The 144,179-nt window shown below is 38.9% G+C and overlaps 7 protein-coding genes across 10 annotated transcripts; 4 read left to right on the top strand and 3 right to left on the bottom strand.

Moving 5' to 3' along the window:
* The first annotated feature begins 2,820 nt into the window (after positions 1-2,820).
* Positions 2,821-5,927, top strand: LOC137276863 (major facilitator superfamily domain-containing protein 3-like). 2 transcript variants are annotated; one of them, XM_067808510.1, is made up of 5 exons: positions 2,821-2,870; positions 3,383-4,223; positions 4,580-4,727; positions 5,052-5,176; positions 5,615-5,927. In XM_067808510.1, exons 2-5 carry the CDS (start codon positions 3,449-3,451, stop codon positions 5,917-5,919), a joined length of 1,353 nt encoding a protein of 450 aa, XP_067664611.1. In that variant the 5' UTR covers positions 2,821-2,870; positions 3,383-3,448; the 3' UTR covers positions 5,920-5,927. The 2 variants fall into 2 exon arrangements, with proteins under 2 accessions (XP_067664611.1, XP_067664610.1); XM_067808509.1 differs by lacking the exon at positions 2,821-2,870 and having other exon boundaries at positions 3,394-4,223; positions 4,580-4,721.
* Positions 5,928-11,393: 5,466 nt separating this feature from the next.
* Positions 11,394-38,872, bottom strand: LOC137278898 (protein ABHD8-like). Its single transcript, XM_067811397.1, has 12 exons — positions 38,718-38,872; positions 37,060-37,221; positions 36,186-36,266; positions 35,232-35,377; positions 34,852-34,960; positions 31,841-31,948; positions 29,655-29,795; positions 29,023-29,127; positions 16,168-17,006; positions 15,741-15,908; positions 12,365-12,572; positions 11,394-11,671 (listed from the first exon to the last, which is right to left on the bottom strand). Exons 1-12 carry the CDS (start codon positions 38,790-38,792, stop codon positions 11,441-11,443), a joined length of 2,373 nt encoding a protein of 790 aa, XP_067667498.1. The 5' UTR covers positions 38,793-38,872; the 3' UTR covers positions 11,394-11,440.
* A 3,138-nt stretch (positions 38,873-42,010) lies between these two features.
* LOC137278073 (ciliary microtubule associated protein 1A-like) lies at positions 42,011-45,243 on the top strand. The gene is made up of 4 exons (XM_067810158.1): positions 42,011-42,139; positions 42,516-42,626; positions 43,874-43,987; positions 44,157-45,243. Exons 1-4 carry the CDS (start codon positions 42,088-42,090, stop codon positions 44,636-44,638), a joined length of 759 nt encoding a protein of 252 aa, XP_067666259.1. The 5' UTR covers positions 42,011-42,087; the 3' UTR covers positions 44,639-45,243.
* An 11,729-nt stretch (positions 45,244-56,972) lies between these two features.
* Positions 56,973-60,719, bottom strand: LOC137276862 (cyclin-dependent kinases regulatory subunit). The gene is made up of 3 exons (XM_067808508.1): positions 60,542-60,719; positions 57,974-58,101; positions 56,973-57,499 (listed from the first exon to the last, which is right to left on the bottom strand). The coding sequence occupies exons 1-3, from the start codon at positions 60,598-60,600 to the stop codon at positions 57,456-57,458; spliced, it is 231 nt and encodes a 76-aa protein (XP_067664609.1). The 5' UTR covers positions 60,601-60,719; the 3' UTR covers positions 56,973-57,455.
* A 216-nt stretch (positions 60,720-60,935) lies between these two features.
* Positions 60,936-75,826, top strand: LOC137278070 (SHC-transforming protein 1-like). Its single transcript, XM_067810154.1, has 13 exons — positions 60,936-61,034; positions 67,716-67,875; positions 68,721-68,791; positions 69,395-69,455; positions 69,735-69,854; positions 70,275-70,328; positions 70,670-70,848; positions 71,067-71,208; positions 71,390-71,495; positions 72,385-72,522; positions 74,035-74,174; positions 74,941-75,072; positions 75,409-75,826. The coding sequence occupies exons 2-13, from the start codon at positions 67,717-67,719 to the stop codon at positions 75,544-75,546; spliced, it is 1,440 nt and encodes a 479-aa protein (XP_067666255.1). The 5' UTR covers positions 60,936-61,034; position 67,716; the 3' UTR covers positions 75,547-75,826.
* A 7,010-nt stretch (positions 75,827-82,836) lies between these two features.
* On the bottom strand, positions 82,837-90,016 carry LOC137278071 (zinc finger CCHC domain-containing protein 9-like). 3 transcript variants are annotated; one of them, XM_067810156.1, is made up of 7 exons: positions 89,935-90,010; positions 88,247-88,411; positions 87,250-87,654; positions 86,136-86,280; positions 83,936-84,028; positions 83,141-83,212; positions 82,837-82,988 (listed from the first exon to the last, which is right to left on the bottom strand). In XM_067810156.1, exons 3-7 carry the CDS (start codon positions 87,649-87,651, stop codon positions 82,861-82,863), a joined length of 840 nt encoding a protein of 279 aa, XP_067666257.1. In that variant the 5' UTR covers positions 87,652-87,654; positions 88,247-88,411; positions 89,935-90,010; the 3' UTR covers positions 82,837-82,860. The 3 variants fall into 3 exon arrangements, with proteins under 3 accessions (XP_067666257.1, XP_067666256.1, XP_067666258.1); XM_067810155.1 differs by lacking the exon at positions 88,247-88,411 and having other exon boundaries at positions 89,935-90,016; XM_067810157.1 differs by lacking the exons at positions 88,247-88,411; positions 89,935-90,010 and adding an exon at positions 88,767-88,788.
* A 16-nt stretch (positions 90,017-90,032) lies between these two features.
* On the top strand, positions 90,033-118,281 carry LOC137278069 (superkiller complex protein 3-like). The gene is made up of 44 exons (XM_067810153.1): positions 90,033-90,130; positions 90,849-90,997; positions 91,205-91,348; positions 91,703-91,794; positions 91,964-92,036; positions 92,610-92,735; positions 93,069-93,164; positions 93,679-93,793; positions 94,704-94,853; positions 95,254-95,355; positions 95,656-95,801; positions 96,151-96,228; positions 96,622-96,719; positions 96,942-97,074; positions 97,519-97,598; positions 97,742-97,841; positions 100,694-100,746; positions 101,277-101,384; positions 101,604-101,688; positions 102,539-102,570; positions 102,844-102,944; positions 103,106-103,208; positions 103,319-103,411; positions 103,837-103,923; positions 104,291-104,499; positions 104,720-104,769; positions 105,173-105,229; positions 105,344-105,412; positions 105,724-105,798; positions 107,953-108,094; positions 108,353-108,446; positions 108,784-108,864; positions 109,007-109,134; positions 110,724-110,847; positions 111,641-111,815; positions 112,333-112,506; positions 114,661-114,772; positions 114,906-115,129; positions 115,429-115,560; positions 115,987-116,075; positions 116,412-116,475; positions 116,873-117,000; positions 117,592-117,727; positions 118,082-118,281. The coding sequence occupies exons 2-44, from the start codon at positions 90,908-90,910 to the stop codon at positions 118,160-118,162; spliced, it is 4,629 nt and encodes a 1,542-aa protein (XP_067666254.1). The 5' UTR covers positions 90,033-90,130; positions 90,849-90,907; the 3' UTR covers positions 118,163-118,281.
* The last annotated feature ends 25,898 nt before the right edge of the window (positions 118,282-144,179 follow it).

Here is a 144,179-nt window from a genome sequence, read left to right as displayed (position 1 = left end):
TAGAGTGAGTGAGTGAATGATCGATCGATTGATCGATGTATTGATTGATTGATGTAACTTATATAGAAGTTACACCAACAATCCCAGACAATTTAAAAGTGCTTTGTTGTAACGCTCAATTACCTTTATTGTAGGTGTGTCCTGAAGTACCAACTGAATGACTATCAGTCTTGCATGTCTATCTCTCTTATTATGATCACCCATTATGAGCTGCACAGAGTTCAACTTTAAGACAACCGGTGAAAATGTAATCTTAATTATTTATGATTATGATGACTTTGCAAATTCATTTTCATTAGTTGATTTTCTAATTTATGATGGACAATGGCCAAATAAGTGTGCATTCTGTTGTCTTCAGTATATCATAACTATGATGCATATCATTTATATATGAATATCATGTTATTAGAAAATACTGATGTTGAGTGCTGGTATCTTGGACACCATTGTATCAAACTTGTTGAATGTACAGTTTGCTTCATGTTAATGTATGGAGGAGTTAGTTTGATATCTGAAATGATGATGTACATGAAGTATAAGGTATGGAAGGTAGAATGGTGTTGTGTATGGTTCATACTGAAATGTCTATTCCCACAGGGTACACAACATTACAAAATTATGCTTGTAGATTATGGGAATGGGGGGAAAGGAGCCATCAGTTTTGTACATGAGGGTTGGGGGGTTGGGAGTTTTGTGAACAGTCCCTTTTTTAACAATGTTGATTTTTGTTTATGTGGCTGAATAATTCTACTTTGCATTGGGATTTCAACCATTTTCGTAGTGTGTCCTATGTTATGTACATCCTTTGTGTTTTGAGAAATAAGTCAAGACGTTCACCATCATAGCTATGCTTACTCATCTTGGTTATCACAAACTTAACACAGAACTTCCCTCACTCATGCACTTGAAGTCGACCAGTCATTGACAATTCTGTAGAGATCCACTTTCAAACATGTGATTTGGTATGTTATATCTAACCAGAAAACCTTTTGTGAACTTTCACAAAGACAGGTGTTTTCTAGTGGAAGGCATTTTTAGTGTTGTTTTTGTTTATGTGACAGTTATTTTAGGTATTGTGTCATGTAAACCAAAGGACCTGTGAAAGTCTGGGGTAGAATAGGCCTTCAGCAACCCATGCTTGCCAGAAAAGGTGACTATGCTTGTCATAAGAGGTGACTAATTGGATCAGGTGGTCAGGCTCACTGACTTGGTTGACACATGTCATAGGTTCCCAATATCACTGGATTGTCGGGTCCAGGCTCAATTATTTACAGATTGCTGCCATATAGCTGGAATATTGCTGAGCACGGCGTAAAACTAAACACACTCACTGTAAACCAAAGTCAAAACAAAACCATGGTGGCCAATTGGTTTGTGGTATTTACGATAGCACATTCATCATTAATACGTAGTAAGTATTTGCTTTTTCTAATGGAAATCCAAGAAATTGTTTAAAGTAGACTAGACTCTATGAGTACTCTTGATCTGTTAGCATTACTTTTAAGAAATAAAGGTATGATTTAAAGCTGTATATTACTGTTTCAAGATAAGGAGGCAAGTCACATATTAACTTTTATGTTTCAGATTATTAATGTTTTCCATATAATCAGCATTTTGTTTTGTTTGTTTTGTTGTTGTTGATTTTGTTAATGCATTGTTTATAATGTTTGTTTAATGACATCTGTCACCACAGAAAGTACGTCCTCCAACTACTTAATAACATGTACACTCCATGTCACTAATTCGGCACTTATGTACTCACTGTTCAGCATGGATGATCTCACAGTATTGGTCAGAAGATGAGCTTTGATTTATTTGATTTCTCAGACTTTTACAAACACTCTTTGAGAACAGAGTGTACTCTGTTTCCCTTTCATGTCAAGGTAGTCATTATCAGGTAATAATCCTGCCACAGTGAATATCATGCCTGTCATATCTTTGTACTCAGGTCAAAGTTCAACCTTACATTCATCCAATCATACGCAGTAGTTCACCTGTGAAACGTTTACAACAAATTATGATAAAACAATTAACAAAAGAATATTATGGTTAGAATGACTCTGTGCTTTTATTGATAGATTCTTGAAATGCTCAAAACATGTTTTTAAAACGTGCTGACAAAATAATAACAACAGCACAGATAAGTTAGTCAGTAACAATATGATGCTGTAATGAATTTATCCTAAATATTTAAACAATCATGTCAGTCATCATCCACATCTATGTATTTTCTAACAAACCTATCTGTGGAAATATTTGCCCACATAATTTCATAATTAAATTTTATTTGGATTGATCCTCTATTGGTGTGTATCATATTTTGCTCAATGCCATATCTACTGGTATATTTTTGTAATAAATATTTTGAAAAATCAGTTGTTTTGTCATGTTTTGCATCAATACATGGACATTAAATTATTGCACACACAATTATTACTGGGTCATGCAGAGTTATGTTGAAACACATGGAAAATGCTGCTTGTAATTTGACAGATAATATTGATTATGAAATCGCCATCCTACAGAAAGCTTACTATTCACAAAACATGTTGAATCTCACAATCTTCATATTATTTTCTCCTACCAAAAAAACTGAACCATCAAAACTATATGCTTTACATATCTGAAGGAAAATTTGTGACTAAGTGAATCTATGGATACGATTAAATATTTATTCGTATATGAAATCAGATTCTCATACAAAACCAAATTACTATTTTCCCAAAATCCATTAAAAAGTTTTGTCGATTCAAGTAGCAAGTGGATGTCGCCCGCATTTAAACAAGCAATCGAAGGGAGGTAATCTAATTGGCCAATGATGAGTTGCCTCCCTTGAAAGATCAGTGATAGGTGTTGAAAACTTGATACAGGTGCTTTTTGTAACACAAACTGGCTGTGTAAAATTCGAGTGTATACACTCGAATTGCTGTCCGAGTCTGTTTGTCAGTCCAAGTGTCGGTCTGAGACACTGACACTGCCAAAGTATTTAATACATGTAACGGTACTGTGGAAGAAATAAATGCCTGACGCTAAACAGTATACAAAGATCGATCAACACTGCCAACAGTAAACAGGGACGATATGACAGGGATTCGGCGAACTCCTGGACACATTTGATTTGAAAACCGGGAAAGAATTCGGAGACACGTTGTTTTAGTTGAAATTGAATGAGAATGATTCAAAATAGTACAAATAAATATTATTGTTAATGGATATTGACTGTCTCAATATTACGACTTACAACTTATACATGGTTTTGAGATTACCTACTGCTGTATGTGATATGTTTTGTCTGTTTCACTTTTCCCATTTTTTAATATTTTAAAGTTCACATACATGTTGATTGTGCTGATATTCAAATTTCCAATGATCCATATTTCAGAGCAATGGACATCCTCAAGATGTGGTGAAAGAAAGAAGATACATTTAGGAAGACTCAGCGACAGAAATGATCTCACAGAATATCACCTTTTTGGCATTCCTGTACTTTGTCCAGGGACTTCCTTATGGATTACAGACGTGGTTCCTTCCAGTCTATTTCCGAAGCCGAGGAATGTCGCTATCAAATGTTGGATTCTTCAAACTTTTATTGACACCATGGATGTGCAAAGCTTTATGGGCACCGTTTGTTGATCGCTTTGCCACCAAGAAGTCTTGGCTAATCTGGAGCATGGTTGGACTGATATTAGCTTGTGTGAGTGGTTCCTTCTCAGGCCCAGACTTCCTGTCTCAGCTAGCAGCTATTTTGTTTTTATTCAATCTCCTCACTTCCACCCAGGATATTGCTGTTGATGGCCTTGCAATCCAGATCTTGTCTTCATCAGAGCTTGCCCATGGTAATATAGCCCAGGTAGTAGGTTATAAGATAGGTGCTGTAGTTGGAGGAGGCCTACTCACATGGTTGAGTGACTACTTGAACTGGATGATGCTATTCCAGTGTCTTGCTGCTGTTTATGTTTTTGCAGTGTTTGCAGCATGGAAGTTTATTCCATCAAATCCACATCATTCCCATGAAGTTAACCAAGTAATTGATAGTGAGATCTCTGGAGAAATGTCACATAAAACTAACACGTTTGATACTGATAATGAACATTCAGTACGACAAAGATCTGGAAATAGTGAAGGGAAAAGTGTGTTCTTATTGATTATCGACCATTTCAAACTTATGTTGATGCCAGAAGGAACAACATGGATAGCAGTTTATGTCCTCATGTACAAGTTGGGTAAGTGTATTTTTTGTTTGTGTCATAAATGGTGAACCACTTACCATCAGAACATGTGAATAATGCAAATCAGATCATGGGAAATAACATAATGCATCTTCACCACCATAATATCTATTACACAACTGTATCATTAAAAAAGTAATTTCCCCATTTTATCATGGGCAAACACACTATTTGCCTGCGCCAATTGACAAGATACATATTATCGATCACTGCCCATCTTTGCCTTATTTTCTTTTATAACACTGGTCAAGCTTCAATTATTGTTTAAAATTGAAGAATTGTCATCACATGTTATATAGACTATGCACTAGGATGCATGTTCCAATGACAAGTGAATGATGTAATTGCAGGTGAGAAGGGGTCACTAAGTATGATTCCCCTGTTCCTGCTGGACCAGGGCTTGCCACCGTCTATGGTGGGACTCTGGACGGGCATGATGGGACAGGTGATATCCATCTTTGGTTCAGTACTGGGTGGGGTCATCATGTCCAGGTGTGGGTAAGTAGATTTTATTTTTGCCCTTCGGCTCTCGTCCTTCATGTATAATTTTGTCTAGCTTGTCAGATGCAAACAAATATATAGGGAACAAATGTTTGTGACGATAGAAACCATTTCTTTTCTGTTTCCACATAATGAACACTCTAAATAACCCATACTTTTGATGTTCCCTTGATTAATATATAGTGCCTCATTCTCCTCTTTGAAACCATAGGTGTTTTTTCTGTATATGCCACAACCTGTGATTATGGTTCAAAGTCCATTTCGGTGACATGATTTAAAGAATGTGATGTTTCAACCAACTCTACTGTTCCTGGTTTCTAGCCAGTCTACCCTCGGCCTCCTGAAGACCCTGAGTATAATCCGGACCATCGTTCTTGTTGTCCTTTGTGTCCTCATCTCTATGTGGTCCTCAATATACCAGACTCCTTTTGCTGCTGCTGTCATAGGTGAGTAATTGGGATAAGACTTCTGAGATCAGGGGTTTCCTTGTGTTCTAAGTGGCACTGATCGTCTATGTTATGCAAAAGTCATTTCATTTCATATATATGTATGTTGAGTGGTATTGAGAGGGTCTGGTCTTATGCCGCTTTTTGCAAGATTTCCCCAATATCACAGCTGGGGACACAAGAAATGGGCCTCACGCATTGTACCCATGTGTGTAGTAGTACACATCCTCAGCATCATGAGTGAAATCTTTAATCACAAGCCTTGTTGTCAGATTACAAATTACAGTGTTGGATGGCCTATTAACACTACGATTATTGCCATCTAAGATGGGTTTCAAGTGGCCATCATTTCAGTTCACTATAGCTAGTGACTTGGGTTTCGGACACACAGTGGCCTTGTTTTACTCCATCACTAATACCCTATGCTTTCACTTTCAGCTCTGATGTTGATCATGCTTCTCATCAGTGGCTACATCACAACAGCAACCTTCACACTAATGATGGAGTGTTCCCAGAGGGCACCAGTATCTGTGCAGGCAAGCCACTACACCACCCTGGCAACCCTGGAGGTGCTGGGCAAACTGACTTTCTCCGTAGTCACAGGGTGGATCACTGATATGACCAGCTACTCAAGTGTATTCGTTCTGTTCACATGTCTCTCTGGTGCAATCATTCCTGTCTTCAGATATGCCCCCAGCATCCTTGTACAGAGCACTTCTCATAGGAGGAATAAAAGTCGATAATACTAAAAGTCTGGATGCCTTGTTTTGCCAATACATCAAACACATTGTTTACTTAAAGATGTATTAATTTACTGAACAGATTTAACAATTCATATCTTACTATTGTTATGACTCAGTCATTGTTATTACTAGCATTCTGTCAGATGTTTGTGATTTGTACATATACCCAGGGTCCATAACAAACTGTTATAGAATCATCTTCTAATTTGCAGACATGCAAACAGCTTTTGAAGCACAATTATGCTGACTATCATAATCATAGCATCATTTCACATTTCGCCAAGGTTTAATTTTGTCTACAGTAAATGACCAGTGACCTTTCTTAACTATCTCTTAAAATTGTTTGTGCAGAGTTGCACCCCCTTCCTTGCCACACAAACTTCTGTTGTGGGTCAACATAGTTACTTCCAAACACACTCATTCTCTGGGTATGATGAGAATCAACAAGTTAACAACCAGAGCTGAATTTCACAAAACGACATCAGCGCTTGCTTTTACATTAAGTTACAACAGTTATAATGGTTCTCATAATTAAACGTAGTTACGACAGTCATGCAATTTTGTTGCTTCTTACGACAAACAAGTGCTGAGCATCTGTTCCAACCCAGGTCACCAACCATGATTGTTGAAGCAATAGGACCCATCATGCATCAGCCCCAAGATGCCTCAGGACCTCAGTCACATCAGCAGGATCAATGAGTGTTTCGTAAAAAACTATTACCTTCAACATATGCTCATGGATATATTCAAACATTAATACTGCACAACAACAAACAACCATTTAGTTATGACAAAACAATACTTTAATCATTAGAACAATTAAATGATTTTATCACAGCCTGTTGCTAGAACTTGTATCACAGTGTAGAAAACGGCAGGATGAACCTGGCAACAACCAGGTTAACAGACAACATGGCAACAGGGGACTACTGTATTTACTTCCATCACAGTCTTGTCTAAATATAATATCGTGACATACCTGAAGGATTTCAGCACTGTGTATTCATGTTTATTCTTTATCAAACACTATTAAATCTTAAAATATTTCAAAAAAAAAAACTTCACTGGTCACATAACTGTGAAGTCACAGAACTAATGTAAGAAATCTGTTCTGTTTTTGGCATGTAACCAATGCAGTCCCTCTATGCTATCAGGAAACTGTATGATCTGCATATAAATACAGCAGTAGTACAAAAATGATAATAACACATCTAGTCATTGTAATGTGCCGGTGTAAAGTACTTTTACCATGTAAATGTTATAATAATTACGTAATTAATGATATAACATGACTTTCTTATCTTACAATATAAGTTTCTGTCCACCATATATATTGTCAACAAAATTTCCAATCTGAGCCATATAAACCCAAGTAGACCTAAGGTCTTCTTTTATTAGCTAACTATCAAATATTTGTCAAAAAACTGAGAGCAAATCAGGGAGAGAAAAAAAGGAAAATAAGTTTCAACATCCAGATTTGTTCAGCAAATATTGAATGAAAACCATTCACTGGTCACACTGTCAAGAAAGTACAACTGCCAAACGATACTTGTCAGCACAAGCATGTTAAATTTCGACTTCATTGCTTGTAGTTTAAGTGTGAGGATTTTAGAGAATTTTGGAGCACAGTGAAAAGGTGAAATAAAAGAGGAAAATCACACTATCCAGAAACACAAGCTGAACTCCACTTTTCACAACATATATACCCTATACCTCTCACACCATGTGAGCAAAAAACTGTAAGATACACCTCTATATTAAAAATACTGTCATGCAAATCTATGAAAAAAAGTGAAATCACAGAATCAATGAACACCATTTCATGCATTTGTCCTCGTAGACTTTTTCCATTGACATGACTCACCTTGGTGAAAATGCTTAGTCTGTTGGTGATGACAACATATCTTAGTACATATCTTAGTACATATCTAAGTGAAGCATTATCATTGTGCACATGCCTCAATAAACATGCTGATGTACACAAAGCAACAACAAAAGAAGCACAATTCCATGTAACATCACTGAGATTCATTTGCAGAGTGGATTGAACTCTTCAGCTTTGTGTCCTTGCCAAGAGACTCTCTACTCAAACAAAAAAGATATCACACAACAATTACTTTGATTTACTTTAAAAAAAATTGTACAGCTTGTTAGTTTTTAAGCACCACACTCGCACACAGTCTGTAACATGGTGATCAAAGTAGAGTTTGGTCCAGAGAATTCATATCTTGAACATCACAGGGAAAGAGTGACATGTGAACAATGAAGTCCCCATGTCTGGCCACCCATTTCATTTAGTTGCCCAGTGTAAACAATACACAGACAGCAGGACAGTGAAATAGTAGAAACACCATCAGTTAATATGGAGATTCCAATTTCAATGAATCTGTTGGAGTTTAATTTTTCAATTATACATGTAACAGTTCATTTGTCATATATCACATATTTTTAGGAAAAGGTGTGGATCTTGACAAGTTTTAAAAGCACTGTTTCTAGTTTTATTTCTTTCAACATTTGCCACCGGTTTCCATACCAGGAGTAACAGCACTTGTATAGCATCCATGCTACACAACAACAACCATGCACTTGTTTACATGTCTTTTTCTCAAACCGCACCAAAAAATGTTTTGTTCTCCACAATCCCCATCCTCCCCAAGCCATGGGGCCTTCAGAAAAACGTGCAATCTACAACTGTAAGTCGTCTCCATGGTGGAAACGTTACATATTTTTGTTTCCCTAAGTGCCCACTTCAGTTTGTCAGACTCAAATATACAGCAAGTGGTCTGGACCAGTTACACTCAGTTATACCTGCCAGTTAAGTATGAGCATGCGTGTTATAAACATTGCTTACAGTATACTCATCCATTCACAATTTGTATGCATACAGCATTGCAAAATTTTTCACCTTGAACCCTGTTGATTCCATAACAATCATGCACTTTATCTAACCTTGGGTTACATACCATTTGTTATCTGCATGGAATAAAAAGCACACTAAAATGAAAAATAGTTTCTAGTGTAGATTTTGTATTAGCATTTTGTCTATAAAAATAAGTCAATTTATTGTGGGTAATGAGGTAATGTATGATTTCTGCACATATTTGGCCATGTATTTAAACTCATACACCTTTGGTTTACTGACATACACCTGTAATAAAACAGTAACAAAGTGTCTTGAGGATTAGCGAACCTGTAGTAGACAAATTGAAAATTGTGAAAGTGGTGAAAGAGAAATGAAGGTATCAGCCCACATTATAGGAACACTGTAATAAATAATCCCTGGATGGTTACACAGAATGATAAATAAGTTACACTCACTCTTAGCTAAGATCCACATGGGAATGTGATTGCATGTTAAACACTCAATGACAAAATGTTGGACTACATGAGCCTCTAAATGGTTAACTTTACCATCACATAAATGTAGAATTAGACTGCCCAAAGAAATAAACAGAAAAATAATATTCAGAATATAATATATTTTATATTTTGTTCAGCAAAGATTTAATAAATAGTTGACAGTACCTTGGTATATATACATACAAAACGTATCAGCTTCAAAACATGAAATGAAACCATATAGCCTTCATAAAAATAGAAGGCTCCAACACTTTGAAAAAATGTGTTGAAATTCATAATAGTGAGACAATGATCCCAAACCACAGAAGTATAACTAACCTATTTACATTTTCTCTGGCAACAAAAACAGGTCACAAAGTCTTACAAATAGAACCAACAAGAATAAAGATCGTAAAAATGTCATAGCACTTTGTGTTAAAGGTGTTACAAAACAAAACAGTTACAGATGTGTAATGAAGAGTAGTGAGTGAGTGAGCAGTCTAAATAATTGAGTCTGGACCAGACAATCCAGTAATCAACACCATGAGCATCCATCTACACAAGAGCTAACCAATGACATGTGTCAACCATGTCAGCAAGCTTGATCACCCAATCCCGTTAGTCACCTCTTATGACAAGCATAGGATACTGAAGACCAACTCTAAACCGGATCTTTAAGCATAATAATGAAGTGTAATGACACCAGTTCTAAGTCTGATATTAGAGAAGACATGGTTGCCTTCTCGTAAACTGACTTGATGTATTGGAAGAATTAATTCAGTGAAACAATTTTTCCCTACTCTTTCCGTATGTTTGTGGCAATCATGAAACTTGTGCTTCAGTCTAGAGGAAATTTGCCATTATTGAAAAATAACTATTTTGTTTTTCTCTTCAGAACTGACTACCAGTCACATTCTTGCCTTCAGCAAGTCAGCTGTGGAAACACAATCTATCTATTATGTATCTACCAATCAGCAGCATTGTGAGATGAAGTAATGGTACTTCTTTGCTGCATTTAAAATGTCAAATCAGTTATAATAATAATGATAATAATAAATCTCACAAGAAAATCCTTGTTCAACATCAGCACAACTGACTTTGTAATATGACAGCGATATGTTTAGTCAATGATATATTTCAATCATATAAAAAATCACTACCTTCCAGGTAATTCCAAACATGAAAATCTTAGAAAATGTTCTTGACATTTAATTTTTTTTCTTATTTTAGTATGAACATATCAGCTGTTGTGTGGCAAAAGGTGCAACATTTGTGGTGCTTGAAGGATTGGTACAACATTTGCAAGGACTGTTGTGATGAGAGTGCCTGTCACTTTCTGACCCTGAACTGTGGGTACCTACAACAATTGCTGGTCTCACACTCAGTGTGCTGATGGCAAATATGTACAGGTAGTAACAGAACTGACCCACACAATAACACAAACTATATTTTCATCCCACAGAGCTTTGTATGACTCTTGTCAGTACCAGTATTTTCCCAGATGTCATCATTTGCTTCAATTGTTTCGTGAATGGGAAGAAATGACCAATTTACTCATCAATGTGCAAGAAACAATCTGCACATCTTCTTATTTCATTTTGTGTCAATTTCCTTTAAATCTGTATTTAATGTTACACACAGACAGTCATCCTTAGAGCACACTTGCAATCCCTGACATCAACATTTAATGTGTACACCCCAGGCTCCACACATTTCTTTCATTACTAAACTTGCAATGCATATACATCACACACTGCCATGGAGCCTTCCTTCACTGCTAGCTGTCTTCAGATGATTATGTTGATGATGTATAGTGATCCTTGTAGCAATCGTTTCTGATGATTCCAGAAAGTCCATCTTTTTTCCCCATTTTTTCAATGTACCCTCAGTTCATTTGCACTATTATAGGATGATAAATTTTGTAATTAAGTACATTTTTTCCAATAACAAACACAACAAAATTCATAATACATGGAAATCCTATCTTACAGAAATAACAGTCTATGAAGTCAGTAAACTAGGAATAAGAAGATCAGTCAGTGATTCTTGAGTTATCACCTTATGGAAACAAACCTAAACGAAACTTCAAATTTTAGAATAATATGTCCACAATGTACTGTCACAACACTAATTTGGCAACCTCTTGAATTTACTTGTCTCGTCACAGAGCAGCTGTGAAGCCTCATCTCATGACTTTGCTGTGTGGGCCGCCTCGAGCTGACTTTGCTGACTTGGCAGACCGCTGAGACATTCGACTCATGGCCTGCTGTTCCCGAGTTGGGCTGCCCTCTTCCACAAACTGGGATGACTGATGAAGGAATTCCTTAATGAACTGATTGACTTCTGATGGAGCCTCTATCATCACCATGTGGCTGGCGTCCTCGATGACCTCCAGTCTGGACTGGTAGATTGCCTGAAACATTCAGGAGTTGCTTAAAGCAGGTCCTTAGCTAACAAAGAAGCTGAGCTACACCCAGCTAGTGTAGTTTTACAGCACTTTAGCAATATTACAGTAACATCACATTACATGATATTGTCCATGAAAAAACGTGAACACTACATATCTCATCTAAGCAACTGCTAAACCATCAAATGCCTCTTGGTATTGTGTGTTTAAACACCACTTTTAAACTGCTGAAAAGTGCCATAACAGTGTACCTTGCCATGGTTTTGAAATCAATAGCCTAAAATGTCACAATGTGAAATAAGTTCAGTATTATAAGTCCTGCTTTTTGAGTCAGCACTGCTGTTCATAAAATTTGACCCTTGTTTAATTTCTAAAGAGAATATTTTTTCTAAAAACATACTAATGTTCCAAAAGGTTCACGAAATACACACTTAAAATGTTAATGATTTGAACAAAATCCTATACCAGTGTAAGGCTTTCCCTTCTTCATGTAACTTGCAAATGAAAACAATTTGACACAGCAGATGTTTCCCATAATTCAATTTCAAAATTTGGCAAGGTAAAGAATTCTGAGTTACACTGTATCCATGGAAATTGACCCAATTCTTCAGCTAAACAAGTAAACATTTTAACTCATTTAACCTAGTTAACATTTAGTCTACCAAACAGACCCTCATGATGGAATGTGAAATGACCCACCTCCTCCATGTCCTTCTCCTCCCTGAGTGACACCAGTTGGTCTTTAAGGCCATAGATGAGGAGTGTGGGACACATCAGCCAGTTGTGGAACAGTTCGTCTCCATCTGGCCAAATCTGGCCATTCATTGTGTGGCGTAAGACATATGTGGGGATTGCAAATGCTTCCTCTGGTGAAATGACTGGCCTCCTGGTTGATGCAAATGCACTCCTGAAATGAGCGTATTCAGAACATTTCAGGATAATGTTATTGAGAGGTACTGAATTACATACTATTTTGATGATGAGTGAGTTGGGTTTTATGCCGCTTTTATCAATACTCCAGCAATAACATCGGGGCTCCACATGGGCTCCACATATTGTGGCAAACCCAACCCTTGGTCTTCAGAAAAAAGATGAGTGACCACTATAACCACTACTGTGCCCCACCACTCTGTTGATGCTGAAACCAAAAGTCAAGTCACTCTTCTTGATAAGTTTGTTAAACTGCACTTACTGCCACTACCAGTCTTCCTAGATTATCTGACACTGACATATTCATAGCCATGTAACATGGTGTAAATGTAGGGATGTTTGTTTAGTTCTTGGTGTAAATGTAGGGATGTTTGTTTAGTTCTTTATAGAGCCTAAAATACCATGTCAGCAAATTACATAACAGAACTGACACAGCTCTGGGTGTTGACTAAACAGAGTTAACGTGAATACTATAAGCATGGTGAAATACAATGCTATTTTCTACTACCACAAAGATCAGCACCCAAGGCGGCGCCGTTCAGGCTCGCTGCCCAAGCTTCTGCGCTCACCTCGGCAACCCTCCTACTTATTGTGGTGTGACTCCCCCGAGGGGTTCTTTAGTGCCACAACGATCTTTAGTTTCAGTTGTATTGCCATGTCTAAGGAGAGTAACTCTACTGTAGTGGTGTTCATAAAAGTTCGCTTCAGTAGTCTGTACGTTTCACTATCCGAACGTTTTTGATGAAAAACACAAGTGTCCGGATTAACGCGGCCTGACTGTACACAGGAATATGTCTAAACCTGACCAGTTGTAGAGCTCGAATTTACTGCTTTAATCTATCACATACTAATTTCTGTTTAACCCAACATTCCTTCATTGTGAAATCCAGACATAAGTTTCTGTAACTGGTGTTCCCTGCTATCTCCTTCGCATCAAGTAGCTGTCTTGCTCATGACACTGATATGTGAAAAGAATGTGAGTTTGGGAATTACAAAGTAACTAGTCAATAATCATGATAATGGTATGTAATAAATGATTTGTTGCTAAGACATTTTGTTAAGTGACAGGACTGTGGAAACTAGATTTGAGTCTAAATTTGAAATAAAATAATCCTCCTGAAACTAGCTGTGTTACAATCTTTCACTATCAGTGCAGTGGATGAATGCTGCAGAAAAATGCAGTCAGTTATACTCACACTATCTCATCATGGCTTCCAGGTTAGTCTTGACCAGGCAGACCAGGGTAGTTGGCAACAATTGATAATTATCTAACTTTCTGAATAAAATTTCATTCTTATCCTGACTCATGCTTATTATGCTTATCTCTTCCCACTATGCGAAGATAGTGGAACACTTGAAATTCCCACTGACGCTGATGTACAATATACACTCACCCACCAGAAGCCTCCCTTTTCCACCAATACAGTCACATGACCAGCCATGCTTGCCACTCTCTCCGAATGTCATAAACCTGACAGGAGAATTACAGTGAATTCAGAGTGTCTGTGGGGGGCTTTCGCCATGAGTCAGGATAAGTACAAAATATAAAGTTAATTAAGAAAATTACATATTTTTCCTTATCCTGACTCATGCTTATTATCCTTACAGAATCTGACAGAAACAGTGGTGGGTCAAGCAATGCTGGATTCTGCTGACTACCTCGTTAGGATGAGAGAGCCACAATAAACTCGGTGCGCCTAGTGGCAGCAAGAGTTGTATACTCCCCAGGGAGTTGAGATTGAAATATGATGTGCTGTTGAGATTGACATCCGGTGATCGAGGGATAAATACTTTAGCGCCTAGAGAAATTGCCTTGCAGTTTGATTTGTGCGCTATACAAGAACACTTATAATAAAATAATAATAATATAAGTACATCCATACTGTACTTCCCCCCTTTCAGGAACTATAACAGAAATAGTTTGGTCCTGTTTGTCCAATATTCATCTGTATGATGGAGCTGATCACATCTAGTCAAACTTGACTTCTCTAGAAACATTTGTTGACTGGAATGAGATAACATTTACATCAGCTAGCATCCTGCTAGTGTCTGATGCAAGTGTATGCCCAGATTTCCAATCAAGACCAGTCGCGACCTTTCTTCATGTACAAGCATCTTCATTACAAGTACATGGTCATAATCCTTCCAGCTAGCCTGTTCTAGACATGTGCATGGAGTCTCAACCATTATACTCTGTAGACTGTCTTGGTCTCAACAAGTCATGTGATACATGGGTGAGTGAAACTCAGCGCCTTTCTGAAACCATTAGTTGTGCAACAAGTGGCCAAAACTGGTGAATGCCTACGACATCCTCCATAGTGATGTCTTGTAGGTAGTGATTGGCAAAAACTGTATTCGATTTCCAAAAGCAGCCCTCCACTATAGTGGATATCGAGAAGTTTCCGTGTAGAATGAGTGTCAACGCCAGTGCTCTTACTTCGTGTGGATTGGAGGGTCATGGAGGCTCGAGTCCTGCTGCTTTATAGGCCTTCAGTATAACAGCTCTCATTCATACAGAGATAGTGCTGCATTATGCTTCCATAGGTGTCTCAGTAGATCTTGGAATGATCAGGCGCTTGAAATGTTGTCTCTCTGTCTTAGTATGTTCGAGATATATTTTCATAGCTCTGACTTGTGGCAAATAGGTTTATTTGTGGGAGTCCGAATGTCTGACTGATGAGTCGAAACGCCTCTCAATGTAGCATGAGTCAGGATGAGGAAATATAGGATAATTAGGGCTAGCTGGGGTTTGGGGGAGAGGAGGAGGAGGATTTTAAGTGGGGTTCATGCATTTGTTGAGTTTGGGGGGGTCATCAGTTTTGCACACAATAGTTAGGGATGGGTTTGAGGCAGCACAATTTGCACATATTCATATTTAGAACTATGCATAAAAACTATAGCAACACAGGCTGCATGGGGGTGTCATTGATTATGTACATGAAATGCAGGGGGTGCTTGAGGTTTGATTTCACTATAACTGACCAATTTTCTCATTCTCTCACTCTTTAACAGCCATGGTAAACTAGCGGTTTAATCTGGCCATGAAGCGAGCTACATGGCCCAGACATTCTGCGTGAGTCATCAATGATGCTGGACATGTGAAGTTCCTAGAATGAAATTACTTTCAACCATGTAAGAAACTTACTTTTTAAAGGTACACTCTACACATGGTCTGACACAGCACAGCACACACACAGGGAGGGAGAAGATGCCAGGCTGGGGGTTGAGTGGGGTGGGGCCCCCTCCACTGATCATCACAAGTTTGGTCACACGTCGTGACCGTTTCCGACCAAGTACAGCAGCAAATGAACATCTGAAACCAATGTAAACAAAACCATACATCATAAACATATCGGAAACAAAGCATAAGCATCTTCACAAGCATAAATCTTAGAAACTTCGGTATTTGTTCATAGTTTCTCTACATCTGAATTATTTGCACTCTTTATAAAATTATGTCTGAAATACCAGTATGACTGAAAAAATTCAAAATCAATATTAACATACTGGTTATTCATTTGAATAAATATATACAAATTATTTTAAACAAAAAGCATACATATTTATCTCACCCGTATGAATGACCAATAACAATGTTCTTTCTCTTGCAGTATTTATCAAACATTTCTTCCATGTCAGCCATGATTTCATCAAAGTGATATGCCCTTGCATTGTTTGGAGTAGCACTAAACCCATGACCTATGAGGTCCGGGGCAATGATTTCATAGCCCTCGTTAGCAAAATACTCCAGCTGAGGCTTCCATATATCACTGGACCCCCCGACACCATGTATGAAGAACAGAACACAGTCAGTAGAGGTGGTTTTGTTCTGGACTTCTTTTGATTTGGGCTCATTATCTACAGCAGGTATCTCTAGAGCAACTGGCTTTGCCGTCTCCTCAGCCAATGGATGATGAATGTCTCCCTGATATGGTTGCTTCCTGTCAACAGTTACCATAACACTTGAAGCAGATCTCACTGCATTCTGATATAAAGGGGAACTGCAAGAGAAGGTTGACTCTTTGGATTGCATCCCTGAAATTCCATTTGGAATTGGTGACACAATACTGGCAGTGGTAGGTGTTTCAGATGTATTCATAGTATTAGGCAAAATGTCACTATGTGGTCCACCTGGCTTATTGGAGACAACTGTCCTCTTTGGTGCTGTCAGAGGACCACTGGTCACAAGACTGGATGGATAACCCTGACGTCGGTACATTAAATAGGTGTCCATCTCAGTTTGAAATTTTTCATCTCTGGGCACCTGGTTGATGTGCCGGATTCTTAAATGTCGTTTTGGTCTGATTTCCACTAGGTGGTATTCTGTTTCTGTTCCTGGGGCTGGTGAAATCTTGTTGGGCCGCCGGCAACAACAGCCTCCCCCTCCTGTCATGGTGATACAAAGGCGGGTCTCAGTGTGTCAGTCCAGTCTCCACCTGGTACATGTGACAGCCTGTGTGAGAACAAAAGTAATCCATTAGCACTCTCCAGGGTTTTAAGTAATAATGACACTAGTTGTGATTTTTGCAGTTTTTAGCCACACTCAGTAACCTTCCGGCTATAAGACAGCAGTCTGCTAATAATAAAGTCACAACCAGTAAATGGCATCATATGCACTGATCTAACCAATTGGGATCCAATGGCATGCATCAAACTACCTGTTAAAGCACATGATAAGTAATTAAGCAGGCATGGCTTATTCTGCCTACACTAACAATAGTGTATTGTTCATATATGTTGGAAATCCAGTTCCAGACACATGACATCAATATTGTACACATAGTCTATTGGCAGTGAGCCACTGAAGACAATATCATCATGTTAAATTATTAACAAAATCTCAAACAGTTCAATACCATAACGTACTAATCTTTGTTCCTGATTTCTGTGAAATTCAAGTCACCCCAATAAGGACATCACATAAGTATGAGCTGTCACAATATTTACTTTAAATAGGAACCTCGCGATTCCTATATTTTGTACTTCTGGGCAAGTCTAGAGAAATTCCTGCATAAGAAACCAGGGCAATCAGAAAATAGGTTTGACTAAGCTAAAGGATATAATTTTGCCTGCCTTCAATAACTATGACTGATTTTAATCACACTCTCTGGGGTTGCACTCGAAGGGGCTTGTAATGGTGATTGTAACCTTAGATATTACAAAGAATAGCTATTTTTGTGGTCATTAATTAAGAAATAAAAACAAAATAGAGATAGAAAACAGTGATACAGATTGAGTTAAATCAGAATGAATACAGGTTCCTCTAAACACATGGTGACACTAAGGTAACAGAATGGTCAATGTCTTATTAGTCATATCAAACTGGTATCAGGTACATGCAGCGACAGTTTATATTTTTGTGAAGATATATAAATATTGTAATGAATGCAATGTTTACAAGGCCATGTTGAAATACAGATCACTAGTTTGGCAAGATATCATAGTAAAGGCAACATATTTGAAAAGATGAAAACATAATCATTGTATTTCGGTATGGATTCGCCTACTATTCCTCTAACAAAGAGTGAAATAATAAAACACAGTAATGACTTACATACACTAAACAGGAAAGAAGAACATGAAGGCACACATGAAAGAGATAAACAACAACAACAGCAGCAAAACAGTTGGTAGGTAACAACAAAACGACGCCAACTGTATACAGATATATAGTGCTGACAAGATCAGATGGGAGAAGTGCTTTGTTTTCTCATTTCATGATACTGTGGAGATATCTCCATTGGTAAATAATCTATAAGGCAGTTTTGACTCAAGAGAGGGTTTTGGAGTGTTTTGACTCATCAAATTCAGTGAGGACCCCTCTATTTTACATCTATTTCACATTGGAGGGGGTCCAGAAATATCATTTTCATCAATTTGGACTCACTCAAAATTTCACCCAAATCTAACACTGATAAGGATAACAGAATATGAAGGTTTCATCCATAAAATATATCTTGCTCTTTCTGTTATGTACCAACTTCTAAGAAACCAATAAAAGAGGTCACAGGCTGCTACAAACAGCTTATTTTCAAAATGCTATATATTAAATGTAACTAAATACTAAATTTCTGTCCCTACCTCCGAACTTCTTATTTAGCATGTACACTTACAGCAAGCTTTTCAGAGTCAACAAGCAATAATCAGATTTTCTGCTACTAAGACTACTTTTGCACAGTCCTGCAGGTCAGATATCACACCTCATTTGTGTAAGCTGAGTGTCAGAAAACGGTCACACAAATCATGCAGACTCAGCTACCATAATGACCACATATTCACATCTATACTTGAGCCTATTTCTGGACAGAGGACTTTAATGACGGATAATAATATTAATAAGAATAAAGATGACAGCAAAAGAGTTCCTCTTCAAGATATGTATCATGATTATATCATAATTTGATCATTATCATATGAAACTCAAGTATTTTGCATTTTCTTAATTTAGCTATACCACTGGCTCCCACTAATTGACTGGATTTGGCTACTTACCCTGGAATAGTTTCTTTATTCGTATACTACAGAAAAACTATTGAATCTTTTTCAGTTATTTCTTCTGATATGTTTAGACAACATATTACAATGAATAATACCAAAAAATGGTGTCTGTTGTTTGTTTAGTTAATCTGCAACAGCGAGGTGAATGTCAGTTTGGGCAGTCTGTCAAAGGTCCCCTCCAGTGGACCGTTTGATGGCACTGCCCAGTTTCGTCGGGGTATTTTCAAAGCACCATGTTGCTGCCGTTCTGAGTTCAAATGTCATAAAAATTGATGTACCATAAGATCAGAAGATGGTCTTTCATGAGGTATATTTTATATATCTACGAATTAAGAGGAACTGTGTGGAATTGACATTTGAAAAACTCCCCCATTTTCAAGTGCTCGCCGTTTTCAAGGTAAGCTCGTTTTTAATCTGCATCATCGTGTTACATAAAGAGCAACATTTCCCCTTTAATTTGATGTATATATCAACAATATTAAAATTGGGTAACACGGCGTGAGATTGTGTTATATGAAACTAGTGCTGTTCCAAACGTGCCGTATTTTCACCCCTTGAGTATGACCCATGCGCTAACAGCAATAGAGCATAGAGTATAAGCCTCTGTCTACAAAACTTCACCCATTTTCAAAGAATGTAGGACAAATGATACATAGCACTGCAAAGTAAATGTCTTGTACAAATATGGCACTTTTGGGTCCATAACTTCAATCAGAGCTCCAGATAAGGTGCACATTTGTGTATTTTATGCAATAAAAATGACATTTGCTCACTTAATCACAAATCTGGGAGTACAAAAAATGCAAAAGAATCACTTAAAGGGGCACTAGTGCAGAGCAATTTCTGTGGACTGGTTACTCCTTTTATTATTGTTTTTCTCCTTTGAACAAAACACTGTTAGGACTGAAAAATAACAAAGTCAATGTACGTCTTTATATTTTGTCTTATAACCCAAATTAGTTCAAAAGTGTGCATGCGTGGGTGCACACCATATGAATGACCCCATTAACTTAAAGTACAAATTAAGTGAATCCCATACTTGTCGTACAAAATCAATGAAGGCCCTCCAGAAAATGTGTACAAAACTGATAGCCCCCTACCTCCCCAGAACAAAATGAGTAACAAGTCCCCACTCCTAAAATCATGACACACACCCACCCCACATACCCCTAGCCATAAATTATGGATGGTCCCTTATCATATTTGTTTGTATTTTGAAAGTTAACAAAAGGCAAATGGCCTGCTTTCACTTCACCCTCGATAAAAGTATAGTTTCCAATAAATCTTCACTATACCCTGGATGTACCTACGGTCCTGCCCAATGAATTTATTACCTCCCTTGGCTGAATCTTGTGACAGAACAGGACAGACATTTTATCCAAAAAATTCCCATGGATGGACACAGAGAACATATGACACACTGATACATATAAAAAATTTAACAAAGTTTAGTTTTGATATATTTGAGAGTTAAGTGATGAATAATCATGTGTCGTGTGTCTTCCAACTGTGGTTAACAATTAATAAATCAGTGTGTTTTCAGTTAATCCTTTGATTGATGTTTATTTTTGTAACTCAGCTGATAAACTCTCTTGCATTACTTACATGCACATATTCCATAACACGTAATGCATTTGCCACATCAGACCTCAATGTATAATGTAGACAGCAGGAATGGGAATTTGTGTGGTGTTACCACTAATTATACCTGTTATAAATCCATCAACTGATCATCAAGTGAATGATGACAAATAACATGTGAAGGTTTATACCACAAAACGTGGGTTACAGCAAGGGACAAGTAATGGCTGCATTCCATGCAGTCTGCAAACACCTATGGGCCTGAAAATGTTTTGAGGATACCAATGGAACTTTGTTGTTACATAAGAAATACATATACGAATTTGCTGTGTACATGGGTAAATAGGTATAATCGGTTTTTTACCTAAGAAAAGTTTCAGATTTTTCGTTGTCATTAGTTTACAATAGCAAATCAAATGTTTTTTTACTATTTTAGAAAATAGATCAGCAGCGTAGCTACCAAAAATTACACATGATTTTCGCAATGAAAGTTGAGCCAAACCTCAATACTATCTAAAGATAAAGGTTTGCAATCTATCAGGCTTATATGAAACTAATGGCTTGCTAGGAGCCTGTAGACATCATATCTTTACATGACATGGTTAAAACTTGAGGTAAAAACACACAAATAGGATCAAATTGGATCAGTCACTATACCATATGGGCATTAGAAAAAACCTATATTGCTGGGATACCTTATTACAATCAGACAAGGAATACCTAAGATATTTTCAAACAATGGCATGTGATGGGTATCCAACCGTCTCACTCTTGAAATTCTGCCGATGTGGACAGTAGCCCAGTCCCTGTGTCCGTCATGGTCAAGGGAGCCGGTGCTGACCAACTTGCAGCTTGGTTTCGTAATTAGACCATTGACCAGAAACATTAATCACTCTGCATCAGTGCCTCCTTAAACCCAAAAGGTCTCTAACACCTTGGGTACTTTACTCAACTAGTTAAATAGGCTTGTGATTAATAATTCGTTGTGGCGCCTGAACTCTACTACAGCATTAGCAAATGTAAAGCAGTGCCTATACATACACATAGTATTATAGCCATAGCCACTGTCCGGGTTTACTGTAGCAGTGACGTGGCTTCCGTGTTGAGTGTTTATAGATAGCTGCCAACTATTTGGCAATATAAGAATTACTAAAACCTTATGTCTGCTGAGAAGCATTTTTATTTATATGTCATCAGTGTCATCATCTAATTACCCAATAAGGATAAGAAACTAGGTAAAAATACTGAATTCTTAGATAATAAACCAGTGGGAGTACACAAAATGCTAGTTCCTCATCAAAACATGCAATTACTCATACACAAACAGGCATGGGAGTAAATTCCGAAATGCTTGAAAAATTATCTGGTGCTCTGATCAATACAGAAGTAAGTTCACTCATTCCATCTGTGACATAATTTCATACTTAATGAATATATTACTCTATCCAGCTTGTTATAATACACTTATAATACACTTATTAATCATATCATGCCGTAGTAGTGATATTCGTTGGAATTCAATGGATTTTGGAGATGTCAAACTCAATCATAAGTGAATTGTTGATTTTGCTAACCATGAGTGATAAAGGTATATTCATCTATTTCACAAAAAAGTATCATCATGTGTTTCCAACAAAAATAGAGTTTGTAACATCGTATCGGCGAAACTGCAGTCGCTTGTCACATCCAGGTATATTTGTATTTGTTCAGCCATACTTTTCCCTCCGCACTGCAAGAGAGAGTTTTGATCATGTGGCTTCCTGTTTCATACATAACCTGTCACTAGCAGACGACTGATCTTGTTGAATTTTGCTTGCTATTTTTTGTTATACAGGCAACTGATTTTGAATCTGAAGTGGTATTAACGATCAAGGGTAAATAACATTGTTGTTTATTTGCTCTTAACTTAATTTCTTGATTTCAATTGTCAATAAAACGTCTCACGACAGGAACTGGGCATCCGCCCTACCAATGAAACTGTTTCTGCACTCCGATCGTGCACATACTTCCTCGACATAGTGCTGGCAATGTAATCGTCGAAATCACCAGAACGTCGAATTCAGCTCGCTTTGGGATACATTACATGTATTTCATAAGTAATGTATCTTTGAAGAAGGGTATACAAAGCCATTTAGAAAGTGTTCAAATCCAACAGATAGTACACTTTCACGGTGAAGTACAGATTCTAGTACATTTCCGTTTGTGTCCAATCAAGGATTCAAATCTATACTCTCAGACTGAGGACCCTAATAGCCAACAGGTGTTTCAACTGTCAAAAATCAAGGACAGGCACTGTCTAAATACATGCCACATTAATCTCACATTGGGACTACTAGAGTGAAACTTGGTGCGATTATATCATACGTTTGCCACCTTATTTTGTGACTAGTTTTAGGGTTTTAGAGTTAGGGTAAGGTTAAGATTTGGGTTAGCCTTTCCTTCTTTATCTGCCTGGGTCACAGTGGGTGGCGAACATTTCCTATATCGTCTCCTGAATCTTTTCATTTTCCCACTCCATTTTATATCAGATGTTCATAAACATTCCATGGCATGATTTAGATCTGTTGTGGCAGGACTTGGTACTCAGTAGCCGAGAGTCGCGATGCGGTCCTATATACTCAAAACATGACCCATAAGACAGCATCGCGGCTCTTGGCTAGGTACCGATACTGGCGAGCAGACATCTCGTATCCTTGGTAAATATTTTCGGTCTAGAATGTCAAACATCGGAATCCTGTTTACCCAATGAAAGTAACTCTAGTATACCAACATCTGATTCAAATCATCTAAATATCCGAAATTCAATATAAATGAGGCATACTTACTCCGCTGTCAAAGTTGTTTACGGCATCTCCATGTTTATCCTTAGAACTACTTCCAAATGGTGACATTCCACTTCCTGCAAATAGTTCATTAACTAAAGCCCTGCTCTCTGAATATTTCGAAACTAGAATTGACATTGTTGTGCAGTACCATAATATTATTATTATCCCAGTTTAGTTTTAATCAGCAGCATTTGTCTTATGTCTCCCGTATTATGAACCGCTTCAGAAAAGTAGTACGCGCAATATAGTTTGCGCACCCTGGAAGTACCGAAGTGACTGGGAACGTGTGGTGTGGAAACATGTGGAGGTAATGACAATATGAAAATATTCCGTATAGTCTGCGATTTTGTCAGTATCTTGTGGCTCACATACAGTCGATTTGATGCCTAACGGTTTTAAGTTGGAGCATTATTTTTTACTGCCGTAAGTTAGTTGTTTTTGTTGGAGTTACCCCCTTCAACAGAAAGGTTATCGAAGGTATCTGAATTTTTAGCACAGAATGTTCACTGGCAAGATTACATAATCACTCAGTCTAAACTGTATTGGTATGCCAGTGTGAAGTTTAGAATAAGGACAGTTATGCTGTCAGAATACTTTTGGATTACCGACTTCCAAATAAGCAATAAAGGTCATGCAAATAATACCAGGCACGATGATACATTTCCTCTGCCTGGACGATTCATCGATCACCATTTCCAACCATAGGCAGGACTTCTGCCAGCCCTTTTCACTCGCAGTTTGTAACTTGTACCCACCCTTCCGTCATCGTGGTCATGCATCCCACTAATTTCATGGACGAAATTGCACCTGATCTTGATTACCACATTTTCCAAAGGAAACTTGTTAGTTGGGATGATGCTTTGCCCCACTTCAGTTTCATACAGTCTCTAGATTTCTGTTGTTTTTGTCTATTACTATTCAAATGGTATATGCGTGCAATAATATTGACACAAAGCAGTTCTTGGTAATAATGTGAGATTTTATGTTAGTGTAAATGTATTTGAAGAAAAAGTGAGAAATAAATGAGCGACCTTGCAATGTCTGGTCTGACTGGTTGTCAACAGGACTGGTTGTAGATTTTAGCCAGTCAGAAAAAAGTGTTGCTTATCATTGCATGGCAATGCAAGGGATTGCCACTGCCCCATTCCTTTGTGTGTCAAATTGCGTTTTGTGAAACAAACTCTTGACAACCAGCATTCACCCGAAATAGAATTCCATTTGCACAGTAAGCACGGAAATGAAATGTTAGACGTACAAATGTATTTGTGTACATGATAACCTTGAAATCTTATTTTCCCAATTTTCAGCCTAGTCATGTCACCAGAATTAAAACGAGGATGTGGTTCAAAGAATATGCTTGTTATGGGTTTTCAAACACTTTAAAACACCCATTGTTCTCTTGATTTATTGCATGATCCTATAATGGAATACAAGCCATCATTTAAGAGTTGCCAATGTCTATATGATACAACATCCCTCTTTACAGCCTGAGTGAGCACTGATGATCCAAAGTGTATGATGTGACAATGTATTTAAATGCTATTGAGATACGATATTTATCAGATTACTAAGGATTGCTGTTTGTTTCAGATTGTTATCCCGTGTGTCATCTGCAATTTTTTCCAAATCAACCACAAATTGCTCCTTACAGACGCAACAATTCTCGTCCCGGACACTCTTCAACTCTGGTGCATCAAGTCTGAACTATGAGTGTCCAGCCCCTGGACAGTGTCACTGGGCTGGTGTGTGTGTCCAGTCTGTGAGGGGGAAGAAGGTTAAGCCCCTCTATAACCCCAGTGCATGGAAGCGCATCAATAAACATGGCATCCACCAGAGACTGTATTCAGAGAATGGCATTCACATACTCTGGAGAAGATTCCTAAAAGGGAGGCACTCACTTGCGCCATATGAAAGACTCTTAAAGGGATCTGTTAAAGGCAGAATACTACCTAAAGCTGCTAAATGGGGTTAAAGGAATGTTTAGTCAGTAGAAAGCCAACATTAAAGAGTGACTTTGTGATAGGTATGTTGTATGACCTGAATGAAAGATATGGATGGACGTAATTAAAGTTATGTCATACATTGCTGCATTTGTTTGTTGAAAATCATTAAAATACAAGTATGTTGTGACTAAATTCTTCCAATGAATATTTTGTCTGTTCAGTTTCACACTAACAGCATTTTTATCATAGAGTATGCAATGTCTGAGAATTTATTGAGTGAGAGAGTTAAGTTTACACCACACTCTGCAATATTCCAGCTGCAGAGAGGCAGTTTGTAAATAGGGAATTATTTCAGAATTATGGAGGCCTTGAGACAGATTAGGACAGGGTAAATGAGCAAGTGGTTCTGGTAGCTCGGTCACATACTGGATTCTTGAAACTGGAAAAACCTTTAGGGAAAAGACATTGGTCATGATTTTGATTCTGTTCTGCAGTATCACATGAAATGTAATACCTGTGAACTAACATGCTAACAAAACACATGAACATTATTAGTAAATTTATTACACAAAGATTCATACAAGTCATGATTTGAAGTAAAAAATATTTGGGTATACTGGTAATATAACCTAGAATGTTATGTACAATTTCTAATTTGCGTTGTCATTCAGGAAACATTTTGCATATAATGCTTCAATCAAAAGAGAGTAAAGCTTGGTGTCATTGATAAACAAAGTTCAATATCTCCATACCATCACACAAAAGTACATGCTGAATAGCATGCTACTGCAGGCATCATGCCACTAGAGCACTTGTGACAGAGGCTGTAATCCACAACCACTCTCCGGAACAGGCCACTTCATGTCATGATTCATATACTGACTGAACTTGGGACTGTTACACATGTAACTGCTTAACAACTGACAAACAAACTGTACTTTATATCATGTATATTCACATTCATTCCACTGAAACAATAGATATCATATACTAGTTTATGGTTATACAATTTGTAAACCCTCATGATTATATATGTTCCATAATACAGAGATTTTGATAATTCAAACTCATTTTGATCACAAACATCTTGCACAGTTAAGTAACATATCGCAAAATTGGTTGTGAAGCAGGAAGCCATGGAAGTGCTAATAAAACTGCCTAGCTCCACAAAGCAATCCTCTTTTCATTACAAAGATAAGCAATAAAACACAGAACAGACTATCTAATTTTGGGACAGTAATGAAAAGATATTTTGTTTCAAGTCTTAAGGTCCTTTGTTTTTAAAATTATGGGCAAGAATCTGTTCAGTTACGGCCTCGCATTCTGACACACTGAAATCTGTATCATGGCGTTCTGTACTGGTGAACCAACAGTGTCTTTGTACAAGGTCTCAGAACCTACTATACACTTCTCATGATAGTCTTTACATCTGAATTGCTGTGAGGAGCAAGACTGTGGAGTCAACTGAAGTGAAATTAATTATGGCTTAGGAGAATAACTGCACAATTCACTCCTCCCAAATTGAGTCACAATTAAAGCAAATATTTTACAGTAATATGTTCCTTTTTCAAAATACACACAGTTCCTGGTCATGTCTAATTTTGTGGGTAACTGTTCTCTTGATCTCCCCATGAACATACACTCTTGGATTCAGTTCAGATAATGGATAATCACATTTTCAGTCTAATAACAACAAATGTAACAAAATCAGTACTTGGTGCAAGTCTAAATTATCAAATCATTCATCCATCAACTGTATGCTACATAGTTAAAAAATGTCTACCTTCATCTTTCTCCTGTATGTTCCCTGATTTCATTTTGTAAGTATATACGTATTTGGAAATTGAGATGAAATTAATACATGCTCCGCTTGTAACAGCGTGTCATGAAGAAATATATCTTTGTGATACATGTACATAGGGATTATACCGAAATGAAAAATACTGGAATTTATGCATCAAATGGTCGAGATGTCATACAAGCCTCTTTCACATGCAGCATTCACAATATCACAATTGCACTCTGCCCTTCTTGTAGAAAATGGGAGCCACATGGCACATTGTCATTTGACAAGAGAAAATGTTACATACTTGCAGTTTGCTTATATACATGGATACACTTTAGGCTCTGCTACACAAACAAATCTAGAAAGAATCACAAACTGATAGTTACTATCAGAAAGAATCACAAACTGATAGTTACTATCAGAAAGAATCACCAAGTAGTAGTCTCAAAAGATGATGCACATAAACCTTTTGGTTTGACTATGAAACAAGTAAACTCAATGCTGAAAAAAATGTTTACACCTGCACTCAGCTAAAATCAAGCCACATCTGTCTGCCATTTCAAAATCAAAATCAAAACTGTATACAGTAACTTCAATCATGTGTTAATGGACAAGGAAATAATTACATGTAGTCATCAACTTAATGCCACAGTGAACAACACAGGAATGTGTATCTTTGTCTTCTGAAGAAGCTCTATCTTCACGAACAATATGGTTCCTCTGTCAGGGAATAATGACAATTCAAACATGTATTGGAGTCTCATAACATGCATCAAAACCCTGGTTAGTTATGCCATGAGTGATTGAATTTGTTCAACAGCTTTAAAGTAATCTTCCACATACACCACTAAGCTAAACCAATGGGGATGGTGCTGAGGTCACCAGGCAGGTTGAGAAGTGGAATCATCCTCACTGAGCTGGCATGTCCAACGGACACAAATGTACACAGCATATTGAAGCATCCCTGATAACAGGGTCATTGATGACCAGATGTCCTGACACTGTTAACACTTTAAAAATACTGGAACAAAATGAAACACTAAAATTCTGCAGTAAACCTATTCTCAAACAAAGAGAAACTTAAGTCCCCATTAGCTGTCATTATGCACTACAAATTACACGGGACAAGACATCACATTATTGCTCGTTTCATTATTACAAACTTTGTTATTTACTTGCTGGATAGTCATAAATGATCATATATATTGTATGTCAAACTTGCAGCTTGATATTTATGCATTTATCACTTGCGTGTGATGACATCTTTAGATGCCTGTCATGAAGTATCTAGCTGCTTTCAATCACTCCTTAGGAGAGGTCCAGAATAAGAGCTAGGATTAAAATACTGAACAAGGTACTACTCACTGGAACAGCAACAAATCTTAAAACACCAACAAGAACAATAAAACAAGGACACAGAGCAGGACATAATGAGTTAAAGAAGCATCAATCAATGTTTATTTCTCACCTATGAGAATCAATGAGAAAATCATGTTAGAATACGTAAAACAACCTGACACATCCAAACCAAGTTTTCCAAAGCTGACTGCTGAAATACATAACAATGTCCTTGCTATCCTCCTCCATCCACCTTGTAGCCATTAGAGAAGATAAGAGTTGCACAACATTGCTATTGTCATTACATCAACCTCAAGCAGCCTTCGCCAATATTTGGGCTATCACAGCAGCTTGTTGTAGTTGATGCGTAGAAGATGCCAAGCTTTACTCTCCTGTTATGTGAAAGACATGATAGATTCTCAGTCTGCCTTGAGGGGTCATGGCGGGGCCTCAGGATTCGCTTATGTTGGCATTGGCATCACGCGAGTTATAATTCTCCTGCTCTTCTGCTGTGATTTCTTTGGCATGGTACTGGGTAGTGTCAAACTGCTTTAAGTGAATCTGTAACAGACAGATCACTTTGTTTACAGACTTTTAGTCATGAATTCAAAGCTCCTTCCCCAAATGAAATAATCCAAAGATGATGGCTAAAATCATGTCAAAATGGGGTCCAGAACCTTGTCAAATGGATATGAGAAAGAAGCATGTTTTGATCTATTTCACTGAATACATTACAGATTTGGTCAGATGATCAATTTAACTGGTAAAAACTGATAATATTGATATTGGTACAGATTTTCAAACCAGACCAAAACCAGCCTAAGAAATAACTTTGTAGTTGTGCCTTGTGATGTCTAGGTTATATCACTGAATACTAAATATGATACGAAAATATTTCAGAACTGAAGAAAGAAGTTCAACAAGTTTGCTTGCCAAAAGCTCTTAAATTGGAACTGTAGATAAATCCTTGTCCCAATCCTTAAGGTGTACGAGTATTTTGGTGCCCTAAAGTTTTAAGCTTGATCTTGGGTGATCACTCACTGATGCACATCATCCTATGAAGTAACACTGTAATCTATGTGCTGTACCTGTATGAAGACGTTGACTTCGGCACTGCGACTGAGGTAAGGGAAGTTGCCACCAGTCTTCAGGTGTGCTCGTTTAGCGTCAGGGTAACATTTGTACATCTCCTCCCTCACAGCATGAGATAAGGCACAGTCATCAAACACCTGCAACAGACAGTGGAGACCTTAACACACACTGATGCCCTACACATGCATTAGTACACTCAACAGAATATAGATCTCCCCCTACAAACTTTACTTACCACCCATTATGTAAACCTGAAGTGTGCTTCTATATTAGGCCATCTCTTGTTTTCCCAGAATAACCGCATTTGAGGTTTTTGTTTTGGAGGGACAGGTTTCACTTTTTGTTAGTAAGACTGCTTCCCAGGTTTAACTTTTCATTAGTAAGACCGCTTCCCGCTTACTTTTCCTAACTTTATATGAACGTCAACATTAAAAAAATCTCTTATCCGTAGGTAGGCGTACTACTGCACAAAGCCACTGGGCCGACAAAGGTGGAGGGGTTAAATTATCTATTTATAGTTACTTCCATTACTTGGATTTTACGTACACTTCAGTTATTGTTATGTAGCTTCATTAAATGATCATCTACATTGTAATTAGCCATCATTGATGGTACATACTGTAAAATCATTATTATTCGTGGGGGTTTAATTTTCGCGCTTTTCGCGCAAAAAAATTATCCGCGAAAATAAAACTTCCGCGAATAATTATGATAAATTGTGGAAATAAAAACAAAGAGCTTTGAGTTTTAGTTTTGTATTGCTAGTAATTTGACTACAAGTACACGTCATTCAACGTCAATAGTTCATTTTCAGTGTCTCAGATTGACACGATACACACGACTCTACTAAATTTAAAATGTCAGGTCACCTGCTACTAGTGAATTAGTCCGAAAGTCCAGCTTGGCGAAATCCGCTTTGGATTAAATCCTTCCTCTTGGATATGTTGTCGTAGGTCTGGATAATCCATTGCGCATGTAGTGGTTTGACAATACTGGTACACGTGCACAGAGCTTTCTGAGTAGCTGATTGGCCGAGCGTGTCACGGGTCGAGGTCACATAGGTCAATGATTTCTTACGCAAATCTCAACAAGGATTCTTCAGTGCTCCATTGCGTGTCTCAACGTAGCGGAAGGCCCATGGTTCCCCAGCTAATTAGGCAGGTGACAGGACGACAGCTAGGATCAGTGTTTTCTTTACAGTCTACAGTTGCCTGTGTTATTTCTGTACTTTGATGATGCGCAAAAATTAAACCGCGCGAATTAGTCAATTTTTCTGTTTCCGCGAAAATTAAGCCGCGCGAAAATAAATGATTTTACAGTATGTTATAGAAAACATGCCTCCTCAGCTTTGGTAGACAATGTAAACCGAAAGGGGAGGGAAATCCCGGAGGCGTATTTTCTCCTACACATCTACCACAGCACCCCAACATACAACTCCCTAACCAGACCACTATCCCCTCAACAGACTATAGCTCTCTGCCAACAAACTCTACATACCACCCATTACATTCCACAGCACCCCAACATACCACAAATCCCTGACCAGACCACTGTCCCCTCAACAGACCATAGCTCTCTCCCAACAATCTCTACATACCACCCTCCTGACTACTGCACCCAATACAAACCATAGCACCCTCAACAAACCATTGCACACCTTAGAATCCTCCACAGACTATTGTACCCAATACATACCACAGGACCCTCAACAAACCAGGCCCCGATTTCTCAAAACAGAGTTAAGTCTGAGTTTTGACTAAGTTAGAGTTTGTACTCAAATTTGAGAAATTATATTTTCCAGAATGTACTGAAATTGATATTAAATTCAAAAATAGAAGACAGTTTGCATTTTGTGAATATATTGCTTAAGCTGTTTGGTCTTTTTTATTTTCAAAATGCAGTTGAGTTAAAATTTCAGCTATTTCAAATTGTCAAACTCAGTTTGAAATTTTAGTAAAAACTTAAGTTTGTTTCAAGAAATCGGGGCCAGAACACCCATAACATACCATAGCATCCTCAACAGACCATAGCACCCATTACTGATGATAGCACCTTTAAGAGACTGGTGCATACTTAACAAACCACTGCACCCTAACAGATCTTTGCCCCCCCAATACACACCACAGCACCCTCAAGACACTATCGCACCCATTACATACCAAAGCACCCTCAACAGACTTACATCTATTATGGTGACCTCGACTCCTCGCAGTTTTTGTGGTTCAATGTAGCAGTTCATGCAGTTCAGCGTAAGTCTTGATGCCAACTCTGGCTGGCTAAGTTGGTCCAACTGTCAAGTTAAAGAGACAAGAAGAAACATAATCCTCGATTATCCATCTCATTAAATCTCTACATTAAATAACCTATATCTATTTGTCACAATAACTTGTGAGTGCCATTACTTTGTTCATCTACATCGAATGATGCTCATGATGTTGATCACTGGACTGACTGGTCCAGACTCGATTATCTTAGGAACATAGCTGAAATATTGCTGTGTGTGTATGGTGTAACACTCATTGTCCATCTGTTTTATAAGTTACTACATGCTCTGCCTCTTGACTCATGATAGATAACTGAACTAACATCTGTTAGCATCTGTTCATTCAGATCATGCCTAAGACAATGCTCTGGCAGCAAGTGGGTCCCACAAATGAATTGACATATGATAGACTGGATATTGTAGGATGCCGATTTGCTTTGAGATAATTTTGTTTTCAGGATGAAGCTGTGTTTAACTTATAAAGTTACGTTTGTGTGCATTAGGATTTAATGCCCGTTTACATCCCTTTCAGTTGTATCATGGAAAGGAAAAGGGAACAGGATTTATTACTTCCCTGAAGACACTGCAGTTGTATCTTTGGGTTTAACAACAGCATATCAGCAGTGTCTTTGAGTTTAACAACAGCATAACAGCTGTATCTTTGTCTTAAAGAACAGTACAATAGCTGTATCTTTGGGTTTAACAGTATAGTAGCTGTATTTTGGGGTTTAACAACAATATAATAGCTGTGTCTCTGGGTTTAACAACAGTATAATAGCTGTATCGTTGGGTTTAACAACAGTATAATAGCTGTATCTTTGGGTTTAACAACAGTATAATAACTGTATTTTTGGGTATAACTACAATATGATAGCTGTGTCTCTGGGTTTAACAACAGTATAATAGCTGTATCTTTGGGTTTAACAGTATAGTAGCTGTATATTTGGGTTTAACAACAGTATAATAGCTGTATCTTTGGGTTTAACAACAGTACACTAGCCGTATCTTTGGGTTTAACAACAGTATAATAGCTGTATTTTTGGGTTTAACTACAATATAATAGCTGTGTCTCTGGGTTTAACAACATTATAATAGCTGTATCTTTGGGTTTAACAGTATAGTAGCTGTATTTTTGGGTTTAACAACAGTATAATAGCTGTATCTTTGGGTTTAACAACAGTACACTAGCCGTATCTTTGGGTTTAACAACAGTATAATAGCTGTATTTTTGGGTTTAACTACAATATAATAGCTGTGTCTCTGGGTTTAACAACAGTATAATAGCTGTATCTTTGGGTTTAACAACAGTATAATAACTGTATTTTTGGGTATAACTACAATATGATAGCTGTGTCTCTGGGTTTAACAACAGTATAATAGCTGTATCTTTGGGTTTAACAGTATAGTAGCTGTATATTTGGGTTTAACAACAGTATAATAGCTGTATCTTTGGGTTTAACAACAGTACACTAGCCGTATCTTTGGGTTTAACAACAGTATAATAGCTGTATTTTTGGGTTTAACTACAATATAATAGCTGTGTCTCTGGGTTTAACAACATTATAATAGCTGTATCTTTGGGTTTAACAGTATAGTAGCTGTATTTTGGGGTTTAACAACAGTATAATAGCTGTATCTTTGGGTTTAACAACAGCATAATAACCGTATCTTTGTGTTTAACAACAGTATAATAGCTGTATTTTGGGGTTTAACAACAATATAATAGCTGTGTCTCTGGGTTTAACAACAGTATAATAGCTGTATCGTTGGGTTTAACAGTATAGTAGCTGTATTTTTGGGTTTAACAACAATATAAAAGCTGTGTCTCTGGGTTTAACAACAGCATAATAGCTGCATCTTTGGGTTTAACAAAAGTATAATAGCTGTATCTTTGGGTTTAACAGTATAGTAACTGTATTTTTGGGTTTAACAACAATATAATAGCTGTGTCTCTGGGTTTAACAACAGTATAATAGCTGTATCTTTAGGTTTAACAACAGTATAATAGTTGTATCTTTGGGTTTAACAACAGTATAATAGTTGTATTTTGTGGTTTAACAGTATAGTAGCTGTATTTTTGGGTTTAACAACAATATAATAGCTGTGTCTCTGGGTTTAACAACAGCATAACAGCTGTATCTTTGTCTTAAAGAACAGTATAATAGCTGTATCTTTGGGTTTAACAGTATAGTAGCTGTATTTTGGGGTTTAACAACAATATAATAGCTGTGTCTCTGGGTTTAACAACAGTATAATAGCTGTATCTTTGGGTTTAACAACAGTATAATAGCTGTATCTTTGGGTTTAACAACAGTATAATAGTTGTATTTTGGGGTTTAACAACAATATAATAGCTGTGTCTTTGGGTTTAACAACAGTATAATAGCTGTATCTTTGGGTTTAACAACAGTATAATAGTTGTATTTTTGGGTTTAACAACAGTATAATAGCTGTATCTTTGGGTTTAACAACAGTATAATAGATGTATTTTTGGGTTTAACAACAATAATAGAAGCTGTGTTTCTGGGTTTAACAACAGTATAATAGCTGTATCTTTGGGTTTAACAACAGTATAATAGCTGTATCTTTGGGTTTAACAACAATATAAAAGCTGTGTCTCTGGGTTTAACAACAGTATAACAGCTGTATCTTTGTCTTAAAGAACAGTATCATAGCTGTATCTGTGGGTTTAACAGCAGTATAATAGCTGTATCTCTGGATTTAACAACAGCTTAATAGCTGTATCTTTGGGTTTAACAACAATACAATAGCTGTGTCTCTGGGTTTAACAACAGTATAACAGTTTTGAGGTTTAAGAATAAACCTGAACAGTAATATATAGGTTATCAAGCGAGTGTGTTTTGGGATGATTAATATCCTGCATTAGGAACAAACATTGTATTTAGTGAGCCTTGGCATAACATTCATACCTTTTCAACAAGGAAATCAACAGAGTCTGCAATTTCAGCATCAACAACACCTTTTTCAAAGTTTCCCATCACCATCTTCTTCAGAAAGAGTGCTGGCATCATCCAGAATCTGAAAGCATGGATACATCTCTTAAGTAAATTGAGTAGTCAGCAAAAAATCTAACTTGACCTCCCGCATCTGATGAATAATTATGAAGAAGATGAAGATCTGTAACTGGTAATGAACTTAACATCTTTCGTGAAGTCACAATTTTAAGCCATAACCTGTGAATCCTAGTGTTGTTAAAGGAAGCATAAATCATTGCTTTTGTTTCCCCCTACACCCATGACAGTAAATGCTGTAGTCGTAAAATCAAACAGAAGTTGGCTGTAGTACATACGTAGCGGCAGAGTTTGTCTGCTGGAAGATGGATGTGTCATAAAAAGAGTTGCATAGAATGATGGACGCCACCCGTGGAGAGCGGTGAGTGAACTCCGCAAACTTCTGAGCCAAGAAGCCTCCCAGAGAAGCCCCAAATATATGAACCTGGGGTGAAAGATAAACAACATAACAACATACGGTTGTTAAATAATAAAAAATGGAAAGCTACAATGCTATGATAAAACTCTGTGTACAGATCCTCCAGGCTCTCATCAATGGCCTGAATAAACACAGCAAGGAATCGATTCAGTCTTTATCATCAAGCCAGATGGAATCGAAGGAACAGGTTTTAGGGGTCAGAGGCATAAAACAGTGAGTCCTGATATGCCAGTTGCAATCTATTTCTACAAAGTGGACTTGACCTCAATCCAAAATATCATGCCTGCTCTAAAGTTCAATGATTCAGTGAAGAAAACATAAATCAGCCTGGCTGGTTTGCTGTTTAAGGCCACACTCCACAATATTCAAACTGTATGGCGGTGGTCTGTAAATAATTGATTCTGGACCAGACAATCCACAACATGAGCATCCATCTATGCAACTGGGATACGATGACATCTGTCAACCAAGTGAGTGAGTCAGACCACCCGATTCCATTAGTCGCCTCTTATGACAAGCATGGGTCACTAAGAGTCAGACCAATTCTTACCTAGATCTTCACTGGTCATCTGTTAAACAAACTTATACAATGTTACCAGGACCACAATGACATTAGTTATAATGACTCAGGCAGACTTCTGTTACTGGTGTTGTGACCTGCAGTGCACATTATCTGCATCCATTCTCAATTACTGTTTGCACGCTGTTTCACACTGCAACCAGCAATATTCCAGCCACGCTGCCATGACAACCTGTAACAAAGTTCCTGCAAACTCATGTTCTGAAATTCTGGGGACAAAGAGAAATAACTTACTTTATTCAGTTGTAGATGATCACATAACTTTCTGAAGCCTTCACAGAGTTCCTTCATGGTCCAGTATACAGGGTATTCCACCTGAAACATAGTTATGCTGGAACATTGAACAAACAGTAGTTCAGTTCTATCATGGGAAGTTTGGATGTGGGTCTTTGATCATGTTCATGCTTACCACTCAGTGCACCCAGGAAGTATGGGTATAGGAACATCATGAATCTCAGATTTGAACCTATGAGCATATGGTTCTGGTATGTCTGCAGGAAAGTGAATTGTGCTGACTCAGATGACAAGGTCACCCCTCACGTAAAGGCTTCCATCCATGCTTAAAAAATTATGCATACATAATTTGGGACTTGATATTATTTTTGAAACAAATCTTGAATGGGCATAATGAAGATACATTACTCCATAAAAATTTATTTCCACAAGCATAATTCTAACTTTAACCACTTGGCTACCCCACCCCACTGGTGAGTGAGTGAGTTTAGTTTTATGCCATACTCAGCAATATTCCAGCTGTATGGCGGTGGTCTGTAAATAATCAAGTCTGGATCTGACAATCCAGTGAGTCGCCTTTTACAGCAAGCATGGGTTGCTGAAGACCTATTCTACCCCCGACCTTCACGGGTTAAGTTTTAAAGAAGGTTAGGTGAGTCATTATACACTTGGTAACCTCTTGATTTACTCTGTTGCAATATTCATCCCCAGGCTCTTTCACATAGTTGTTGTGTATTACACAACAATTGCTACAGAAAAGTCCTTTAAGATAATGTCGATAAAATTACATGCGAAAGTGTACAAATAATTTTCATCTGTTGTGTATCCTTGGTTGATGGTGACACTTAGAGTGTTTGCTACTGAGTCTTCTTACCCCAATCACTCGGAATCCTGCAGCAGACAGGCCAAGTATTTGTCGGAAGTAGACGTCTGCTCCACCACTGGCTGGTGGGAAACAAATGAGCGGACATTTGATGGTCTTTGGTCCTGCATCGTACAGTGTCCACTCTTTGCTGTTGTCATCGTCAACTACTATCTGAAATTGAAGTATATCAGATCATAACATGATTAGCAAGTGCATGTTCCTTTCCTTTTTTTTAAGTTTAGACAAATAGCGAGATAATATGTATATCTGGGTAAAATATGCACAAAAATTTCCAATTACACACTGAACAACTGTTGCGTACCACCTACCCATTTGAAATATTAGACAAGACTAAAACAAATGTATGCAGAATATATTCATAACAAGAAACAATTGTGTCTAGCGACACAGATGCCCCTGCTGCTGAAGAAAGAGTTCCCTACACTGAGTGTGATCTGGTGATCAGTTTCAACTAAACCCATTCAATAAACATCTATGCAACTATAAGATGCACGCCTGTCTAGTCCCAATGAAACACATGCATAAGCGTTATCAATTCTGTTAGACAGTGGAGAGGTGGATCCCCTATTTTGCTATCGTTAGAGAGAAGTTCGACAAAATTTAAGTTCAAATTGTCTCTAAACATACAAAAAACAATAAAATACAAAAACAAAATATGAGATGCACACCTTTAGAGTCTCTATAAAAGGTATATGTAAGCTAAATATGTTATGTGCTGTGGTTTTTGAGAAGTGGATAAAGTACACCCCTGTTGTATGGGACGAACACTATGAACAGATCCAAATTACGGGTTCAAACATCTGTAGAAGTGATAAAATTACGAAACTGGATGAACAAGGTATGAGATGCACACCTTTAGAGTCCCAATGAAACACATGTAGAAGCTCAATCAATCCTACTCAGCAGCTTTAGAGGAGAAGTGGATAGATTTCATCCCCTATAACACTATATTCATGTAGAAATTCAACAAAACTTATGCAAGTTCACATGGCATTAAAATTAGAGGAATATATAAAGTACAAAAACAAAATATGAGATGCACGCCTTTAAAATTCCTATAAAGCACATATGTAATTTACATGAATTCCATCAAGCAGTTTTTGAGGAGAAGTGGATAACATACAGCCCCCTCCTCCCACCCACCTGGTCCCCTCTTATACTATCATCATGGAGAAATTTGGCAAAATATACACAAGTTCAGATGTCTCTAAAACTTACAAAAAAAAATAAATTAATAAAAAAACCAAATATGACATTACACCATTACATGTATAAGTTTTGGAGGAGAAGTGGTTAAAGTACAGCCCTGTGTTCGTACGGAGGGATGGACACTGAGGGTAACCATATATACCCCGGCCATAAAAAACGCTTGCATAATGAAAAGAAAATCACTGATGACTATCAAGCTGTACTGCTAGTAAAGGACTAGTATTGTACTGTCAGAATAGGATGAGAGAATTTTTATGCAGTCATTTCCATTATATTCATTTTGATACGGTATGACATAAGGCAGTACATCCCAGCTTAGTAATACTTACCCAACGGCATATTCTTAAGTGAGTAAAAATCACTGAAATACCCACATATTTGAAAGCAGTAGGTAGCGGAAAATGAAATACAGACTTTCATAAACATGATACACATACCTTCTTCTGTGGAATGGTGCTCCTGAAACTCTGGTATTCCTGAGACTGAGATAATGATGATGTCATTGTGCTCATTTTGACGGTGTCGAAAGCCACAGAGCATTCAGTTACAGTAGAACTGAACAGTCTAAATCTCCCTCATTCTGACAGTGTTCACCTGCTAAACAGAAGGGTGGGTTTTACTCCACAGTCATTTTCAGGAAACCAGCATGATGAGCAACTACAGCAGTTTTCACGACCTACCAGACAGTTTATTACACCAGATTCTTAATCAAAGTCCTCAGACTGCATGAGAATGTGTGCACTACCTGGTCAATATGCCTTTGTCCTTCTTTCCCTAAACACAACAAAATACTAGTACACAATCATAACAAATCTGATACTGTACATGGCACTTGCTGAGTACAGCTGAGTTAAAACACAACAGAAAAGTCTAAATCTCCCTCATTCTGTCAGTGTTCTCATGCTAGACAGACTGCAGTTTTCATTCAACAGAACACATCAATAAAGATCTACTACTGTCACTAATTAAATACCTTTGGCAAGTAAGTTTGTTCAAGACTGCCCCTGTTCACCCAGCAGAAAATGGTTACTCAGTTGATAAAGGCATGTGAATATAACCTTCTAACAGGCAGCATGGGCGGATCAGTAATAATCAGTGTGTTAGTGCTTTGAGCATGCTTTGTTGTGTAAAGATTAGCACATTGAAAGATTTCTCATTATTACTATAAGTAATAACTATAGTGACTCTACTAGCACACAATTTTCTGCCATCCCCAATATAAAATCAGTTCTGGTTGTCAAGGTGATGTGAATTGACAGATTTTGCTTTGTTTCATTTTCAGATATAAATTCCAATTTCTGAATTCTTATTGCATTGACATCTTATGCAGTATTATGCAAATATGACAAAAGATCAGTCATTTTCATAAAATCAGCAAAACAAAGAAATACAACACATTTCCTCATCTACCAGACTGTTCATTCAATTCTAGAGACAACAGGAAAATGGCTGAGCTACTTCTCCAATATGTCTTTCCTTAAAGTAGCTAATTTACTTCTGTGTATATCTCATCAATGGAAAATCTTTGTCAAATGGGATTTCAGTAAGTACAACTGAATCAAAAGTGGAATCCTGCTTAACTGAACCATCCTACCAAGTAAGGTTGACAAAAAGTGATATTTATGTGAAACTTGAATTTCAAATATTCTTAATTATAATGTAGAGATAGCATCAAAATCAGGTAATATGATACACCCAGCCTTATCACCCATACTGCATATCTTGACCATGTTGAACACCAGTGCTTGTCACCACACATTAGACAATGTGATCAATTCTCAAGCAGTTTGTCTATGAACATGTGGACACTGTTTCAACAGTGGACTGAACCCAGTATGTTTTTAGTAACCTGATACCTTGTGTAGCTAGTTCCACATCAACAAGAATTTTCGGAGGGTGAGAGGTGTCATACTAATTACTGACTAACACGTTTACTGCTGCTGAGAGATCCTGAAACATAGGGACTTTTCTAGCATTTGGCCTAGGACTAATTACTAATAACTCGAACTTTGTCACAATGACCAATGTTGACGAATGATTTTGAGTGTCTGAAATAGCTTCGTGCTTGCTACCCTGCACCTGTAAAGTTAGGTAGGAAGAAAACATTATTTCAGACACTGTCAGTGACTCCATTTACAATTAAAGAGTCATATGTTCAGTGAGACAATGGAAAGGATAGGTCCACGTGATAACAATATCCTCATCCTCATTTATGTTTTTTCTGTCAACATGATGATGTTAATCTTGTGGAAGTCACAGAGGGTTAGGGGTGGAGGTGATTAAAAAAAGACATAAGAAAAGTACTGAGTTTCGATGAAACAGTTCCAACACAGCCTTTGAAAAACAGCTTAATCATCCTGTTTCATACATATTAGAGAAAGTGATCATGAGAACAAGAAACCGTCTAGGCCATCTAAAACAAAGCATGAGTACATTTCATTCCTATTCTAACTCCACAGAAAATATAGCATGTTCAACTGAGCAAGCAGATGCATATATGACCAAAACAACTTAAGTAGCAGTATGCAATGCTATATACCTACATTTTAGTAACAATTTTACATACTGACTCACTGAGTCAATATTATTAGCATTTTCATTACCTAAAATGTACCATATCAGAATGATTATTAGTGAAACATTACAAATATCTCAGTGTTATTTTCGACTCAGCCAACAGCAATGCTATTTTCTTCCCCGTTTAGAAACGTTTCTACTGACAAAACCATAATGACTGCTTCTTATGAAACCTTTATTCAAAGTGTGGTGATCTGTCTGCTTGCAACAGAAGCAAGTTTTTCAAAACTTAATACTTCTAGCAAAATTACTGGAGTGTCTTTCAAGTATGTTCCCTTTATCCCAAATTCTCAAAAAGGCAACTAACATTAGAATTGATAGTTCCCATATTTTATCCTACCATTTTGAACTAATTCCATCTGGACACTGCTTTCAATGGACTTCCCTTAAAACAAACAGTGATTGAGTTTAGTTTTACATCGCACTCAGCAATATTCCAGCTATATGGCGGTGGTCTGTAAATAATCAAGTCTGGACCAGACAATCCAGTGATCAACAGCATGAACACTGATCTTACCAACTGGGAACCAATGTTATGTATCAACCAAGTCAGCAAGCCTGACCACCTGATGTTGTCAGATCTTGACAGTCTTTCCTACCATCCAGTAATCATGTTATTTATGCAACTAATGTTTTTGAATAGTCATCATGCATGTGATAACTACTAATCTTATCTTATGTAATCTAGACTGCAAGAGAATATATTGGCATGAACACAAATATGGCAGACACTGATATTTCACTTAAACTGGAAAGTCACGGGTAAATTATTTACTGGGAGAATACTTTTCTTTGCTAGGACATACTCAAATGAAACTATTCTTGCCACTGCATAATGTCGTATCAACACACCGAGATATAAGTTCTGAACAGACGAATTCATTTCTCATGATGCAGAATCACTCAACCATTTCCACCCAAAACATCATCGACCGATGTCTGACAGAATGTGCAAAGTTCATAGAGGAACTTGATTACAACGTTTGATATAAAAACTATGCGTTGTTACCCCTTGCATCACAAATGTACACAATAAATAATAATTCAGAATATGTTTTAAAGTTTGTGTACCTCAAACAGCAGGAAGTCACTTGACCAAGACGCGTATTCACGTTCACCGCGCGAGATCAGGACGGGACGACAACCCGGAAGTGCTTTATAGCAACGCGTCATTGTTGTTAGGTCACGCCCCCACCAATGAGTCTTTCGTGGCGGGATATTTAATCAAACATGGAGTCGGTAAAGAGCAAGAAGAATATCCCTATTGCTGCTCGACAGAGGGGTGAGTGAAGATAACACTTGTTTTGTATACTTAGAACTTTAGCACTTTGTTTCATTGGCAAGTTTGCTGCTTGTCGAGGTTTCACTGGGCGCAGCTGTCCCCTAGTTTACTGCGGGAGCAAACCCCCTTCCCTCTCGGCATTCCACCCAGCTATCAACGCATAAATGTTTGCCTTTACATTAGTTTCCCTAGCAAGCAGTAGATGAAAAATGAATCCAGCTCAGGTTCTGAATGCTTCACAAGCCTAGCTGAAATTTAGCATCTTATGAAAATCATACATGGTCTCCATGTTAAACAATGTATTGTATGTTTTGTCGTTTCTTCCACTCTTAATTACAGTGTTAGTAACGTCATTTAATTTAATCATGCATTCCAGGTCCAGGCCCTGGGCGCTACGCCTTGCCTTCTACGTGTGGATACAATGGTCATGACTTCACAAAGTACACCAGGCCTGCATATTCGTTTGGACGCCGTCTCGGGGACTTCGGTCAGTTGGCATAGTCGGTTCTTTTCATCCGTTACAATACTAAGTTAATGTCACTCGAGCTGGATCAAACACTTCCACATTTTACACGTTGCTGGTCATATAGAAATAAGTGAACAACATCAAATAAGTTCGGTGTGATCCAGATGTGACTTGGGATCACTTGTACCAGAGAGAGTATCACTACTTGTATAATATTTGTACGATACAATGCACAAAACATGATAGTTGCTGAGATGAAGACAGTGTGTGCTTTTTGAAATAAGAGGTCTAAAGATTATTATTACTGAAGGATTAAAATATATAATTAGATTACTGTAGTGGTTTTGGGTGTTAAGTACTGATTAATTTGGCCGGTTTGGTTCCTTTAGCGGTGTCTTTATTAATGACCACCTACAATCATAGTATTGGAGAGTTATGGCCATCATATAGCTTTCACAGTGGAAGGATTTGCGGGGTGCGAGGGTCGAAACCTATCACACTGTACCAGAGTCTGTGATGGATAGATCATCCGTGTAGTAACTTAGATTGTTGCTCAGATACATATCCGTGCATTCACTTCTTCGTCTGTAACTGAGTGACTGATAACAAGACCATTAATGGACGCTGTGGGGAGTACAGTTGCACATTGAGTTAAATTACTCATATAAACACCCCATCCTTACTTCATTGAGGCCTTAGGACAATATAGATGAAGTGAAATGGGTTTTCTCGTTGAGTTCAAGTCTTATTCATCCGCACATCTGTGCACGCACAGACACGTTTTTTATGTATCGTTACTTGTACGTGTCCTTCTTTCAGTGTCACCCTGTCTCAAATCGACGACTCTTTGTTGTATCCTTTTAACAACACAGGGCAACAACAAATACCATGTATATTTACGTCTCTTTGTGATACTGTCCAAGTACTTTGGTGACGTATAATCTCAACATGTATCGAAGTAAAGCTTTAATTCATACTTTTCGTAAACACACAACTATTTAGCTGGATGCAAAGTTACCTCGTCCAAATTGCATTTTAAGTGATTTGTCAGTGGGTGAGTGTCCGCGTGCTCGACTGAGTGTATCTTCACCCTTTGAAGAAGCAGCGAATGAGGTTTGTGGTATACCTTGCATCCAGTGACGTTATTTCTATGCATGTAAAGGTGATTATTTCTTGTTCGTTTTATTAACTAAGCACACTTATGTTACACATCTGACTGATTTTATACCGCCCGTTTGTCACCAATACTGTACTTTGTGTTTGTACAGCAACAAAGAAAGAATGCAGTCCGGGTCCAGCGTATTTCATTGACCCAAGCATAACAAGGTCGGGTAGAGACGGCACCCCTGCCTACTCCCTACTTGCGAGACAGACAAATCTTGGTGAGCTTAACAACTACAATGATAATCATAGTCATACCAATAACAACGATGACCACTATCATCGCCATATTGTATTGGATTATATGTACCGACAGATATTGAATCAATAGCAAGAGAATAAAAATGCGTTCATACATTTCCTAAAAAGGTATCCCTTTCTCTCATCAAGGTACGTTCAAGACCCCATCACCTGGAGCTTACTCACCGGAACGTGTTCATCCGCAGGGGGAGAGAAATGCCCCTAGGCATTCTATTGGCTCCCGGACCCGTTATCGCAAACGTGATGGCAACCCATCCCCAAACAAATACACCCTGCCAAAGGTTCTGGGAGCCTTCCAACCGGACAAGCAGTCATCTCCCGCCTATTCCATGACGGCAAGGTCGATGATCGGCGGCTACGCAGAGGACATGGCCAAGGCCCCGGGGCCTGGCAACTACAACGCCGCCCTCCCTGACCTTTACAAAGAGAGGTCCCCGCTGTACTCCATGAGGAGACGCAGTTATATGCCGGGGGACAACACTATGAAGCCAGGACCTGGAGCTCATTGCCCAGAGAGAGTTGTCATCAACCGACCAAAGGCTGCTGTCCATTCACTTGGAATTCGACATTCCGAGTTCATCTGTCCTCTCATTGTTGATGTTTCAGACTAGGGGTCGCTTATCTTCTTTTACTTTAAGATATACTTAATATATATTTTATAAAATATTAATGTACTTTGATTCTTTTTTATTCTGTTTTAAATTTATAATATGTATACATTTTCGCATCAGTAGTTTTTGACTGTTGTAATGCTAATTTCTCTCGCACAGATATAATTTCTCTCTGACTATTGTAACCGAAATGCCTGCATATGGTATAATTTGTAAGGATGGGTGTGTATTGGTTGCTTATATTCAGTAAGACCTGTACGGGATTCGAAAAACAGATCTGTATATAATTGGAAAGATGTGGATAGATGGGTTTTTTAATGTTGTCTTGATGTGGATACTTCCTACAATAGTGTTGCCATTGTGCTTGTGTCTTTATCATACACTAAACGGCCAAAGGGACAGGCCCATATAGATATCCTGCATTCTTGAGGCTGTTTGTTGCAGATTACATACTGGGATAGTGAAGCTAATGTTGTCGCCACCAGGGTGATTGACAATGTTACCAAGGATAAAGAAATAAGTGATTTAATCCCTTAATCAAGGTGCATATTCGAACCATGGCAAGTCTTAGTAATGGCCACGAAATAAATGGATGAAACATGTAACGCTGTGCTTGTTTATATTTTAGCCAAAAATAGTTGTTGCGCTGTGTAGAGTTAAAAAGAAGCAGCCAAAATATTGCAAGCTTTATAACAAAGTCAACAAAGATGATTTATGAAAGCAGTTCCAAGCATAGAGATATGCTTTATCTTTATACACTACAAAGAACATTCCAATGAACTGCTGAAACACTCTCCTCCCTACTTCACCTATCAGGTTGGGATAATCTGGGCACTATATACTGTGTCTGAAAACACCCGCTTGGACACATCATTTTCTGTTTCACCTGCTGGGACATGTCATTTTCTGTTGCACCTGCTGGGACACTTTTTCTGCTGTAACCACTAGGACATATCAGTTTCTGTTGTAACCGCTGGGGATTATCATTTTCTGTTGTAACTGCTGGGACATACCAGATTCTGTTGTAACTACTGGGACATATCAGTATCAGTTGTAACCGCTGTGGATTATCAGTTTCTGTTGTAACCGTTGGGATTATCAGTTTCTGTTGTAATTGCTGGGACATTTCAGTTTCTGTTGTAACCGCTTGGGATTATCAGCTTATGTTTTAGCCGCTGGGACATATCAGTTTCTATTGTAATTGCTGGGACACATCAGTTTCTGCAGTAACCGCTGGGACATATCGATATCGGTTGTAACCGCTGGGACATATCCGTTTCTATTGTAATTGCTGGGACACATCAGTTTCTGCAGTATTCGCTGGGACATATCAATATCGGTTGTAACCGCTGGGACATATCAGTTTCTGCTGTAATTGCTGGGACATATCAGTATCGGTTGTAACCGCTGGGACATATCAGTTTCTGTTGTAATTGCTGGGACATATCAGTATCGGTTGCAACAACTGTGGGACAAATCAGATTCTGTTGTAATTACTGGGACATATAAGTTTCTGCAGTAACCGCTGGGACATGTCAGTATCGGTTGTAACCGCTAGGACATATGATCAAGAAAGGGAAAATACATGCGTGTCTTCCTGTTTGGCATGGATCCATCTTGGCATCGTTGAAGTCAATATATTTGCATGACAAGTCTGAGGTCTCACTAGACAGCTGTTTTCACGGACCTATCTCAGAGTACTAATCACAAACGAGGTTTCGCTACAGGCTTGGATGATATCAATAGTTGCAGGCTACAACAGGACTGACAGACTTCTGTTCTGGGTGATGTGGTGAGGAACAAAACAAACGATGACATCAAACCACTGAATGGAACCTATAGCTTTCGAGTCGCCATCCTGATCGTGTTCAAGGGCAATCAGACAGCACCATATGGTGCACTGAAAGCCGATGAGGAATTGGGCACGACTTTTCCACCATGTTTCATGGAGTCCAGTAATCGTCTGTCGATTAAGTCCCATTACCTCCAAGGTATATTCATTGGATTCCAGTTCTTAAGACAAAATGTCAGTTGATACTTTGCTGAAAAGGCAAAGGCTATATGTGTATTTTGAACAGCTGACGTGGTCATTCTGACTGACTAGATATAGATATGAACTAAGACAAAAGCAGTGAGACATACAATGAATATAGGAAGGTCATATTGTGCTTGGAACACCATTTAAGTGCCGATCCCTCATAGAGTCTTTGTTAATTCCATGTCTGTCCAATTCGAAAGAAACAGCTCTGATAGATTGGCTGCCTTTGTACTCGACTTCAGTGAGACCAAGTATAGATTCCATTTGTACCATTTTCCCTTGTTCAGTGTCTGTAATGTGTCACACAAAAAGGGAATTTTGCTGTTCAGTTGGGTCATTTCTACACCAAGGTGATGTGATTCAAGCTTGACATGTCTTTTGACCAATGTTCCAATATGTGTCCAGCTATGAACACAAGGTGAACCCTTCAGACTGTCATTTGCAAACAGCACATAGTAGTCATAGTAATCTCTAGGCTGAGACGACTATGCTTGTCGTAAGAGGCGACTAACGGGATCGGGTGGTCAGGCGCGCTGACTTGGTTGACACATGTCATCGGTTCCCAATTGCGCAGATCGATGCTCATGTTGTTGATCACTGGATTGTCTTGTCCAGACTCGATTATTTACAGACCGCCGCCATATAGCTGGAATATTGCTGAGTGCGGCGTCAAACTAAACTCACTCACTCACTCACTGACTAGGCGGAGAATATATAAGCAACTGATTCACATCTGAACATGTTGGATTCGTTACAAGGTTAACATTTTGTTTAAACATGTTAAAATAAATGTTCACCCTGTACGTGTTTTGTTTGAATAAGTATTCGAATTGTTTTGAAGTTTCTTATGAGATCTGTATATGACATATATAGTATATGTCACTGCATGTCAGAGAAATTAGTAGGGTGTGTGGGACGCGGTTGGTGTTTAGAACCACACGACAACGGAGTGTCCAGTTTATCCTCGTCTCCCTCGGGCAAAGCAGAAAAAATGGAAGAATCTGTGCTAGTATCACGGAGAAAGTATCTGATTTGGACTTTTTTTGGACTGTTGATTTTGATGGTCTTTATCATTATCAAACTTCTACGCAACTAGGCACTGTTGTAAGTGCTGTTTTGCAAATGAATTTAACCTAAATAATGTATTGTTTCTATTCTTATGGAATCAAGTTTGATACTTCATGATACAGCATGAACACCTGACTGTATCTGGACTGCACTAGTGTTTAGATAGAAATTAACTTAACAAAGTTTGAAATAACGTTTAACACACGGTGACTGGGCAACCTCATTATGAAGTTCTTTATTGTTTATTGGGTTCACTATTTTGAAATGTGTATGTTCACAATATTTTAAACAAGTAAATTATCACAAATGCTTATTATGATTTTGGATTATAAAGTGAAAGCAACTTTTATTTTCGCAATAACTACGCCATGCACTGCACGTAAACAAAACATCTTTCACATTTTCACCAAGTCATCTGAGTAACAATGGCCTATAATCTGCTTGCAGTATAAACGTCCCGATAAATTTAACTTTAAACAAAAAAGTAAATAAAGTGATATTAATCCTCGTAATTTTACCTTGCCAAATGAAAACTAAAATCTCAGAATTATATTCAACTTCGAATAAAAGTTGAACAAACGTTCCCATGCAGATTGATCACATGCACGTTTCGGTTTGTATTGTAAGGGAACAGTGATACAAATACACGTGCGGTACGTACTGAACATTAGCTTAGACCACCCCTGCTTGTGTTTCATTTAATGTGCATAATACCCCGTCGTGCCACATTTATATAACCACCCCCTTGCCAGTCATCGATGGATGGCAACAGTAGACCTCATGTGCGGTTCTCCAGTCGTCATTGCTCATTAGTGGAACAGCCCTTGTGAAACATTACCTTGACACACAAGAAAGCCTGATATGAACCTCATCGCACTTCTTTCGGACTATCTTGGATGCCATGTCTTTGATCATTTTATTCTAGTCATCCCAAATTGAATTCAAGAAAGGTGAGACTTTCGTTTTACTCCCCTTTTGGCATGGTGGATGACACAGAAATGGGCTTCAAAGATTGTTCTTACGGGGATTGAACCCGGGCCATCTGAGTAATGAGCGAATACTTTCAACACTAAGCTACCCCTCCACCCTCAGATTCAAGGACGTTGTCCAGTTCACAGAATATGCCAGTGAATCATGACAACTCTAGAAATGCAGTAAATGAATTCCACTCAATCAATGAAGGAGCATTAGAAATGATTTGTGCAGTGAGTTCAGTGATGACCCCTTCGAAAGGTCTTGCACTAGAATTATTGATCGCAAATTTGTACTTTTTCCTGTGATTGTTCACGTGATTTCATTACTAAACAGATGATATTTTGAAAGTTGTGGGAAAATGCCTTTAACACATGTCATCTCAATGCACATGAACCAGTTCTAACTTTCTCAGCTGCTTGCATCCTTTCAGCTTGACCCACAGCCTTTTCTTTAGTATAGCGCCCTTAATTCACAGAACAGGAACAGTCATCTTATACGCTATGTATATGAACCTTATACACCCAAAGGAACTGAAACAGTCTATATTTGTAAACTAAACATTACAAAGCAATGGCAGAGCAAAGAACTTTCACTTTGCATATCTAATTGGAACATGCCAGCATTAAAAGTTTGAGTGTTAGTCTGTCAGTGTAGTTAGACTCAGTATTATTTGTGCCACTGCTATACCGAGTCTAACAAACCCTAGAAGAAGGTTGTGTCAGCTAACCGTTTGATTTGACCAACTAGAATACATCTTACCAAATCACAGAACTTAACATTCATACATATCATCTGAAATTTCATCCCAAAGACTTTTGTACATAAAAGGCTCTGACTGCTAGTTTTCCAAATGAATTTTTCCAAGTACTACCACCCCTGAAGGTCCGGGTAGAATAGGCCTTCATCCCATGCTTGCTACAAAGGTGACTCTGCTTGTCTCTAAGAAGCGCCTAACGGGATCGGGTGGTCAGCGTCATCGGTTCCCAATTGTGCAGATCGATGCTCATGCTGTTGATCACTGAACTGTCTGGACCAGCCTTGATTATTTAAAGACCACTGTCGTATAGCTGGAGTATTGCCGTGTGCGGCATGAAACTAAACGCATTCACTCAGTGCAAGTAATACACATGGATGCCATTATTCACAATGACTAAAGACACTGAAAAATAGCATTTTTTCACAGAGCTGCCTACCCAACTTGCTTTCAAAGTATATTCATGGTGGCTAAAAATGTATTTTGATGTGTAAAAGTGTACTATCTGATAAGGAATATTACAGGTGGTCTCCCGAATGTGCAATATTAATGTCTGTACAGCAATATTTACAGTACACACTTGGCTCCTTTAGTTGACCTGCTTATTCAGGGGATGGAAGTGCATTTCTCAAACTTTTGATGGAGATTTTGTTTTAAATCCAGGGGTTCGTCAATGGCTTGGTCAGCCATGCCGTTGCCATTCGTTGAAAATATGGGAAGGACTCGGGTATGATGACATTGATAAACAATATTGGAGGAAAGGACGACGTTCTCGGTGATGGTTAATGTTTAAAGTTGAACTACTGTGTGAAATGAAACTATTTTAGACAAATATAACTTGATTGGGGTACAATCTGCTGGCTATGAGCAAAGACGTACATTCGAATATCGAATATTCGTAGAAGGAACGATTTTCAGTTAGTTGTGTAGAAAATGTGTAGGAAGCTCGTCATATTGCTGATTTCTCGACGTCACCAAAGATATGCCGAACTGTTGTGTTACCGTCAATTGCTCCTTGGGGTCGTGTGATGGTGTCACTGTGAACAGATTTCCACCGGACCCCGTAGTTTGTGCTAAAATTAGTTGTTTGTGTGTGCGAAGCGAGCGTTGTGGAAGCCTGTTGTATATACTAAATTGGATGGTTGGCTCCCAACCACGCTTCCAGGATAGAAAGTGGGCTTCAAGTTTCATCGAATTAATAAAATCAAGACTGCTTACTACACGTTGTTGACCAGAGATTTTGCATGAATATAACGCTTTCTTCCTCGGAAGCCAGGTTGTGGTCGAAGTGACGATGTTATCGTAAATAATATCATATTGACCCCCGCCTCGCTTCCATGAGTGAAATTGTTATGTTATAAGCAATGTCATGTAAAATCCTAATGTCCATCAATAAAATACACATTTTACTACCTGTGGAAAGTAATTTTGATTTTGTCAGTCGGTGAAAACAAACTTAAACAGCATTTATCCGGGAACAGGTCAAAATGGCCACACGACAAATTGGCCACAACCCCTAGTCAAAATGGCCACACTTAAAAGTAAAAATGGCCATACATTGTTTTATTAGTTTTTAATGCTCATGACATTTGTTTTATTTGATATCAAAGTGTAAAAATGACAAGAGAAGCTACATCACACAACAAAACTTTATTATTATTGAGGTACTTTCCGATTTGATACTTTGGGACTGAGGTGGATGAGAAGTTCACCCTTCTCGAGACTGGCTCACGGAAGGGGGAAACCCCTACCGATGGGAGTCTAGTGGATAAACCTATGTCCAAAAGGTACTCTAGCAATGTTTTCATATCTAACACTTGTTTAATTAAAGCATTGCTATGTTTTTTCTTTCTTGAAACTTGGAGATGTTTAATCAATCTCTCACTGTTTTCCTCCTTAATACTTAGATGTGTTATTTCAAGATCCTTTGATCATTTGGTAGTGTTATAACAACACAATAAGTAATTAACTTACTTACTTGACTCAGTTGACTCAACTCAGCATCATGATACGTTACTATATAATGCTGGACAGATATGAACATGATATCACTTACCTCTAACATGGCTGTAAAGTGTGTTGAGTGTACCAAGACTGTCAGGAAATACCAACATGCAAAGTCATGAAGGCACATGTACTAAAGGTCTCATGAATATGTAAAGTTAAACAGTAAAAAGGTGTTTGTCCTTGAAGAATATATATATATATATATTGAAAATGATTCAGTAATACATGTGTAATAAACATCAAGTTTTGCCTGATATAACTTCTTATGTCTTTTTTTACAAATAATGGGTGAGTGAGTGAGTGAGTTAATGTTTAACGTCACATCGGCAATATCTCAGCCATATCGTGACGCAAGCCGAAGTCATGTAAATCTCTTAAAATACCATATTTCCAGGTTGTGTCATATGCCTTCTCAAGATCAAAAAAGATAGACACAGCATGTTGATTATTAATCAGTGCATTTTTAACAAATGATTCCAGTCGCACTAAGTGATCGACAGTACTTCTGTTTTTACGGAAACCACACTGTATATCAGTTATAAGGTTATTTGTTTCCAAGTACCAAACAAGTCGATTATTTATCATGCGTTCCATGGTCTTGCAAACACAGCTAGTTAACGAAATCGGACGATAATTGGATGGATCGGTATGATCACGTCCAGGTTTAGGTATGGGTACTACTATGGCGTCACGCCATGATGAAGGAAAGTTACCCGATGTCCAAATATCATCAAAAATATTTAGGAGAGTTTCTAGGCAGGATTCTGGTAAGTGCTTCAGGAGTTGATAATGTATGTTATCAGCTCCTGTAGCAGTATCATGAGCTTGATCAAGAGCAGTATGGAGCTCATGAATAGAAAAAGTTTCATTATAATCTTCCCCATTATCTGAGTTGAAATTAATAGTTTTCTTTTCTTGTTGTTTTTGATACTGCTGGAATTTAGGTAAATAATTAGAAGAGGAAGAGTGTTTAGCAAGGGTTTCACCCAGTTTATTTGCGATATCTGATTTATCGGTAAGTACTTGATCTCCATGTTTAAGATGATTGACAGTAGATTTAGTACCTTTACCTTTAATTTTCTGGACCATATTCCATACCTTGGACATGGGTGTCCGAGAATTTATTTTAGATACATAATTTTGCCAAGATTGGCGTTTGTTCTGTTTAAAAGTACGCCGTGCTTTAGCATTTAAAATTTTAAATTTATTCAAATTATGCACCATAGGATGGCGACGGAAATAATGTTCTGCTTTTTTCCTTGCCTTCCTAGCTTGTTTGCATTCATCGTTGAACCATGGTTTTCTTATGTGTGGAACTGCAGAGGACTTTGGTATACACTCATCAGCTATGGAGTTCAATTCATCAGAAAAACATTTAATAGCATCAGGAACGTCAGTAAAACGTTCAGGTTTAAGCTTTTCAGCACACAGTGTTTCATATAAAGTCCAGTTAGCCTCTTTAAAATTCCGTCTTGATGATGGAGGAACATCGGATGGAGTTACAGCTTTTAAAATAGTAGGAAAATGGTCACTTCCACAGAGGTCATCATGGACTGACCATTCGAATTCATTAAGTAGTTCTGAATTTGTGAGTGACAGGTCAAGAGCAGAATAGGTCCCTGTCCCAGGGTGTAAATACGTATTGGAGCCATCATTATAAATACATAAATCGTTGTCAGAACAGAAGTCCTCCAACAACTTACCTTTAGCGTTTATATTTACACTACCCCAGAGAGGGTTGTGCCCATTTAAATCTCCCATTATAATGCAGGGCTTCGGGAGTTGGTCATAGAGAGCTTGCAGATCAGTTTTGGCAAACGTCGAAGACGGCGAAATATACAGCGAGCATAGCGTAAACGCTACATGTAAAGTAATTCTCACAGCAACAGCCTGCATATTAGTATTAAGTGATACAGGGCTTTGAATAACGTTTTGTCTGACTAGAACGGATGACCCGCCAGTGGCTCTATCACCCGGAGGTGAAAAAGAATGATATGCATTAAAATGGCGAAGGTCAAATGCATCTGTTTGTTTTAAATATGTCTCTTGGAGACATAACGCTGAAGGTGTGAAATCTTGGACTAATAGCTGTAATTCATGTAAATTAGTCCTCAAACCTCTGCAGTTCCATTGTACAATATTATTGGAATAAACTATCTTTTGGGGGGATTTTTGGGGGATCTACCCCGCACTCTTTTGGAGGGCGACAAGCTATGTGCCCTAGAATGTGCCCGGGGATGTTTTCAGAAACGTCCATATCTTCAAGAGACCCATATTTATTAAACAATTGAATTTTATTTTGTGACCCCTTAGCTCTGCCACTTTGTTGCTTTGAAGCATCAGACTTAGGTTTGGGTTTAGTTTTAACAATTTGTTGTCTATCAGCTGTTGAATGAGACTCAGAGCGTGACTGTGAAGATGACTTATGATCAGAGGACTTTGATGTAGTAGGAAGTGATTCCTCAGTCTGGGATGATATAGCAGGGTATAAAACCTGTGGGGAGTCAGAACTGACCCAAGTCAAGGTAGTTTGGCATCCTGTGGATGATTTTGTTATTTTAGAGTTGGATTCAGATGATGATTTTGCTACTGTAGCATAACTTTCTAGAAGGTCAGATCTCTTCACCAGTTTCTTTGCCTCAGAAAAAGAGATATTTTGGGTGAACTTTATTTTGTTAATCGCCATTTGCTCTTTCCATATTGGACACTGTTTTGACGAAGATGAATGGTCGCCAGAGCAGTTAGTGCAGTTTTTAAAGTCACTGTCACAATCTTCTGTTGTGTGTGTCTTCTCACCACAGTGAGCACACACAACAGACAATGTGCAGGTAGATACACCGTGTCCATATTTCTGACATTTAAAACACCTGAGCGGGTTGGGGATGTAGGTTTCAACTTGGATATTGCAGTAACCCGCCTTTACTGATTTGGGAGCATTTGGCAATGAAAAAGAAAACAGATAGGTATTTGTTTGGATTGTTTCATTGTTTTTTCGGGTGGAAAAGCGCTTCACATACAGCACACCTTGATCCTTCATTTCGCATGCTATATCAAGCTCGGACATGTCAGCAAACAACCGATCACGATCTCTCACGATACCTTTACTTGTGTTCAAGGTCTTGTGAGCAGAGACCGTGACCGGAATGCCCACAAAAGATTCAATGTTCATCAGATTGGTTGTCTGCTGTTTCTTGCCACACTCTATTAGTAATGCACCCGAACGCAAGCGTCTAATGTTCTTGACATCCCCAGCAATACCTTGAATGCCCTTAGATACTGCGAAAGGGTTCAACTTCAATGGTGTCTTGTCCGGAGTCTCAATAACGAGAAAACGTGGCCAATACTCAATCGATAGAGACGGTCTATGAGAAGTATCAACGGGATCAATTTCAAGTGGACGTTTGGTTTTTTTGGGGGGTATTTCATAAGCCATGATTGGTGTCATATGATTCATCATCCGAGCTCCCCACCCACCATGGAGTATCACAAGGACAATGCTAAAGCAAGCGGGCCTCCAGCTTGCAGCACCAAGGATACCCGGATGATATACTCCAGCAGAAGAATTAAGAGATTAATAATTCTACCAGATTGGCCCATGAGCCACCGCCTTCTGGCATAGGACTCTAGGCAAATTACAGAACAACATACTTCAAATTCAAAATGTTTTAGATTATATAGTCAAGTCCAAATTTACAACGATTCCAAATGATATATGTGCATTGATAAATATAATAATGCCCCATGCACAGGGCTTGGCATGACCAGCCGATTGGTCGAACCGGGCCTATTCGACCACCCGTCTAGGCGAAGTCAGGGCCGAAGTGGTGTATTGAGCAACAGGAACACGGTTGCAAGCTCCTATTGCTCTCAACCACCAGGAACACGGTTGCAAGCTCCTATTGCTCTCAACCACCAGGATCCCCTCCTCCGCCGACACAGGGCTGCAACCCACGGCAAACGGGTTGGTGGACCAAATATCCTCCCGGGTCCACTACGGGGATGTCGGCGAGCTCTTGGCGTTACCCAGCACCCACCACGAGGAGGTGGCTCGCCACGGGTGCCTTTTTACAAATAAAATTCCGTTAGAATAATTGAGATTATGGTTTGTTTTCACCAAGTTGGAAAATCAAAACTACTTTCTACTAGTAGTTAAGTATGTATTTGAATTATGATCGAAAGGAGTTTGCATGACACAACCTGTAACATAACATAAGCGAGGTTGGGGGTCAAAGTGAAAATACTGCGCTATAAATTTCTTCACTTGCTAAATTTACTTGGTTTGTAACATTCACTCAACAGTATGTGGACACTGGTCAATATACTTCTTTATGTTTGGTCTCATGACACAAGAAATGCCAAATGGGGACCTTTGTTGGGTAATCTAAGTGGCGTTCCCACTAATTATACCTGTTTTAAATTCATTAACTGAGCATCAAGTGAATGATGACAATTAACGTGTCCGTTTATACCACTTAACACGGATTACAACCAAACGACATCAAGTGATTTTGTCTATGAAAACAAGGGGTGTCTCTTGGAAACTAGGCAAAGCAGGAGACGAAACTAAATGATAGTAGATTGTGAGAACATATAGCTTTCAGTTTTCACAACAGCTGTCGCAATTTCAGGTTTGTACAAACCTGTAAACGAAATAGTTTACCCCTGATATGTAGAGTGAGTGAGTGAGTTTAGTTTTATGTCACACTTAGCAATATTCCAGCTATATGGCGACGGTCTGTAAATAATCGAGTCTGGACCAGACAATCCAGTGATCAACAACATGAGCATCAATCTGCGCAATTGGGAACCAATGACATGTGTCAACCAAGGCCTATTCTACCCCGGGACCTTCAGGGGTCCCTGAAATGTAGATGAATTCTGCATAGACCCTCATATTTATACATAGAGGATACTAAACGACCTTCCGTGTAATACCATTTTTATTAAACGAGTTAATGCAAATGGTATTTCATGGAAGCGAGTTTAGTATTCTGTTTATTACTCGCCAACATAAATTGACAAACTGCGTCGAAATTGCCTACAGTGTGAGGACTCGGCTTTCAAGTCAAGCAAGGTCTAGTAAAATTGCGACATCAACATTAGCATTGTGACGTCACAACATTGAACTATTTGACGTTATACGTCAAGCAGTATTACACTAGTGTAATATCGCAGGGAAAATATTACACTGCAGTATCTTCAACAGGCGAGTAATAACTACTATTATGTCACGGAGACACGCCGCTCTGATTGGTTGAAATTTCGTTTGCGGTTGAGAATTGTGCACTGTTGTCAAAAAAGTCAAATTAAGGTACTTAATGAGTAGTTTTAATGACGGGGTTTCATTTATAACAATGTCAATGAGTGACTTATGCACTTGCATCCCCTAGAGTATACATGATCTCTAAGTAAATAAATTATGTTAGGTCAATTTTAACAGCTCTTTCAGCTGACAAGCGTATTTGCATATAATATAGGACATGAAATCAAAGTCAAGACAAGTCATTTATTCTGAGTTCTCGAAGAAAATAGATTAAGTAAGAATGAGCATAGGAGTTAGGAAAAAGACATGAAAGATATCTACACAATAAACAAAGATCTCAGAAGGAATGACACATAATACACTCTAGTATGACTCTGAACACAATGTTCACTGCAACATGTATGCCATGAAAGACTGGAGAGACTGATACCTTGTAACCTGTCATAGTCCACACATTATAGAATATCACTTGGAACTGAACCGCATCTTAATGTCAATGCTCACTTCACAGTGGAGGTTGTATTATAACGTAATGTTCGGGACTTGGGATATAGCACTGCCCTGTTGCTGGAGCATATGCAACAATTCTGTCTGTGGCGGAAGATCCACAGATGCTGGATGTATGGGGACGGCATCTGATTGAAGGTAGATCGATCGCATGACGGTGAATTGAGTATGTACAAATGTAGGCGTTGAAAATGGCAATGTGTGATCATGCAGAGGTCAGTTTCCGGCGGAATAATAGTATGTGGGGCTCTGGAAGAAAAAGGATTTCTATGAGTGATTAAATAACATGAAGTTAAAAATCAGCTTACGGATCATGAACATTCTTCATCAATAAAATTAATAGAGACAATAATGGCTTCTTAGTATATTAGAGAATGTATGGATAGACCTATTCTATAAATTGTACGAGTATACTGAACAGCAAAAGAAATGCAACAGGTTTTTTGCCATTTTTTTAAAGCATAAGACATAAAAATGAACGCTTTTGAGATTTCATTTTGTTTCTTCTGCTGTTCTGTATAGTAAACTTTCTTGTCAACTATCAAATGCTTGTCTCCTAGTCCAGCTAAATTTTAAGCAGAACATAATTGTTTTCATTTCTGCAGCAGCAGTTTATAACAAACATTTATATTTCCAATATACAATTGATCTATTCCATGCTTATTTCCCCTTGGCTATTTCTTCAAATCCTTTGAGACGAGAAGATTTCTATTCACAGCTTACCAGGTTCATGCCTCATATAGTGTATCCAGCCATGGCTCTGCTGGACACCAATACTTCTCCACTCTGGTTCAGACATCAGGTGAGTCTTTGGCACAAGTTTGGCAATTTCCTTGGGAAGCATTACATGTCTGTAACAAAGTCATATCGCTGTTGATTATAGTGGAAACATCACACTTTGAAAATGACTTTTTTTCACTTTTTCATTCTATTATGACAGTGCCAGAGAGACTAAATAAAATGACAATCCCATAATTATGATTGATGCAGAAAAACACTGAAATTCTAAGCTGGGTAGGTTCCTTTTTGCTTTATGTAGGGTATCAATCCACCCTGACCAATAAATCCCAATAACCCATAGTGAATTTGCGAGGTTTGCAATACTATGAGAGGCTAAAGCAATCGGTGACAGCATTTCAGTTCTCAGTATATTGTGCTTTCATTTCAACTTAATTCATATAGAACGCACTACACTTGCGAACCAATTCCAGTGTATGAAATAAACCAGCCACCAGTGAGTGAATTTAGTTTTACGCCACACTCAGCAATGAGGTGGCAGCCTGTAAATAATAAAGTCTGGACCAGACAATCCTGTGATTATCAGCATGATCATCGATCTTCACAGCTGGGAAACGATGACATTCTATCCCATACCTTCACAGGTTGATCAGAGAGTGAGTGTTCAGTTTCATGCCCCACTTGGTAATATTTCAGCTACATGGCAACAGTCTATAAATAATCGAGTCTGAACCAGACAATCCAATGACCGACAGCATGAACATCTCCGCAACTGGGAACCGATGACATGTGACAACCAAGTCAGCAAACCTGACCACCAGATTCCGTTCATCATAAGGCAGGGAATCTAACTTCATAACAACATAAGGCAGCAACTGAAGCTATACACATTAAAAAGCTGCTGGTCCAAAAATACCAAGGTGGAACATCTTTCATATTTTTCAAATAGCTTTGGAGTGCTGAAGGGTGCAAATAACTTGGGTCCTTATTCTCAAAACATTTGTAACCCTTAACTTTGATCATAGCCAATGTCTTAAGAATGGACTTGAGAAGTTTGTTGAGAATATCTAGCTTGCATTTTATGGGCTAATTCAGGGTTTCAAAGCAACACTGAGGTAGCAAATTTGCTTTTCAAAATCTTATTTCGCTACCTGAAAAGACATGTAGCAGCAAACAACTTGCTACTTATTATTGTTTTGTGAATCTGCTCACCTTCATCGAGTCAACATTTCAAAGAGAAATTTGTCATTTCCTGCGTAAGGGCGATAAAAAAAATTGACTGCTAGTACGAGAGCTAATACAGATCATATGGCCAAAGACAAATGGGACTTGGGAGGAAATAACACTAACAGCAAAACAAAAGAATTTTCAGCCACATTTCATAATGGAAATGTGCAACATAGCAACTGACTAGAAAGACTAAATGTCCATAGACCAAGGCAGTGTGCAAATTTTCCCTGAAATGTCAGACCTATTCAACCATTTTAACTATGCATGAGACTAGAAGAGATTAATTTGCAGGGTTCAAAATTAAAGCTTTGAGGCTACAAATTTGCTATTCAAAATCCTATTTTGCTACCTGAAAAGTGATGTATTTTATGCAATAGGGAATAATAGGGTACAAGGTAAGGGACTTTACTACTTACTTTTTAAACCAGGTAGCAATACCTTGTAATTCATGACAAAGTTAATTTGGAATACTGATTTGCAAATTTGCAATGTGTGGACGCTGTAACACAGGGTGGAAGCACTGTCCACATGAAATGTGGAGTTGTCCTAAAGGCAACTCCCATTTACAAAATGTACAGCAAAAGGGCATGTGACACGAGACTAAAGAAAACTCTTTACTCTTACTCTCGTGTCACGTGTTCTTCGTTCACTGTTCATCAAGGAGATGGAGATGCTTTGGGGGCAACTCCAGATTTCGTGTGGACAGCGCTTCCATCCTGCGTGTAAGAAAGATGCCAAGTTCGTGTCAGATTTGAAAAAAAACTTGTTTGTCTGATGTTGCTGACTGCTGGGATCATAATTACAAGTTGAGATACTGGGTAAGAGTTCCGCCCGGACCTCAACTCTAATCAAATGACAAAATCACAAACTGACATGCATACTTCACCCTAAATATACACTTACTAACTAGAACAGGTACAAAAACAAAATCAACGAACGTATTGCAGTACTGGCATATTACACCGGGGAAGCTGGAAATTACTCATGTAAAGAGGGAGTTACGGGCGGAACTCCCCCAACATGTTTAAGAGGATGACGAAGTCACGTCATCCGATTTATGCAAAATTTCGCGCCGGCATGGGGCTACTTGGAACCAGGTTTCAACGTCTGCTAACGATTTACTTATAGTTGTAAAAATACAGATCATGACCAATAATACAAGTCTAGTATGAAGTAATCTGGTCGTATTGCTTTGATTATTCACAAGCGTTCATTGAAAATCCAGTATTTAAAAGCCCTCCCTCTTTTGAAACAAGTTGCAACAAGTGCTTGTTATGAGCGGTGTTTGTTCAATCAGGTTGATGTAAGTCATTACATGCTCACCTGTATTCGAAATCTTCATCCGTATATTTGTCGGAATAATATATCTGTTTGGCAGACATTATCGGTTTCGCTGTTATTTAAACCTTTCCAACTACCACTTCGCTGTGTTCTCTTAGCACGTATAATGACCGAATGAAGACATCTGACAGGTTTTCAAACACGGTCCCTACATTTGATTGGTCGGCAAGATCTAAACATTTGATCTCATTGGTCATTGGTATGTACGGAATATTTGACGAAGATTACCGAAGTTTGGGCTCACGATATTTTGTTCAGTATGACTTTTAAATGACAATAAACGGATCATATTTAAAAAGGCACATTATTTAACTACATCTCAATAACATTATTTGTAAACAGCTTACGAAATGCTACGCATGCGCACTGTCGTTCCGATGGATAACTTCCTGTTTATCTCGCCAATCCCACTTCCTAGTGTTGGTGGGATGAGTTAACGTACTGGGCCCTGTTTGCTTTATCGAAACACAATCAGGTAAGGTGATATGTTATACTCGCGACGATATGTTCGTTTATTTAGATAATGACATCGATTAGTGCCAGGGCAACTATTTCCTATTATGACATTGCTGAGAACTATCATTCACGTTATACTAAAAATAGATAGTTGCAAAATGTTCTATTTGTCACTTCAGTCAATGGTTTGATTGTAGACTGCACTCACGATCTCGACTATGATTCATTGAAGTCTGTCACGCTCGCCCATTTATTTATGTGATGCAAACAGTTTAAGTATAAGCAGTTGAGGTTGTGAATCTGAGACACAATTAAGAATGGGCTTTTCTAAACATTCCTGTAAACCAAGGTGAGTTTCATAAATTGTTGATGACATACGTATTAATTTGAAATTCCCCTGCCCTATCAATTTACCATTAAAGTCGACATGAATCTTATTTATCAAATTGTTATTTGCCTACTGATTTCAAGCTGAAACATTCTCTCATCAACCTCTCGGTCAAATGTTTTATTGCTAAACATTATATATATTTCCTCAAAACATCAGTCAGTACCAGCACTGCCAGCAGTGTGTAGATTAATCATTTCAGACAAGGGATCCTATAATCACCATCCTACACAAGAGAAGAAAATTTCAATGAACTATTCACTAGTCTAGTTAACATGTCTTGCACCTATCTCCTTAAACCTGCTTTTATGTCATTGGCCATTGTGGTCACAAGCTTGTTCAGGAAATGAAGTTATCTTACTCTGGATTGCCATCTTGATGAAGTAGTTGAGATAAAATAGAAGTTTGGATAGAGATTGCATTAGTTATATCCTGAACAGTATTTTATTGTTGCATGTTCTTCAGCAATTGAAAGCACAAATAGACAAGAGTAAAACAATTTGACATTTCTAGATGTTACTTTAGGGGCCTGTAGGCCTGAAAATGCTTTGCACAGATTGTAGCTTGTAGTATGTTTTCATGTTTGATGCAATTTCTGATCCATTTCAGTTGATTTTAATCATTGAACTTGAACTGAATCTGATGTGACATGATTGAAATGTTTCCTCAAAATCCAAAAACGTTCCCAGGGATTTTCAAATTTACTTTGGATTTGATGAGGAAATATTTTATTTTCTTTGTATCTTTTTTTTTTCATTAAAACTAAATATATTAATCATATAAGTGCCAGTTAGTGAAAAAAAAGTTTCAGATGTGTCACTAAATGGGAAATTATGGTGCATTTAGTTCTTGGATTAATCTGAATAATTATGATATTTATAACATATTTGGCAAACCACTTAGATGTCATATCAGATGCATAGTGTATACACACGCACACGTGTCAGTATCTTACTGATGATCTGCTCAGTCAAAGAAAATAATTGCAGTTTGTACTGATAAATTAATTACTAGGATTGAATCTTTTCAGTGGAATCCTTATAATGTTATTTCATTTGTAATGTTTAATATTTGAATGACTGAATACAACAATCACTTCAGTGCTGTATGGCCTGACCTTAGAAACCTGACCTACTGTGAGACTTCCATATGACTTTCCTTTTCGTGACATCACATGCAACTCCTGCCTTTCAAACCATGACACATAAAGGGTAAAATTTAGTAATCTCATTTTGTGGGTCAGTCAGGTCATGCAAGTTGTGATAATTCACCTTATCTGGGTCAAAGCATCCATTAATTTAGAGGTTCCCTGTTTCAAAAACCACTGATCCTTTATCAGATTACAACAGATAAGTAACCATCATGCATCAGTGGTTTTTAGTATTTGCTTGGAGTATTTGCTTGCTTTAGTAATTCCTTGGAGCAGTCTTCTGGGTAGATATTTATATTGTACAGTAGTTATTAGCACCCACAGGCAACACTCTGGCCAGCTGCAGACACTCCTGATATTTAGATATGCATCACTGCCCTCTGGATTAGGAGTTGATTGATTATGGAGTTCGGATTTATCTTGCATGCCATGTTATGTAATAGTTTTGAATGATGATAATGGTATTCACTATTAAGCTGTGCCTTCAAGGTATTTATTTGGTAAACCCACTCGTAGTAAATAGATTCCATTAATGCATTAGATCTCAAGCAATTGTTGGATATCAAGCTGAAAATATCAGGTATCAGGTGAGTGGCATTTTGTATGTATGGGGTTTTTAAAGTTAGTTCAATTTTCCTTCAGTACCCAGTGGAAAGGTTATAGCTGCAATCAACGATTTGTTTGTGGTGTTTTGTTTTTTCAAAAACTTTGATTAAAGACACATTGTTGCTATTTAAAAATCATGTTTATATTTTCAAATTGTCATTTAGTGAAACTTAAAGATCTTTGAATGTTTTGTAAAACTTGGCATAACTATATAGCAAATGTGTTATAAATATTTACACTGCAGTGAAATCATAAACAAATTAATTTCAATCAATTAATACATCATCATCATCATCATCAGTAAGTTTGTTCCTATACCATATTTTATGACATTGTGATTAGCTTGATTGTTTCTCAATATACTGATGGAGGTAATTGCAGAAAAAAAAACAAAGGTCACATTTCCAGTAGGTCCTATTAGTCAGCAGGAAATATCTGTACGTGATACCTGCAGTTTCAGCCTTGTTCAAGTTTAGGCTGGGACACTGTATGTGTGGTAATGTGACCAGATGTAACTTTAATACATTGCTGTCAGTGTTATGATGTAGTTTCAACTGTGTGGTTAGTGAAAGTAAATTGTGTTGGTAAGTGACAGGAACAACAATGTTGTACATTTTGTTTGCCTACCAATGTGTTTCTAATATTCATAATGCCTGTTTCACCCTGTTTGGTAGTCAGTTACTATACAACTGAGAACAAAGAATTCAAACAGATTAAATAAACAATAAATTTATGTGGTACATGTTCTTGAGTCAAGGGAATTGCTGACTAAAAAGGTGCAGTTTCCATAATATCTGTATTACTGTGAATGAGTGAGGTTAGTTTTACTCATCTTTTAGCAATATTCCAGCAATATCATGGGGATACCAGAAATAGGCTTCAACCATTGTACCCATGTAGGGAATCGAACCTGGGCCTTTGACAGGATACTAGGCTACCCCACCACCCCTTATCTGCAAGAGGATAGAATGTTTAGTTGTAGTTTTGTTGGACTATAGAGCTTTTGCATAGTCCAGTCCAAATTGCTTAACTAAAGTGACACCTGGTTCATAAAAAATGGTGATTACCATGCAGATCAGTGGCAGTTACAAGATTTCTGAATATGTGATTACGTTATGAATAGTAAGTTGGTGTTCATTTTAACATGTGTAGGAAGTCATTAGGGACAGACATTCAGTTAGCTGGTAGGCATTCTATCCAATACACAAGTAGTCAGTAGGCATTCTAACAAATACACATGTTGTGAATCGATAGTCAGTATCGTGACTACAAATAACTTTTGATCCTGAGCAGTTAAAAATATTTTATCGTGATACGTCAAGTCTAACTTTTCACATATAATCTTGTGTAAACACAGAGCGACTCCAAATCGTGGCAGCTTGTTACTATGTTTAGATGTAGTGATCATAGTACAATCTATCTAGTGTGTGAATGAAATCAGAGAGAAAAACAAACTACATCTCATGGCAGTAGAATTTACACTTTATGTCTGGTTATTTCTTATTTGTTGTGAGTTGGATTGATAATGTTATTTCAAACTTTTATGTCACATTAGGGTGTGGTTGTGAATGCCAGATGGGACTCAGCCCAACTAAAATACTAGAATCTGTATTTTATTATTCAAGAAAGTATACCCCCAGATATAACAAATGTTGCATTTGACCAGTTTCTGTTTGGCATTTTGTATTCATACATACAGGATTAGTCAGGGTCTTACACAATAAATGATAGGTGAAACTACTGTCAGGAGACTTTTTCCATTTTCACAACCCTATTGACAGACATAATATATTTTTTTCCTACAGGGTTACTGCTAGGTGTCCTGTGGTGATTTTACTTCTAGTCCCTGTACATGACAGTAATAATTGTAGGATTGTGTATGATGTGCCCAGTGACCTAGTTTTTGCTATATGCACTAGTTGGTAGTAGTTGAGTCATAGGACTGTTCACGTAATACACTTCCTGCTTCAACTGACTTTGGACTAGGCTACATCTTTCTGACTGGGACAGTTCGCCAAGCGGAGCATTAAGGAAATCACTTCTGTCTCAGCATTGACACAACACATTGTGGTTACATACCAGGTCAGTGTCGTGCTGGGGGATATATACTGTGGTGAAGAGGTATTTATGCTGATTTAGTTTTTCAGTTTAGCGCGTTTCACTAAATGGATGTCAGAGGTGTAACTATGGTAACCATCGACTGATTTCATAATTTTATGGTTGCTTTGTTTATACTATTGTAGAATATATGTGTTTGGAGTAGGGCTGGGAGAGGCAACTGAGGTACTCATGTCAGGTGTGTACTGAGGAGGACTATTCTTTCATCTGTTGTTAAAACAATAACAATGATGTATTTGCCTGCCAATTCAGTATTTTCTTGTGCTCTGATGTATTCATGTGACCAGCATGACATGTAATTTCATTTTACTGTGTTCACATGACCAGCATGACATGTCATCAGTTGTGTTGTATTCATATGACCAGCATGACATGACTTCCAGTTGTGCTCAACTGTATTCATGTGACCAGCATCACATGTCATCTAGATGTGCTGTATTCATATGACCAGCATGACATGCCATCTAGGTGTGCAGCAGTCATATGACAGTGTTGCATATCATCTAGGTGTACTCTGCTGTATTCATATGGCCAGCATGACATGCCATCTAGGTGTGCTGTAATCATATGACCAGCATTGCACATCATTTATTCTACTTTATACATTTGACCAGCATGACACATCATCTAGTTGTGCTCTGCTGTATTCATATGATCAGTATGACATGTCGTGCATTTGTACTCTTCTGTATTCATATGAACAGTATGGCATGTCATGTAGTTGTGTTCTGTTGTATTAACACAGAATGACCAGCATATCATGTTTTTTAACTGTGTCTCAAGCATGACTCACATACAGACAATTGTTACTAACCGTTATTACAGTCATGATTTCCTCTGTTTCATTTTCACATTATTTAAGAGGGGGTGGAATGACGGGGGGAGTTATGTAGCCACCATGTCCTTGTTGTAGTAAGCACCAAGAACAGTCTGCACAAGAATTAGCATGTAGTATCATAACTAAAATCATCCCACTCCTCTAACAAGGCTGTATTCTTGTAACCCTATAGTCCTTAAAAATTAGTAATGAAGTAATCATTGTCAGTCACTGTGTATGGATATCTGACAAGTCTCAGAACATAGTTGTCTTTCCATTACACTTTGGAACTTCTTGTTCCAGTTGTGATACGCACGTTTTTATCATAGTTATGGAGCCTATGTCTGCCTCAAAACCCACATATGTTTCCTCATGTATGTTCACTGACTACCATGACAATGCTAGTTGTTACTGAATGCGACCTTCATGTACGTCAAGCGTTGACAGATGTGCTACTAACGCCACTAAACAATGGAACTGTATTGTTGAACTGGGTTACCAACAGGAAGTTGTGATGTACCCGGTAGCTGAAATATTTATGAGAATTGTGTAAACAGAATGATATTACATGACAGTAGGACCATCAGAATACAGAAAATCGATAATGCCAACCCTATTCAACCTTGGCACATTGTCAAACAGAGAACGGGCAGTGGTACACCATATAGCCTAGTGGTTAAAGCATTTGCTCATCACGCTGTAGACCAGTGTTCGATTTCCTGCATGTGGCCTGTGTGACTTTGTTTAATTCAGTACTACTAAGTCCCTGTGGGATGCTGGACTAGAACAGGTCCTGTATTACTATTCCCACTGGGGATGCTGGATTAGAAGATGTTATGTGTGACTTTGATTCAGTGTTACTAAGTTACTCAGTCCTAGCTGAGTAACTTGTCCTGGATGACTTAGTTGCAGTATTAGTAAGTGTCTGTTGGAATGCTGAGTAAGAATATGTACTCAGCTGGATATGCTTTTGATACAAGTTGACATAATGGATCAGGTGATTAGGACCCATGAATGTCCCGGGGTAGAATAGGCCTTCAGCAACCCATGCTTGCCATGAGACCCGTGAAGGTCCCGGGGTAGAATAGGCCTTCAGCAACCCATGCTTGCCATAAAAAACGACTATGCTAGTCGCAAGAGGCAACTAACAGGATCGGGTGGTCAGACTCGCTGACTTGGTTGACACATGTCATCGGTTCGCAATTGCGCAGATTGATGCTCATGTTGTTGATCACTGGATTGTCTGTTACAGACTTGATTATTTACAGACCGCCGCCATATACAGTCAAGTCTCGTTAATCCAACACCGTCCATTGCACAGCAAACTGTTGAATTAATGAGGATGTTGGACTAAATACATGAGAATAAGTTTGTTACTAACAAAAGTGTCGGATGAAGCTGATTGTCGGATAAACAGAAGTTGGATTAATGAGACCAGACTGTAACTGGAATATTGCTGAGTGCAGCATAAAACTAAACTCACTCACTCACTCAGGTGATTAGCCTGTAGGATGTATCTGATTCGTATCCAAACAGCATGAACCGTAACTCATAGTTACAATTGTCTAGTTCAGACAGGGTGTTCTTTCATAAAAATGATAATGCTTATCTTCTATTCCAGCATGGCTGGTGTGATGGACAAGCTGCGGAAGAAAAACAAGTCTTCTGGAGCTGCATCAGAATGGTCCCGGACAGGAAGCTTCCTGAACAAACCAGAGATAGGCTGGATCCACCCGGACCAACAGCTGGAGCCTGATGCAGGAATCTGCTATGGAGTCAGGGTAAATGTGACATGTTTGTTTAACCCCAACACCACTGGTGTCATTAGAAGAAGGCATGAGTTCTGAAAACTATGTTGTTTTTTTGTCTTGTGAGACCACCCTTACAGGACCCCTGTGGACCCTACATCCAAGGGCAGATAACTCTAGACTATAACCTAGTAACTCATGCTGTCATTCAACCAGCAAGATATCCATATCGACTAGGGTGTTGAATTCCTGCTAGAGCTAAGATGAGTGGTTCCGAAACAGCTACTGTATGTATGGTTCTTTCTTTTCCCCACATGGGCGATGTAGAGTTTTAAAATTTTTTCATTCATCTGTTGTTGTAAAATATGCCTGTTCCTGTCGGCTTACTGTGTGCTTGTCAAGATGGCGGATGGATACCTTAGCTATACTTAGGAAAGTGAGGTACAAGGTTATAGTCTGGAGTTACCTGCTTTGGCTGTAGGGGGCCCTGTAGGGGTGGTCTCACAAGACAAAACATAGTTTTTTGTTTTGTAAATATTTTTTTCAAATACTGTTACAACTGTTGAAGGGATTAAAAATGGACATTAAAATGCTTATATGTTACCCACTACATTCAAAGAATGAGAAACTGCAACAGGTTAGTTCAAGTTTCTTTTGACTCTTTCTTAACAAACACAAATATGTTTTAAGTTTTAAGTTATTGCTAGTTGATATAATTTCTAAATCTAACATCCATTGAGTGCTTTAGAGGTGTGTAGAAGGTACTTATATGATATTTTCTTGAGGCTTCTTGAAAATGAAGTAACATGCATTTGTTCAGCATAATCAGTTTATTTGATAGACTTTTCTATGATGGTCTGATTGTTTTCTGTTGCCAGTATATTGGTTGTATAGAAGTGAAGGAATCGATGAAATCTTTGGACTTCGAAACAAGAACAACACTCACAAGGTAGGTTTAATCTCAAAACACTTTTAACTATATAGGACACTCTGTAGGAAATTGTTACCAAATTTGCTTTTCATAGTTCTCTTAAGAATGAATAAACTCACACTTTTTGATTCTTTCACCATTAATTATGAGAGACTTGTGGTTGGTCTTAAGGGAACACCAAATTCATTCTTGCAAAAATGGCATGGCTAATTAATACTGAGCGATTAAAAGTTGCCAAAAAGTCACTCTCACCCAACAACAAAAACCACAGTCAGGTTATGTAACTCAGTTGCCAGAGCACTGCTGGTTCGACACCTACCTCACTACTAAGATAGAAGATATGCTATTTAGATTTGTTTTGATTGAGTTAAAAAATTAAAACCACTTATTAATTGTAGTAAATGGTTTATGACCTAAAGGATTTTGCATGACAAAATTAAGACCCATTCTACCTTGGATCTTCATGGGGTCCTCTTGTGTTTGACCTAGTATTGTTCAAAATACACACAGAAGGAAACTTTGCAAACTAAACATTATTATTCTTTGCTTTGACTGAACTATTAAATATTGTCAGTTTGGATGATAATAATCAGTGACAGAATTGTATTGGTTCTGTTGCAGAGAAGCAATCAACAGAGTAACAGAAGCAGCTGGGCTCAAAACAGCATCCAAGAAGCGAAAGGTTATATTTATTCTTATGTGAATATGATATGTTATCTATCCATGTACATAGGTTCTTTTACAAAAAAATACAATTCAATAAAAAATGTTGCAACTTTACTGGCCGAATACAGAAATGCTGTCCGCTTTTTTAGGAAAATTGTGATATTCAGTTTAAATACTCTTTATTTGATGGTGTGAGATATGTATATGGCACTTTATGATTATGTTGTATTTTAGGTTACATTTATTTGATGGGATGCAATATATATACAAAGTTCATGATTATGTTGTATTTTAGGTAGAAAAGAAGATCTTGAAAATGATCGGTGACAATCCATACATGCAGTATGCTGGATCTAATGTCAATCTTACTATCACTGTGGAGTCCATTAATCTTATGGTCATGGAATCAGGGGAGGTAAGCAGCCTTCATTGTTGCAGACCACTACAGAGTGTTGAGTAACCTTACTTATGTGCATGGATATGTGTTGCAGAACAAGGAGTTTGGATCATGGCATATTTCTTTGATGACGGATCGTTTATATTTTATGGCTAGGGAGTGATGATGATTTTAGGTTTGCATGTGTGCGTGTCTGTCACCCATTTTGTTCTGGGTAGGCAGGGGTCATCAGTTTTGAACGCACGTGTTAGTGTATCGGTGGTTCATTCACACTGTACATGCTTTTCCATTAAAAATCCTCATCAGCACCCCATCTCACCCCCAGCCCACCCCCTGAGCCATATGTAATGAATGGTCCCTAGTCTTGTGGTTATTTTTAATTCATGAAGAATTTTGTTTTCTAAAATGTTTTCTGCATCATCAGTTTTCTTTTCACAGATTATTGCTGACCATCCCATGCAGGTTGTGTCGTTTGCATCAGGAGGGGATGCTGTAAGTGGCGAACAACTTCATTGTACCCACTCACTGTACTATCATATCCAATGTTGATCAGAAGATAACAGTGTTGAGTCATAGAGATTATGTTTTACTGCAAACAATGATATATTTTAAACAAAAGGTCCTTTGAAATTGGCATAACAACATCTTTTAGGTACTGGGAATCCACTCTTCTAATGTATATTGAAATAAGAATAATAGTGACAGTGTTGATCAATTCACTAAGGCCACAATGACTGAACTGTTAGATTTTCATCAAAAGTTTTCTGAAGTGTTGGGTGGAAGTTCTAATTTCACTGAGCAATTCAAGGCATTAATGGGATCGTTTTTTTCAGGAAACATTAGATTTTGTGGCCTATGTTGCCAAGGATCCCCAGAAGGGCCGAGCTTGTCATGTGCTCGAATGTGGGGGTGGACTAGCTGAGGATGTGGTCACCACAGTTGGACAAGCCTTCGAGCTCCGCTTCAAGCAGTACCTCAAGAAACAGCCTAAGGCTGTACAGCTACCAGACAGGTGAGATCTGCAATGTGATGGTGATGATAATGTTGATGAGGATTGTGTGTGACAGTTATGACAATGGTAGATATATGACAAAAGTGGTAATGTCATTAATATAATGGGTAGGGGGTGGAGTTACAGATTGAGTGAATACAGGGGCTCTTACATTGTTTTAAGCAGACGTTTTATGTCAGTTTCAGCGAAAGCATCAGTGTATATTTTTTTGTTTTTAGACGAGAGAATTCTAGTTTTGACAACAGTAAATGGGGCGACGAGGAGGAGTACTACAATGACCACCCTGGGGCCTGTCCCCCCTCTCCCCCTATTCCTGAGGTCCCCCCAGTACCTGAGTACAAGTCTCCTACCAACGTACCTGTGAGTTGCTGTAACATATACTTGCATGCATTTGAAAGATATCTGCTATGTATTCATTTATATTTAAACACATCATATTGTAAGAACAAGAAAAATGGACCATTAATTCTTTGAAAAACTCAAATCTCACTTGCAGGAACTTGTAGCTATGATGAAATCAGTAAAGTGTTCTTGTGTACAGGTTGGTCTGTATGCATCTGTGAAGGACCGCAGTGAGAATGGTGTATATTCTGAGACCCAGGAGGGGCAGCTGATAGATTTGCGTGACACAACATATGACAATTCAGGTTCGTGCAGTATCTTCTGACTGTGACTTTTCAGCTAAAGACACCTGCTGTTAAATGGAATTATAAATTTCAATGAGAAGGAAAGAAAAGTAGAACATCCTAGAATCAGCCTTGGTGGAATGGGATCAGTATTCAAAGAGCCTTGGTACTTTATTTGTCCAAATCAAGCATACAAGTATCCCGTGATTTGCTTCCAGATTTAGTTGTCATGAAACTAGGTTACAGGTACAGTGTTGCAACCAGGCTGTGTGTTTGTGGGAGTCCCTGCTATAAATCTACATCTCCTGCAAAAAATGAAAACCAATGCTTGACCTGTCATGCGATATGAATGACCACATACCTATCATATTGTGTCCACTCATTCAACTCATGTAGGTCTCTTGGAGGCGTTTACATACCACAAATGAAAAGTGCCTTTATTAAATATATAATTAATATATAATTAATATATAATTAATATATAAACAAGACTGTGAATCTGTTTCTTAGACCAAACCAGTTTAATTATTCTCTCTTTTCATGACAAATACCTAAAATGGTTATTTGACCGATATTGTTGTGACGGCATCAGCATTATAGTCAATATCTTCCATCAGTATGTGATCAGCCCTGCTTGGTGTCAGGTCCCCATATTTTGTAACACTAACGGTTACCTTAATCCCAGATTCATTGATGCAACACTGAGTTAGAGGCTTTGATGGATTTGTTTCAAAAATATAGTTAAGGTGACATTAACTCATGTAAGCCATGTGCATTTGAGTATCTGTTACATTAGGCTGAATATATCTCTGGGTAAATATTGGAAGTCATTCTGTTGTAGTTGAAAATTCATAGACTCTATATTGTGTGATTCCCATGCTGTTTTTGACATTCAGTGCTTGTTCTGTAGGAGCTGCATCGGCATCAGACCGTCTGTTTGATGACACAGTGTATGACAACAAGGAGAATGGTGTCATCTATGACAACAAAAACAATGTCATGGAAGAAATGAATGAAGAAGGAAAAGCTGCTGATCCTTTCAATTTGGGTAGGTAGAACATATGTCAGAACGTTGGTATCTCTGCAGTTCCCCAGGTATATACCACTGATCTGCCAGGATGTCAGGGGTAACCTGATGGTTAAGGCATTCACCAATTTCAAAGTCAAAGTGAAGACGGATGTTTGATCTGCCACAAGGGAATCCCATTTTGGTGTCCCTTGCTATGATATTGTTGGAAAATAGTTAATAGTTGCATAATTCCATACTCACTCACTCACTCACTCACTCACTCACTCACTCACTCACTCACTCACTCACTCACTCACTCAGGATGTACTGGAACATAAAACATTTGTTGTAAACTACTAACCAGTCTATGTAAATTTATCCTCAGTGCTTTTCGTTACACTCCACCACAGAGTCTAACGAAACCTTATGAGAGGTTGCATCAGGTATCCTTTGAGACTGACAAATCAGAACACAGCTTACGAAATCGCGAAAGTGGACATTCACACATACCTTTTGAACTTTTTATCTCGAAATGGTTCGTACCCGAACCATTCCGAATGCTATTAATCATCACTTCCGGGCGATGCACCCTGCGCATGTTAAAACCATGAAATCGGTGAGTAAACAGTCCCTGAAAACAGTGTGTTTGGCAATATTCAAGGATGCCATCTTGCGGAAATATTTTTATGGTAACCATGTCAACAGAACCCCCAAAGCGTATATACAGCTGGTCAAATAACTGTGCTATATACAGATTTTTGTTTGTGGAGAGATCTGTGTCGGTAACCTGAATATTTTGAAAGTCCCTCCTATTGCGAAATAGTAGCCGTTGTCTGACTGATTAAATCTATTAAACCGTCTCGTGTTTGATTGGACGTTATAGGTCGCTCAAAGGTTACCTGACGCGACCTTCTCCTAGGTTTGTTAGATTTAGCGGTGGAGTGTAATGAAATACACTGAGACTAAGTTTACTTAGACTGACTACTAACCAGCTTCTGGAATACCAAAAAGGTAGTCAGGACATGTTTGGCTGTATTTCTAGTAACTAATTGAATAATATTTTTGACTAGTTCAACAAATCATTTCCAATTTAGCAAAATGTAATAGCATTCAGTTCCATTAGTTGCTGAGAAGTCCCATCAGTTATTTTGCTTCAATAACATATCTTTGCATGAAGCTCTCACCAAACCTCCTTGTTTGCTGCAGCTACATCTGCAACAGATACTGGTGATTTAGAAGTCTTGTCACTGTTTGAATGTATAAACAGGTGTATTATAGCAGAGTGGAAAGAGCTGAGTTTAATGATGATGGAAATGCTGGATTATTATCAAAGGAGTTATAAACAGGCTGTCTAAATGTTTAGACTTTTTTTTTTAAAAGTATGAAAATTACGACCCTCCCTCCATAGATGAATAATTTTATGCAGTTTGGCAACATTATTTTCTTATGAAAGTTTGAAGTTAAGACTTCAACATAGAAATGCTGCGATCAAGGTGTAAAAGCTTTCAGGAAGAGATCCTAACTTTACGCTATCTATTTCCTCCTTTCCAGGTCAGTTTGATTCTCACCTGCCCAAGTCGCCTGTGACAGACAGTGTTCCAGCAGCAGGTGCCCTCAAGTCCTCCAATGGCACTCTCAGCTCTCCACCAATATTTGAAGAGTGGTTCCATGGCAACATTGGTAGGAAGCAGGTAATCCCAATTCCAATACTTGGTGTGTCAGCTCAAATACTCTTTTGTGCAAATGTATTTGTCCTGTAGCATTAGAACTGTGTCATTTCTTTTTACTGGTAAATTGTTCCTTTCAGTTCATCAGTGTATTGATGGCTGAATTACATGTGTGTATTTCCAGTAGTTTTGAATAAAGCAAGCATTGTTGAACTGTGATCAGGAATTGTTTGAATTGCCAAGATTGTGTGATTGTTGGAAACACTGCAAATTTGTCATGTAGTGGGTTTGAAGTGTGCAGATTTTCAACATGAGTGTTCAGATGCATTTTTTTTTGTGTTTGGTTTTTTTGTTTTTGAAGAGCGTTATACATCTCAGTACAAATGCTGCATATCTAACACCAGGCTATATTTCAGTTGTACCTGTTTATGGTGATAGCAAACCAAGTACTATCTTCCAAACAAGGCTACCCTCTGTTATGCCTGTTAATGATGATTGGAAACCAATTGTGCAAGCACTACCTTCCAAACAAGGCTACCCTCTGTTATGCCCATTTTTCGTGATAGCAAACCAAGCACTACTTTCTAAACAAGGCTATCCTCTGTCATTATGCATGTATATCGTGATAGCAAACCAAACACTAACTTCCAGACAAGGCTACCCTCTGTTATGCCTGTTTATGATAATAGCAAACCAAGCACAACCTTCCAAACCAGTGACGTGTAGCCAAATATTTCCAATGTTGGGTAAAAATTAGGTAGAAATTTGAATGTGACTTTTATCCCTGCAGGCTGAAGAGCGACTGGAGCATGATGGTGACTTCCTGGTACGAGAGAGCAGTAACAGTCCAGGGCAGTATGTGCTGAGTGGTAGACAGAATGGACTAGTCAAACATCTGCTTCTTGTTGACCCAGAAGGAGTGGTGAGTCCATCAGATGAAGGGGTTTCCTTGCTTGGTCAATATATATGCCATTCTCAACATTGCTTGGATGATGAATCTTGGGTCAAGGGCATTTATCATAGTGAAAAAAGAGATATGAGACATGGTAATACTGAGTTTTGTTGTCTGAGGTCATGCACAAAATGATGAACATGATTATTTAAAAGACTTTAGTCGATTCTAGAATTTATCTTTATTCAGTATCATTAACCTGAACAAGGCAAGACCAACAGATATTATAAGTTTGTTTTGGTAATATTCTTATAAGATCCACTCATCTTTTTCTCTTGCTATATGTTTGATATTCTTCTTTTCCAGGTGAGAACTAAGGACTTCATATTTGACAGTGTGACTCATCTCATTACCTACCACCGGCAAAATAACCTACCTATTGTCACACAAGGCAGTGAGCTCTTGCTTGTTCGACCAATCAAAAATAGCATTTCAGCAATTTAATGTTTTTGCTGAAAGCAGCAGTATTGCTGAACAGGAAAGTGGAAGTATTATGTTGTCTTCCAGCAAGAGTAAACCAAATGTAAACCGTCATGTATGGACTTAATGCAAACCCCTTGTGGTATATGCCATGTTAACACTGAGTGATTCAAATACTGACCATACACCATTCATGTAAATCATAATACAAACAGGATTACTAACCTTCTGCATACCATATGGTATGCACTTCATGTAGGAATCATGGTTTAAGAAATTGGTGTATACCATAGTTTGATCAAAAGAATGGACTTTAATGTTTTAAACCATGGCTTAAAACTACAGTGTCACGATTGGTTTGCCTGTATGTCTGAACTGTTTCTTAAAAATTTTCCAGGTGAGTACTAAGGACTTCATATTTGACAGTGTGACTCGTCTCATTACCTACCACCGGCAAAATAACCTACCTATTGTCACGCAAGGCAGTGAGCTCTTACTTGTTCGACCAATCAAAAATTGCTAGACAGTCTGGTTCCAGTCATAGCCGACAGTATGTTTTAAGCTATGGTTTGACACCATGTAAGCCATGATACAACAATGTTATGGTTGTTTGATCGGGATGTAAAATCAAAACTATGTGTATGTACAGGGGTGCAACTCACCTGAAATATTATTTATCCCAAACACTAAGACTGATATTTTGGGACAGTCCCTAAAAATTCTACTAGCCCTAAGGGTATCATTTGTATCACACAATCTGACATGGTGGATGATGGACAAGTAGGCTGGTGCACTAAGTTGCATCGCTCCTACCCAAGTGGGGATGGTTGAAGCTGTTCAAAAATATGCAGGCTGGAACTGCTTGTCTTTGTTCAGCTGTAGACAGACATACTGAGTACTGAAGTTTAACCTTCACTGAGCGTGCATAGTATAGGAAACTGTCAGGCATTCAAAGATAGAAGCCAGTCTTCAGCTTTACATTGTCATCAACTGGATACTAGATAGGACAACAAATATTGGAATGATACTTTTGAGAACTAATCAGTTAATGTGCTTGACATTGTATCCCGCTTCCTGTTGCTGAGCAACAGGGAAACGCCTAGTGTCTCCTGCTGGGTACCTTGCTGACCTCCCAGTCGTGTCACCTGGGTCATGTCAGTGGTCTAGCCGTAGGCCTCATCATCACACCTGCACAGGTGTGGCTATCACGATTACATCAAAGGGCCATATACTCAAGTTGCTGTAGCTTCAGTACTCCTGCTGTGTGCAGATGAGGAATGTAACCAACTGGTATCTGTGTTAAACATATATGCATCTTTGTTTGGTGTATTTCATACACTTTCCTTGTTATTGGACTTGTAATATTTTTACTTTTACACTGTTTGACATGTTGTCAGTGATCATGCAGGTGTCACTGCTCTTTCCATTTTTAGATTTTGTTAAATCGTGTTCTTCAGTATAAGTAACATGGACATTTTAGTCCAACACTAAACAGTATTGATGACACAATGTATAAGACTATTTACAATGGCTCCAAATGTTGTGCAGCATTGACAGATTGTTTTGTGTTTAGATCTCCATACAGCTGACTGTACAGTGTGACGTTTTGTCAAAGAAGGGTAGAAAGATCTGATGTTGGGATATATGGACATTTAGATTGTCAGATTAACTGTATGAATAGGCATAATGGTCATGATCTTAATGTGAATAAGCAAAAAAGGATGACTTAAGCAAAAATCCCTCTTTCAAAATAAGCTCAGGTCCAAAGCATATTATTGTCTCGCATATTTGATGATTTCTAGTTTTGTATGAGAAGGAGACTATGTGATGATATTGTACCGCCTGCCATTACAGGATGACATGGTGGGGTATGTTTGAGGGTTAAGTTAATCATGACCGAAAACGGGTTAAATTGTCCTTTAGCTGGGAGATCATTGTGCAGTTGATAGATCTGAATATTAATTAGTATCTCTTAATGTCACTGATTGTTTAATTATAGTAACTGATAAACAGATGAGGGTGGTTGACTGAGGCGAATATACACGCACACTTACAATTTCCATATTTTGTTTTGAGTATAGCTTGTATGTTTTTTTAAACATAATTTATTCAAAGAAGCATTCCAGCTGTAGTGATTGTGGAAATTCTTTAAGTAACTTTAGAGTTTGAGACTGTGACAAAGCAAGGTACACAACATAGTAAACAGATGAGTCTTGTGATGTAGGTTAGATGAAGACTTTATAGAGGCTTGTTTAGTAGTCAGCTGTGTTTATGGATTAGTTTGGGATTCACATGTTGATCTAATCAGTTATGAGATAAAGTTAATTGATTGCCTTCATAATGATGGGTAGGTGGATGTGAGAAGGGGTAGAGCGGGGAAGGGGAGGATCAGAGACGGAGTTCACAGAGTCAGGGTCACAAACAAACAAACCAACATAATGATGGTGGAAACACTGACATACGTTTATACATGTTATAAGTTGTCAAATGTGTACTTTTAGGTACTAATGTAATAAGATAAAGGTCAACAAATCGCATGCATGTTACACTACACAGAAATTTGGGGTGATTTTGCTGAATGTGCTAAGCTCATTCGTAACAGGAACTTCCAAAGCTCCCATTTCAACATGCTCCTCATTATTGCTTTGTTAATATATCCTTCAGCAATATTTGCTTTTTAATGTGGCTGTGTACAGTGGATTGATACATACTCGGAATGATACGGAGATGCTTTTTGTTGTATTTACTCCAGATGCAGTTCAACATGGTGAGACTAGTGTTTTTATCAGGGAGGTATCAACCATGTGTATGTGTTGACCTGTAGCTTCAGGGCTACTGAGTGAAATGAATGTTCGTGTATAGCAGTTGACACGATGTGTGATTATTCAGGGTTGGAACTCTTGCTACTGGTGTGTTTCAAGTATCGTTACAAAAGTAATTACTTTGGACAAGTAATACAACTTTAAAGAAATGGGAAAGGTTTGTTCCCTAACTTATTGCCCTTGATGACTTTTTAAGTGCGCAAGTAGAACAACCAGTGTCATAATATTTCTAGTTGTGGCTGAATGAAATCAGAGACCATGGACCGATGGCCTGATCAAATATTATACTGTCTTTTTGTTTTAGTTTTAGTGTGAACAGTCATCATGTTCTCATAACTGAATGGTGGCATATGTTGCCAAGTCGTGTAAGGTACCATAGTTTGCTGTGCAAAGTTGCGTCCCTTAGCTGAACCAGAATCCTATGAATGCTTATGATCTAGGATTAACAGTTATGTATTTTCCTGATAATGATCATTGAGTTTGTCAGCCAAAGTGCTATTACATCAATTCAGGCTTTATTATTGAACACGTTCTGATATGTCGCAGATATTGTTGATGTAAAACTCTTAAGCGGCCTTCACACAGCACACTAAAGTTAACACTTGTTGTTTTGTTTGTGAGTGGGAACTAGTTAACAATTCACCACAAACACCAATTTGTTGTCAAACTGTTTTTGAGAAATAGGATCACTCGCTAATCTCACGAACTTTTCCATCAAACTTTGGGTGTTGTCAAAATCGAGTTTGACGTATGAAGTGTTGTCAAACTCATCCTGATCAGAAACTACCTATTGCAGTCAATGAAATTGTTACGTGATGTTCTGATTGTCAACCCAACTACAAAAGACACACCGATGGAGACACTGCACTGAAATGACATGAAAGTTTGACATGTGTTCGATGTGTGAAAACATAACTTTTAAAATCTTGACATGTGTTGTCAACCTTTAGTTTGCTGAATGAAGGCCACTTTAACTCACAAGAACTACAATGTCCATCACTAAGACTTGATTCCAGCATCGTGCACATGTATCTGATGTAACTGAAGAAATGAATAATCACTATGTATGTTGAATGTGAGAGTCTGTGAAATGAAAAGGAATCTGTTCCTGGAATTCAGGAAGAAAACTGCACAAACCTCTTTGTTACAGCATTACTTAAGCTTTCTCTGTTTATCATGAGCATAAATAGTAATTCAGTTACATCATAAACAATAATATTGTATCTAACTAGTGGTGATATACCTCACCTACCTAAATAAGGTGAATTGAAGTTCTGAATTTGTTATAATTCTTTTGTGTGTCAATCCATTAATTCAGAGTGTACTAATGTTATTTGTAATGAATATTTGGAGAAGATCATGTTTTTGTTTCACCTCCTCCACCAATATGTGAATGATTACAGCCAAAGTGATTTTAAACTTGTCTTTATGTTCTCATTACTGTGGTAGGAACAACATTTTTGGAAGCTGTTTCATCTCATCATCTTTTTGTGTTTGTTTATAACCTTTACAATTTTGTTAGCATATTCCCTCTGCATATCAATTTGTACAGTTTTACATCTTATTGTGTATTTAATTTCATTTTTTCACTATGTTTGTTTTGTCTACTTGTGGTTGTATGAATATGATACATTTACACACAACTATATCATTTCACAGCCAGACAAACGGGACTATGAATGGCAGTGTTGTTCTTGAGGAAATGACTTGATCAGGGATTTCAATGGATAATTGAGTGTCTGCTTATAAATCACTGGTATCAATCCTGGCCATTGAATATGATTCATAATCATCAGAATTTTCAAACTAAATTATTTGCCTGAAGACTTTTAATTATCGTTTACATTCAAGTCTGACTTGAAGGTAAGGTTTATCTTTCCACTGAATTTTCCTGCCAAATGTTTTGAATTAACCAACACGGTTCATGAGCTACTATCATCTAACACTGAACTTTGAAAAAGAAGAAAAACTTCTTCAAGTGGCATTTTTAGAAGTTGGAAGGAATTGGTATAAATGGATGACATTTCCAAAGAAGTTTCACACTTGAAAACGTTACAAGAACCATATTGAAATATCATAGTCATGAATTAAGGAAGCTGTCATCCATATATACGTCTTTTAACAAGAAAATCATTTGATTTAGGTCAGAGCAGGTAGGACATTTATGTTTATATGAAGAGGTTTGGGGTTTATCATTCATATAGACGCAGGTCAACCTTACACGTGATGTTAAGTCAAACAGAAGCTTACCTCGACCATACATGGGTTCTGATCTTGAACGTGATTATAGTTGTTGTAGCATATCCTCTATACATTTTCCTTTATCCATGCATGCTTCTACTTAATCATAATATTGGGTTTTGTTTAGTTACAATTATTTACAGCTTGTCTCATCAGTAACACATGGAAATGAATCTCCACTTTTCAAATATTTCATGATCTCCATAATCAAAACCTTCAATTCACATCCCCAGCTTATACTATTCATTCCTTGATGTTAGAAAGTGCAATATGGTGTGACCAGCAAACATATATCAATAAGCGATAGAGCTATGCAAGTTGAATACAATGCAGTATGAATGAGTTTCTTTTTCCATCAGTTTCCTGCAGTAAGACTATTTTAGGATTGATTAAGGTACATAAAAAAGTGAAATGTTTTTCAGGCATCTACAAGTCACTTTTTTGAGAGCATAACAATTTTTCATTGCAGTTTTGAAAATATAATTTTCACATGGCTGCGTCCCCATCATCTATTTGTCCACCATAAGAATGAGTGTCTGTAAGAATGTGTGTTACTGAATCTACAACTCACTAACTCATGCTAAGGTTTCCAAGATGTATTTCTGAGAGAAAAAAATTAAAATGTGTTCCTCCTTTTTCTGTCAACATTTTTCAAAAATTCCTACCGCCCTTGTCACTTCTCAAGAAAAATCTGCCTTTGAACATTTAACTTTTTTATGTAGCCTTATGAATAAAGTGCATAAGTACTGAATGTTTCTCACTAAGTCCCAGATTTTTTCATTAGGAAAAAACATGTATGTTAACAAATGCACTGACCAGTATCTGAAGTTTTAAAAATGTAGATGTGTCATGGTAATTCTGAAATATCAAACAGTTTTAGTGTAGAGCAGTGTGTTCTTCTCTGTGATTTATCACTAACCAGTGCTATACATATCATTTCATCACATTTGGATTTATGTGGAATGAACTTTGTTCCAATAGACCATGCCAATCTTGCTACTACTGATGTTGTCATGATTGTATAACTATTGTAGAAACACAGCAGAACATTATCTATATCAAGCAGTTTCTTTGAAATTAGTGTGATTTTGTAAATATCTTTTCTTCTAAATGGCAATTGGGGTAAAAACAGTCCTTTGTCAATTCTCACAGATAATTGAAGGAGATTTTAAATTTGTTCAACAAGGTAATTTGTTATAATTTAAATACATGTACTATATGTTTTATGAACTTCAGTAGATTTGTGGGGAGTTCTGTTTAGTGCAAGAAGAATGTCTTTCCCACAGCCAAAATCATGTTATAAAATCTGGTTGTGTTGTAGGGTTTTTTTGTTTTTTATTACCATAACCCATGATCAAGGATTTGTCAAAACCATTTTGCTGTTCTGATCAACAATGGCCACCTCTTAACTTGAAACCTGAGACACTTGTATTGTGCTGTTCAGCTTAGCATGCACCTACTATACTGCTAGTATCTCTATGTGCTCTATTGTAAGCAAACACCTTGTTTATGAGGAACTAACAATGCTGTGCTTTGTTGTTAGCAAACTCAAACTGACAACGTTGTGCTCTATTGTAAGCAAACACCTTGTTTATGAGGAACTAACAATGCTGTGCTTTGTTGTTAGCAAACTCAAACTGACAATGTTGTGCTTTATTGTAAGCAAACACCTGGTTTACTAGGAACTGACAATGCTGTGCTCTCTTGTTAGCAAATGCATCATTGTTTACAAGGAAGCAACAATGTTGTGCTCTATTGTAAGCAAACGCCTCCTTGTTTAATCTGAACGTGACAACTCTGTGCTGCACAGTAAGAATGATATCCTTGTTAACAAGGAATGTGACAGTGCCATGCTTTAGTGTATGCAAGCACCTTCTTGTGAAAGAAGAAACTGACAATGTTGTGCTCTACTGCTGTGTATAGTTAATGTGTGATATTTGAATGTGGTATCATTTACACCTCTACAAACCCAAATAACAATTAGCCGACTTAGAACACACACTGTTAAGTTATTGTACAGATTTTACCTTGGGATTTATATATTTTCTTAATTTAATTGTAAAATAACTTGCTGCTATTAAACTTTGTATAAAACAAATGTGTGTGTGACTTTGTTCAGTATGTGATGACTTTCTTCCCAAAATGTGAAGCATTTTATTGATTTTGAAAACAGAACATCTGCCTATGGTATTTAAATATTATCCAAGACAGGGAATGTTTGAATTGACTATACAGACAAATGAAACATATCTTCACCAGAACAATTTATTTCATATTAAAATTTGACAACCTTCCCCCCATGTCCACCCTTCTTTTTTGTAACTGGTGGCTGTGGTGATATATCCAACTGAGCATCTGCACTCTGGGTGTTGTTTATCTTGTCTATTCTCACCCTCTCGATACCTGAAATATGGAGTTTCACAGATGAAGGGAGTTCATATTTTCTCAGCTACTTCAATGACATGTTGCAGTGGACCCCTCTTTAAATCAACAGTTGTACATAGGAAATAGTACACTAATCTCATTCTGCAGAATTTTACAAACAGCTAAAGCACCTTTCTGTTTCTGTAGGTCAGGACAGTCTTTTTTTAAGTGCTCCACAGATCCACATTCATTGCAACATCCACCTGGAAATGGAAGGTATATTATATAGTCTGAGGATCATTATCACACCATACATTAATATACATTTATGTCATGCCTCTCATTCCTTGTAAAAATCGACAAGGCTGCAAAGTTGGAGTGAGTTTCGTTTTAAGCCAAACTCATCAAATTCCAGCTATATGGCAGTGGCCTGTAAATTATTGAATCTGGACCAGAGAATCATGTGACCAACAGCATGAATATTGGTCTGCTCAACTGGGATACAAAGAGGAGTGTCAACCAAGCCAGTGAGCTTGGCCATCAAAACCTGAGAGTCACCTCTTATAGTAAGCATGGGTTACTGAAGATCAATTATTCTTTATATTAGAATTTGCTGTAACAGTTACAGATGAGGTCTGGGCCAGATGAAAGAGTGACTAATTAGGATCAGATGTGATCAATTAGGCTTTCTCAGTGTCTATCTTGTGGCAAGTAACATTTCTTTTATGACATGAAATATATTCACATTAGCCCAAAAATTTCAGCACTCATAATATTTTGACAAAATATAGATAAAATGACACTCACAATTCAAAGTAATATTGACAGGATATAAGTTTCTGTGGTTATAAAATACCATGCCATGAATTCAATGATGCAAAATAATGAGTGTGAGGTGGGCACCAAGTGCCACTATGTTAACTTTTGACACACAGTCTGACATACAAGCAAAGATGAGCTTCACATAAAGCCTGTGTTCTAGTTACCATTGGGATAAAGGCCCCTTGGGTTGTCTGGACACTGTCTAGTGATGTGCCCCATCTCTCCACAGATGAAGCACTTTGCAAAGGGGAATTCCCCTGGAACAACAACAACAACAACAGCTGTGACAGACAAAATTAGAAGGGAAATAATACTGAGTTCATTGAAACAACTACCTTGTATGAAACAACTAACACATAACAATTAGGTCAGAAAACAATCAACATATATACAGTACATATGGAGAAAATGTAAGTTAAATACTTTATATTTCTTTGGGACTGCATCAGCTCTGCTATTTAGTCTTTTATTTTTATCACATCTACAATATCTGCCATTACTGCCTCTCCACAAGTTGATAGTCTGTTCGGACCTGCTTTGAAAAAAAAAGTCAAGAGTTTGCAATATGATTTAATGTGAATATGTGTATCATGATGTGTATTTTGACCTATGAATTGAAATACATGTATATTTAAGAAATACACTTCGCCCAGCCACCATGTATAGTGTGATAAGCACAGTTGTACCCTTACCTATTGTAGTAAAAACACAAGGATGCTTACCATATCATGTGTCCACACCATGCAGTTCACAGATGTAATCATTGACCACATGCAATTTGAACTGAACACCTATCAGGCTATACACCATAAACAATATAATTATTGATTTATGACTCATGCACCTGAGTCCTGTCTCTGCCACATTATGTAATTAGGCAGGTGTGATACTTGTACACATGACATGTTTTTATGTCTGTGGGCTGCAAACCATCCTCGATATCTCCAGGGTCTACGTTCCGAAAAGTCTCCACTATACCCTGGACGCATCTACGGGTCGGCCCGATAATTTTATTACCTCCCTTTGCTGACTCCGCTTTCTCACAGTAGCCAATCAGAGCGGTCGCCGTTATAACCGAATTTGCCAGTGTCAACAAAGGTAGCAGTTGCAACTGTGAAGGTTTGCTCGCCGTGCCACTCAAAATTTGGGGAAATCATACATGCAGCAACTTTATAGGTCCGAAACCTTTTTAAAAACATATGCAAGAAATCCATCTAATACTTTCAGAGAACCTACACATGGTTTGTTTGCCGAGTTTAATCGGTTAGAGAATTTAAAAAGCGAAAGTGAGTTGTGATTGGTTCGCTCAAATTCCCAGCGTAGACACCTGATTGGATAAAAAGCCAGCCAAGGGAGGTAATAAATTTATCGGGCTGAACCGTAGATGCATCCAGGGTATAGTGGAGACTTTTCGGAACGTAGACCCTGGAGATATCGAGGATGGCTGCAAACAAACTACATCCATTTTTCTCAGATGACTGGATCTGACAGAAACGTGCAAACTCTTGTCAGTTTCAAGTCCTCTTTTGTACTTGGACAAAGGACAGTTTCAAGCCACGTAGTAGTTCACCATCTCTACTGAGATGATTTTGGATTGGATCGAACACCAATTCAGAGAACATGTATTTACAAAACCCAACATCTCTTTATACATTCTTTATGGATAACAACTTCTTCTAGTGTTTATGATTTTGTTTGACAATGGCATATGAATCTATACTGAAATGACGCATCAAGTACAATAAAAGAAGTTGTTATCCATAAAGAATCTTACTTTCTTGTGACTCGCCATACTTCTAGAATGCGCAATAAACAGATCGTCTTTCTGTGATGAGCCATCAGTGTTTCAGCAAATGAAACAGCTAATCGGAAGCCATCATTACACTTGAGTGCACACCCACCAGCTATGACTGGGTTCGGTCTCCCGAAGGCTTCATTTCGGGGGAAGTAAGCCCAAGTACAAAATATTGCACTTTTGAACCGCGATTGTACGCTTATAGTTTTGTTTATTTGTTTTTTTTAAAGAAGCAATGTATATTATATGTCATGAATAAGTGATAATTGTGTTGTAACTATGTTATATTTTTTGGTTGCATGTGACCTTTAAGTTTCACTGAACTTTGAATGTTGCCATTCTCTATCTGACATCAAATTTATTTAGTATGGTTTTAACAAGTGAACCTCCTTGTCATTTTCTTAGCATGATGCTTGATATAGAAATTACAGTAAAGCAAACATTTACAATATAAATCATTCTTAATTCAAGCAAACATGGACAGATAAAGAGACATTCCCATTTTAAAATATGCTGCAAAAAATACAATAAATAAATAAAAAAATTTCAAACAGAATCACAAGTCATACCTGGGGCTACTTTAGTGGAACATGCACTTGACACATGCTCTGTGGAGCCACATTTGAAGCAGATGCCAGTGCCATGAGTGCTGGAGCCCTTTACCTGGGGGCAGTCTCCCATCCGATGACCATGCTTTCGGCAGTTGAAACACACCTAGGCAGCAAACACATTTCTACAGTAGTGCACAGATGATAGAGCTGATAAGAGATTCTGGAGTTTGTGAGGTGAAGTGCTTAGTTCAAAGACTAAAAGTAGATGGCTTGGATGAGGTGAAATGGGGTTTAACAGGCACTTAGATTATTTCACTCATATGACAATATGTGTGACTGCTCGTAATAGCTGAGACTTGAGCAGGTTTTGTTGTGTCAGCTCACTGAGATACCATGCCCCAGTTAAGCATTAATACCCCACTCAGATGCATTATACAGACTCTGAGTTGACCAGTCCTTGTCGTACCATTATTGCTGAGTGCCACAGGCACCAACAAGCACCATATTATATATGTCTGGGCATAATGCAACCATGGATTGAACCTGCAACCGGGTATTGAACCTGCAAAATTCCACTCACCACTACACCACAGAGTCAGTCTAAGATGGATTGGAAATGGAATGATGTAACAACAATAAAAGTACTGAAAATGATTGTTTCTGATAAGCATGACAAAGAACTTTCAGAATGATATTATTTTTAACTTCTTATCTGCGGGAATGACATCTCCATGATTTTGGCTAAATCTGTTTGCAAAGCTAAGACATTTGTTCTTTCAACCTAAAATGTGATTTATTTCATTCAAATGTGTGAAGTCATCAAAATTAACTTATAGTTAACGTTTTTTAGTTCGACACATTTGATAAAGACATGTCACTAGGCTCTATATATGGCATCCTTTGCTGTGTACCATACGTGCAGTGTTTGACCTGACAGTTGAATATACAGTAGAAACTGAAATTTCACTTTCTATGGCACAACCTGAAAAAAGGAGTTGTTTTAAGGGTGTAAGGTTGGTAGTTTCCTATTAATAATTATGACGTAACTGTAAAACAACAAATTATAGCTTCAGTTGTTCATAAAACGTGCACAATGAAAAAGTACAACAAATCTTTTACAAACAACTCTTACCAGAAATCTATCTCTGTCATCCTTCCTCTGCAATCGTCTTTGTTCCCTTCTCTGATCCCTAAAGAATTGATTTCTCATTGCTCGTTCTTTTGTCTTATCACCAGATGTACTGTCAAGTTGCCATGGTTTTGGCTCATCAAACTTATTTTTATTTCTTTCAATGCCTTTCATTTTCTTATTCATTTTATGCTTCTTGAATTTCTTATCATGTTTATTTCCTTGTGTATTATTCATTTTATCCCTTTTAACGTTCTTGAATTTCTTGTCACGTTTATCTCCTTCTTTCGGTGCACTGCCTGAGTCCTTTCTGCATTCACTACCACTTCCAAACATGTCCTTCCATTGTGTGCCATCATGTGGGATTTTCTTGTTAGCATTACCAGCTCTTGCAAAGCGTGTCATGATCTGAAACCATCAAATGTAAAACAAACACAACATCATGTTGAACTTGACATATGACATGAATATATTAATTAAACTGATAATCATACCAGAATTTGGTCTGATGTCAGAGAAAAATATGCAGAGCTTACAAAAAAAAAAAATACACCATCTCCCCTTCTCAGTGGAACGATAACCATCCAACGAGACAGTATGTTATATATTTTTTGTTCCAGTAATCACATGCAAAAAGCATATTTACTTGCACACATTATAATTATCAGTAACTGACACAAAACTATAAAAGAAAGGTGATACCTCACCTAAAATCAATATCACTAAGAGTTAGGGGATTGAGTGAGTTGGGTTTTTCTTGTCATTTTGAACAGCATTCTACCTACAGTGTGTCAGGTTCATTTTACATTCAATCTTTGAAGGGCATATAGAAGTGGAATTCATAAGAAAAGTAAGATTTATGAATGTCAACTTCTTTATTGTCAATAACACAATGTTCACAATAAAGAAGTTGACATCCATAAATCTTGCTTTTCTTAATTTTAGATGTTTATCACTGGTGAACGTGAAACCCAAAAGCATGGGTATGGTACTAACAAACCTAGAAACAATGGGATGGGCCAGAATTCCAAACCCTAGTCACAGGATTTGTTGTGCCCAAGACACATCCCAAGAGACGTAGTTCTGAACTGTGAATTACTGTGCCATGAGCAACTGGGTAAACTCCCCTCAGTGATCTCTTCGGAGAGAATTGGTCTGTGACAATCTGGAACAAGGACTGCAGACTGGAGTACTACTTACATAGAGCCTTGAAACTGGGTCACTGAGTAGGCAAGGGTAGATCGTATGAGTAGATGGAGTAGGCATGAGTAGACCATAGGGGCAGATTGAAAAGATAAGGGAAGTGGAAAGAGTTCCTTCCATTCCCCATATTCTTCTTCCATCGATTAACAGAGGTAACACTAACTGGTTCAACCGTACAAATATTGTTCTTAATTTGGGGGCTTTTAATTATTTTTGTGAGTTCTCTAGTAAATGTTGTGTTAGGTTTTCTTAATATTTTCAATGTACATCAATTTATAAATATTACTTGGGATGGGGGAATGGGAGGGAACTCTTACCAGGGTAGTTCATGTGGGCAGATTGAGTTGGCACTGGTCCAAATGATTAGAATGAGTTGACAATGGCAGTGTATGAAATAGCGTCAGCACGGCGGAGCACTGCTTGCTGGTTACACGGCGGACCTACAACTTTATTTTATAGCCAGCCCTCTGGGCCAATACATTTTCCAAGGGTATACCTTTGACCATGTCATTGACTGCAGGAAAGATATATAAAAAATAATTTATAAATGTGGTAGCTAGACGATGTCTGTTTAGTTCATGATCAATCAAACTATAACTTTCACAGATCAGCCCACCCATTTATCTAACACTAAATGTGATTGGTCGTGAGAATGCTTTCTGCCAGTGAACGGTGTTGTTCCTTCAGTCTGATAGTATATGTAACAATCACTCATCAGTTCATTAATTACATTATTTTAACAGTGAGTGAGTTTAGTTTTACGCCGCACCCAGCAGTATTCCAGCTATATGGCGGCGGTCTGTAAATAATCGAGTCTGGACGAGACAATCCAGTGATCAACAACATGAGCATCAATCTGTGCAATTGGGAACCGATGACATATATCAACCAGGTCAGCGAGTCTGAGCACCGATCCCGTTAGTTGCCTCTTACGACAAGCACAGTCACCTTTTATGGCAAGCATGGGTTGCTGAAGGCCTGTTCTACCCCGAGACCTTCACGGGTCCATTATTTTAACATCTTAATAATAATATCTCAGTTTCCTATTTTAAATACAGGGCTGGTTACATGTTAGCAGGGCCAGCAACATTTTAAAGTTATCAGCCATTTGGGCTTGCTGGGTATTTTAGGAGTTTCATGCACTGATCGAGATGGTAGACCATTTGTGCAGATCAAGCAGACAAGGGAAGACCACATTGATGGTACGAGCAAATGAAACTGACTATGAGTGATGAATCATGAAGTGGAGCAGGGTAGTCTAAAGAGACAAAGTACAGAGGTTGCATGGTTTATGGAACGAAATCTCCCAAACGATTCTACCACGAGAAGCCAGGATATATTTCACATTTGCCTCAAACCCCACGATGATTACAGATAAAATACTAACTAAATAACTCGTAATATTTTCATATGTGTAAAATATATGTATGTAAGGTGTGTTGTGTGACTGAAAATTATTGCCCAAGTAAACAAAAACACAATTACCACTCTGATATGAGATTAGCTTGAGAGAAGAGGATATGTCACCACCTCGCCATGTGGACCGGAAGTTTACATCACTACCCGACAAGTTTTGCTATGTATTTTCTGATTGGCTAACATTTCGGAAGGACCCAATGGACCACGATTCGATAGGCTCGATTCCGTTCGCGAGGAGCGTAACAGATTTGGCACGAGACTTGTGAGTTAGATAGATACATGTTATTTACATTTAACCCACCATATGTCGCTCGTAAAACCAATCCTTGTGAAAACACTGTGCTTCTATAAGAGTAATTACGACCGAGACACATATGTCACGATCACAAGATGTAAATCACTAGGAACTGAAAGTGAGACCGATCCACACGGTAGATCCACTGTAGTGTTCGCTCAGAGCACGATTGATTATGATTGTCTTGTTTGACAAGTGTACAGTTTGCAACACTATGCAGTCAGTTCACATTTAGTCACAGACCACCACCACCACCACCACCACCACCATCATCATCATCATCATCATCATCATCATCATCATCACCATTTTATGAAAACCTTTCAATATTTTCACTATATGTTCAAGGTGCAACAAATATGCCAAGTGCAGGTATAAAGGTCAGATGTGGCAAATATCCACATTATTTTCTCAACTGCCTAGACCTCTCTGCAGTGCTAAAGTTTTAAATGAAGCAAGTATATCTACCTTTCCTCAGGTTCAGAATCTCCCTTCTCACTGTGGCCCCTTTTCATATTAAATAGATATATTTGTTACAATCAAAATTATATATAGTCAGAGACTAATATCTAAAAGGTATACATTTTGTATATGTCTGTACTACCATAATAACATCTTTGCCTATATAAGTATCAAATTATGCCTTGCTGATGAACCTGATGAATTCTGTTCCCATTGGGTCTAGGGATTCTGATGTTGCTGTATAATCTTGGTGCATGGTAATTTGGAATATCAGCACAGAGAATGGATTCCAAGGAAGTAAAGAATGCTCTGAAGAATGCAAGGGAAGCAATTCGGAACAAAGAATTTAAGGAAGCTCTCCGACATTGTAAGGTGAATAGATATGTCAAACAGTGTTCTACAAGTGTGATGGTTTAGTAGGCCACGTGACTGTACCACAGAAAAATAACATGTACAACAACAAAAACTCAAGTTCTATGTGTAATAAGATGTTTTGCCTGTTCCCACCACCTAATGAAACCACGTCTGTTACTCTATCTTCCCACAGTAGGATGTAGAGGTGTTGGTTGTATATTTCAGTCTGTGCTGGCTAGTGACAAGACCAACTACAATGCCCTGGTGTTTGTGGGAGTGGCTGCTGAAGGGCTAGAACAGGCTGATCAGGCACTTAAGGCTTACAAAAAAGCCATAGATGCAGCACCTGAGCAGATTCTAGCATGGCAGGTACGTACATGCATGGTCTGCAAAGGCTCATAAAGGCTTTCACAAAGAAGTGGATATTCTTATGTATTACTGTATTTGAATTATGAAAACAGAAATGTTTCAATATATGAATAAAAACAGGATCTTTTTCTTTGGCATATTTCTTTTATTGCTGTGTGTCAGTAATATATAAATCTAATGATATTTTTCAATAATAATATAAGTGTTTCTCCCTTACAATATTTATATCAAAAACAATAACAACAAATCCTACTTCTCCCACTTATTTTTGAGAAGAATTGCTAGAGAAAGTTTCTCTCATATGTAGCCTAATCATTCTGACATGTCCATGTTATAGCCTTGGTTGACTTTCAGGGCCTGTGTGGGTTATATGAGAAGAACCCATCTCCTGACAATGATGTGGACTTGGCTAGTGTGTACAAGAAGCTGATGTCTCTGCAAGAAAGGTAGGACAACAAGAAGACTAGCTGAGTATGTTACCAAATATACATTCATCTGAAGTTTTGATAATTGTGTAGTTATATTGGTTTGGCTGAGAGTGGATAAACCCATTTAATTCAGAGTTCATGTTTGTTTGGAGACATGAATACACATATTTGTATTTCTCACCATCAGTGACAAGGAAAAGAGGCTGGACATTGGGAGGAAACTAGCCAAGCTTCAGGGGAAACTGGGAAATGTGGATGAGGTAGTGGCATCATAATGCATTACCTGAACATTCATCTCAAATTCAGTGTTTTTCATGTTCTTTGGACAGCTCTTAGTGTTAAATGCAATCCTTCTACTTTAAAAAAATAAATCATTTAAAGTTGTGATGGTTTGAGTGATCATAGGCCGTACTTGCATTCAAACATATCTTTTGCCATTATACTAATCATAAGTAATAGGCATATGGCATGTATTCAGGGATATACATGAGGCTTGTGTATATGGTGACTTCTTATATGACAAATATATGTTATGACATCACTCTGTCATCCCCTGCAACTGGTATCTTCCTGCAGGCTGTATGTTAATGAGGCTTCCTTGTATGTTGTTTCTATATTATGACATCACTCTGTCATCCCTTGCAACTGGTATCTTCCTGCAGGCTGTATGTTAATGAGGCTTCCTTGTATGTTGCTTATATGTTATGACATCACTCTGTCATCCCCTGCAACTGGTATCTTCCTGCAGGCTGTATGTTAATGAGGCTTCCTTGTATGTTGTTTATATGTTATGACATCACTCTGTCATCCCCTGTAACTGGTATCTTCCTCAGGCTGTGAGTATGTACCAGCGTGTGCTGTTGGAGGAATTGGGAGCACAACAGCGGATGAACACACTCATGTCTCTGTTTGATATCCTCCACAGTCAGCAGACTCTCTCAGCTGAATATCAGAAACTGGTCAGTGTAGCAGCTATTGTGTAGACACCAGACACTACTGTGCATTACTCAGGGATCTATTCATCCTTTCTCTAATGAAATGAAGGAATGATGTCTGAGTCTGTTAACAAGTTTCAGTTATTAAACCCCATTATTGTAAGACTGATAGGTCAACTGCACTTTTATTGATGCAGCTTCATATCCATTCCTTTAGACATTGTGTGAGAGTCATGTACTTCTGCAGTTATAATATATTTTTGACCTCTGAGGCTTTTTCCCTGTGGTTCACAGGTGCATTTAGAGAGTGTTATTGTGTTTCAACGTTGTTGTTGACCTTTCCTCTGTGCTCCCCAGTTGTTGACGACATGTAAAGAGGCGGTGTCATTGGAAGACCTGCCAGCAGAGGGCAGTGAGAGGCTGATACACCAGTACCTGGAGCTGCTCATCAAGGTAGGCAACCAAGCACTGGACTGTTCCTGGGGACCTTTGAAGATGTGGTTTAAAACTGGTCTTTATAACATTCTTATTGTAAGAGATGACTAGCAAGATCAAGTGATCAAGCTACCAAGACACTTGTCATAGGAAGCCAATTGTGTAGATTGATGCTTATGCTGTATAACTGGATTGTCTGGTCCAGACTTGATTATATACAGACCACCGCTATGTAGCTGGAATAATACTGACTGAGGTGAAAAACAACAAAACAACCTAGGTCTGTTGTTGATTCTCTTCTTTTCACAGCCTTTTAGTCACTTCCAACAATATTGCATTGAATGGAACCTAGCACATGCTTTTTCAGCTGAAAAATGTCACAGATAGTTAGCAGAACAAACTGTGCATAGTGAGGAATAAGATACAACTTGCAAACTGAAAAATATTTTTGTAATCATTTTGTTCCTTATTCTTAAGTAAATACAACACCTAACTTTGTTATTAACTGTAAACAAGCTGTTCATGCTTGCAGCAAGGTCCCCGGTCAAGCCTTTGGGAAGAATGTCAAAGCCTCCATGCCCGGTTCCCTGCCAACCCCTATGTCCTGGAGACCTGGACTGTGTTGCTTATGGAGGACCTCCTCCAGGGTGGGTGACCTGGTGGTGATATCACTTTGTGTAGGATAGGAATCTGTGGCTGCATGTCTCTCTAGGATCTGACTGTTGTCCTTTTCTTTGATATAATATCTGTGTCTGTGAAGTTTTGAGAACATGTCCATTTAGACCTAGACAGGCGAACTATGAGCAAACTGTGATTTCGTGCTAGGTGGCTGACTTTGTGTGCTGGTGATTAGGTGTCTGACTCTGATCGTGTAGGTTCGTCTCCCAGGGGCAATTCAACCCTACAAAAGTACTAAAATCTGTACTTTACTAAGAAAGTGTAATCCCAATTGTATTACATGTTACATTTGACCACTTTCTAAATGGCATAGTATAATCATATGACTACTTGATTTAAACATTCTACTCCTAGGCCAAATGTAGAGATATCATGAAAATCAGGTAATATGATACACCCAGCCTTATCACCCATGCTGCATATCTTGACCATGTTGAACACCAGTGCTTGTCACCACACATTAGACAATGTGATCAATTCTCAAGAAGTTTGTCTATGAACATGTGGACACTGTTTCAGCAGTGGACTGAACCCAGTATGTTTTTAGTAACCTGATACCTTATGTAGCTAGTTCCACATCAACAAGAATTTTTGGCGGGTGGGAGGTGTCATACTAATTACTGACTAACACGTTTACTGCTGCTGAGAGATCCTGAAACATAGGGACTTTTCTAGCATTTGGCCTAGGACTAATTCTGTTTCTTTGCATTCTGAAGGCCCTGATTATATCTGAGGAACAGAAATAAAGAATGCTTGTCTGAATGATTGATACTTACAGAGAGATGTCCTATCACAGTCAGCTGAGATTTTAGTGAGACTGGGTACCGTGTGGATAAGGAGCACGACTAGTATTACAAGGTTTCAATCTGTTTCTTTTAGGTTCTGATGATACTGTCAGCTCAACTCTGAAAGATGTGTCTCAGAAGCTTGGGGCCCTGTCAGCCAACAACGTATATGTGAGTCTGTCTCAGGGAGTGGTCTACTTGGCAGAAAAGAAGCTGATGGAAGCCAGGGACCTGCTTCAACAAGGCAAGTACATGGATCAGATTATGATTGAACTGTGTTATATTTGTCAGTACTAACAATATATCTGGTGAAGTCATATTTTTGTAAGAGATATTAGGTTTATCCAAACTCACAGATGACCTTTGTTTACTGTAGACCATGCTTAATCCAAGCATGCCTATAATGAACTGACTGATGCAATGTACTGTTTCTTTTTCATCCTGGCCACTTCCTGTAGTTGATATGTGGGTAACATACAACAGGTGTATAAACTAAGATAAGTGGTCACATTGGTTTGTTTTAACTGTAATTTACTGTGTGTAGATTTTCACACTGATATCAGGATATATTTAGAAGCTGAAAGGTATGTATTCTTTGTGAAAAATTGATAGGCAGGAATCATTGGTTTGTGGTTGCCTTACAGGAATGAACAGTCTTAACAGAGTTGTGAGTGGTTATGTGTTCTTAGCAAGATGCCACCAGCAACTACATGCAAACTTGCCATGTGTCGACGTCGCTGATAGAGGTAAGTACTCCTTTGCCCAGAAAGCATCAGATTTAGCCCTGGATGACAAAAGCTGGATGTTGATATTCAATATCAAAAGGAACACATGCCATCCAGTGTCAAAGATGGTTGGCATAGATGATTCAGATTCAGGTTTATACTGAATTAGAAACTCATATCTACTATTACTCACAATATTATTCTTTCATCATTTTGACAACAAATTTTACGAACCAAACGAGGAAGCAACTTCAAGTGATCCCACACACTAACTTCTGTTCCTTTAGAGATTTTTGTCAGTATGCATTTGCTTCTGTCCAGGACTGATGGCACTCGAGAAGAAAAATCGCCTGTTGACAGTACCTAGCAAATCCATCACCTGTGAGCTCCAGCTCATGAAAGCAACCTGTTTGTATAGGGTTGGGTCACCCCACTGTCTGGCTCAGGCCAGGGAGATACTGTCACAGGTATGTATGTAGAGTTATCTCCCCTTTAGCTGGTCTGTGAACACCTTTGTTACACTATTAACCTCATTACACTGATATCATCCCTGCTGCCAGAGCGACTGTTGCAAGAATCTTTATTTTTACTCTCTCACTCCCAAATTAGTGTAAATGCTGCCATGAAGAATTTTGATAAAGTTTAATATTTGCATGTTATACCACATGTTTAATGAGATTGGTGTGAGCGTGAAGTCCATTATGTTTATAAAGTGATCATGATTGTGAATTTTGAATACATTTAATTCCACAAGATGGTTCTGTTTGACTCGAGTTTGTTTACAAATAGAGCAGAATTTTGTCTCTCAATTTTCAGGATGTGATCGAAAGTTCTGAGTCGAGAACTCTCCTGGTGTATGTTTGCCTGAAGCAAGGAAATGTTGCAGATGCACAGGTTAGTCAAGATGTATGTGATGGAACCATTTACAACAAATACCAACATGAAAAAGTCTAGTAGGCATGGCACCATTGCATGTTTTTTATAAAGACCAAAGCTAATGGTTATTAGGTTCTTATGACATGTGCCATTTTGCCTGATGACCTTGATCATAGCTCATGCTGTCGATCACTAGTTTGTGGCTGGACCTGACTACATCACTTGTTGATATTGCTGGAATGTTGATGACTGTAAAACTCATTTAGGTCATTCAACAAGTTCACCTCAACATCACAGCTAAACTTTTAATAGTCAGACGCTGCATGTTTTGAGTAATTATTCAGTCATAACTGAAAGAGAATAGACAAAGAGTGAAGGATAATTTCTCTGATTCTGAATGTGTGTTCGCAGAACCACCTGGATAGTGTGCCAGACAGTGCTGGGGAGAGAGAGGCAGTCAGAGGCCGCATCATGTTCCATACAGGACAGTACATGGAGGCTCTCTCACGGTGGGACTCTCTTACAGCAACTAGTTCTTACTTTATAGGACAAATGATGGTTCATGACAGGAATTTACAGTTTTTATATTGTATATCGTAGTATGCTTGTTGTAAGAGATAATCATAGATCTGAACCTGTAATCACTACTTCCACAATTAAACAGTATATTTACCTTAGCATGTGTAGTAATTGAAATCACACAGTTTTGGACTCTTTCTTGTCTTGTAAAGGTTTGAGAAGCTGACTGAGGAAGCTCCTGATGTGAGTGGACATCACTACATGCTGGGGCGGGTCCTGTGGCAGCTGCGAGACTCTGGGGACCTGGAGGGGGTGCAGGAGAGATGCTTCAAGGCCTTCCTTAAGGTGAGAGATGCTTCAAGGCCTTACTTAAGGTGATAAATGCTTCAATCCCTTCCATAAGGTGAGAGATGCTTCAAGGTCTTGCTTAAGGTGAGAAATTGTTCAAGGCCTTCCTTAACTTGAGAGATGTTTCAAGGCCCTCCTTAAGGTGAGAGATGCTTCAATGAATTCTTTAAGGTGAGAGATGCTTCAAGGCCTTCCTTAAGGTGAGAGATGTTTCAAGGCCCTCCTTAAGGTAAGAGATGCTTCAAGGCCTTCCTTAACATGAGAGATGCTTCAATGCCTTCCTTTCAGGGAGAGATGCTTCAAGGCCCTCCTTAAGGTGAGAGATACTTCAAGGCTCTCCATAAGATGAGAGATGCTTCATTGAAAGTAGTTAAAATCCATAGGTTAATTATAGAATATTTTTGTCTCATATTTCCAGTACTCACCATGCTTATGTTTCAGGCAGCCAAACTGGACCCCTACAACAGTGAGATATTCCTTTACCTGGGACACTTCTATGCAACTGTGCAGAAGGATGATGTGTAGGTATTCAATTACATGTTCATGTTAAGTCAAGAAAGTTGTCTTAGTTTGCACATGACCTCGTAACCAGTTGTTGACTGAACTGTCAAACTTCATTTACCATGAAACAATATTTTCTACATTCTGTTGAACATTTTAACAGGAAAGCCAAGCGTTGCTATCAGAAGGCATATGACCTTGACCCTGGCAATGAAGAGGCAGGAGCTGCCCTTTGTGACATCTTGGTTGCCATTGGTGAAGATGTAAGTCATCACTGAAACTGTTGCTGTTTGAATTAAATCTTGTCAATAAAAGTAGTGTTGAGGTAGTCAGAATGGTAAAACCTTATTCTTCTTCACAGAGATCGTCCTTGGGGTACATATATGCTTTTTCTGCTGCTGAAAATGTCATGTGACAGTTGTATCAATGTTTTGATATAATATTGTACAACAAACAAAAAAGTCTTTTTTGTTCATTATATGGCCCCTCACCAGGTGGAATCACCCATGGGTTCGCACGTGTTGCCATTCCAGGGCAGGAAGTTATTGAGGTGCGTGTTGAAACATTGCATTAAGTTACTGATTATTTCATGTTGCATGCTAGTTCTCCACGTAACTTTCAATGTTTTGTAATTGTTTGAGTATATGCTGTTGGCTTTTCTATAAGAGAAAAAAAAAATGAATACCATGCCGTTAGATACATGCTTGCGTGTTTGCTTTCAGGTGTTTGTGGTGTGTTTCACTTACTGCCAAAATATTCCACCCCAGGAACAGCACGATAAGTGCTTGTCTTGCCTTGTGAAGGCTGGTCACAATCCCGACATTTTTTAATTTTGTTTGGGCTTCACCCCCGAGCCCAGAAGTGACGGGCTGCAGATATCCTTTTCTACGAGGAATTGCAAGAGGCGGGTGGGGAACTGACCCAGGAGCTTCCCCCCTCTAAAGCTGAAAAACCTAAGCAAGCTAAGCAGGCTAAGCCATCTAGAACTAAGTCACAGAAGCCGCACTCTCTGTCTCAAGGGTTTGATATGTCAGTTATCACCCAAATTATTTCAACAGCATATGGACTCTGTGAAGTCTCTCATCCATGAGTTGGTTGGAGGTCTCCAACAGGAGTTCCTCACCCACTCTGGACAGGTCCTAGTCAAAAAAGCCGCATGACAAAAGGGCTGCAAAACAGAAAAGTCAAAAGGGCTGCAAGAAAGTCAAAAGGGCTGCAGACTCCTTGTCAAAAGGGCCACATATAAATGAAATAAAAATAATAACATAATGGCCACTTTGACCTGTTCATCTCCGGACTGGGGATGGAGAGTCAGGGGGCAGGATTGCTGAGCTCATCTCGATCTGTATGCCTGGAGGCTGTTGTCGACCCTTTGCCTTGGACTTCGGGTCTGGATGCTTCAGCTTCCCCAGAGAGGGAGAGTTCATCCCCAGTCCCTCTCTTAGTGCTATTGCAGGGTCTGTTGAGGAGTCCATGAGAGTGGAGGAGCCGGGTTCTGTCTGTGCTTCCTCCTGTGTCCCAGGACCAGAGTTGCATCTTTGTATCAGTGACTGGAGCAGAGAACACCTTGGACTCCTCCTTCCCTGTAGTGTCTGTATTTCAATCTACCACTGGGTCGGGGTGCGGGTCATCTCTTTGAGGTGATCCGATGTTCTGACACAGACTTGGGGGCTGTGTCTATGGAGGTCTGATGCTATTTCCCACGACTTTTGATTCTCACAAGAGTTGCAATGTTGTTTGTGAGTTGGGTTTTCCATGTTCAGGTGCTCTCTATTAATTTCACTATGTGGTCAGGGTTTTTTTGCATTCACACTGTATGTGTGCTCCTTGCTTAACTTGCTTAACATGAAAACAACAAGCACTATCAATCATGACATGACCCGTGAAGGTCCCGGGGTGGAATAGGCCTTCAACAACCCAGGCTTGCCATAAAAGGCAACTATGCTTGTTGTAAGAGGTGACTAACAGGATCGGGTGGTCATCGGTTCCCAATTGCGCAGATCGATGCTCATGTTGTTGATCACTGGATTGTCTGGTCCAGACTCGATTATTTACAGACCGCTGCCATATAGCTGGAATATTGCTGAGTGTGGCGTAAAACTAAACTCAGTCACACACTCACTCTCTTCTGAGGTCAGCTCTCAGTACATTGCTTCCTGTCGGTTCCCTCCCAGAGTCGAGTTAATCTCTATGAAGAAGAATTGGACAAACCTCTTCAGGTTTCCAATTCTTTGAAGAGAATCGTCCTTGGGGTAGGGCAACCCATGTCGCTGCAATTCTGTTCACTGATTTATTCAGCAGGAAGAATGATACTGGCTTGGATGCTTACCTGATTGACTGCTCATGCATGTCACAGGGGCTACGTCACATGGTGAGGGGCCGTATAATGAACTAAGAAGACTTTTTTGTTTATTGTACAAATTTTTTTTTAAACATTGATACAAATGTCACGTGAAAATGCATATATGTACCCCAAGGACGATTCCCAAAGAATTGGAAACCTCTACAGGTTTGTCTAAATTTGCCTTACCAAAGACCACCATGGTGATTCATTCCCTCCCTATCAGAGCCTGATGTGATTGTCTCATTTGTGATGTCTAGTAACTCATCCTGATTAAAAATGTCCACAGAGCTGCTTGTATCACTGCAGGCAGGACAAAAGGATGATACCAGTCCAGGTCCTCATTTCACAAAGTTATCTTAGCGCTGTGACTGTCGCACCTCCATATTGTAACATGGATGTGGGACAGTCGTAGCGCTGTTCTGTAAACATAATAAGCATGAGTCAGGATAAGGAATAATATGTAATTTTCTGAATTAAACTGATATTTTATATTTATCCCATCCCATGGCATCAAGCCTTCCCAACCGCCCCTCTCAGGCACGCTGAATTCTCAGCTGGTCATGTGATCATATTGGTGGGAAAGGGAGGCTTCTGGTGGGTGAGTGTATGGCATGTCTCTGCTTCAATTAGAAAGGAACTTCAAGGGATTTCAAGTGTTGCACTATCTTCATTCAGAGGGAGGAGATAAGCACAATAAGCATGAGTCAGGATAAGTATAAAATATCAATTTTATTCAGTAAGTTACATTACCAAAGTGATCTCTGTTTGTAGGAAGAAGCCAAAGGCCTTCTGGAGGCTGCCACAAGTCAAGCCAGTGCAGGCTGGTGAGTGCAGGACAACTGTTTATGTTGGAAGTATTTACTATAGTCTGTTTGCAGTGAAAAGGTATCAATGAAATGAAATTTTGTTGAAAATGAAGTTCATTTTTATACGTTTTTACAGCAAACAGACTATAGGGATCTAAAGGTTCTGCCTCGTGTATTGGTTTTGTGACAGACGTTACTTGAATTTGTCCATACCATGAACAATGAAATAATATATTTAAGTTTTGATACAGTGAACCCTAGGTATAATTCCTCTTGCAATTTTGCCAACTTGGCACAATAGTTTTCCAGGACTGAGTTCCACCCATTGATATCTCCTGGATGTAATGCCAGTTTGGCTATAATGCCAAATGCCAGCATTTTTCAGATATGTTGCAATTTATATGTCAAAAGGTGCATATCGCTAATCAGCTACACTGTACATAGTTAAGTCAGACCACAGCCTTTAGGTTTAGATAACAGTTTGAGAAACAGTGCTTCATCACCATTTGTATGGAATGTTTTTTCACTAAATGTCTTTGTATTATTAGTGGCAAGTGGGCCTGGCTGCGACTAGGTCTGTATCAGGTGCGACATGATGACCCAACCATTGCTGTGGCATCATTCCAAGCAGCTCTGAGGGCAGACCCCCGAGACAAGTAAGTAACTGTGTTCTGACATGATCCTTGATGATCATGTATTACTTTCTCATTTCACAGATTTGTTTCTATTCTGGATTTAAATGTCAGCAGTCAGGCAACGTAATGTTTAGTGACACCCTCAGTGTTTGAGTGTCATTATACCCCAACAGACTGCAACATCATATCCAGACACTTACATATCGTCTGCTCCTAGAATCACAATTTTCTCTTTGTCAGGCATGTGTGGGAGTGTTTGGCTGAGGCATACTTACATCGTGGGAGCTACACGGCAGCTCTAAAGACATTCACAAAGGCAGCTGAGGTGAGGATGATCAGACTAGGATAACAATGACTTTCTGTTGTACGTACATACTACATGTAAGACTGCTAGATTTCAGGCTGTTTGTTTCAAATCACTGCTAGCAGTATGTCCAGTTGAGAACACTTGTAAGATGTTTCACACAGACTACTTGACTTACTTTGACGTCTTTGTTAATTGTGGGTATAATGAGTGAGAAATGTTGTGAGGACATAATCATGTCATGACTGAGTGAGTGAATGAGTGAGTGAGTTTAGTTTTACGCTACACGCAGCAATATTCCAGCTATATGGCGGCGGTCTGTAAATAATCGAGTCTGGACCAGACAATGCAGTGATCAACAACATGAGCATCGATCAGCGCAATTGGAAACCGATGACATGTGTCAACAAAGTCAACGAGTCTGATCCCCCGATCCTGTTAGTCGCTTCTTACGACTAGCATAGTTGCTGTTTATGGCAAGTATAGATTGCTAAAGGCCTATTCTACCTCGGGACCTTCATGGGTCATGTCATGATTGATAGTACATGTTGTTTTCATGTTAAACTGTCAGATGTCAGAGTGTGATGTGTTTTGATGGGTGGAGCTCTTAAAAATCCATGGAACTCCTTTTTAAGTTGTCACATGTGAGAAAATGATCAGATCACTATAATTCAGGACATATCAGACCAAACAAACAGAAAATGGTATTCTTCGATTGTTTTCCTGAATACTATGTCCTAATACTTGAATATTAGTTCTTTAAAACTGAATGGTGTAGTTGACAGATGCTTAAACATTGCTTTAATTTGTTTCACAGTTTGGTTGTGAACCCTGAATTTTATGACATGATGTATGATTATTTTCATTACAGTTGAACCCAGACTCGGTGTACAGTCTGTTTCAGTGAGTTCATTTTTAACTTCCAAACCACAGAGCATCTTTTACTGTCACTACCACAAGTTGTGTGAAATATTGTTAAAATATTAAAATGTACTCATTCTCACTCACACTCTTAGCCACCACCACCCCACCCCACCCTCTCTCTCTCTCTCTCTGTCTGTCTCTCTCACTGTCTCTCACTCATCACCCACTGACATTCTTTTAGATACTGGTGTTTTACATATGTGTCTACATGTTTATGTTGCCAACAGTTTCTGTTTTTCTGTTTGACTGCAGAATGGCCAGCATTAAACAGACCCTAGGAGAGTATCCAGAGGCTGTGGCAGAGTACAAGGCCATCCTGGAGAAGTCTCACAACTACGTGCCAGCACTCAAAGGTGGGCAACCCATACCAGTAGATGGTCTGACACTGCACACAAAACCCAGTTCCTTGTTTCAGAGCGTATGTCTATGTATCAAATGACACAGTGACAGTCATGGTACAATATACATGTATGCAGTGTTTTCAGCCCATGATGTGGATCATCTCTGTTTTCAGGTCTTGGTGAAACCCTCCTGCTGTTGGCACGGCAACATCTGACCACCTGTCTTGATGGACTGGCTCGGGACATGTGTCAAGAGGCCATGGTGTATCTGACCAGGTTAGATATTGTTGAACAGTGTTGTAAAGCCAGGGAGTTTAGGGGAGGTACCCTGTGTACCAACATGATGTGAGAGAGTGTATGTATTGTGTACTCCCCATTTGTTATAGAGCTGTGTCCCAACGTGCAGACCTGTCGTGCCTGTGGAAGCTGATGGGGGATGCCTGTACTGTGCTACAGCCTCTGGCTCCGGAAACATTCAGGTAGGCAGGAGTCACCTCACAGTGGTGCCTCTGTGTTCATCCTTGCATGCAACAAATGTCATACATGATACTTATTTCTCTGGAATTTTGAGCTTTGACTTTGTCATTACATGCTGAACCATATTCCTGTAATTTATGTTATTCTACAGATTCCATATCAGTTCCTTATAGTGTTAGTCTGCAGTTACCTGTCATGTGAGTGTTAGTGTTAAGCTTCCTTTTGTGTCTGTTAAAAGTCACATGTTACTCCACCGGTCACAAGTTACACCACCAGTCACATGATACACCATCAGACACATGATACACCACCAGCCACATGATACACCATCAGACATGATACACAACCAGTCACATGATACACCATCAGACACATGTTACACCACCAGTCACACATTACACCGCCAGTCACATGTTACATTTGTTAGTCTGCAGCTTCCTGCCAAGTTAGTCCAGCAGTCGTCCCAGGATGTGGTGACCCTGGGGAAGATGGAAGTCCTGCAGGTTGGAGCCAGGTAGGAAGTGCTACCACAAGTTACGCTGCAATATATTAAAATATGATAACATATGAAAAATGACATTCCCTGGCTTGTTCATCTACGTTTTTTAAGGATATGGATCTGCTAGCTTCAGAAGAATCAGTACAGACAGTAATGACTGCCCTGTGTAACATGGAGAGCTTGTCTATGTGTGATTATATTGGGTAGTTAGGCAAACTAATCAAACAAGCATGGTGGTTTTGAACACATTGAAATGACTCTGCAGAGATTACCAGTTATCCTGAGACTGATAATCCTGACGTGATGAGATTATGAAATGTACAGATGAATCAAAGTTCACAGACCTTCTGGTTGTCAGTAACTTACATTTGTCGTTCCATAGGTGCTATGGTAGAGCCTTGAAGAGTATTCCAGAAAGTGCCTCTCTCTGGCACGACTTAGGAGTCAACTATTTCCACCAATCAGACCTGTCCACATCAGCATCAGTGGAGCTATCCCAGAAGGCCATACAGGCACTGAAGAAGGCTGTCAGTCTGGACCCTAACAACTTCCGCCATTGGAATGCCCTGGGCGTAGTGGTGTGCGCCAAATGTAAGTAAGTCTGATAATACATTGCCAGTGACAGGTTTACAACAGAATAGGTCTTCACAAATGTTGTGAACCTTCTTGATTTGTTTCTGTATTCACTGAAATTTTGTGTAGCCAATCATATAAGAAATAGGTTGGAGTAGATCAGTTGATCGTATAATTTTTATTTACGTGAGTTTCTTTCTAGGAATATACTGATGCACCAATTGCTTGTTGTCTACAGATTGCTACAAACCTGAGCTGGCCCAACACTGCTTCATCAAGTCCAGTACTGTACGTCATAGCACCTATTCTGTCAATTAAAATATCTTGCCAGTGAGCCTTACCTCAGGAAGAAGCCCAATATTTTCAAGTTCAATGTGTATTTTTCTTCATGAAGAAAACCCCCCATTCAACAACGTCAGTTACCTGTTAGAGCATTCATGTAAATACAGTACTGGAAAATCTTCTGGCTAGACATTTGATGGTACAGTGGACATCAGACAAATACCACTGCCATATATCCCCCAGTGACTTGTCTGGGATTTAGGTGAGGTTGTAGTGAATCTTCTTACATTGAACCCTTAACGCTGCTTGACTCGGGCCCAAACCCTGACAAGAGCTGACCAGTACAGAACAGCTTACAGTGTCAGTATCGTACTTTATGAGACCAAGTTAGTTCTTGATTGTGTTCCAGAATGTTGCTGCCTGGACCAACCTGGGGACATTGTACCTGATGAATGATAACGTCCAGGTAAGTTTTTATAATGTACCTCATTCTGTTTGAATAAATGGACAAAGTCAAGGTCTCTTGAATTTGAATTCATGTGTTGATTATTTCTGTCTGAAAATATGACTTCATTTTCAGCTTGCCCATGAAGCTTTCAAAGTAGCCCAGAGTCTTGATCCGACTTATGTTGCCTGCTGGATTGGACAGGTCAGTACCGCATCAAAACTGTAACAGCCTATGATGGCCAGGTTTGTTTGCTCTACCCACTCATCTTCAGATGTTGTAGAGTGACTCAACATCAGGGATGTACTGGGATAATCTTGATGCTTTGTTTGTTAGCTGTACCAGAGTGTAATATGTATTGTTAATATGCCAATGTTTCATCCTTATGTTCTGCTTGTTTGTTCGAGCAGGTTGTAATAAGTAGGTTAACAGTTTATTCAAGTTTTCTATTGATGTCCTGTTTATTTATTTTACTTGGAGGTTAAAAGCTAGTTATTCTGTTTCCTCAATTTAAGGCTCTGATAGCAGAGATAGTTGGACATGATGACGCCATGGACCTGTTCCGTCACACAACAGAACTGGCCAATCATGTAAGTGAGGCTATGTTTTCTGTATGTTTGGTGCAAAGTCCTTTCAGTATGCAGCTGCTGCCCTTTGATACTCTCTGCCTCTTGATCTAAAACAAGTACCAACTCTGCCACTCTTCAAAAAGAGACTCAAAACACACCTCTTTCAACAAAATGTTTCATAAATCCATGTATTATCTTGTGCATATGAACTGTGATTTGTCAGCGCTTTGAGTATTGCCTCTGTGGGGTAGAAGTCAGCACTATATAAATATTGTTATTATATTTCTTCTTATTATGTTAAATACATTTTCTGACATAATTCCTCAATGAAGATGTTAGTATGCAGGGAATCGATTGATCAAATAATTTGTATTTGATCATGTAACAATAAAAATTCGATAATTCATTGAAAAAATTCCAGTTGATAACACTGTATACCATCTTCAAGAATAACATAAACAATTTATATGCATGCAAGATTCATAAGTACCTCCATGCTGGCTTGTGATTGCAGTCGTAATTCAGGAAGTCAAGTATATATAGTCTGGTTCATAATTATTGAGAATTTTTCTTCTTACTTTGAGCTATCCTAACACCTCAACTGATTCACTGATACTTAAAACTAAGTAATGGTATAAGGGAGGTAACTCATCTTGGCCTACTGAGTATAGTACAATTAGAGTTACCTCCCCTGAATTTGTACCAGACGTCATTTTCCTCAGCACTGTCAACAATGTCTGCTGAAGATAAAAGAAGGTTGATTTTTGAGTTGTGTAATCAAGGAATTGATGATGTAAATACATTGGCAGAGAGAACAGGAACTCCTCTTTCTACTGTGTATAGGATTAGGAAGAATTTTAAAGAGGGAAAGGATTTTGGGCACCAGAAAGGAGCAGGGAGACCCAGAAAATTGGACTTCTCAGATCGCGTCCGGCTGGGACTTTTAGCGTCTAAAAAGCAAAGGGCAAGCATCTCCAACATCAGGTATGAAATGATAGAAAGGGGATCAACAGTTGTATCAAAATCTACAGTTAGAAGAAATTTGATTGATCTTGGATGGGAGAAAAAGACTGGAATTCCTTCTCCTCTCATGAAACAAGAACATAAAGACAGGCGTGTTAAGTGGTGTTTGGCACATGAAAACTTTGACTGGGAAAATGTGATTTTTACTTATGAAAGCTCAATATGGGTATATCCCGATAATGTGAAAATATGGACAAAGTCTGCGTCAGCACCGTTGTATCGACGACCTAAATACAGCCCAAAGTTTCATGTATGGGGAGGGATATCCTTATTAGGAACGACCCCACTGTGTGTGTTTGAGGGAAATCTGACAAGTCAACGCTTCACTAACATATTAGATATATTCTCCTTCCAAGTGCACATGTGTTTTATGGAAATGACTGGATTTTGCAGCAAGATAATGATCCTAAACACACCACAAAACATGCCAAGCAGTGGTTTCAGGAGAAAAATGTGACTGCATTACCATTTCCTGCATATAGTCCTGACTTAAATCCCATTGAGAACATTTGGGGGATGATGAAGGAATGTGTGAATCAAAAGGGGTTGACAAAAATTGAAGACATGAAGAGAGAAGTGGTCCGATACTGGGACAGCATAACTCACGAGACACTAACCTCTCTGATAGGAAGTATGCCTACCCATCTTAGACTGTGCCGTGAAGCTCAAGGAGACTTGATAAAATATTAAATTGTTACCTACACAACATGAAAAGGTCAGTTCACTTTCACAATACATTCAATTTCATCTGATTTGTTCTCGTTTAATAATATGAAATGCTTTAGCTATTCTCAATAATTTTGAACCATACTGTACATAGCTTGCTCAGGGAGCAGTCATTTTCCTCTTGTTCAGGTAGTGGTTGCAGTGTAATAACAGTCGTAGTGTGGATACAAATTATAAGTGATCGTGTAACAGTCGTCTCATCAGCTGGTCTTGTGTTTATGGATTCACACTTGTCGATCATTTATCAATAATTGATAATCGATAATGGTCCTAAAGGTCGATTCCCAACACTAATACTTATCTTTGTTGCTTTAATGATCAACACACTGGAGAGTAGTACTAAAAGCAGCAGATGTAACTAAACACAATCACTGACTAAGATAACTGTAGAGTCATCAAGCTGTATGCTGAGACATGTATATTCAGATGGAGGGTGCTGTGGGGTATGCCAGCTGGGTCTGTCAGATACTACAGGACCACAGCAAGAGGAACACAGATCTGTACCTGTACAGCATCAAGCAGATGGCCGCCATCCCTGCTGCAGCAGATGCTCTTGCCAGATATACAGGTGGGGACAACTACTACTGTATGCCTGTAGTCACATTGTTGAAGTGAAAGTATATCCCAATTGACTTCTGCAGACCACCTGTGAAGATCTTGGTTAGAATTGGTCTAAAGAGAATGTTAGTCTGTCATACAGACCCTGAAGTATATATATCCAAGAAAGCCCATGCAAGCCTAGAAAATGTGGCAAGTCTAGATTTTCATAGCTTCATAGGGTTTTATGTACCCATGTTTACAAGCCAGTCATGACAACTTTGTACAGGTCGTGTAAAGACCGACGTGACAGCATATAACATGTACGGTCTACTACTGGAGCATCAAAAGCTGTACAGTGCCGCAGCCAAGGCTTTCAGGAGGTGAGCTTCATTCATGCATATTGTAGTTAGAGAGAAAACTTGGTCACCAGGGTCAAAAGAAGTTGCTGTTTGGATCAAAATTATTCCTGGTTGTCAGGCGCCATCATAATCAGTAACAGACATGGGTAGGAAGTGCTTCGACTGATGTACTCACCATGATTCTTGACAGTCCATTGTAACGATGCAACTGTAACATTCCAGTAAACTGACTGTAACATGCATAGTGATGGTCATTTGTAGATGGTATATTGTGTTAAGATTCACTATCTATTTCACAGATGTCCCAGTGTGAGCAGGATAGTTCCATCAGTTACATGTATATATTCTTCTATTGCAGTGCTGTGGAGATCCTGGAGAAGGACTCCAGCCAAATTGAGCAGCTGGGAAAAGTGAGGATCAACTATGGAAGAGTCCTATGGTGAGATACTGATGTACTTCTTTACATTCACCTGGAGAAAACAGGATCAGAAAGAACAACCAACATAGTAAATACAGATTTGAGCAAGCAAGCATGAAGTCATCCATATAGCTTATGAGACAATTATGTAATAATTTTTTAGCAAGGGAGGTAACTACCAGGAATCAGTGGAGCAGTTTGAAAAGGCTGGAGGTCTGGAGAAGTGTGAGGATCTCTGTTTCCTTGGCCTGGCTCACTACAAGCTGGGCAGATGTCAGGACAGCTATCAGGGTGGGTACGATAGCCTGTGGTGGTGATGTATTTGTGTCTGTACACACCTGTTTTTAGTATAAACTGTCAGTATAAAGTATGTTAGTATAAACTGTCAGTATAAAGTATGTTAGTGTAAACTGTCAGTATAAAGTATGTTGTTTTAACTTTCAGTATAAAGTATGTTAGTATAAACCGTCAGTATAAAATATGGTAATATACACTGTCAGTATAAAGTATATTAGTATAAACTGCCTGTATTATCTATGTTAGTATACATTGTCAGTGTGAAGTATGTTAGTATACACTGTCTGTATTAAGTATGTTAGTATAAACTCAGTATAAAGAATGTTAGTTCATGTATAAACTGCCTGTATTAACTATGTTAGTATACAGAGTCAGTGTAAAGTATGTTCGTATAAACTGCCTGTATTAACTATGTTAGTATAAACTGTCTGTATTATCTACCTTAGTACAAAAGCCCATAATCCTTGAATTAATCTAAAAGTTCATACAGTAAAGTTCACTTATAACGTACATGCTTACAACGAATTGCCGGTTACAACGAACAAATTCAGAAGTCCCGACTGCTTTCCTATATGTTGTTATGAATTAACTACCGTATACACCGAACACTGATAGTACGAACTATCTGTTACAACGAACAAATTGATGGGCCCTCTGTGCTATTTCACACGTTAATTGATGTGTTTATAACGAACAGCTGATCCGAATCCACTCGCGTGTCATCTCACGTGTCACCAATTAGCTTGTGAAAACAAACAGGCTTCCTCACAAGGGATCAAGGGGATAATAAAATAGACACATACCTGTGAAATGTTATCATTTATTTAATCTTGTGAATCTTGTTGACATTGTCAAGGCAATAGCGATCTGGGAAGTCTCTCTTTCAAGTCAGCATGGAAGGGCTTGTCACGGAAACGTAAAGCTCTAGATCTCGACACAAAATACCAAATCATCCAAGCTGTAGATGCAGGCGGTAAATCCAAGACTGACATGACAGCAGACTTGGACATACAGATTTCAAGGCCAATCAGTCGTGGTTAGAGAGATTTAAGAAGCGACGAGGGATATGTTCCTCCATGACACATGGAGAAAGCTCGTCTGTTGACAGCAAGTCAGTTGATGATTGGCTGATGTCACAGAAGCACAAAATTACCGATTTTGTTAAAGATGCATAATAAAATACATGATCGATGATGAAATGAATGATCCATGACAATTATATGTTCGTTGGTTTTGTCTTATTTTATTTTCTGTGAGAACATGATCTTGTCTCAAACCAGTGGCATGGTGACCATTCTTGGTAATTTCCGAATATTCACGAACATTCCCGAATCACTTAGAACGAACTTCGCTTACAATGAACTGAAAACAACAGTCTCTTTGAGTTCGTTATAAATGAATATTACTGTACTTATGTTGCAAGTATCACTTAAAAGTTCATACTTTGTTCTGATGCATTTGTGCATATGATTTGTTTTTTACAATCATCATAAAATTGCAGGCTGCAGAAAAAAGCATAGAGTTGATCCCTTTGGGTCTCTTTCATTCGGAAAATATTATAAATAATAATTTATTCCACCTAGCCTACAACACAGCCCTTGGTGTTGCTGAGCTTGATGAAGACAAGTCCCACATCTACTCCGCCCTTGGCATGGTGGCCTACAAGTTTGGAGATATTGAGGGTGCCAAAACAGCGCTGTTTAATGGGTAACACCTTCTACATATTTTGTGCCTGTACAAAAATGTACATAAGATATATCAACTGATGTTAAATTGCAGTCTGCTCCAAAATGTTGATACTGTCGTGCCCCGTTTATCCAAACACTTGTGTTTTTCTTGAAAGATATCCAGATAAATGAATTTCAGGATATCTGAACCATGTACTGGTACCATATGTATGTGTACAAAGAAACGTACAAAGAAATGATCATAATAGGCCTCGGACATAATATTTATTGATTGAGAACACATCAACAAGCACTTGTTGCTTCAACTTCATATTTCCTGCTCGATACACTATGTCTAGACATTTACCGTGTTAACCAGCCACTAGAATAAGCAAATTCTGTGATACCCATACAATCACCAAAAGTATGTGCTGTTTTAATTAACATTTTGTCATTGACGGGCAAATTGACACACCTCAAAATTAACTCAGTGTCACCTTGATAAGTACAGATAGTCAATGTTCTCACGCTTCAAAGACTGCTGACTCCTTTCATGTTAGGACACTCAAGGCCAATTGGTATTTGTATGTGTAAACATACTGACAGGTGCTCAGCCATGTGGATATACAAGACAAAAATGTGTATAATTTGGCGTTTTGTGTGTGAAAATGACAGTCCCGTTACGGAAACCAGATTTCCGAATAAGTGAGTAATTTTACAACGTGGTGAATTTGTTTTAAGGAATTTTCATCCGGAAAGTGAATTTTCCGGATATCTGAGGTTCGAATAAAAGGGGCACAATTGTATCCTAATTTGGCATGATTGTGTGACAGATCCCAGCAGGCTCCACCTTCCGCTCCAGGACTCCAGGCTCTGTGCTCACTAGGACTCCTGCAGTCTGACGCCACCCTGGCCACTGCAGCCATACAGGAACTATTCAAGCTGGGAGATAATGACCCTTCACTACCAGATGTCACCTGGCTGTCTGCTTCTCTGTGTATACTACAGGTAGGCGGATACACAGTACATGGGCTCTTTCTCACCTGTACAAGAGGGACAGAAGTTTACTTCTGCTATCATGCATCAGGGTAGTTAGATTCAGAATAGACATAATTTCTGTGCGAAGTTGGGTTTGGCTTTGGCTTTGGCTTTGGCTTTGGGACCTACAATGTTGTTTTTCAGTTTGTAAGTTATGTCTTGGAATGCAAGGAGTTTGAATGCTTCATTCAATCAAAATATTATCAGTCCTAGCCATATCTGTATGTTTCACCAAAATTGTCTGTCTGTAGGATCTGTAACACTCTCAGTGTACCTGCTACAAACGTTTTGTAACTGAACTATTCTCAAACATTGTATTAAAACACAAATGTGTCTAAATGGTGTGCTTCTGATTCTGAGTAAATGAGTTAAAGTTGACAATGTAAGGTTGACCAAAAATGAAATGAAACTTCAAGTTACACACAATACAATAATTGATAAACATGTAAGATGACATAGCAGATATATAGTTGAAATCTAATTACAGGGTAATCTTCAAGAGGCCAAGCGTTCTGTTCAGAGAATTATTCAGAAGAACCCAGCACGTCCACAGTTGTGGCGAGTATTGTGTTCCATTCTGACCAGCTTCTTCCCAGACCTGGGAGATGCAGCTTCCCAATGTGCTCAGGCATCACAGGATCTCGCTCAAGCACAAGACAAGGTACGCATTTGCAGATTTTATCATACATCTCCCACGATGGAATTCTTGGTGAAAATAAGTCCAAGGTACCTCAAACCTAGGTATGTTTCACACATCTCATCCCACTGGGTACTCATTCCCTGCACATTTCAGTCAAAGTGGTTTCCCTTAGGATGCACCTATATATGCTGCATATGTTTCAGTGTGGAGCACAGATCGGGTGGGGGTGGGAGGGAAGGGGTGCAGCCTGTGAAACTGGGTATATTGATTGTCAGTACTTCCAGATGGCATGGTGACAATGTCACTGGATTGTACAAAGCTTGGTTGTCTGGTCACATATAGTCTGGTTCATAATTATTGAGAATTTTTCTTCTAACTTTGAGCTATCCTAACACCTCAACTGATTCACTGATACTTAAAACTAAGTTATGGTATAAGGGAGGTAACTCATCTTGGCCTACTGAGTATAGTACAATTAGAGTTACCTCCCCTGAATTTGTAGCAGACGTCATTTTCCTCAGCACTGTCAACAATGTCTGCTGAAGATAAAAGAAGGTTGATTTTTGAGTTGTGTAATCAAGGAATTGATGATGTAAATACACTGGCAGAGAGAACAGGAACTCCTCTTTCTACCGTGTATAGGATTAGGAAGAATTTTAAAGAGGGAAAGGTTTTTGGGCACCAGAAAGGAGCAGGGAGACCCAGAAAATTGGACTTCTCAGATCGCGTCCGGCTGGGACTTTTAGCGTCTAAAAAGCAAAGGGCAAGCATCTCCAACATCAGGTATGAAATGATAGAAAGGGGATCAACAGTTGTATCAAAATCTACAGTTAGAAGAAATTTGATTGATCTTGGATGGGAGAAAAAGACTGGAATTCCTTCTCCTCTCATGAAACAAGAACATAAAGACAGGCGTGTTGAGTGGTGTTTGGCCCATGAAAACTTTGACTGGGAAAATGTGATTTTTACTTATGAAAGCTCAATATGGGTATATCCCGATAATGTGAAAATATGGACAAAGTCTGCGTCAGCACCGTTGTATCGACGGCATAAATACAGCCCAAAGTTTCATGTATGGGGAGGGATATCCTTATTAGGAACGACCCCGCTGTGTGTGTTTGAGGGAAATCTGACAAGTCAACGCTACACTAACATATTAGATAATTTTCTCCTTCCAAGTGCACATGTGTTTTATGGAAATGACTGGATTTTGCAGCAAGATAATGATCCTAAACACACTGCAAAACATGCCAAGCAGTGGTTTCAGGAGAAAAATGTGACTACATTACCATTTCCTGCATATAGTCCTGACTTAAATCCCATTGAGAACATTTGGGGGATGATGAAGGAATGTGTGAATCAAAAGGGGTTGACAAAAATTGAAGACATGAAGAGAGAAGTGGTCCGATACTGGGACAGCATAACTCACGAGACACTAACCTCTCTGATAGGAAGTATGCCTACCCGTCTTAGACTGTGCCGTGAAGCTCAAGGAGACTTGATAAAATATTAAATTGTTACCTACACAACATGAAAAGGTCAGTTCACTTTCACAATACATTCAATTTTATCTGATTTGTTCTCGTTTAATAATATGAAATGCTTTAGCTATTCTCAATAATTTTGAACCATACTGTATTAATACAACCACTGCCCTTTGCAGTGAGTGGGTGACTCATCTGAACAGACACCTTTTATTATAGGTAACTGTACAGAATGAGCTGACACTAAGGTAGGTCTTCCGTGCAAAAAATATGTAGCGATACTGTGAGGCTGCAATAGGATACATATCATGATATGAGTGTGATACGATTCGTATCCTGATACAGTTAAAATTTTCTCACGTTCTGCAGGTGAAACACAACTCTCTGTGCTCTTCTGTTCAGCTGGCAATACTTAAGATTCTGTATAAACAGTTTCCTGAGCACCGTCTGTTATTATTCACGTATATTTGGTTTGATATGACTTGTAATGTAATAAATCATACTCACTGTAACACAAGAGTTGTAAACTGCATTTGGAACCTCGTATCAAGATACAGTTCTGTACAGCAATATTGTTTCACCATTTCTGTGGTGTGAATGTGTCGGATGTATTTATTTACTTAAAATGTTCTCAATTCACAAGATGTCAGATCTTACCAACATCCTCAGTCCAGAGTGCCCGCTGTTTCAGTCTGTACCCACTCTTGTGACCTGTGGCCAACTCCAAGGTGGACTCCACAGCAGACGAGACACACAGAACAATGCTCTGTCGTCTGCACAGAAGGCTTTGCACCTCTATCCAGGTAAGGAGCTGTTATTTCTCAGTTCCTGTGCACTGTATCTATACATAGGTGTAACTCTTCTGATTGTCAGGTACAGTTTAGTAGGGACAAACAAATCTTAGAACCTCAAGTGATCTTCAACCCCATGTTTCAGACAAGGTGTCCAGTCAGTGCAGCTTGATAGCAGCTGTCCATGCTGAAGCTGTCCTGAGTGGTGCTGAGAGGCGATGTCACCTGCTGAACATTGAACAGCAGCGCATACAAGAAGTGCTGGAACACTCCCCGCAGCCAGAAGTGGCACTCTGGTGCTGGAGACAGAGAGTCCTCAGTCTGATACTCTGTAACAAAGGGAGTGAGGCCAAGGAGGCTCTCCAGCAGGTAAGGAATATACAGTAGTCCCTTTGCGGTGCAGATACCGTGTCTGATTGATTGCCTTCAGGTGAAGGCAGCCTGTGCCTGTAGTACAACCTGATTGTGTTTATAGAGGTCAAGACTTATAACCTTTTTGCATGTGCACTGATAACTGTGCATATTGATCAGATGTAAAATAGATTCTATACAGATGACACATATGAGTGTCTGTTGTTATTGACATGTTTGGCTTGTGAAAGGAATAGAGTGTAAAAACAGGTAAATTGTCATGCAAGGACACTGTATACATGTTTTTGTGTTTCTAGTTATCCTCTCTGCCATCTGCACCAGACACCTGTAAACTGTTCGCGGAGGTCCTTCAAGGAGCCTTGACTGATGACATCCAGTCTGTTCAAGGGAAGGTCTGCGTGGAGGGGAGACAACTCCATCTGTGGCAGGTCAGGCAGAAATCATTATCAGCCATCAGTGTACATTTCTTGTAAATCTATGTAAAGATGACTCACCAACTTCTATAATGCTGATCAAATAGTTAGATATATCTGCAGCTGTACTCTCCTTTTACAAAGTAAGGGAAGCTAAAGGGAATATTTAATATGATTTATTCAGTTGTTTATTTGTTTGGCATGTGTATCGCAAACTGTAGAAGTGAACAATGTAGCTATGTATATTTGAAACTTGTGAGGATAGTATGCATTGCAGCTAAAGCATATAAAAAGGTTGAAAATATGTTGTGATACTCAGAAGTGAAATTTGAAACAGTACATGCTGTGTCATAGAAGTAAGAGAAGTGCATAGCTTTTCAGAGGCGTAGACAACATACAAAAGTAAGAATCAGTGGAGTAAGGAGACTTGTCTTGATGCAGATACTGACAGAGATGTACCTGCAGAAGGGGATGATGGCAGAGGCAGACACAACCATCAGACACACACTGCAGCTGGCCGAGGCTGAGAGGTACACTGGGTTGTCTGCTGCTGGGAGGACAGCTAGTTATTACTCCCTATTAAAGCTAGATATTTGATTAGCCACTTGCTGTCATGTGAAAAAACATACATGGCAGGCTTCATGGAGTTCACAGTTTGATGCGGTGTTCACACATAATGTTACCATTCCAGGGGCTGATAACATCTGAGTTGGTGTAAAGTCATATACTGAAGTTGTTAGAGTGTGTGACTATGCATATCGTCAGAGTTTACTAACAAGGGTACACTGCCTGACTGCTGAACCGTATGTCTGTTTAAGGTGCCATTCTCCATGTTTATCTACCTGATCATTACATGTATGTTTCAGTCAACGACAGGTGAAGCTAGAGTCACTCCTCAAGTTGGCCTCTCTCTCATACCAACAGATTATGGTAGGTCCAGTTGCTTTGCTCTAGGTAATGTGTGTCAGTGCAGTAGAAGCACACACTGTTTGTTTATCCTCTCAACACACTCTTCTAAAGAAATGTATCAATACCTTTGTTGAAAGTGGGATCTAGCCTCATGACATCACATGCATCAGGATGTAATATCTGGCCTATTTCAGTTGCCTTCAAGTCATGTCATCTGACCTTAGAGACCTGCTAAAGATCTATATATGTGCAGTAGTTATTCTTGCAAGAGTTAAGTAACATGAAAGTCTTTAATGATGACTTGGTCATGGCCAACTACTGTAGATGTATATGTAATGCTGCATTATAAGGCACCTATGATATTCCTAGTCTGCGCTTCTGAAAGTGCTGCAGTGCAATACTTGTATTGTGGTTACAGTCAGGGAGCGGGGACAAGCAGCAGCTGCGGGGTGTGTTTGACGAGGCGGCTGCTGAAGTCCTCAAGATTCACCCTGGCTGCTCAGCTGTGCTGTTGATGATGGGGGCCCTGTCCATGAAGAGTAACAAGTCAGTTCTTTCTGAATATCTCACCTATTGACCAAGACATTGCTGTTCTTTTCTTCTTCTTTTGATAGTATTTGATAGATGGGATGACAAAATTTTATGGATGATCAACATACATATTTTAACAATTGCGACATTTCAAGACAGATTCTTATACCAGATCTTTATGGATGATCAAGGTCTTTGAAATCTGTACTGAATCTATGCTGCAACTTCTTGGATCATCAACTTCTTTATTTTAACAACGGTGATGTTTTGGTATAGATTCTTATGTAGAAACATCACCATTGTTTAAAAAAAAAAAGAAGTTGATCATCCGTAAAGTTTTCTCATTTTGATACCATTAACGTCTAGAATGCCACTCAAACAAATTGATAGACAGGCATTACCCCTGACCTTTGTGACTGTTTTTAATTTTTATATTCAATTTTTGTTGCTGATATAAAGTATTATTGATTGCATATGATTTGAGGAGCCACCTCTTGCAGCAGCATTAGTTACCTTAAGTAAGTGTTTGTTATTGTACAAAAATATTCCATTATATTGATCAGTGTGTTATTACATAAAATTTTGATTTTGAAACATTTGTTTCAGAGTTTCTCGTCGACACTACCAACAGGCTCTGATTGCTGGGTCAGCTAGAGCAAGTAGAGGTCATGATGTTTCACTTGCTCGTCAGGCTGTCATCAGGAATGTCATCTACTCCCAGAAGGATCTTCCTTTAGCTAAGGTAGAATTTATGGAAAATCACTTACTCCCAGAAGAATCTTCCTTTAGCTGAGGTAGAATGTATGGAATATTGTCTACTCCCAGAAGAATCTTAACCTAGCTAAGGTACCGGGGTCTGGAATATTTATTGCCAGGGGTATTTTTCTCTGGCTAGAATAGGGTTTCTGGAATATCATTTACTCCTCTAGCTACAGTAAGGTCTCAGGATTTCATCTACTCCCAGAAGGACCTTCCTCTATCTCAGGTAGGGTGTGGGAATATCATTAATACTGATTACACCAAATACATTAATGGTTTATAGATATGTTGTCACGTGTATGTGACCTGTAGTTCATTTTTGCTTGTTTCCTTGCAGAAAATTGCCGATGAAGCAGTAACTGACGGTGATGAGGCAACAGTGAAGCTCTACTCTGACCTTATGGGAGACGAGGACTGAACTATTCTAGAAGGTTCCATGTTTGAGCAGGATTTTACATGAATAAAAGCTGTTATGGAGATCGATTGTCACAGAACTGTCTTGTGTTTTGACATTTCGAATAAACATGACTTCCAGTTTGTTGTGTGCATATAATTACATTTGCTGCAGTAAAATAATTCTACAAAAGATATGGGTCCTCATCTAAATACAGGAAGTTTGTTTAAGATTCATACATGACACTCCTAACTGTGCAAGGTGGAATCAGATAATGTTTTTGCATCCAACCATTACATACAGCCTATTGATACAGACAGAGTGAGATTCAAATGCTTGTTATGTTATATCACAGTTATGTTTTTCAGACCATAATTTACTAAATCACAACCAGGTAAATGAACATGCATACAGTGAAGGTGTTTCATATATTATGACCATGTTTGTGCCAGCCTACTGGCTCTGCATACAGTGTGTTCCAGGAAATTGATCCTCAAAGTTTGAGTGTGTATTTTATTAAAGAAATTGAGCTGATATGCACAGTGAAGTCATACTGTTTTAAATTTACTTGATTTTACTTTAAAGGTATTTTTATACTTTTACTCTCCCACCTTAAAGTATTTGTTTATGATAAGTGTCTGTGAAAGAAAGTAGTGACACTGGTGAGACCTAGTCAAGCGATTCTGGTGGTGGCCTGGAAACCACTGTGTAACCAAATTACAAATATCTGATGAAGTATAATTGTTTGATAGGGACAATTTTAAGTGTCCATGTAGGGCTGTGTTTAAGAGATTGATTAGGTGTAGATGTTGTCAAACAGATAGTTTACCTGACAGATTTCATTTCTATCTCATTTCAACCTCAACACCAGCATAATGTAATCTTTTCAACCTCAACCAGTGACCCATGAAGGTTCCGGGGTGGAATAGGCCTTCAGCAACCCATGTTTGCCATGAAAGGCGATTCAGCTTGTCATAAGAGGCAACTAACTGGATCTGGTGGTCAGACTCGCTGACTTGGTTGACACATGTCATTGGTTCCCAATTGCGCAGATCGATGCTCATGTTGTTGAGCACTGGATTGTCTGGTCCAGTCTCCATTATTTACAGACCACCACCATATGGCTGGGATATTGCTGAGTGCGGCGCAAAACTAAACTCACTCACGCACTCACTCACACACTCACTCACTCATTCAACACCAGCATATAGTAATCATTTCACATAAGTATCCCTATCAAATGTTGAGTGTTATACATGCTTTGATGACAGATGTATGGACAGGGTAGTTATATTAGTGATATATAGGACTTGTTCTTGAGGAAAGACAAGATGGAATGTGCCAACTGTTCTGTTCAGTCCCTCTAATGCTGATAATAAATCAGAGTTAACCAAACATTACATGAAGGGCACTCAAAGGACATTTTGGAATGAAATACAAAGGCCACTAGCATACAATACACTTTTATCATCACATTATTTTGAACTGATTCAACTGGCATTATCAGAAGAAAAACATCATGTACTATTTTAATTTTTATTAATGTTGCGTTTTTTGTTTTTTTAAATGCCAGTGAATATTTTTCCTTATAAATCTTTCAATTCACTGTAGGTTCCTTCTTGTTCTGTTGATATTGCTTCTTTCTAATTGAATATATATTCGTGAATTTATTAAAGACAAGATGCAATTTCATTTTCTTGGCATGAAAGAAAATTTGGTGCCTTATCATTTCAATATTTAGTCACCTGTCACATCAATCTTCCTTTCACGTACGAGTTTCTTAGTTCAGGCAAAGTGAACAAATAATTTGAGATAATCTATAAGCTAAAAAAGATCATTCATAAATCGGGTTGTCCAAATTCGATGTAAATGGGATTCAAAGAACTCATTTCAGCCCAGGGTACGGTGTAATCTCGACTGGTTGTAAAGGGTAAGGTAATTTCCCCTCAACTTAGTTCCACAGCTATGTCTGACTGTCTGTAATGTAGAGGTCATCTAAGTTCGACTTGTGAGAATGGTTTGATTGTTTGCTTGCAGTTCTGTGTTGGCCTCTCAGCGCCTGCTGCAGTACAAATACTACTATCATAAAGATGCCTGGTCTACAGGTGCTTCTACTGATCGTCAATCAGAGATAATCCCCAACCGAAATAGCTCCTTAAAGAGCCAGAACCAATAATGATAGATTTTATTACCAACGTTTAGTGATTTATTCTGATTTCTTATGTGATCTTATTCGATGTTCAGTATGTGAGGGCAAATCATGCAAAGCTTAAGGTTATCAAGACAGTTTATAAAGGAGGGTGTACTTGCCGTCAGATTCTGGCACAACATTGTGTGTTACCTGAATTTGAACGGCCTTAGCAGATGGTTGATAGCGCGAGCGCATTGCGCAAAGCAACCGAAGCTCCCATGCTTTTTCACAGGCTTGTCGTAGTGTTATGATCGCCATTTGTAACGTTCCTGTCATTCGTAACTTTATAAACAACATTCATGTGTGAATAGTTGCAAGGAAGGCACACTGCATGGAATAATTCTGAATGAAAAATGAATGAAAGAATGAAATAGTTTTGGCTAGGAGAAGAGTTCTGATTTTGGGTTACGATTATGACCCCGTGTAATTTGTGAGCATGTAGAACTATTCCATTGTTATTGCTGAATGTCAAAAACGTAAACGAATCATGACCCAAAATGTAATGATTCAAGTAAACACTCATTATTACTATTATGAACTGCCCGACTTGTCATCACGCGGAGGGTGGGTTCGTTGTGTCAGCCAGAGCACCTGTATAAATTTATCCCTCGCGTGTATCCGGGCAGTAGAGGGACACGTGGTGCCGCATGCGCTGCCACGGACGTCGTTTGTGAAGGACAAAACAATACCACAAGATGTTTCTGAGTACCTCCAGTTGGAGAGTGAGTGAGTGAGTGAGTTAATGTTTAACGTCACATCGACAATATTGCAGCTATATCGTCCTCCAGTAGGAGAACGTACGTAACCATCTTACCGTATAACCAACATTCGGTCCAGACATGTCACCCTTTCAACAAGTCTGGGGTGTCCTTGGACACACCACCCTTAAAGAACTATGTGCTGCTCTGCAGGAAGAATGGAATGAAATGAACCAAATTGACATTGGATTTGATGAGGAGTATGCCACGTCGAATGAGGGATTGTCTTGAGAATGTGGTCATCTATGGTCATCTCCGTTATGTGTCCCTGTTGCACTCTGACAGTATACCGAACAGCAAGAGAAACGCAAGATTCGAAAAAGTGAAATCTCACAAAAGTAAACATTCATGTTTATTTCTTCCATTTAAAAACTTGACAAAAAACACAACAAAACAGTTGCGTTTCTTTTCTTGTTAGTATATATGCCTCTCCGCTGTTACAGTAGACATGTGGCAAGGGGCATCTGGTTGGATAGATGGATAAGTCTGAACGGGAAAGATGCACTAGCACCTTGTTTTAACTATCATATAGAAATATTCTATATTTCGGCGCAGCCCAGATCGAGAGACAGGTAACGGCGAAGCAATGTGCATTTTGACTATATACCATAAGGTAGCCGCGCCAGTATACAGGCTGTGTAAATACATATTGTAAAACTGTTTGCTGATCTATTAAGAGCCCTTGTTGGTTGTATTGGCTCTGTGGATCAGTGTTAAAGAGTAGTGAAAGCCGTATGTGCCAGAGAACTAATTCAAAGGTAGCTAGAAAAAAAAAACCGTACGTTTTTGAGAGTTTGATCTCTGTCGTTAAGAACTGCTTTCATGGGCACGGCTGTTACGTTTCCTATCAGTCTTGTAAACATGTTCAGATAATTCTTGACAAATATTACGCACATTTATGAGGCAGACTGTGGTTGATTGAATATGTCACGGCTCATTGTGAAGTGTCTTAGAGTTATCAAATAACATGAGGACAACTTCATAAGAGCCCTTGTCACCCAAAGCTTTGTCAGTTGGCACTGAACTCTGTATGACTTGTGCCTATTATTGATCCAGCTACCAAACACACATATTGGGTGTATTGTGATCCAGGAGTGCTATCTTCAGGGGAACCTTAGACAGTTATTGGGGATTATTTGGTTCTTCTTTCAAAACATGTCAAGAGGTTGCCGTTATATCCTCTGTACAGACAGGCAATATAATTTTTTGTTCTCAAAACTATTTCTTCTGTTTTGTCATAGTTTTAGAATTGTATCTTCTGGGAGGTATTTTGTACCTTGGTGGTCAAAAGTTTAGGGGAGTGAGTGAGAGCTGGAATTTATATTTTATGCCGCACGCGGCAACATCAGTTCTCAACGATGGTCTGGAAATAATCAGTTCTGGACTAGATAACCCATTGACCAACAGCATCAGCGTCGATCTCCGCAATTGGGATACGGTCAACCAGGTAAGCAAGCCTTACCACCCGATCCCGTTTGTCGGCTCTTGTGACAAGCATGGGCTTCGGCAGATAGATACCAATGAGATGATCATTATATATTGTGTCTGCCCCATCAACTGGAGACATAGGATATGCTAGTAACTGATGATTAATTGTATGCTTGCGTTTGTGTGAATTACTGACGTGGATCTTCCGGGTTAGAATTTGTCCATAGCAACCCAGCTTTGGAGGCAACGCTCTGGTTCTATGGGCCTGAGGCTTGCTATGTAGGTTGTCTAACCCCGAACCCCGAGGTGTATGTTGCTCAAGGCAGTTTTCAACAAGAGTGATAGTCTGTCGTACAGACCCTGAAGTATATATATCCAAGAAAACCCACGCAAGTCTAGAAAATGTGGCAAGTCTAGTTTTCCTTAGCTTCAGGGTCTGAAAATGAAGAAAGTCTCAGGGCTCCATTTCATTAGTAATATTATATTATTTTTTTTCACTATGAACGTTTTTTTTCAGTAAAATATGTTCATCTCAGAGACTAGCTGTTGGTCTACAAGAGTGAGTGAATAAGGATTAGCAATATGCAAGCAATACCATGACTGGGGACACTAGAAACCCGGGCCTTTGGCGTGACGAGGAAACGATACAATCACTAATGCTCAATAAGAAACAAAACAACACACACGTTCTAAAAAATCACTACGTGATCCGTTATGAATTATTCAAAATTCTATGAAAAGTAAGCGGATAAAACATACATCAAATGAACTCATTCTTTGCAGCCTAATTTGTGGACATGAAGATATTAACTGCAGCTGAATACTTGTGAAACATTTTTGCCATTCTTAAAATCAATGAAAATACTACAACTATATGCACATTCTTGATCATGCATGATCTTGAATATTTGTTTCATTTACAATGTCACCTGTATGCATATGGAGATCTGGAGATCTATAAATAGATCCTCCAAAACTGTATACTAATCTCTAATGACGGTGTAACTACCAGCACTCCACAAACATTTATGATGAGTGTATTTACGGGGTAACACAGTGTTTGTATGATTCGGTTTAGGTGTCTTGCAATTCTTGCTATATGTGACTGTTTACCTACAACCTGAATACCTTTACACTATGGTTTAGGGGTTCAGTGTTGGTGACTGATATGTGTCAACACGTCTAATGGGCTTGGTGCTATGTTGCATGCGATGTACACAGGCGTTAAACGTCTGGGTGGTTTGATAATTACTGGGGATTATTGTGATGTATGTAACATGAGATAATCTGCACTCGTATGTATGTATGATTGACAAATAGCATAAATTGCTCGATATTTGATAAGGGCGTTACCCACCGTAAGCCTGCCACAGATATCAGCTGTTGATGTTTTCAAGCTCTGAACCTTTAGTTACGGTTGTAACTAAAGGTCAACTATTGCCTACAAACGACTGTGGGTCGGGTGTCTCGATTCAGTGTATTGGCTGGTAGCTTTTTATACCGACTGTGCCAGCGTTGTTCAGCACGTTTTTTCAAGCCAAGACTCGATTCCTCACACAGAAGTATTTCTGACAGCTTAAAACAACATAGTTGGGTGGCTGGTTTGTTGTTTAACGCCTCAGTCAGCAATATTCCAGCAAGGGACTGTAAGTAAGCAAGTCTAGATCAGACAATCCTGTGATCCACATCATGGGCATCGATCTACGCAATTGGAATAGGATGACATGTGTCAACCAAGTCAACGAGCCTGACCACCCGATCCCGTTAGTCGCCTCTTACAATAAGCATGGGCTACTGAAAACCAATTCACGGGTAAAACAACACAGCAACAAGCCCAACACTAGTTATCTTTATACACGGATTAAAGGGTGTCCTGAAATAAGAACTACAGTTTAAAACAACAGAGTAACTACATGCTGTCACCTGCGCCTGCTTAATAGATCTGCCCAACAGGAAACGCATAAATTCATTCATTCATTTATTTGTCACTCATTAACATACCTCTTTCATACTCGCTCTACATTCAAATTTCAAATACATTACATAGATAATATAGTATACATCCAAATACATCCCCATTCACACTTTCATACTCAGTGTTCCGTCTAATCCATGTTTAGGCCAGCTTCAATAGGACTAGTAGCCAACTGCATCGAGGTACTGGATTGCAGTCTTGCAGAAGTCTCTAGAGTCTGTTCTCTGAGTCTCGGTAGACACGCTTCTGTGCAGGGGGTGCAGTCCCTTGGCAGCTCTGGGCAATCTTGGTTCTCTCAATTTTCTCAACCACAGCGATCAAGTCAATGAATTTATACAAGTTTGGGTGGTGACATGGCAGAGAACGGTTCATCTGTGAATGAAATCCTTCCAAACTGTCAGTGGTCCTTTGACCTACTGTAGTGAGGTGGTTCCACAATCCTATTAGAAACAAGGCATCATGGTCTACTCATGTTGACACAAAACAGTCATTGAACTTGGCAGCTCTTGCTATCCCTGGCTCCGCATTCATCGACTACAGCCAGGTGTCTTGAACCAAATTTGAAGAAAGAAGGGGAAGACCGGTTGCTCGGCGAATCCATTTCTGTACCTCAGGTACGACCAAACCAAGAGCGTGTGTCTTTAGCCAGATTGCTTGAGTGTAATGGAAGAAACATCCAGACACGAGGACATTTAGAAATTCAATTTCAACTGCTTGAATGGCAGGTTTTTCAAAGTTTGTCTGAAAGCGAGCAGGGAATATGTGTCGATGAAGAACTTCTTATACCGATGTTTTCAGCTTGTTGAAGAATCGAAGATATGTGTTGCTGGCGATCTGGTAGTAGAGCCGGCACCAGCTGGTGCATAAGTGATCCAAGTTTAGCATGAAGTGTGTACAGGTGGTTCCACAGAAGTGGTGCTGCAGAAAACAGCCCATCAACTTAACTGGCATCAGCAGACTGGAGGGCAGCAAGCTGTTCATCTGGAGAGAAGACAACTATCTTGTCTTCATCCCCCATCTGTGAACAACAGGAATCGGCGGCCATCTCTAGTTTGTGTCCAATGTTCTTCAATAAGGACCAATGTTCTTCAATAAGAACATTGGTCCTGGTTGCTGGTAGTCGGTGAGTGGTTACGCGTCTGTGTCTGTACAAGCCGCTTCCAACCCTGGAACAAGAAGGGAGATGCTGGACAAGGTCCAGTGGGAGTTGGCCAATTTCTTCATTATATATCACTTGGACAGGAGCTGTTTCTTCCCGAGCCCGCTTCCTCAAATTGCTTGCAAACTTTACTTATGTTTCATTTAATGGAAGATGACAGTGCCCAGAGGTATTCCTCGTGTAGTCTTCAACAGTCACGTACTTGCCACGACATGTCTAGATTACATACTTCCAGTGACTCATCAACCTCAAGTGACATTCGTCGGGTAACGAAACCACCAAGAAGCACCTGAGGTTTACCTTTCTGACTAAGAACAAGGTCAACTTTCCGAACTCCAGCCGTTAAATTCGACCGCTGCGTAAAGCCTTATTTATAAGAGGAAAACAATATTATTTTAACTAAATAACTCATTCCTTAATATTTCCTACGTTTACCTCTACTCCAATAACTAAGCTTGGCTTGTTTATTCTCTCTATCATATCAATACAAGAACATAACTACAACATATCCATCTCCCGCAAGTCTTTTACTTTCTGGTAAATAGATTAACTTCTCAACAACATGAGATAGTGGTCATTTAGACTGTATCCAGCTACTCTACAGTTATATTTTTAAGTATGTAGTTCTCCTGGGACACCTCAACTCAGATACTTCACTCCAAATCAACCCCTGTAGTTTATCTGAGATGTAGTGCTTATTAGAGTCAACCTTTTAAGGCATGTCTGGATACAACGGTTACGCGGACTTTTATTCTGATAATTCTATAGTTTCACGTAACGTAACCTTGTATTCTGACAAGTCTAAATCTGTATGTAAAAACTGACAAACTTATATTCTAATAGTCGTTATCTACTGGCAGGTGGCAGTATACAGGTTTTGTAAGATCATTCTATATAATTCTAGACATGTCTAAAAATAATATATGTAAAATTGTATTCTGTCAAGTCTAAATCTGACTGTTAGGTCCGACTGATTAAACTCTGTCAGTCACAAATCTAGGGGTAAGATCAGATCGTATTCTGAACATTCCCAATATTCCGGTAATATTAGCTAGAACTCCGAACATTCCAAATTCACAAGTAAACGATATCCTTCCCATGTCAGTAGTCCTTCATGACTGACGTTACAGAAATAGATCGGTGACAGGTGATCAAGCAGTGAGAATTTCCATTTCTTCAATGTAAGTGTTTTGTGATGCCTGCAAACATCTTGGTCTTGTTTCAGTTACCAAAATATTCTAGAAATATATGACTACGTTAAGGACAAAAACAAGAATGACTTATCGAATCAAAACCGGTTTAAATCAATCTGTTTGTCATATATACTTGTACTATAATCTTTCTTTATGACAAGTTTCAATTTTCCAAGACACACGAGTCCCGACCTTAACTACGCTATGAATCTTTTATCATACATATGGCGGGTCTATATCAAGTTACACTCGGCGGAAGACAGGGAGGGAAAAGCCTGTAATCTGGCACAACGGTGGACTGTCTGTCGACATGGTCACTGAACTGTTTACATAGATATGTAGGTATGGGATCTGCTGGACTCTCAAGGATCTCGATAGGGTTTGGTGTAACGAGGATAGATCACCGTTTGATAACGTCATAAATACACCGTGTATTTGAAATGTTTGAGTGTTCCACACGTTTTCAATCAGCTGATCATAGATCAATGAACAAGTACATGATTTACCTGGGACGGTCAATGTTAAGTGCTGGGTCTTTATTCCCTGACATTGTGGCTTTTGCTGTGAAGAGTTTGAGTGGTGCCAGTGTTCACAGACAGAAAGGTCGTTCATCATTCTAAGATTTATGATGGGCCGATCATTTACGTAAGGGGATGAGTCAGTGTATTTGATGCTTCATGTTATTAGTTAGGTATTACCGTCTTTGAATATACGTTTAATACTGTTTGTTATTGGACGTCACATTGAGAAAGCATGTCCTTCCCATGAAAATCCTGAGACCTTATTTCTAACACATTTTAAGAACAATGATTACTTTGTCTATTTTAAATTGTAGATGCTTGATTTTGACAATTAACAAGGCATGCTTTTATCACGAATGTGCATCCTCCATGGGGACATTGGTGGCGAAAAGTAGCCTGCAGAGTTACGTCCCTTGGATGTGTCATAAAGCTATGAACGTGGGTTCGAATCCTAGATTCCACTTTGTTTCTTGGTTTTGTCAGGTCAAACTTTTTTCAAAGTTTTGAATGTAAAAAGCTGCATTATTCCGGACTTTTCCCCTAAATCATGCTGACACATTGATAGATACCAGTATGTTCAAGTGGCATGAAACCAGTTTACTCACTCACTCATACTCCCGATGACAAGTTTCCAGGGTAAACCGGGTTTATTTGTGTAACGTAGTCAATATATCTTTACAGAAATACGAACTTGTTGCCAGCAGTATGTACAGAACTGACAAAGTAAATTCTTGAGACGATTGTAATGGTAATGACTTAGATGTATAGCCTGTAGGTCTGCCAGGGCCTGTAGGTCTGCCAGGGCGCAGGAACATCACAAACACAGGGACTTTCAGTACTGAGGAGTCAGAGAAGGTCCTACTGACTTCGAAAAATTACGTTTGCTGTCCTTGGTGAATTAGGTGTGTCCTGTAAAACGTATCCACCATATGTTTGCCATTCATTCTAACCTTCTCTATGTCCCACCTACCACCGAATAACAAGTGCACAGTGACATGTAGAAAGTGGTTAGATGTAATGAGCGAGTCTAGCTTTAAGCCGCGTTAGCAATATTTCAGCAATATCACGGCAGGGAACACCAGAAATGAGCTTCACACACTGTAACCATGTGGGGAAACGAATCCGGGTGTTCGATTTGACAAGCGACCGCTTTAACCACTAAGCCACCACAAAAGTGAACAAGAAAAGTGCCGTTATCAATATTTTACTCAGAAAGTGCAATCCTAAAGATAAATCTAATGCATATTAATTAGTGAAATAGCGGGTAACAACTCTCTGTGGCGTGCGTGCATGTGTGTGTTGTAGCGTGTTGCTGTTACTATCAATAACTGGTCAGTAGCTAAACAAACAGATAAACCATGCTATATCATATTTACGATATTGATTACAACATTATTTTTAGATTTTACAATATTTTAATTCAAAGTACCCAATACATTCGACATTCCCCTCTACTGCTTGCGTCAACAAGACATCAGTGACAGCGACAATGTGTTTTGTCAAGTACTAAATACCACAGGTATATGCCCAGGTGACAAAGCTACCATTAATGCGGAATTCGGCTTACGAAAGTGACAGTGGAACTTATGATTTGTTCCCTACAGGATCAGTTGCATATTATTCGATGATCAAAAGAGGCGACCATAGCCTAATCCTACTTTGCCTTTCCCCACCAAACGCCACTGAGCCATTATTCAGGTGATACCGGATCAGCGGAGTTAATTAAACGACCGTCCAGAATATTACTGCTTTGTAATATTATTCTGGTGAGGTATGGTGTTTTGTCAGTGACACAGAAGGCGCTACGAAACGTTTGTTCGTGTATGGACTTATCATTACTAACAGCGACCCCGGTCGCTTTTCAAAGCGTGCCCTCTCGCCTAGGAACATGGCGAAACATACACGACAAGCGCACAGCTGACTGTGGGGTATGTCAGGACCGATAGTAGTTGATTGTTGATAATACAGTGGCGGTACAGACTACTGTGTATGTTGCAGGCTTGCAATTGACAGATATTAACCGCCACCTGGGCAAGACCCGCGAGAAGAAAGTGATAAGGGACACTGTGAACAGCAGATTTAAACTGAGAACGTTGTTCAGCGTCCAATTGCTTGATAACATTGTTCATTGGAAATATATACTGTTTATTGGGACTGAGTGCTTACCCCCGCTGTGCTCTAGCAGTTGGTCAGATGGTCCGGTGATTGGGTACCGTTTCGGGATTTACAGAAATTTGAGAAATGCGACAAAAACGATCAAGCAGTGCCCCTGTGAGGGCCCCGACCCACAAGCGTCTGCCGGCCACACCCCTCACAGTTGCAGGTAAGGATGACAGTTGTTTAAGTCAGGTGTTATTCACATATACTGTGTATGTCTCGTGGTATTCAGATCGATTGATCAATACGGGGATCAGCTTAATGTGGTGAGAATTAGTGTACTCCAGGGCTGACTTCTACCTCCTTACGCCTTATTGCTTTTAGATCGTCATTGCGGATATAACGGACCTATTTGGTAGCAGCAATGCCTTTTGTCACATCAGAATGCCTCGTTCTCCAGTGTCAGGTTTCATTTTGAGTTACAATATTACTTTGGTTTCTTTAAGAATGCGTTTTGTAATTTATTTGACATTGACTGATTGCTTGGTAGAAGGTTTGATGTATTTAACAATGAACAAAACATTGTAACAAGAATTATTGCCGCTATTGTGACACGTAAAGGTCACAAATAATTTAAATATGATGAATAAATATGTATCATTTATCTCTTTGAAGAATTACAGATAACAATTATTCATCTATTGCGCCCTTTAACATAATTTACTAAGAACACTTTTAAGTGTCTTAGTTAGTCTTCTGATTTAAATGATGGTCAGATGATCAGTCATTGAAATGTCTGGTCCAGATTAATTATTTAGAAATTTATCCATTCAGCTGGGATACGCTTAGTGCGGTGTTGAACAGCAAACAAAGCAAACCTAAACTGCCAATAATGACTATAATAATCGGTCAAAAAAGACACGTACGTTTTGAAGAATTAATCGAGAAGATGGGTAAAGGCGCTACATCTGATTTCATGCATTTACGGATCTTACTGAAACAAATGGCTCATAGTAACGAGTAATATCTCACGACAGTCATCATATCAACCCCACCACAATCTTCTCTTCCAAAATAACGAGGATTTAGCTCTTCGGTTTTCTTTGAGTAAAAATGGCTTACATAATTCAGAAGCGATATATCACACAGTATTATGCGAAATTACACGCGGCTCTTAGCCTTCGAGTGTGATATATGTGGCTCGGGTGCACCCCTACAGATATCCGAGAGGCAGACACTTCATACTAGCACATACGCTCACCTGTAATCCATTAATACTGGATCCCATTGTACCTTCAGATAAGTCTACTTTGTAACAGATCGATATTTACGATAATTCTGCCCTTTATATAACTGTTTCTTAAATGGTCAGATTTGCGTGGTTTATTACATGGCACGCTGTACCTTTGTTGGCCTCACTTCTTCATACTGGCGTCACACTCGTACATGATCACCTTACGTCTGGCATTTTTTGCAGCGTATTTTGAGAACATGTATATGGTTTCGGTGAGGATATACCACGCGTAAGCATAGCTATGTATGTAGATACCATCTTTCACTCGGTTGTGAATTTAGGGTAGATCAAGTCCCCTGTATATCATGCTTGTCGTACGATCTGGTTGATTGTAAGTCAGGTGGCCCAGTGGTGTGAATCTTAGATCAAGCTTTCACCTACAGGCTTCTTGACACAGCCTATTAACAGTCCCCGTGATTTAGCTGGAATATTGCAAAGTTTAGTCAGTGTGTGCATGTTGCCTGTCATATCTGACCGGGTTGTTAACTTGTAAGGTCTGGACCAGAGTGAGCGACATGCGTTTTACATCGCTTTAACAATATCCGGCAACACACAAGAAATGGTCTTCACGCGGTGTACCCATGTGAGGCATCGAACCGGGCTCTCGGTGTGACAAGCGAACGCCTCAATATGACTACCACACCGACCCATTGAACAAGAACCCACCTTTACGGTTACGGAAAGGGTCGAGCTTTACCGAGTGCTCCGACAGCTGTCACTCCATGGATACTCACGTTATTGATCACCGGGTTGGCCTGATTATATACTGTGCTCATGAGGCCGTACTGGTACAGGTGTGGTAATCTTTGATTGACCTAACACTACATACCGTCTCAAGCAACTCGGCCTACGATAAGCGAAGGCTTGACGACGCATTACGACGAAGCGGCTGTAAGCACCAACATAAACATAATTATGGCTGTACATGTATTTACCATGCACCTACACGCGCCTTGAATGACTCTGCTAAAGGAGTGCCTGGAGGTCCACTTCAACAGAGACCCCGAGCCTAATGGTCCTTCATGTGGATTAGAACGGCACTGTGTGGGGTTAACTGGTCCATGGTTTACAGAATTAGGAGTCAGAGTACGGGAAGCAGCACTCTCGACAGGATTAGAGCACAAACGGTTGAACTGTGATACTTATTCAAGCTTTGAGTGGTTGATTAGACAGATGAACGGCTCTTGAATGTGAAAAAAGACGCCCTAAGCAGAAGTTTTGGTACAGTTAGCATGGCGGAATATATCAGACCAAACCAAGTTTCTCATCCAATTACAAGACAATAAACAGAGTGACTAATGAAGTGATTTGGAACACGAAGGGTTTCCTTATCTAATACCGTTACGTTTTTTTTTTTGTCCCGACCTAATATTGTTGCAATATTGCTAAAAACACCGTACAACCAGAGTCAGTTGGTCACTTTGTCATACATAGTTACCTTAACTAATAATTCACCAAATATCTATAGGGGCTGCCTTTAAATACGACATTTGAGACGTCCGTTGGTCAGATCCCATGGTGTCGGGGAATAACTGAATTTCTGACAGATGTTATACCCCAGTAATAATAGTCCTTCGTCCCGATCCGCAAAGCGGTCTTAACATTATGACCTCAAAGGCTACAGTTTATCATAGTCTTCTTTCGAAGGTCGTGGCGCTGCAAACGTTGTTTTTTTATCGGTACTCTGGACTACAAGTACTAGCAGAGGACCTTACTGATTGCCTACGTTTCGTGGCGCGACGAACGTTTGTTGATCGGGACCCTGAGCGAAAGAACTAGCAGAGGACCTTATTGTTTGTCTACGTTTCGTGGTGCGACGGACGTTGTTGATCGGGACCCTGAGCAACAAGAACTAGCAGAGGACCTTATTGTTTGTCTACATGTCGTAGTACTACGAACGTTTTGTTCATCGGGAGAAAGCAAGTCTGTCTGAGTAATCTGCCATCAGACCATGAGAGCTGCTACATCGGTCAACTGCAATGTGCAACTATGTTCAAATCTAGCTCTGTCCAACCCTCTGTTCCCGGTTTAACAATGCTCTTCTTAAACTGTCAGAACACCAGTTCTTTCACAAGACTTGTGGCGTGAGACCTTTTGATATTCTAGTTAGACAGAATGCATATTAACAGTCCTCTGTCGCCACATTATAGTTGTGTCAACACTATAGACTGTGTCAGATTTGTGAAATGGCCCATTAGCTCACAGGAGAACATGTTCTGAATATGTTAAACTAGCAATTATAGAAGAGGACAGAGGGGACTTATAATTACATTGTAAGTGACTTCTCAGCCACATCACTTTGTGTATGATGCGCAGTTCACCCCAACCTCAACCTCCTACTTCTTTTACACGCAACATAAATAAATAAATAAATAAATAAATAAATAAATAAATAAATAAATAAATAAATAAATAAATAAATAAATAAATAAATAAATAAATAAATAAATAAATCCTACCCCCTACAGAATCAGCAATTTAAACTTCAAATATATACAAAAAGAACATAACAAAGCAAACAAAACATAAACAATAAACAAATTCTGGGTCCCCTTCTATATTGTGATTCAGTGGCGTAATGTATATGTTTTGCTTTGCTTCCATTTCAACGACAACCGATATAATTACTCTGATAGTAGTTTAGTACAAACAGGTGTAATGTGTTATTTGTATTTTATTAATCTAATAATATAGGACAAGCTTTATGGATAACACCTTCGACACAGATACAGATTCTTGTACCGTTGTTAAGCAGGCATTCTGCTTGACAACGATGGCAAAAACCTGTATCCAAACGTCCCGCTCACGAAATAAAACATGTTGTTATCCATAAAGTTTGTTCAGTTTTGTGCGTCCCAACTTTTAAAACACCACTCAAAGAAGTAATTATACAGGGACTGAATGGTGTGTCAGAAAAAAAGCGGTTAGAGGCCAAGCCCGATTGAACACACTAAGTTTGTGGAGGCCGCGAGGATCTGATATCACGAACAGGCATGCACTAAGAAAACTAATACTGTAACAACATAGTAAATCAACCATGTAACACAGTCACAGTGTAAATCATGGTGGTGACATTTACTCCCCCGTAGAAACACAAACAAACTTCATATATTTCCAAACACAATTAAAATTCCTCGAATTCCTGATCCCTTTGTCAGAGAGACCTCTGAAGTAAAACTCGCCGATCTCATTGTGACCTGACAATAGAGTGTGAACACATCATCAAGCATATCACTTCGATCACACACCACAGACAGTGTAGTGTAATATATATGTGTATTGTGCTCCCAACTCACAATAACGGGGTATTGTTGTGTCCAGGAACTGTAGAGATCACTTGTGTACGTGTCTGTCTCGCTTCGTGTGTAAGTAGGTCTAAGGCCATGAAAAAAACACACTCTTGTTTATGTTCACAATTTGTCACAGTAAGAGGTGCACAAAGCCCTTTTGTTTTTCCTGATAGAATGGCACAGGTCTGCAAATGGGCTGTTGTTCTCATATTTAAATGTTAATTCATTACCTTTATTTGTTGTTTAACGCCGCACTCCGCAATATTAGAGTTATATGACGTCGGTCTGTAAACTGAATCAGGGCCAGACAGTCCAGTGATCAACATCATGGACGTCGATAGAATTTAATGATGTGTATCCACCAAGTCAGCGAGTCTGACCACCTGATCCCGTTAGTCACCTTTTTACGACAAGCATAAGTTGCTGAAGACCAATTCTAACCCGGATCTTCACGGGTAGCGATTAGTTCTAATAGACTACGTACAATTGTTATAGTCATGATGAAACAGGGGAAACACTAAAGGAACGGCCAATTAAACGTCTAGAGTATGGCACCGCACCGCACCGCACCGCACCGCACCGCACCGCACCGCACCGCACCGCACCGCACCGCACCGCACCGCACCGCACCTACTATCATTATTCGCATTTTGCCGAACATTGATCATGGCTAAATATGTCGATGTATCGACGTGATCTTCAGATCGCATACCGGTATGTTTGTAAGAGCGAACACGATGTACGATAAGCTAAACAAATACATTCTCAACAATAACTGACGGGAAGGCAAATGTCGTGAGTAAACGCAGTACAGTTCACACAAATATATCTCCAATATAACCACCAAGCCCTTTACCAAGTCTTCATTCTTTACAGTAATGTAGCTTAATGTATACCCAAGTGTAATATATGACCCCCACTGTAACAAGCTGCAGTCGTCCCTGTAATCAAACATTCGTGACCGTCTCTACACAGGGATCGTAACATAATTTATTGCGGACATGCTCATCGGTTTCGTTTGCCGTTCCCCGAGTGAGCAACTTGTCACTGGGTTTGTTGTTCTTGACAAGGCGTATAGTAGTTGTTTATGGAAATCATTAATCACATGAAGAGGTTTACAGCTACAAGGGAAGAGCCCTGTTGGAGGTAAATGTCCTCGATGAATATACTAAGTATATCTCGGCACGCTGTGAGCTATGTCAAGCGGGAATAAATCTTGATGTGTCAGGTGTATATCTGTAGGGTATGGATGGTTCTGTTGTTTCATTTTATTGCGGGTGTTATGTACATTACAGTAAATAAGTTCATCTGACCACGTGTATACTTGTAACAGATGGTCTATGTTCAGTTGTGATTGAATTATAGTCCTTATTATTCTTTGAGTGAGTGAGTGAGTGAGTTTAGTTTTAGACCGCTTTTAGCAATGTGTCGGCAATATCATGGCGGGGACGCCAGAAATGGGCTTCACATTTCATACACATGTGGGGAATTAAACCCAGGACTTCGGCGTGACCAGTGAACATTTTCACCGCGAGGCTACCCCCCGCTCCTATATTATTTTTGGAAATGTTTCCGTTTTGGTGGGGGTTATCCAGTCGCTATGGTGCCAAAATTGATTGTGCACAGTTCTCTTGCATGTGAGCTTTGATCGTTGGTTCGAATCCCAAATTTCCCCGGTTATATTTCTAGGTCAGTTTTTCAATAAATGAAATTTGGTTCCTGTACTGAACAACACTCAAAAGGAAAACCGTTACATACAGCACATACTGCATAAATTATTTATATCTAGAATATACAGCAGTTCATTTCTATAGAAATATAACCAAACACATTTTCAAATTATCCGACCATTTTTCAAAGATTTTGATGCAGATAAATTCAAGCTGACATGTATTTTTTTACCTGTTTAGTCAATCGCAGAACTTTGTTTATCTGCAATGCTTGGTTCGTATCTCTCAAAGCACATATCGATATCACGTAATATTTTCCTATGACTGACGCCCAGTCGAAGCGTGCAAGTCTGTTTGTTGATCATTAATTATCTCGGATCCAATATACATGGCCCATCACCGTGTCACGACACTCCCCGTAACATCGTCTGTGTTGTGTCTAATCAGGCTGAAGTGACACCTGGCAGCTCTCGGAATTAAACCGGTATTATCACGACTGCTGAGACCATTCATCGTGGTTTCATGATACCCAGGGATTTATGAACAAATAATAATTTTAAAAAAACAGTATGACCGTGTGAGCGTAATGTGTAATGGGGTGCATTTCGGTCACGTGATCAGATTACCCAATCGTGTAATCAAAGTCAATTACAAGTTGCACGAGCGCAATATTGTGTCGTCTGCCACGTCATGACCGTATGACAATCACTGAGTTGCAGGATCATCACGCTTTATGTTCAGATGGTGTAAGTGTAAATAATACTCTTTACATGCGTCAACTGTCGGAGGAGATATTTTTAATTACTTGAGGCAGTGGGTGAACTAATGAAAACATGAGGAGGTAAATTAACTTTTTGCTTTGTTTCATTTGAATATTGCTTAGGTCGTGTAACGCCATTTCAGACATATATCGATTACATGCGCATTAATATGTCCAACGTCAGTTACCTAACCACGGGAACAGACAGGTTTCTTCTATTTTAGTGTAGCTCTTATTATATCCACCAAGTGTATTTAGTGTGTTTCCGTGAAGTTAGAAACAGATGGTACCAGTTAATCACTTTTCTGTACTCAATAATTTCAAACCGGTTATTGTTATTTCTTCAAAGTGGCGTGATGTTGGTCAGATAGATGCTCAGCGTAAAATGCTAGATGATGATGATGGTGATGATAATGATGATGATGATAAAGGACATTGCTTGAGTCATTTTGGAAGGCTTGACATTTGTTCCATGTTTTACTTATCTTTTCTGCCCATAACACTGGAAGCTATACTAATTTTCTCAGAATGGTGAGGTTATGTAATGAAAGTTGTCCTCTATATGGGAACATTATTGTACCTATGGAAACTGAATATGCTACACTTAAATAGTATTCCTGGACTGTCGGGTGAAAGAAGGTATTAATACCACACAACTGAAAATTCACACTTCACTCTACTCGTTACAGTTTAGATTGTGGCAGTGGACCACTGCTGTCCCCTTCTGGCTTCAGCCTACGCGGCCTCTTGTTTAATATTTGAACAAGAGTTTTCATTGCACCAGTCCATCATTGAAGAGCGTGCATGACCAAAGGGAAGTAACTCTTCCAGGCTTCTTTCAGATTCAGGCTCGTCAAACGCGCCTATTAGTATTTGGTGGTGTGGCAACTTATCCTGAAGTTAATGACATCTCAGTGGCTTGTCCTCATTTTACTTTCTAAAAGAATATATACTAGAAATTGTAACGAAATGAAAGATGAATTTGTTGTTGCCGTTTTTATCTCTATGGGCAGAAGTTGCGCTAGCTCCTGGATTCTACACCATAAGAGAGTAGGGTTTGAAATTTACCCGATGAAAGAGTTAGTAGGTGCTGTTACATAACGCCATTCAACTTGCTGCAGCTGTGCCTAGGGTTAATTTACACCGGCTACTGTATTATTGATTAACAAGTAATGACCCGCGCTTCACCTGCAGGTTGGCCTCAGACTGATCAAACAGTGGTATAATGCAGGACTCTTGCTCCATGCTCTTGGTATTTGACATATAAATTTACTTTTGAAGAAGTCGTCGAGCTATATGTTATCACAAATGGTTTCTCTACTCAAGATCTATTAGTTTTCAGGAATGACTTCAGTATTATTAGTTTTTCTTTAAGGTATAAACGTGTAATATAATATATTAAACTAATAACGTCACAGATTGCTAACTTAATCATTAACACCAAGGACAAGTGTAGACAACTTATTCTGTCAGTGACAATGTTCAGCGCAGAATGCAGGAAACACCCCTCCTCCTACGGTTCATGCACAATACACAGCAGAATTTTCACTTATCTCCTACTGGGACGTCGTGCGAATAATTGTCGAAATCAGTTGGATTCCTGTCTTGCTTAATCCTGATATGGTGGAGTGCGTGACGGTGGTTGTCATCGTCACTCATCTCAAAGTAAGTGTGTTCACTGATTTATATGTTTTGTTACAGCAGATGGTAATTGTCATATAAATTCCAGTTGTTTGGCATATATGTTTCTGGTGACACTAGTAGTATTTCCCACGGTGCATGCACGGGCAATACACTCTAGGAAACACTAGTCTTCAAGACGTTAATGACATGTATGAATAAGAAAGATATAGTAAACGGATAGTCCCCTGGTTAGAGCAGCATCAGTTTAACGCTTTTAAACGGTTTAAGTGCCAACGGTTACCCTACTTCGACTTCGCGAAGACTTCATTTAACACCAGCACCCCCTCCACACTTTCCTATCTACAACCAGTTATATCCACTAGCTATAGCCATTCAGGAAACAGCGATTCGGTTGAGACCATGGTCTGATTTGATTATATTTGTGTTAATGGAAACATTGGTGCGTACACTTGACTAATTCAAATGTAACCTCACATTACTTGGCTGTTTCTGACTATTCATACAATGCTATATAATTAACAACTGCATATTACACACACAAGGCATTTTGACTGCCTTGCAACACTTGTTAAACATCTGTAACCAAACACCGGTCTCTTGCTATGGCCTGTTGATTATATTCTTGGCAAGAAGGCAATGTTTACATTATTGTGCTTGCCGAGTTTCATACTATAATGACACACTAGCGCTACATTTACACAATAATACTATAATCCACCCGTACAACGCCCCTTGGTAAGCTAGACATAAACGGGACCTGCTATACAACCCTGCAGTGGTAGTGCACGTATGCTACAGGGTTTCCTAGGGCCACGTTTCAGCTATAATCCGCCCATTAAACGCTGGAAAATATATCGTGGAATAAACACTACCTCGTGGCGTCTTGGATCAGGATAGATCTGTCCCTGCCAGGGTTACATGTTACAATACTTACCGACAGTATAGCTATATACCTCGTTCCCACCCTGTGTTAGTGGTAACATAGGGTACTGAGGTCGGATATTGTTTAAAATCATTGCTTCTAGCACAACGGCTTCAAGAGTTTGTTCAAAGGTAAGATGTTCTAATGAGTACATTTAGAGCAAAGTAGTTTCTGAGGGTGGAAGGTTTGAAGTGTATATGTATATATTGCTATTCGAGGCTGTGTTATGATAGGCATTGTATTGTTGATCACTGTCACATGGGTGTTAGAAGTGATTATTACATCACTAAACGTCATGCCTACTTCTAAATCCACCATGAGTCGTACATTCCTTTCACTGACAGCCCGAGAAAGAATTCGTATTCAATTGCATATGTGTATTTCAGAGGGAGTCTGGCTCCAGCCCCTTATCTGAATGGTGAAAATCAATGTTTTTATATCAGTCGCGCACGACGTGGTGTCATTACATGAATCATGACCAGGGAAATGATATATTGTGTTCTGGCGTTAATGACATACGACGAGGATGATAGTTTACATGATTGGATTCATGTGTGAAGCTGAAACGTGCATACTGCAAGTCCAAGCCACGGGCGTCTATCGAAATGACTCATCGTTGTGGCTTCATGTTCTTCTTTTAAATTTCGCAGACATAATTTCGGTATAGTTAATGAGTATTGGTCAAAAACATCCAGAATCTTGCGCTCCAATTACACAGAGCCGTTCTGCGATTATACAAGCGCAGTTTTCTGACGTGGTCCTTGCATCAGAAACATATTGGTTTTCTACTTGTGACATTTCTCGCCAGCAATAGCTCGAAGAATTATTATTCGATGTAAAGCAATATTCTCTTGCTCCCCTATGACAGAGGAACGGAAGAGAGACATGTAAAGGAGTAATTATAATCGTTTCTAAGGCGTCAGTGACTATATAAGAGCTGTCCACCACATGCTCGAAAATGACAACATACTGAACTGCAATAGAAACGCAACAATGGTTTTTGTCAAGTTTTGAAATAGAAGACATAAACATGAGATTTTTTTTGAGATTTCACGTTTTCGAAACTTGCGTTTCTTTTGCTGTTCAGTATGTGTACTGCTGATAGCTAGCAGTAGGAAAGGTAGTCAATCTTTGGCGTCCTTTTCAAACCTTCATTTTAACAAACAAACACTTTGGCATAATAGTTTTCTCTTGCTTTATCGCCGTGCTGTTGATAAAAAACATTGCTGAAGTATGGTCATGGCTGATGTTTCTGACAGCAACGAACATGTTAGCCTGGAATTACGGTGTGAGTCTGTTGCGATTGCCTCGAGGTAGTCAATTAGAAACGATATCCATTGAAACAATGCCGCCATTGGTTGGCTCAGTACGACTCATCCCTTGGACAAACTATATACCTGGGTCGCATTGTTATGAGTTGCAAATTAAAGCACATTACCTACATCGTAGGGGGTTCTGGGTTCAGGTGAGTTACTCTTTCGTGTACCACACGCAACGGTTATTAACCCAATATGCCGTCTGCAAACCTTTGATCCGTTGTATTTCCACAGCTAGCCCTCAGAAACTGGTGTGTTAAGGTGACTTTTAACATAAGGACAGTGTTGCTCGATAGAAAGAATCTGTATACACTGAAGTTCAGTTTAATCTCTTCATTCTGTACGAACGATGTCCTTTGTTCCTTGTTCTTGGAACCATGTCGTGTTTTGAGTAATCGGATGTTCCACTAATCACCCCTCAAGTGTTACATGTGCGGAACTACATGTACATGCATACCGAAACCTAAGTCTCATTACCCTATTCAAACAGTGACTTACTTTTCAGTCGATCCGAATTTCCTCCTGTGTAAGTGAAAATTGACACCACAAACAACTCTGGTTACGCTGAATTCCAATTTCTTGTTTCATAAGAAAATGACATTTACAAATGAAGTTTTATTCTGAACTTTAATATCATCGTATTTCTATATTTTATGTTGAGGTTTAGGCAACATACCTTAACTTAGAGGTCGAATCACGAGGTCGTAAAATGATTCACAATGCATCTGGATCACTGGTTACACCTGTAACCACCTGTGTTTTTTGCGCTTATTCAGCGTAGTTCTGTAACGCACAATGAGATTGATATGATATCAATTCCGTACCAGACAGCCAAAGTTTCAAACGGCTGAGCCTCGTTTTGAGATTTCCACGATTGTTAGGTTTCCCTTTGTGAGAGCTTGCTGTAGGTCGTGTTTTACAAGTATTAGAATGAGCCTAGTGTTGCAATACACAAGTGCTTAGACGTATGAAATCATACTGATTAATATTTATGCATTCAGTTAAATAAATTAGTCTGAAAAATCTGGACTAGTTATCGCACTAAGTTGTGCATTAGGACGGAACCCAGGACAGAAGAAACGAGACTGTTCTGTAATCAATGTTTTGACGTGATAACTTTAGCCAAAGATGTAAACTTGATGCTTCGACACGGACAATCTTTCAGAGAGCGACGACGTTGCAAGGGACGTTAGGCGCATTTCAGAAGTGTATCTGTGCCAGGTTCGGTTGTGCTTCAAGTGCATACACGAGTGCTTGCTAAGAACATTCGTTACATATGAGTCATAGTTAGGATAATGTTTGATTGTACTTGTGGAAGTGTAATCTAGTCAACATATATACTCACATAACACAAAGCGATAATACAACCCTTAGTTCAACCACCAATCAACACCACAAGGACCGTGTCGGAGTTCGGATTAACATTTCACAACAACGCTTTAAGGTAACGCGTCGCCATGTGTTCCCTAGTTAGACCCGATAGGAACGAAGATCAGGGCCCCGTTCCACAGAACGATCGTAGCGCTACGGCGGTCGTAAGTCTTTGTTAAAGTATACGAGTTACGACCATCTTAGGGCTACGATCGTTTTGAGGAACGGGGCACAGGCGTTAACACTGCGTAGCTGTGCAGCTCTCTGCTGGCGCTATCACCCACTGTTCTATTTGACTCAGGCAAAATGCCACCATGATATAAGAGCAAGCAATGCTGTGGAAGACAGTGTAACCTTTCTTGCCTAGACACTAGTTAATTTCCCGGTCTACATATAGCAAACAATCAACAACATGCTAATGTGCTTGACACGATTCGAGAAAACATGAGAGGTGTGCGGACCTCGTGCGGACATACACACACACACACACACACACACACACACACACACACACACACACACACACACACACACACACACACACACACACACACACACACACACACACACACACACACACACACACACACACACACACACACACACACACACACACACACATGACCACACGTTCCAACACAAACTGTTCCTGTAAATGTGACACCTAATGTCTACGTGATAATCTATCGATGCGTGACGAGTCTCCCTTGTTGGCACTGCGTCGAGGTTGCTATCACATATCAGCTCACAATATATGCCAATACGTTGCCCTTGCACCACCACGTTTAGATCTATACATGTAGAGCTCTGGTATGCCGGGATTTCTATTGATCGATCTTACAGGGTAAATATTTTAGGTTAGCATTTCCTTTACGAAAAACTTCCAAGAATATATCGTCAAATGTTTCTTGAACTTCATGTGGAACATAAAGCCCGACTTCTTTGCATGTGTGATATATGTGTGTATTATCTACTCTCTCTATTCGTTTTTACTATTTCGATTTAGCCGCAATCTTTGGTCTCATGAATTCCTAATGTATTTTCATGTTTTATGCCATCGAAATACTTCAAGGGCTACGTGATGTAACGATAATGATGTCCAATAACACCGACCCTTCTATGCAGTCGTATCGTGTAAATGACTGTCTTCAACCGTAGCCATGTCACATATTTCTGAAGAAAACCTTTATTATGCTAATGAAACAAGTGCGGCAGTTCAAGTGAGATTATTTGAGCAGACATTTTACATTTAACGTAGATTTTCTATTTGATGGAAATATTTACTGATTATCCCAACCTATGCATGTTAATATTGCTTTAGATTACTTCGGAGATTACAACCAGAACCACTGATGCATGCTTATTACGATAGCAGTATTAATAGAGTTTAGCATGAAACGGACCCTGTATGACACCATTGTGAAGTGAATATACTTCATGTCAGCGCTGATGGGACATGGTGATAGTCAAGCATTTGTATTGATCAAGGTTCCATCTCACTTGACTGCATTGTGTTCTCTACCGATCACTGTTGCTATAGAGTACAGTATACGTAGGGCTTCAATCATCAGCTTTGCGCAACACTATACAGGTGATAAACTACATCCATAGCAGATACAATCAACACTAGCTAGAAGGGCGGTGGCAGCACAAATATGACACTGAGTGACATGGTGAAGTCATATACCTATTGTTTCTGGTGTCACTTGAGAATTATTGATTAATAAGTGTCGTGAAGCGGCTGGAGTGGTGTAGCTGTTTCAACTGAGGTATGTATACCAATGACGTCATGTGTATGTAACACAGTCCGCCATGGACCGGTACTGTAGGCCAGGATACACATTTATTAAACTGTAGACATAAGACTTCCTGATACAGTAGTAAGATGCAACCTCATGTGTAAGTAGACTACGTATATGAAGTGAACGCTGGGACCCACTTATCAAAGTGATCGTACTGCTACCACTGTCTTATGTCTACGTAAGTCGTAATGTTATGATCGCTTTGTGAAACGAGTCGTTCTAAAGAAGTCGTTCTAATATATGTGCGACCATCGCAGGTTTACGTTATAAGAGAGAACATTTCTGGATTGGTGTGAGGTATGGAGACTTATGAAATCTTTGCCCGTATCGAATTATATATCAATGACGTTGGATTCTCGTGACTTTTATAGTCAAAGTTAAATATTTGAAAGTACATAAGCTAAATTGAAAACTGACAAAGACGGCATGTTTCATATGTCACCTATGAAAGGAAGGATATATTCAGTGATTATTCTTGTACTGTTTTATACAAAGTGATCTTTTCATTCGTATTGGCCTGGGGTTTTGCCCTTAGCCGATAATGAGGTTGGCGGGTGACGTGATTTAGTTTGCGACTGGTTTCTATGTATAGACCATTAACATGATTCAATAATGCCGCATTCAGCGCCTATCAGCCCTGATTCAAATAT

This window comes from Haliotis asinina, chromosome 3 (genome assembly GCF_037392515.1).
Source record: "Haliotis asinina isolate JCU_RB_2024 chromosome 3, JCU_Hal_asi_v2, whole genome shotgun sequence".
Classification (NCBI taxonomy): Eukaryota; Metazoa; Mollusca; class Gastropoda; order Lepetellida; family Haliotidae; genus Haliotis; species Haliotis asinina.
Note: the sequence above shows the minus strand (reverse complement) of the source record. Positions and strands in the feature narration are given on the sequence as shown.

Coding starts and splice junctions, on each gene's coding strand:
- LOC137276863 (XM_067808510.1), top strand. CDS start 3,449: ATGATCTCACAGAATATCACCTTTTTGGCATTCCTGTACTTTGTCCAG. Junction 4,224..4,579: donor TGTCCTCATGTACAAGTTGG/GTAAGTGTATTT, acceptor ATGTAATTGCAG/GTGAGAAGGGGTCACTAAGT. Junction 4,728..5,051: donor GTCATCATGTCCAGGTGTGG/GTAAGTAGATTT, acceptor CCTGGTTTCTAG/CCAGTCTACCCTCGGCCTCC.
- LOC137278898 (XM_067811397.1), bottom strand. CDS start 38,792: ATGAGCACAATGACATCATCATTATCTCAGTCTCAGGAATACCAGAGT. Junction 29,796..31,840: donor TCGAGGTCACCATAATAGAT/GTAAGTCTGTTG, acceptor TGTCTGTTGCAG/GTGTTTGATGACTGTGCCTT. Junction 11,672..12,364: donor AGGAGAAGGACATGGAGGAG/GTGGGTCATTTC, acceptor TGAATGTTTCAG/GCAATCTACCAGTCCAGACT.
- LOC137278073 (XM_067810158.1), top strand. CDS start 42,088: ATGGAGTCGGTAAAGAGCAAGAAGAATATCCCTATTGCTGCTCGACAG. Junction 42,140..42,515: donor TATTGCTGCTCGACAGAGGG/GTGAGTGAAGAT, acceptor CATGCATTCCAG/GTCCAGGCCCTGGGCGCTAC. Junction 43,988..44,156: donor TGCGAGACAGACAAATCTTG/GTGAGCTTAACA, acceptor TCTCTCATCAAG/GTACGTTCAAGACCCCATCA.
- LOC137276862 (XM_067808508.1), bottom strand. CDS start 60,600: ATGTCTGCCAAACAGATATATTATTCCGACAAATATACGGATGAAGAT. Junction 58,102..60,541: donor GATGAAGATTTCGAATACAG/GTGAGCATGTAA, acceptor ACTTTGTTACAG/ACATGTAATGCTTCCCAAGG. Junction 57,500..57,973: donor CTATATGAGGCATGAACCTG/GTAAGCTGTGAA, acceptor TTTTTCTTCCAG/AGCCCCACATACTATTATTC.
- LOC137278070 (XM_067810154.1), top strand. CDS start 67,717: ATGGCTGGTGTGATGGACAAGCTGCGGAAGAAAAACAAGTCTTCTGGA. Junction 68,792..69,394: donor ACAAGAACAACACTCACAAG/GTAGGTTTAATC, acceptor GTTCTGTTGCAG/AGAAGCAATCAACAGAGTAA. Junction 69,855..70,274: donor TGGTCATGGAATCAGGGGAG/GTAAGCAGCCTT, acceptor TTCTTTTCACAG/ATTATTGCTGACCATCCCAT.
- LOC137278071 (XM_067810155.1), bottom strand. CDS start 87,651: ATGACACGCTTTGCAAGAGCTGGTAATGCTAACAAGAAAATCCCACAT. Junction 84,029..86,135: donor TTCCACTAAAGTAGCCCCAG/GTATGACTTGTG, acceptor TTGTTGTTCCAG/GGGAATTCCCCTTTGCAAAG. Junction 83,213..83,935: donor AAGGGGCCTTTATCCCAATG/GTAACTAGAACA, acceptor TTCCATTTCCAG/GTGGATGTTGCAATGAATGT.
- LOC137278069 (XM_067810153.1), top strand. CDS start 90,908: ATGGATTCCAAGGAAGTAAAGAATGCTCTGAAGAATGCAAGGGAAGCA. Junction 97,599..97,741: donor ACTGTGCAGAAGGATGATGT/GTAGGTATTCAA, acceptor ACATTTTAACAG/GAAAGCCAAGCGTTGCTATC. Junction 108,447..108,783: donor GCAGCCAAGGCTTTCAGGAG/GTGAGCTTCATT, acceptor CTTCTATTGCAG/TGCTGTGGAGATCCTGGAGA.